Below are 141522 nucleotides of genomic sequence, written 5' to 3'. Positions count from 1 at the left end.
TTGAAAGTTTGGATAATAAAGATGACTGATGAAATGGAGGACCGTTTTTATTCATTATCAAATATGGAAATATGATGAATATCATGGAATAAATAAAAAGTTAAAGAAAAGACAAAGAAAATAAAGGTGACTGAGGTAGGCGGTTGAGACCACAAGTTATCATCAGTTATCTTTTTATATTTTGTTACTTTTTTCTGTTCAACCATCACAAAAGGAATTGTACGAATGGAACTTCTGGACAACCTGGTGGTCACCAATGAAGAACCTCGAGAGACTGGTGATATGGACCGATTTGACCCCAGACTCATCCCTCTGCAGAACAACAGCTATCTGGGTAAGTTTCAGTCTGTTGTCACAGAAATATAGAAATTGGTTTTCAGCTATGCTTAAAAAACACAAGCCAACCTTTGTGAGGTGCAGCCAATGTTTACAACTTAAAAAGCATGCCTGTTTTACACTGCTCATGCTGTGACAATGTGACATGTTGTGAGCTTGTAGATCAGCAATTCTTAGTACGCGACAACTAAATATAACTCAGGCTTCATTTGCATCCCTTTACCCAGGATTCTCCACTGACTCTGGGATGGCTCTCATTAGGCAGGGGGAGCTCACCGTAGTATCAGGAGCTCCGCGTGGAGGATACAGTGGCCAGGTGACCTTTCTGAAGACGGACCCTCTGGCTGAGAGAAGTCTGTTAGTGGAGCTGGTTCTGTCTGGTCCAGGTCTAGCCTCCTCCTTTGGTTACGACATTGCAGTGGTGGATCTCAATGGAGATGGGTAGGAGCTTCTCACTATGATGTGAAGACATTTTTAATACATAAAAATATATTAGTTGTTCCTGAAAAATGATGGGTTTGCACTTTAATGGTAAATATGATGTGAAGATTTACTTTTTAAAACACCTTTGCCTGGCGAGGTCCAGACAAGTGTCACCGCTTGTGGCATCTTATTTGGTTGCTGCAGTAGCAATAAATCAGGATGATCTCTCCAGGCGAGAGTTCTGAATCTTTAATACTACTGTGGAACACATGCCCTCAGATATTTGGGCAATGTTTAGTCACAGTGAGACTTATTGTGTGATAATAAATCATAAACCAGTAAGCTATATCTACCTTTGTCATGGTTTTGACCTGTGTCCACACAATACAGCTGTAATGCCAAGATTCATGGAGGTGAACTACAGTACATCCTGGTGAATGTTACCGTTGTTATGTCTCTGTGCTTCCCTCTGCAGGTGGGAGGACCTGGCTGTGGGAGCACCTGAGTTCTTTGTCAAAGATGGTGAGGTTGGAGGGGCCGTCTACGTCTATATCAACAACAAAGGGAAAGACTGGGACCAGCTCCATCCCATCCAGCTGACTGGACATAAAGACTCCATGTTTGGCCATGCAGTGGAAAACATAGGAGATGCCAACCAAGATGGTTACCAAGGTTGTTAGATTTCTATATTATGTGTTGAGCATTCACAACTGTCTTGTTAAATCAGTGGTTCTCGAAGTGGGTTCCAGTATACATACACAGATTTGAAAATAGCCAATAACGACGTGTTGAGAGCTTGTAGATTTTATTTTTAAATCTTGAAAAAAGTTGAAAATTCTGGAATATTTTTAACACCACAAATGTCATATGGGGGTCCCTGGCATAGAAGATTATCTGATGGTGGTCTGTGGCCAAATACATATTAATTTGGGGGTCCTTGACATGAAAAGGTTTGAGAACCACTGACTAAATAAGATATAATCTTATCTACATAGTCAGTCTTTCTATGTGTGTGAAAGACTTTAAGTATAAAGTGCGGTTTGTCATGGGAGCTTGGATATGAATCTCTCTTTAACAGATATTGCAGTGGGAGCCCCGTACGAGGGTTCTGGTCGAGTATACCTCTATTATGGCTCTTCAGGAGGCATCAATAAAAAGCCAGCACAGGTGAGGATGATATACGTATCAGGATGGACAGGAGAGGAAGGTTGACCAATTTGAATCCCCAACCTGGCTCAGAAAATGGGGGGTGAGATGGTGATGACCTCAGATCTATCAATAACACACACCAGGTCCCAGGTTGTGTGCAAGCATTTAAAAAAGTGTATGACTAATAATGGTGTCTAAATATAAATATTTAGCATTATTATGTATCCTTTTTTGATACTCTTCACTGTTCTAACATCAACTTTTCCTATCCCCCGAGAATTATATAAGCGCAAAATGGCCACTTCGTGAATATGGTCAATGTTTAGTAAACATTCAGCTACAGACCTCCATTGAAGTCTTCTTTGTTGTGATGTGTGTATTGTACTGTAGGTCCTCTCCCCGGGTTCTACTGAAGTAACTCTGTTTGGATATTCTCTGTCTGGGAACCTGGACGTGGATGACAATCACTACCCAGATCTGGCTGTTGGGTCACTCTCAGATTCTGTCTTTGTTTACAGGTAATTGTACCCTGGTTGAATTACCTCACTGTTGAATTGTTGATAATATTAGCAGGACCAGTTCCAGTTTTTGGGTTAAAGGAATTAAGGCATTTTATGAGGAACTTAACTCATCATTTATTTATTTATTTATCATTGTATTTATATCACTTTGTTTCAATGTTTTGTCATCATATTTATATATAGTAAACGGATCATGCACCGCACAATCATTCTCCAATTATAGAGATAATTCGAGATAATTTTAACCATTAAGATTGTCTGAAGACTCCATGTTGGTATTGTATTTATCAATTACATTACCTATGCTAATCTACATTCCCCCAAAGCATTGGACATCCTTAGATGTCAATCTCACTTCACTGTCAGCAATGATGTTGCAAAGGCCTTTCTTTTCATACCCTACCTCACATTTCTTACCAGTTTTAATACAAAAAAAAGTAGTCAATTGTGTCTGTAGCCAGCTCATTGAGCTCCTATCAAAAGGGGAACATGGATGACAAAATAATAGTCCAAAAAGTATACATTCCATTCAGCATGGCTGTCCCTTAAGCCAACAACACCTCACAATGTCCTAAAACTCGTCTTTCTCTCCTGCAGGGCACGGCCAGTGGTCAGTGTTACCACTGACCTGACGCTAACTCCCAGTCAAGTTGACACCAGTAAGGATCACTGTGATAAACACAGATGGTGAGATGCGCCTTAACATAACAAATCAGCAATGTGTATTGTTTCGTTTTTTGTATGCCACGAAAAATAATCTTCCAAAAGAGTAGGGTCACTTGTAGAAAAAGAATCCATCCACATTCATCTTGCTTTCCCGGTCCAGGTTTAGACACCTAGAATGAGACAGACGTCAAGTGAAAGTCATTAACTTCCTCACCTTGTATATTAATCCTGTGTGATGTTTTGGTGTGCATTCGTACAGTCATTTCACAGCGCGGGCATGCTTTGCCTACACCGCACATCCAGCATCCTTCAATCCCAAACTCAGTAAGTTCCTTCCATTCTTTTTTTTCTTGGTTCAGAACCCCTTTCATCTCATTTTAGTTTGGCTCTGCCTCTGAACCATTGATTTACGCTTTACATTACAACCTTGTCTCTTCAGTTTTCCAGTCTACAGGATCCTCATGAACCTTCTCAAACAAATAATAGGGAGGGAACTCATTTCAACTTGCTGTCCATATTTTGGGCATGTCATTATAGGTGAACATTTAAAAAATGTTTCACCTATACGCTCACCAAAGTATGTAGGGCTTATTCGATGCACGTCAAGGGCTTAAGTATGAATTGGTCAAAACTAATCTATTTAATCAAATATGATAATTCAGTGCAGAGCTTCATTATCTTAACACAGACATGTTAATAGCAGTAGTAGTAATGTGTTATGATTCCTCTTTATAGCTCTCAACTTTACCTTTGAGTCGGATGCCGAGAGGAGGAAACAGAGACTTCCTCCTAGGATGGATATCACCAGCCCATCCAGAGGACTTGTAGATCTCCCAGGGCAGGGCAAAGGAAACTGTACAGAGATAAATATCAGACTCCAGGTAGGCTACTCATAGAGGTATAGAAGAGGAAAAATGTATTTGAATTAACATTTTCATTATTGTCATTATTCAAAACATTTCAAAATAAGTAAAAATGGCAGACTATAGGCCTACAAGCTCACAACCTGTCACATCGGTTGTGAGCATTGTGAGGTGACTATTTTCACTATTTTCATTGTAGACACCTTTTTTTTGCAATTGGGGGGACACAGCCAGAGGCATGGAACATTTTGGGAACCAATGCTCTATAGCATGGAAACATCTCAAAATGAAATGAAATGACGGGGGGAGGGTTGTTTTTTATAACACCACAAATCATATCAGGAACAACATACACATATTTTATATACTGTACATACACTGGCTTCACAACATGTACACAAAATGAGCACATCTAATATAACAAAGTCTTGACAATGATAATGGGTTAATTCCATTCATTTTGAATACTTTCTGTGTTACTTGACTGACTGCTGTAGAGAGAGATCCAGGACAGACTACACAGTATTCCTGTCTCCGTCTCTGTGTCCTTGTGGAGTTCCAGTCACACCACCGGGCAGACTGGTGACCTACCCCACATCACCCCTGTCCTCAACTATTATCAGCAGAATAAGAATATATCTGAGGTGCGTGTGTATGTTTTCAGTTTGGGACACATGGATTGAGGGGTGTGTGCATGCATACAAGTACTATTACAATATGTTTCCTTTTCAGATAGTGTTCATAAACAAAGGCTGCGGCAGCGACAACATCTGCCAGAGCAACTTAGAGCTGCAGTACAAGTTCTGCTCTAGACAAACACAACACAAGCAAGATCATTTCAACGCCTTGCACAGGTCAGATGAAAAAAACAGTGTTCATACTGAATGGACGAAAATAAACACGTCTACATTTTGATTTAATAATGTGTTATTTGTATTATTTGCAGTGGTCATATTGTATGGCACTTTCCCCAACAACATTAAGAAATGCAGTTTTTTAAAATGTTCTTAAATACGGTATAGATATTGTAGCGTACAAACAATACACTGTCTACTGTCAAAGTGAAGATTCGATATTACCTCATCTCTACGCAGTAAAATCCTCAGTGTTTGTTTAACTACTTAAAAACATTAAAACATTTTACTTCAGTTGACCTGCAGTTGTTTGCCTATTATGACATGCCCTTGTGGGTCCACTTTTCAACTAACACTGAGGATGCCACTGTGTGTAGTGAGGATGGCATGGCAGTCATTTCCCCCTCTGATGAGGACATTGCCTTGGAGATCACTGTGACCAACAGAGAGGGAGATGACGCTCACCAGAGTCACGCTGTCATCTCACTGCCCGACTCACTGCTATATTCTTCCTTTATCTACAGTAAGGCATCTGTAAGTAATCAGGCCTCTATACATTATAATAATAATAATAATAATAATAATAATAAACAGCTGATGTGGTGGGACAACATATGTAGCTCCAAGTGCTTTACCAATTGCACAAAAAAACAGTATTAAAACATATAGAAACATACAAGTAAAACCAAATCATATGAGACCATCCCAGCCAAAGCAATTCAGTTATGCCACAGAACAAATAATAAAAGCACAACAACGTGCTGAATACAATAAACTGGCGGCTAACGGCTAAGTTGGAACTGGCACTGGCACTGTTTAAAAACATCTAGCCTATGTGTCTGCCTCTCTAATGTCTTTAGGCACGAGGCAGGTTGTTCCATATTTTATGAGCATAATTTATATAAAAGCAGCACTCACCATTTTCTCCTGGGTGCCCTTGGTCGTATTGAGAAAGCCCACTGTAGAGGATCTCATCTATAACAGAATACAGATTGGCCTTTTCAATGCCATGGTGGTTTCACCAGGCTCTGTAGCCCTACCCTGCTGGCCTGGGATCAAACCACCCTGAAGCCTGATTTTATACTTCGTTGTCCATTCTCATCTTCTCTAAGGTGTCATTCCTACATCCTTCACCCTGTGTGTGTGTGTGTGTGTGTGTGTGTGTGTGTGTGTGTGTGTGTGTGTGTGTGTGTGTGTGTGTGTGTGTGTGTGTTTGTTACTGTGCCAACAGGAAACAGAAATTAGATGTACAGCTAATGACAAGGGAACATTAGTAGACTGTGACCTGGGAAACCCATTCAAAAGGAATGCTGAAGTGAGTATTTTATTGTAACCTTTACTGCACCTAAAATATGTGTGTCCCTGTATGCTTTCCCTTTGTGTGGACATAAATACATTGTTAAAAGTGTGTGTGTGTGTGTGTGTGTGTGTGTGTGTGTGTGTGTGTGTGTGTGTGTGTGTGTGTGTGTGTGTGTGTGTGTGTGTGTGTGTGCGTGTGTGTGTGTGTGTGTGTGAGAGTTAGCATGTTTGGCACTATATGTATTATTGATATTTGCTTCCATTATAGGTCACTTTTTATGTGATTCTATCAACGACCCGCATCTCACTGAGTACAACACACGTCAATGTTACCCTAAAACTTGAAACGTAAGTAGGTGCTGTATAACGTTCCTGTTGGGCAGAAACCTCTTGTGGCCATATTTTAATGTGTTTTTCCCTCCCGTAAATGAATGCCCTACTTTAGTATTAATGCCATACTACAGTGTCACACAAAAGGGTTTTGAGCTTGTCGATCTGCTACTTTCATTTTCACATTTATCACATTTTTCACATTAATCCTGAAAAGTAACAGTTATGAGGTTTCCACCCAACAGAGACGATAACTGAAGAGCTGTAAACCTAACATGTTATTGACCCGGGGGTTTGCAATTCTAATAAAGTCACATTTCCATGTGATGCAGGACAAGTGTACAGCGTATACAACCAATTGAGGCATTTGCCAAAGTTGTATTTGAGCTACAACTTCAGGTATTTGGGTAAGTATGTATAAACACCTCCAACACTTAGCTTTAAAACAGTCCGGGACTTAATTCAATTAATGAAATGTTACTGTAACCAATCAGTATAGTATGTTAATCCAATATAACTGTTCAATGAGGAGATTGTGTGCACATCTAATACCTGTATTTAGGCCAGGTGCTGGATATCAAGGCAGGAATTAAGCAAAGAGTTCCAAAAAAACATCCCCACACTGGATTACAGCTCCCAAACAATTATATTAATGGAGCAACATTTCGACCATGTGGGTCTTCATCAGGCAAATGTTTTTTTCTGACAAACAAAGGGACATATTTATACAAAAGTCATTGGCTAATGACAATATATAGCACCTGTGAGTCAGAAGAAGAAGCCTAGCTGATAGTCCAATCACAGGGACAACTCCCTGTGATTGGACCAGCAATCAAACCAGCAATCTTCTGCACAGTAACTGGTGGACTAACCCCTAGACCAGGTATAGAGGGCTAATCCAGAATAAATCTATGTCCATGAGGGAATAAAAGTAAACTAAATAACCTTGAGGAAATTTAAACCATCATTAGAGAAGTAACCGATCTCCACCTATTGGTAGCTTTTCAACCTTCTCCACACAATGCAGAAGAACTAGCACATGTACGCTTCCTTTGAGAAATTGAGACCCTGGTGTCGGGTTGGACACAACTGGTTGACAAAGTCAATCAAGTTGTTATAAGTAGACACCAGATTGTAGACTAAACTAGATGCCATCTTTAGTTTGGACCTCAGGAAAATGAGACAACAAACATAAAACTTAGGGATTGTAGCTTTAACTATACAACTATAGGCCTACTACTCCTCTGTATTATCCAAAGGAAAAGTATTGTACACAATAACAATGTGAAAGTAATATCCCAGGAGCCTAAAACCTATGTTCTGTACTGTCATGGCTGTAACAACCATGTAGTGTAATCTGTACAAAGTTCACAAACACAACAGCTTGTAGGCCTACTGTTTGCAGCCATAAGTACAGTATGCATCAGTGTAATGTTCACCTCAAACTTACACAATATTTATGGAATAAAATACATTTCTATAGGACAATTCACAAAATTAGTTAGTTTGATGTGTATGTGTGTGTGTCAGCCTTGCTTCACCCTCTCAGGTGTCTTTTGGAGGGGACATCATGGGTGAGAGTGCCATAAAGACAGAGGATGAGATTGGAACCCTGGTGCAGTATGAATTCAGGGTGAGACGGCATCTGGAGGGAATCATGTCAGTAGATTACAAAAGTTTAGAAAGAGAATGTATGAAATGAGATCAACTCATAGCATGTTTGGTCACAACAAAGAGGAATATTAAACGTTATCACTTTGTTACACGGCTAAATCCATTTTTTTTCCTATGAGGACAAATTTAATCACTTTTTTTCACACAAACCACCACAGACCACACATGTTTATCCACATGTACTTTCTCAAAGTGGGGTCCACCAGGGACCTTAAGGGTTCCTTGAGGGGGTTCCAAATGGACACTTACAGGTGGTATGGAACTCTGAGAGTGTACAAATGTGTCACTCACATTTGTACACTCTCATTATAGTTAGGGGGTCCTTGAAATAAACGTTGAGAACCACTGGTTTTAGTACACGTAGAGATGTACAATATTAATATTCAATGCTGCCTCTTCACTTTCCTACCAGATAACAAATTTGGGCCGGCCGTTGAAATCTTTTGCCAATGCGTCACTTAACATCCTCTGGCCCAAAGAGACCTCCACAGGGAAGTGGCTGCTCTACCTGGTTCAGATCAGCAGCAAGGGAATACAGCCCGTCTCCTGCTCACCTGTGAAAGAAATCAACCCATTGAAAGACATAAAGGTGCTAATAAGCTCTCATTTTACTTCAAAATCTCATGGGAGCTTTGCTCTTATAACTTTGAGTGGAACATGAAAGCTGTGTAAATGTAACCATTCACTTTTTTTGTCTATCAAGGGATGGCATGATACCTTGAGGAGAAAGCGTGAAGCGGAACTTGAAGCTTTCTCTTCTGATGGTATCCCATTCCTTCCCAAAAAAAGGACATACAAAATCTTGGTGAGTGCTATTTGTTTCTATTATAACCTGCAAGTTTACAACTTAGCTTTTGTTACATACACACGCACGCACACACACACACACACGCACATGCACACGCACATGCACACACGCGCACACACCCACACGCACACGCACACACAATGGAAGAGCTTGCAGTGAATGCTTTATGATTCTCTCTCAGACATGCTCAGATGAGGTGAAATGTGTGGAGATACGTTGCCCTCTGCAGGGCCTGGACAGTACTGCAGTTGTATATCTCCGCTCTCGCCTCTGGAACAGCACACTGACAGAGGTGATTTCTTCTTCTTCTTTTTTTAACACTAGACTCCCAATATTCCCTTGAATCTCCCTAGCTTTTACTCTGTATCACCATTCACCAGTGACTCCATTTTCTACATGGCCCTGTAATTGAACTGAAATGCCATTAGCAAGAACTTAAGATCTTGCCAATGATAATTACTATCATGACTATTTTGACCTTGAGGCTCACATTGTTACTTTTGTCCATTTATATTCTTAAAAGAAAATTGACTGTCCATTATTACAAAAATATAAATAAAACAGCTTTGTATTGAATGGTTAAAGAGATATATTATTCAAGAGGAACAGTTTAGGCTCGTGTAACTGTCAGCTGTAAACATAATAACACAAGAGTTTCTTTTCTGGACAGGACTACAGTTCACTGAACTATCTAGACATTGTTGTGGATGCCAGCCTTAGCCTCACTGACTCCCCACTGAATATTGGACTGAAACCACAGAAACCAGTAACCCAGGTAAGGCACAGGATTATGATCACATTCACACAAGGTTCATAGGTACCACCCAATATCTTTCTATTTCTACAGATTTATATTTAATAATTGATAATTTAATTACACATAATGTATTCATATCCATATACTGACGATAAATCTAGAGTTATACGTAATAAACTAACTCAAGATTATGTAACATTATACACATGTAGTAGCAGTTGAGGTGACTGTTCTGACTTTACAGCTCTATCCCACATTATTACTGTTATATATTTCTAGGTGAGGCTGACTGTGTTCCCTAAAAAGAAGGAGGAATACTTCACCAAAGTGGCCTGGTGGATCATTTTCCTCACGGTCATCACATCACTCCTGCTGCTGGTCGCACTTGGCTTCCTGCTTTGGAAGGTATCCAATCATAGCACTAAACAAGACAATTCAAATCAAATTAAATTAAAAGTGTGGTATTTGATTTGGTTTGAAATGGTCTGGACTATATGACACTATGCAAACTATCTCAACACATGCATTTGAATCTCCAACTGTGAATGATACTGTGATGTCTGTTTTCTTCTCAGTGTGGCTGCATCAACTGCCCGGGACATGCCAAGAAGTGTGATGAAAATGTAAACACACGGGCACCGTAAGGCCTGACAAGAAATGTCATTGGACATATCTGGTGGCACAGTGGGCTGGGTCATTTCATACCATAGGTTTGAATGCAATTTTTGAACTGTGTTGAACATTTGCTTTTGCTTGTCCCTTGAATTTTGTTTTGTGTACTTTACTTTTTCATTGTTTGCAATGCACTGTGATGTTGGGGTGGGGTTGCAGGTTATCAATATATAAACATTAAGTCATGTTTTATGGTTAAATTGTGTATTTGTGGGGAAAAACGTTTTAAATTGGGGATAGTCTTTCATAATTTAAGTAATACTTTTGTGGTCTTGTACACTGTAGAAGACCACAAACATTTAGAGTTTAGTGACAAACATGTTTGACTTTGAGTGGTATACTCCTTAGTTGCTCCTGTGTTTACTCAGTTGAAATATGCCTTTGCAATTTTAATGATGTAAAGGCAAAGTGCATAACTGTGACAATCAGTCTCATTAAATCTGAGTAGAAAGAAAATGATTTGCTGAACAACCTTTGTTTTTAATGTAGAAGAAAGTCTGATGGTTTAATACCAAAACTGTTACAACTTCCCCAAAAAATTGTGCTATTCATTACCATAATGGAATGTGCTTATAGTGGGATTTGATGAGAGATCAAAGTGGTGATTCTCTGCCACTGGTTTCTCAGTAGGATACAAGTAGTCAGTTTTAAGTAACATTTGTCATTCAAAGTTTCTCTTTGTCCTGGATCAGATCTTTTGGCAACTTGCTGTGGGATTCTCACCCGGTGGTTGAGAGACACTTCTACTAATGGACAATAACAGCATAATTCTTGATTTATGCTCCGTCATTCGACGATGTCGGGCTTCAGCCAAAAATAAGCCAATCTACAAGCAAACAACACACTGCGGATGCAATGAGTTGTGAGCTTGTGGATCATCTATTTTCAGTGCATGACACCATTGTATGACTAAGTATAACACCAGTTTGTTTGCCATGTCATTGTCACAAGCAACTATAATGTTGTTGCGTTTACTTGTAATTATTTCCTTGACCAACTGTTGTTTTTTTGCTGTCTTTTGTGGAAGAGTGACATTAGAATTGACATCTCATACATTCATGATTATTTAAACAGACTTAAAAAGTTTCATTCCCAATCTTACCATCCATCATTTAAAATATTTGGCATCGACTACTTCTGATTAGTTCTAGCTCAGCTATCATAAGCAATTAAAATACGTACAAAATTCAATTTCAGACATTCTTTTTTGTAGCTTTTAAATATGAAACAACTAGGATCAGTGGATGCCATCTTTCCCCATCATGGAAATATGAATAGCGATTTAGAATGAAACTTTCCACCAGCTATTCTACTTTGGACAGACATGTATACAGTAGATGTGTTACAGACCTAAGAATGCTCATTCAACAACAAAATGTCCTTGCATCACATGTATACATTTTCATTGGATTCTCTATTGGTATGTTTCTTGCTCATGCGAAACCTCTTGACTGTAGAACTCTGTCAGTCCCTTTTCCAACAACTTCAGGTGTGTTCCTGCCTTCTGAGCTTTTTCTTTTCCATGACATTCCTTTAGTCCTTAGCATTTATCTTTCTCCAGACATGTTATCAAAACACAAATGGAAAATTAAGAGCCATGTAGCTCTCTCAGTCTCATTCTTCCTCCTTGACAGCCACCTCACATTGCTATATATTCACATCATTCAACCCATCATTCCATCACACACACCATGAGCTCAGCCAACAAAATAAAATAAATAAGTAGAAAAGTTGAAGTTACAGAATGAACAGTTACAAAAACACCCCACACAGTCTCAGAACATTGTTTACACATAGACGAATAATACAAAACCATCTAAACACTTGCACATGCTCACCCCTGCACGTATGCACGCAGACGCGCGCGCGCGCACGCACACACACACACACACACACACACACACACACACACACACGACAAACAATCCCTGGTATAGAATTATTCAAAATACCAGTGGAATAAAAAATATAGCTGGTTATGTGGCCAAATATTACAACTAGTTGTCATGTGATTGAGTCAATAACATTCAAATGGCATGAACAAATAAAATATCCTTCCAATTCTTTTTCTGAAACAGAAAAGGTTTTAAAGACTAACCAGCGGAAACACTTCAAGGCTGGGTTTGGTCACGTACTCCATTCAGACGATAAGAACACTTTCATCAAACCTTGCCTTTAAAAATAAATACAATCAATGATTACAGAAATATAAATAAATTAAAGGCTATGTCAATATATTACATGGATCAGTCAGATGTCATACATGGGCAGTCCAAGAGAGGGCATCCTTTATGTACATTCCAAATAAAGGGCCGTCCACACCAAGCATGATAACTATCATTATAATGATAATTATGTGAGCAGCCACACCGATGTTGTCTTTATATTTTGTCTCTATCGAGTGCCAGTCCAAAACTGTTACTTTTCAGGATTCAAATAGCAAAAGTAGCAGATCTACAAGCTCAAAACACGTTGCTTCGTGCCGTGTTTTGAGCTTGTGGATCTGCTACTTTTGATGCTTTTGTGTGACTCTGTAGTGTGAAGTATGGCATTAATTTAAGAAAAAACACAAAAAGTACAAATTTTATAAGCGACAATTTGTGGTGCTGACTCTCACTCTGCCATCCACTTGAGTTAGAATGATGTTTTTAAACAATACATGTATGGTTATGGCTTAGTTATGGTCCTTAGTGTGGACGGCCCATAAGGCTTCCACGTGGTTTCAGAGGTCTCACTGTTGTTGGTGACCCTATGAACCAAACAGGGCTGCATGACACCAAACTAAAATATAGAGACATTTTTCATGAATATTGTGATTGAACCATAAGATTGCAATGCATGTTTTTGTCTACATAAAATATAATTTGTGTATTTTTTACTTTGTTGTACAATGTTGTTATGAAAAAAATAAGTGAATAGGAGATCTACAAGCTCACAATGCATTGCTCACAACACGTTGTGTTGTGTGAACTCACAACACATGACCACTGAAATCACTCACTTGAAATCATTCGCTTGCCATTTTCTCGTTTGGAAAAGACTTAATGTAAAGATTTCCCCCCAAAGTTCAAATAATGTATAAAAATCAATAAAAACTATCTAATTGATTAAATCAATTGGTTTGATTAACTGTTGCACCCCTACTTCCCTTTTCACATTGTGTGAACTCTATACTGTATAAAAGAAAGAAACTATACTCACATGTATTGCATTTCACATTCCAATCACTATATGTAGAAAAGTAATGCAATGTGAATTTGATCAATGTGGTGCAGCCTGTTGCTTGGCTTGGGGATGCATTTTACTCTGTCACCAATGACAATGGACACATCCTTGACTCTGTCTTTGCGGTCTCCTTGGTTCTTCTACAGTACATGACCTCCTGTTCCCACACTTTCAAACGTGAAATGAATCTCCAATTATTCCTCCTCCTGAGCATTAGTATTACATTTCAATTAATTCAATGTTTTTTTTAAACAATCATTTGATTTAATGGATGGCAGTATCATCCCCTGTGGCTTGTAAAGGAGGCAAAAATATACTCATGCAGGAAACTATCCTATTTGAATATTTTGCGCAGTGAGTGAGCTGGTTGTCTTCAGTTATTGCTAACCCATAAAACCTTAAATGTGTTGCTTGTCAATATTTCGAATTTCATCTGCTGGTGTGACCAAATGGACTTCTTTTTAGAAATCATGTGCTTATACCAAACAAGACCCAAATCCCCCTCCACCTCTTCACCTTCAATCAACTCCTCTCAACTCCAGGTTGCATTGAGCAGCTATCTCCACATGGGGGCAGCAATGACCATGATGGACGAAGGCAACAGCATGGGAAGCAGAGACAATGCCAGGCGGCTGCCGGACGATTTAGCTCGTCCGTGGCCATTGTTCCTGTTCCACTTGGAGCCGTTTCTTTCTCTAACACGAGGAGGCTTGCCAGGGTTGGCGGCTGCTGTTCTTGGGGGTTTGTTGTAAGGCGGGGAGTAGGGCCCGTAGCCTGGCCAATCATCGTTGTACCTCTCGCCTTGGTCTAGGCCCCCTGAGCCGCTCCCTTCCTCACCTGGAATGAGAAGAAAGAAAAGAGGTCTAAGACTGCGTTGTGTACACAAGTCAGACACAAATGTTACTTGTACATCGTCGCTGCCAACAAGAATCCGCATTGAGTGTCAACAAAGAGAAACTAGAGAAAGAAGAACATATTAAAGTGGTAATTAAATAAATGTTGGTTCGGGTTAAGAATATATGAACACGAAGAGAGACAGACCAAGGGAAGGAAACTCCCTCGGTCATAAAAGTTCCTTTAAACATCAGAATGTCCAAATGAGTGACCTATTACCTCCCTGAACCTTTCAGTACACATAATACATTTGTGTTTGTTTCAGACTTGTGTTTGTGTCAGCCAGAAACAGTGGATGACTGTATAATGATGACATATCTCCTGCTGCAAAATGTATACATAGAAAACTATTTTCAAATGTTGTAGTTGCGTGTACGTGCACATTTGTGTTGTGTAAGAGTCAGGGGAAGAACAACTAACTGTCTATAAAGTCGGTGTCCTGGCCGGCCTGTGCATGTCTCAGTTTGTTGGTGACCACCCTCAGCTCCATGATGAGCTGCCTGGTCCTGACGTCCGGCCGGGCGATGTCCACCTCCACCTCCGGATTGTTGATCTGACTCACCAGCCCATCGCCCGTTACGTCAGGGAGGTACCTGGGGCCATAGACACACAGCCTTATTAAATGAATACATTAGTGATTCTCAACCGTTCATTTCAAGGACCCCCAGTTTGATAAGCATTATAGACCACATAACCCCATTTGATACCATTTCGTTTTAAATCTCTGGGACCCCAATCTACACTGAAAAATCATGAGTGTTCATTTAAGTTGAGTTACAGACCCATAAGGGTCCCTGGACCCAACGTTGCAAAACAGTGGCATGCATGACGTACAGACAAGGCAACATTATTTAATTATGCTGTCTCTCACTAAGATAAAGGCACACACAAACGAATGCAAAATGTACAAACTGAATTATTAATGCGGTCCTGGTGTTTTTTTCACACTAACACGCCCACACAAGCAAACGTCCTCAAACACTTCCATGAGCAATGCTGTTACCCAAGAGCTCTCTCGCTCCCTCTATCCTAAGCGCACGTGGGTGAATGTCAAATAAACCTTGTTGTTCTCCACCTGCTGATATCCTCGCACCTTTGTACCTTCACTTGTCCCCACCCCACCCCGACCCTTGCCTCCCCTCCTAATATCCTCTCTTACAAGCGCACAAACACACACACACACACACAAGCGCGCAACACAAACCTCCCACGCGTCTGGCCATTCCAGCAGCGCTCCTCGTTGGTGATATCGGCGGCCATCTTGTCGTCATTACAGATGGTGTGTGGGAGGGACACCCAGAAGCCTCGCATGGGCCGCAGTCTCTCCTTCAGCTCTGTGACCTGGAGAATGGAGGCGGGATGGAGGAAGGAAAAACTGCTGTTGATGACTCACAAAGTCTTATTAAATCACTTGCTTGCTGTGTTTGCGAGTATGCGTTGTACGTATGCGTTGGTGCCAAGAATGTATAAAGAAATGACTCTCTTCTCCACGCACCAGTCGATCCAGGTTAGTTCCGGCGGCCGTGGTGGGTTTTTCCTCCGGGCTGTAGGTGTGGAAGGGCCTCCTGTTGGCTCCAGGCTCTTTGGGGGACCGCTTTGACCGTCCCGGAGCTGGCCGGGGACTTCCACAGCCTTGGAACACCTGGAGGGAACAACAGTAACAACAATAGTGTAAAAAATGCTGTATATAAAGGGCATCCGGGTGGCTCAGGGGTCGGTAAAATTAGTGCCCACCATCGTGGAAACTGGGGCTCGAATCCTCCACAGTGAATCCGGCATGGCCGGGCATTCAAACAAACAGAACAGCGAGCACTTTCACTGCTTTAGCGACTCCTACAGGTTAGTTGGGTTGCCTGTTCAGCGTGGAGCAGAAACGTGAAGAACAGCATGTTCCTGTTTGGGATGTTTGGGGATTTTGGTTGATTGGAACATGGACAGTGATTATTTTTGGCATGGAATTTGATACTGTATGTATTCCATGTGAAATTCAATAGCTAATTCAGGACATTATTCCAACCAGTCTTATAGCTGAGGACAGTCAAATAAAAATACTAATATAATATCCATATTCATCATAGTAAAATTAATAATACATCTACAAGCATCCATTTTGTCTGTGCATTTCCCCATCCCTCCATTTCTCTGTTCCCCATCCTCCATCCTTTCGCATCCACCTCTATCTCTCTCTCTATGCATGACACCTCCATCATCCCCCTCCCTGTTTTTCTTCAGCATTACACCTCTCACTCCAACCATTGATCCCTCCATCCTTGCCTTTGTGGAGATGGTGACACTGTTCTCCTGCATGTGCATGATGGCTTCGGACACCTTGACAGAGATGGAGTCTGCAGCCAGCTCTATGTTGAAGGGCCCCTCCAGCTTCTCTGACACCTGGTATAATGCATCTGAGGGAGAGATAGAGGAAAGGGTGAGGAGAAGAGGGGGCAGGGAAGAGGTAGAAAGAGTGAGCTCTCTAGTTTGTTTGCAGTGCAGTAATAAAGCACAGAGAGACAAAGTATACAGTAAAATCCAGAGTGCTAAATTCAAACGGCGATACATACAGTATTATCTTACCCAGGATTCAAACCCGGCAAGCTCAAAAGTGTCTACTGCTGAGCTAAGCCGGAAAGCCCGTTTGGGCAGCGCAGGGTAGGTATTACTCTTTGAGCTTCATGCAATACCTTTTGTCAACCAGTAGTGCTCCATATGCGACCAAATAACCACAAATTCTCAATGTAAGAGCAGGGACTGGGAGACAACCTCTAAACCACCACAGTTGTGTTTTATTGTATTAACATACTCTACCAAACAGATTGGTTGAAATTACTTTTTATTCACACACAAAAAAGTTATGGATTGCAGCCTTATCCTAACTCTAACAGCACTACGGACGGAGAGTGTAAAAATTGACCTTATGGGTCCATTTTTAAGTTAAAGCTACAATCATTCTGCACGTTTTATGTGCCTCCCAGCCAAAAGAGGTAATTGCTAATTGCAATGATGTCCGAACTACAATAAAGATGGCAGTGCATCTAGTGTCCAATCCAGTGAGCCGTCTGCTTCAAATAAATGTATTGACATTGTCAATACATTTATTTACATTTATTTACATTGGCCTCAATGGAAGAGCTGCAGATGTGCTAGTTATATTATATTAACATACTGTACCATAAAAATGTGTTTAAAATAATGTTTTATATTACAATAAGTTCGTGATTGTATATTTAAAGGTATGGTAAGTGATTTTCTTTGGTTAAAATAAGTGTTAAATAGCTCTATATTCTGATAGTACTCATTGCTATAGAGTGTTTGTTCAGTAAAAGGAGTCTCCTTGTCTCTCCAGCTCTTTATAAAACAGAAAATGCATGGTTTCAGTTTCATTTCCAATTTTATCCAATCAGGATAGAGAACTCAATCGAAATATAGATTAAACAAGTGAAATTGGAAGTGATGACACTAAGGAAATGAGCAGGCAAAATTGGAACTGGAACACTATAAAAATGAAGCTTAAAAATTGGTACTTTTTCCTGATTGGCTGAGATTTTGACACCTACCGGAAAATGTATTTTCTGTTTAGTAAAGAGCTGGAGAGACGGGGAGACTCCTGTTACTGAACAAACACTCTATAGCAATGATTACTAATATAGTGCTTTAACCTTTTAACAAAATACTTTTTGTTTTAACCCAAAAATATCACTTACCCTACCTTTAAATAAACATTTTTTTTCTCTGTATCATCCTAAATGATAATAAAAATAAAAAAATAATCTATATGCTAAATAATGTTGTGAAAGAATAAATCCTGACAGCTTATGAGAATATCTCACCGGAAAGAACAGAGAGATAAGAGAGAGAGAGAGAAAGAAAGAGGTGGAAAACAGAGAGAAAGAAAGCAATGGAGAGGAGGGTGGGTGGCGGGAGGGAGGGAGGGAGGGAGGGTGGCTCATTGGAAATGGAGCCAGTGATGTATGAGGAGGAGGAGGGAGCATTGTGGAGGCAGAGAGGACATGGAGGAAGGCTGAGCTGTTTGATGAAAGCGCGGAGCAAACGCAGGAAGACGGATCAATTGTAAAGGAGGAGGGAGGCATGAATGTTTAATGAACGGCCAAATCATTAGGGGAAGGAGGACAGACACTTGGAGCACACAGAGAATGAAAGAGACAGCACCAAAGGGATGCTAGATTCATGTGTAGCAGGGCTCCCGTCTAACTTTTTTTCACCACCGTCCCAGAGCCGTCCCAAAGTAAATGTAATCCGTCCCCAAAATGTGTAATTTATTGATTTGTTATTATCATTATTATTATCATTATTATTGTTATTTCTGGTGGTATAGGCTTGGAAGTCCTTTAAAACGACGTGCCTGCATGTCGTTTTGGTTGGAAGAATTGGACCTGCGGCTGCCTGTTATTGAGAGACTTCACTGTAACACCATTATTGGAGTAAATACCGATCTGTCTGTCGGTTCTTTTACAGGGAGAGTCACGGCACGGAACTCCGTGAAATCAATGCCAGCCTGGCTTTAATGTCACATTAGCGTGTTCACTGTTCAGTCGAACATGTGTGAGACTCACTAAGACTGTGATGTGTGCAGCCAGTCGGCAAAAATAAAACCTCTTTGTCCTGTCTGCGTCCCAGGGGAGATACATTTTCTTCCCAAATATATATTTTGAATGATATCTCCTGGATGACAGACGCTGTTACTCTCGAGCAAATTACACCCACCACCTGTTCTCTGCCCCTAGGTAAGACTTCACCCACTGTAAAGGTCATTATACACCAAGAGTGATGCGAATAAACGATACGAAAATACATTGTAATTATTTTTACATCAAACTCTTATTTCGGTGATGCCTCTATTCATACAGGTTTATGATTTTATTTGCGCTGAAAGATTTATCTTGCTTCTAAAAATAATGATGTCGCCTCGTTATAATCGTGCTCAGTGTGCAAGTAACATAACATATATTTGCACAGATATTTGCCTGATGAAGACCTAACGGTCGAAACGTTGCAGTAATAATAAAAATCGAGTTTCTTCTCCTTCTTTTTCAAGTAACATAACATAACACAAACAGCAGTTTAAATTAATATAAATTAATCACACAAAATAAACGCTCCCGGTGTGTGCGGACCTCAAAGCTGCACTGTTTAAACCCAAATCCCTAAGCTTGCCCAAAAGGATAGTATGATTGATATTTCTCAAGGACAGTTTCGTTTTAGGAAAACTCAACACAACAGCACAACACTATAGCAAACAGTGTGCCATATGGTCTACGGCCTGATCACTTACCAATGAAGTTGTTCCATTCAGTGTCGAGGTCAGCCTGATTGGCTAGGCAGCCCTTCATAACGTTGAGGCAGAGGCCGTGACAGGGGCGCAGGGTGGGCATGCCCCGGCACAGCGGGCAGTACCACTGTCGCATCAGTGCGCGCACACACTCTGAGCCTGCAGTCAACTAGAAAGACAGGAGGGTGTGTGAAATAATGAACAGATGACTAAACTGCAATTAAAGTCTTAATGTGTAACATCCATTTTAGAAGTCTTCTTGGCGACAACTCTACTCTGGAAGCTACAGTACGTTGCCTGTTGGAACTGCGAATCCCAGAATTCAGTTTGACACTTGCTATTTTGGAAAGCAAGTGTCAGGGGCAGACATTCAAAATATACAAGTGGAATATTATAGCAGAAATAGCTTTTGTTTAATTGAGACATTTATGTAGTATGTTTTTACTATTGTCAATAACAATGGTTCTAGGGGGTCTCCAGCAAAATTACTTAATATAGCATCAAAATCAGTTTAACCCTATTCTATACTTCAGGTATGCAATAATAGCCTCGACCTACAGTGACAGGTTGTGAGCTTGTATGAAAAGCCTTGATTGAAAAATTATATGAGCTTGTAGGAAAAACTTCTGAAATATTTCTACACAAATGTTCTGTTATGGGGGTCTCTGGCACAAACTCTTTTCAGATGGGGGTCCGTGGCATATTACATATTAACTTAGGGGTCGTTGACATGAAAAGGTTTGAGAACCACTGCTCTACACTGTCTACAGAGACCCAACATTCCCCCATGAGCAAGCACTTGGCGGCAGTGGAAAATAATATCATATGGATGATAGATCTCGGCATTCACATGGGAACAGCTTTGCTACAATGTGCCAAGGCTGTGACGTCAGTCGTCTATGATGTGTCTATAAAGTATGACTCTAAATGTGGGCACGGTTTCAGCCCGATTCGAGCCCCTTTGACTTCCTTTATACAATTAACGTTAAATCATCATCAATCAAGTATAAAACCGTGAAAGCATAAAACATACATGAAACATTTGTGAAGGTACTTCTTTGGCCTACTGGAAGTGTGAATGTACGAAGGTTGGTGTTTGTGAGATTTGTACTGGACACACACAGGCCTGGCCTCTTATAGACCGTAAACTCCTGCAGTGCGACTGGTAAAAACGTCCATTTGTGGCACATTGCCATGATGAAGGAATGACAGCAAGAGATTAGGCTATTATCTCTTCTTCCCCTTTTTAATGCCTTGCCAGCCATAAAAGAAGATAGATTTATTTGTATTTTCAGGGAGGAAGAGCCAATAAGGCAATAATAAGATTAACAACCTCTCCTTTGGTTGTCACTGGGGAAAGCCACCATAGTGGCATGCCCCTATAACCATCTCAACCAAACATCCATTACGGACCACTCTTGGAGCAACTTACTTTTGTTGCTTTGTTCACAATGTCTCGACCAGTGGCTAAGGCTTGAGACAATGCTCTGGCTGCAATAAACGCCCTGGACACCTGGATACGAATAAACAAAGACAAGAACAAAGATGTTCAAACATGACAACAATCTTCTAAGCAAAAGAGCATAACGCGCAAATCAACCACAGGAGGAATTGTGAGCAATGAACTGCCAAACAGAACTACTGAAACAGTTACTGAAACAACTACTGAAACAGTTGTGTGAACAGATATAGTACACACAATATCAGACGTTCACACACCTGTACGCGTAGTTTCCGGGGCACATCTCCAAAAGGCAGCAGCTGTTCAGCATGTTTGTTAACACACTCCAGGTAGTCCTCGCTGAACTGATACTGAGGGTTGACTAGAGAGAAGACCCGCTCCACTAGTCTGGACCAGAACTCTGACAGAACCTCAGCCAGACTTACACTGCCTCCTGTGGAAAGACGGTGTGCAAATGAACAAGGTGAATTAAACGCTTTCTTCGTTCTGAATGGGGTCACATAACACACTGCAATTCTTAGCATATAAATAAATGATTACAAAGTGTCTTTACTGACAAAAAAGGCTGTGTTCAAACAAATGCTGAATCCTTGACATGTGGCATAGATCACCAAGACCAAATCAGGTCTCAGATGCAAGTGAAATTTGGATGATTGTAGTATCAAAGAATTAACTTGAGGATATGTTCTTTTCAATACAGCAGACATTAAAAAGTGTTTTCATTTTATATTCATTGTGACATTTAAGTATGCGCCAATTCAATTATGTTTCGAATAAAGGCTGTGGGGCTGTTCAGTTATGTTGGGGACGTTTATATGATATATGACAATTCAACTGGTAGCCAGATCCTCAATTGGTACCTCTCCATTATGAAGTTTACAGTGTGGGCTCCAATTAGCCTACACATGCTGTTTGGCAGACAGTAACAGGTTGACTAGCAGTAACAGCCTGTGACTAAGCTCGCCAGCAAGCGGCTGCCATGCCGAAATAATGCAACCCAGAACTGAAATAGAAACAACCTGGCATCCATGGCTTTCCAATTCTCTATCTTTCCATGGTGTTCCAATTCTCCATGGCATTCTACTTGAAAGACACACTGCTGCTTCTTTGACAACATTGGTCATTCCCACCCCTTCAATAGGGATTTGAAGCAACGCTAGGCAACCCTAGAGCTCTAGCTATGACCATACCTGGAACCAACAGTCTTTGCTAATTGTTTTGAATAGAATAGAGCACTAAAGATGGTTTTCTCCGTCAGGGTAATTCATTCGCTGTCAGCTAAATTAAAGGAAATTATAAGGAACTGTTGCTCAATCTTGTGTCCAATGTTGGAAAATTTAGCTTGGCTACATTCAAATTATTATGGAAGCATAATGCTACTGTTCCAGAGTGTTCGCTACAATATTTGTCCTAGATCGGCCTATGATTACCTATTTCAAATATCTGTGAGGGGCCCCAAATACAATTAAACACTCACCCTCATCAAACTCCTTCCCTTGTGATAGCCTTCCACTTTGCACCTTGTATGAGTGAATCTCATACAGTACTTCTGATTCAGATTGCGAAACACAATGTAACGTGGTGTATGGAGGTCTTGTAAACATGTGTGGACTACAGCATCAGGAATGCTGGACACAAACATTAACATGTCAATATGTCAACTGATTAACTAACCGGCATAGTAGCGGCGTAGTTCCACAAACAGCTCCTGGAAGACGTGAGCATTCTGTGTGAAGAGGCGTCCATAGGTCTTGGTAAACATCTGGTTCATAGACTTCTCTGACAAGTCAATGAGCTCCCTGAAGAACTCTAAAAGAGATAAAAGACAGGCAGGACTGAGTCTGTATATACAGTAGATCTCCCACCCACTCCCCTCGCTTTCTTCACTAACATCCATGCCAAGTTTCTGCATTCCTGTTGTGTTGACCCTAGCTCGACAGCACAGGGGATGGTTACGTGATAAGGGGTGGATTTGTAAATCAGCATCTCTCCGCTTTAAGACACCTTCAATCCCACACTCGCTCAGTGCTATATTTGGTACTTTGGTATATTTTAATGAATCATCATCAGTTCCGTTACATAAGCAGGTGAGGGAGGGAGGAGAATATGATGAGATCAATACACAAAAGAATTAGATGGAAGTAGAATTGGGGGTTGCATGATATTAATAAACATGATCACACTATTGTTTTTTTAACACTGCATTTATGGTAAGTACAAATAGTTCCACTGTAGTTTCTTGTTAGGACTTGAATAAAATGAGATTTTCCCCATGGTGTGGCTTTATTTGCAGTCACGGATTGGCATGTGTGAGTGAATGCTACAAACTTCTCAGCACACTCACAAAGATTACAATGTGAGAAACTGTAGCTGTGAACAGTAGATAGCTACAATAGCTCACTTTAAATTCATATTCAAGGAATTCTGCTGATTTTCTCAACCACAGGGCTGATTTATGCTTCAGCTAAAAAGCGTCAAGTGAAGTGTCGCTATACAAAAGCAACATATTTTAAACTGGTAAAAGTGTTTCCTCAACTGCCACTTTTACTTTTACAGTTTTAATATTTCTGACGTCAATGCTGCATGACACAGTCGGGGCCTCACCATCAAACTTGCGGTGTCTCTGGGTGAAAGTGGTCAGAAGGAACTGGCTGGTGTCCTCCATGGCTTTGAGGAAGTCTCTCTCACTCTGCAGGGCCAGTGTTTCCTCCATCTGACTGGAACAGCAGGTGTAGTCCTGAGGACACAGCCGCAGGTGCTCACCTGGACCAATGGGAAAACAGTCAGGGAATTATTAGACCACAGATCGGCGGTTTTGGACAACTGGATATTCATAATATGGCCATTTATGGACATATCGGTCGGATCAGCGGTTCTGTACAACCGCATATCCGAACCACTCGGCAGCGGGCACCGCACTCCCTTGAGTCCTTTCCGATGCACGTGCCGAGTTTTAAGTCGGTCGGTCCCATATATGCACATGACCATATAAGGGCATAGCGGTCGGATCTCTGGACAACTGGATCTCCATATATACCTATATATGGCCATATCGGGTTTGTTTATGGTTATGTCTGAGTCAGTTGTCAGAGTGACGTCAGATGTCCGCCGGCCGGCCCTTAAGCCAATTTGAATATAAAGGATTAAACATCTTGATATTGATTTAAACGTGAGATTGTAATGTTCCATGTAGCTGTACAGCGCTGCATTTACTCCCTTCCATATAACATAGTTCAACAAAGGAGATGTACAATTCCAAACTTCTGGATGATTCTGGATTTGACCATTTTGGAAAGACTGACCAAAATGGAATCACACACACACACAGACACAGACAGACAGACAGACAGACAGACAGACAGACAGACAGACAGACAGACAGACAGACAGACAGACAGACAGACAGACAGACAGACAGACAGACAGACAGACAGACAGACAGACAGACAGACAGACAGACAGACAGACAGACACACACACACACACACACACACACACACACACACACACACACACACACACACACACACACACACACACACACACACGCACACACACAAATTGCATTTGTATTGCAGTTTTACACAATTAGATACCAGAAGTTCCTTTTTCTATTACTGATAGACGTATTCATAAAGACTGTCATTAGGACTATCAGCTCAAAACAGACGTATTACAGTGAAAGTGGCCTCTATCGTTCTTTTATTCATCAACGTGTGCCGTTACTGCCAGAAAACCTTATCAAAGATAAGGCAGTAATAGAAATTTTAAATTTCCCTGCATGAATAATTCAGACGCAATCTGTCTTTCTTTGTCAACTCAGGTTGGGCCTTTGATATGTCTGAGGTAATGATATGTAAATGACAACCAATAAAGACAACAATCTGGCTTAAGATAAGATGTTGCTATAGGGTAAAATTCCTCTTTAGCTCAAACCTAAATAGATATGACTTTTGTTTTTAAAACACTGTCTGAATTGTAATTGTAACTACTCCACCCTCAGTTTTTTCCCCTTTCTCTGCCTCTTTTGTTCTCTGTGTGTGTGTCAAGCTATTAGCCCTCTCTCATCCCTCCATTTCCATTTCTAAAACTCCCTCTCCTCATCCCTCGTTCTCCTGGCCATCTGCTCCCCTTGCCCACGGGACAGTGAGCCAAGACTTAGAGATAACCACACACACACACACACACACACACACACACACACACACACACACACACACACACACACACACACACACACACACACACACACACACACACACACACACACACACACACACACACGATCAATCAATATTTCATTCTCTCAGTAACATACAGACCCAAATCCTTCAACCAATCATCACATACACAATAACACTGCATTGGTCAGACTTTCACTAAAGACCTAAAATTGCTCAAAGATTCCAACTGCAATAAAGGCTTATGTCCCTTTCCTTGTGTGTTTGTGCGAATGACATATGCAATCAATATTGCAATTATTTCACAGACTCATTATAGTGCCAAGCCCTTTATAGACCTTTATACTCCTGCCTTGCCCTTTAGGGCATCAGCTCCCAGTCTCTACACCCCTCACATGCACGCACACGCACACATGCACGCGCGCGCACACACACACACACACACACACACACACACACACACACACACACACACACACACACACACACACACACACACACACACACACACAAAAGTTCAACTTAGCATACAAATATTAAATGCTTAGTCCAAATATTGTTAATCCTCATGTTATTTTGTATAATTCCTAATTCTGATTGTTATCCACTAAAGCCTTCAGGCAGGGCTGAATAGAACGGTCTATAATACCAGCTACCAGCCAAAGACTAATTAGGGGCGAGGTTCTTTGTTGCGCCCGGTGTTGACAATTTGCTCATCCTCTTATAGGATCCAGTTCAAACAACTGGGGCGGGGGGCAGTGTTGCCAGGTTTTGCGAGAGAAACAAGCAACATGTCTATGAAAACAAGCCCAAAAGCAGAGGCGCCTCTTAGCTACACGAGCCATTTGAAAATAGCCGATCTACAAGCTCACAACACGTCGCGATGCGATGTGTTGTTAGCTTGTAGATCTGCTATTTAAAAAAAAGAATCTTTAAGTGAATATTTGAAAAATAAAAATAATGAAAAATGTGGAATATTTTCATATTAATTTGGGGGTCATTGACTGGAACCCCTAACCCTAACCCAAGAACCACTGGTTTAAACAACATTACACAGCAAGCCCAAAATAAGCAACTACACTTTAGAAACAAGCCCCCCCAAAAAACGCAACCTTACAGAAAAAGAAGCCCAAAGTCACTTATAATAAGCGGACATGGCAACCCTGACGGTGGGTGTGGGGGGGGGGGGGGTGGTGGTGTACAATCTGTTATATGCCTGGCTGGTTCTTTCGTTTAATTAAAGCCCAGTTAGCCCACAGAATAACAGCCTTTGGGACGGAGTTCCATGTGCCTAAACAGCATGATGATTTCACAATGTAAGCCGCTCTTACCGGAGATCTGAGTGAGCGGAGCGGTGTTGGTGCTGTAGCCCTTCTCTGAGTACACCTGGCGGGTGTCGCTGCAGCTCCGCCCCGCTGTGACCGTCGCCGGGCCCAGGGTGTGTGACAGGGCTGACAGGGCAGCCAGCATGCAGGGCAGCACCAGCGGGTACCGGCGGAACGAAAGCCGGGGTTCCATCTTTAGTGTCAGTCACTTTAAAATCCAGCAGTTTCTTTCTTTATCAGGCTATAATTGAGACGATCGTGAATTAATGTAGACAGTCTATGTCAAATCAAGGCATAAAAAGCCCCAAATAAATCTTGAAAATAAAAATGTAAAAAGGCAAAAGTACTAGCCAAGATTAGCGTCACTTGTAGCCTGCGATACTGTAGTATGCCAACTCGCTTTAGTTCTAATAGATCTGCACAATCTAAATATCCGCCTCTAAATAATCATAGTCTGCACATAATCTCCTCGGTAAATCATTTTCAGATAAATCCACCTCCAGGACTGACATATGTTTTCTTTTTTTCTTTTCTTCTTTTACTGCACCTGTTTTAGTCCTGATCCCTATGAAGCTGCTGTAGCCTACATACAGTGCATTTAGTGGGAGCATGAATGAATGGGTCCTGATCGCAGCATCTCTGTGTAGTTTGCAGCCTATCAGTCGCACCAGAACAATGGACCAACAGGGATGGAGGATGAGGGGAGGAGGGCAGTGTTGCCATGTCCGCTTATTTTAAGCGACTTTGGGCTTATTTTTCTGCAAAGTTGCTTGTAAATATTGTAGTTGCGGGTTGGGCTTGTTTCTAACGCGTGTAGTTGTTGCTTATTTGGGCTTGTTAATTAAATAATGTTGTTTAAACCAGTTGTTTGTATCAGTGGCCTCAAACATTTTCAGTCAAGATCAAGAACCCCCATTTAATGCCTATGTGTCTGCGGGCCCCCATCTGAAAACATTTTATACCAGGTACAAGATTTGTGTTAATTCGATTTTTTTGAAAATAGCAGATCTACAAGCTGTGAGCTTGTTTTCTATTTTCAAATAGCCTAATGTTAAAGGTTCGCTTCTTTTGGCCTTGTTTTCATAGACCTGGTTGCTTGTTTCTCTTTCAAAACTTGGCAACGTTGTAGGAGGGGGCAGCATCATAGGGCAGCACATATCTATATGGGGCAGCATGGGTTGGTGGCGACTGTTGCAGGCATGGGGCAGAGAATCTATCCCATATCCAAGAGGGATGGTTCACGTCACGACTTGCTAGAATTGGTTGCCAAGCAACCGCCATTTAAGGTAAAAAATCAGGATATTCTCACTCAGTGGAAACACTTATCCTTCTATTAATTGTTCATTGGCTGCAGGAGGTAGCCTGGTAAACCCTCCCTCCGGAAATCTCATTTCAATTGCATAGCTACCAAAATGAGTGGTTGACTGAAAGAAGCATCGTCAATGTTGGCATGCAAAATGCAATGTTTTTGTAAAACCTCTTTTTCCTTATGCCTGGATTATTTGGACAGATTTGTATTTTTATTTATATTCCTGGTTCCAATCCTTCCAAACTTTCTGGCCTCTCAGGCTAGTGCTTACAGTTTCTTCTCCTTGAAGGGACTGTTAATGAAATGGCCACACTGGTCTTAATGTCAGAACAAAATACTCTACAATTAACCTTTTTTTTTTTTTTCAAGTTGAAGGCTATGGTGTTGAAATCATGTTTTGTGGGTTCTCTGGTAATACGTCTGTACTTAAGTAATAGCAAAAAGGCCTGTATTGGAGTTATAATTAGTGAGATTTTGAGCTATACAGCCAAAAAACATGTTTGAATTAAGCCACCTTATCTTTTTCACATGCAGGTACATCAATACACATTTCAGACATTTCTCAAAATCCCCATTGAGTTGCCCTCAAGCCACCCACAAGACCAAGGAGCAATGCCTCATCAACAGAGAATGAATTGGTCTCCATGGCCGCTCTTCTAGACAGCCCATCCAAGTTGCAACAATTTACCCTGGGGGCGTCCTGGCAGGGATCCCCTGCCCTGGGGAGCAGCTAGAACCAGGAGAAACTGGGTATCACAGCAGAGAGGACATGTTGCAGCCATTGCTCTCTGCAAAGTGTGCCATGGTGGTGAGAAAAGCATCATTAGAAGGGGGTAGGGCATATCATGAGTTATGTTATAGGCATAATGTTTTAGGTCAGGAGAAATAGCTGTCTACTCCCCTCCCCTTGTTTTTGTTGAGGTACAGTAGACTGTAGGAGAGATGAGAGGGGCAATGTTATCGGGTATGAGCAGATGGGTTTGGCTGTTTTTTTGACTGAGCAGCATTTAAGGTCATGAAGCTGAATTTGAATAAAATAAGACGTTCTCACGCATCCTACAATCCTGATTTGTAAACTTATCTATCTATCTATCTATCTATCTATCTATCTATCTATCTATCTATCTATATATATATATATATATATATATATATATATATATATATATATATATATATATATACACACATACACACACACACACACACACACACACACACACACACACACACACACACACACACACACACACACACATACCTTTTACAGACGTTAGAGGAGTGAAGTGGAGGTGGGGGAAGGGAGTTAAGGAGAGAGGGAGGCATGGTTGAGTAATGAGAGGGTAAACAAGGCCCTTAGAGGTGACAATGAGTGCGATTATCATGCGTTGTCATGTAGCTGACTGATGTGACCCAAAGGACTTGCATGGAAAGGAAGGGGACACTTCCATTGGGTCAAACAGTTGATGATTGACAGTATGCGTCCGTCCCAAGTTCCCAACTATTGTTGGGCTCTCGGGCCGTTTCCCCCAGTTATGTGGTATTGTTTTTTCAAGATATAACTTAAGCTGTAAAGAGTGGAGGATAATGGGTGCCATTAGCAATAGAAAGGAGAATAGCTTTACTGTATACGCTATACAGCAGGGGTCTTCAGCGTTTTTCAGGCCAAGGACCCCTTAGCTGACAGACAGATGAAGCAGGGACCCCCCCACTACATACGTATATACTACGTATAAAATAGTGTTGCAGATTAAACCTTTTCATAGATTTCATAGATAGCTTCATTGACTATTAACAGTGTTGTGTAAATTAATATTTTTTGTTTATTTCAGACATTCAACCACTTAAACCCTATTCTCAGTAAACTTGACCTTTGGTTCTGTACTTGGTCTGCGCCTTTTTCGCTCTACACCAAAACCCTTTTCCGAAAATAGCCGAACTACAAGCTCACAACGCCTTGCACTGCGAGGCGTTTGTAGATCGGCTATTTTCGGCTAATGTTCCTCAGAATAGGGATAACAGGGTTAAAGTCACACAAAGATTTGGCGGCCCCCCTGTAGTAACTCTGAGGACCCCCTGTTGAAGACCCCTGATATACAGTAACAGCAAAAAGCAGGTAGGGATTCCTTTGAAATATAATTTGAGCGCTCCACATCCTCTGGCTCATTGAGGAAATCTGCCAACCACCCATTTTACTTAATTCTTAAAGAAAGTTAGTTAGTTTGTTTTATGCTTTCAAAAAGTTACGCTATGCTGACATACACAAAATCTTATTCAATACTGTGAAATGTATTCTTAAGGCGCTGACATAGTCAATAAATACAGGGTGCATACTGTGTGGACGGACCAGGGATATAGAATCTGCAGCCCTTTCATAGACCAGTCGTATTATGGCTTACTGCGGTTTCAACATGGTCTCAATCAATTTTATACACTGCCTGTTTGTAAAAGCACTCTTTTCCCATAGATTGCCGACATAAGCAATGGATTCCTTTTCAGGACAACAGTCGTGTTCTCAAATTGCATAATTTGACCGACCTAATTCCCTATCGGCGCAACACACCATCATTGGCGACACACGCCAAGTTTGAAGTCAATGGTGCCTGACTTACAGTATGTGTGAGATTCTGTGCATTAATACTAGAGTTTCAGGCCAGTTTTATATGAATTATTACTTCTATGATTAGGTTAACTTTATCATCACCAATAGTTCCGGTTAATTTTTACACCTTAGTGTTTAGCCCTCCTTTTTTTAATGATTGAAATTTGAAATATTTTGAATTTTCAAGCATATAAGCAAATATTCAACAGTTCAAGGATCCAAAGAGAAAGGTCATGTCATATATAGATACTCATCAAATACATCATAAATGGTTTGTACTTACATATGTACAGTAAAGTACATCAGAACAACTTGAACCTAAACAAATATATAGACCAAAACACAGAAGAAAACACACACACACACACACACACACACACACACACACACACACACACACACACACACACACACACATACAAACCCACGCATGCACACACGCACGCACGCAGGCACGCAAGCACACACAGACAGATGCACACTCCCAGAAAGCTTAGTTTACTTTACTTCTTTCTATCATGACTTAATCTATATACTTATCTTTCATGATTTCTTTCTCTCTCATCCCATGTAGAATGATAGCATTCCCCAGTCATCCAATTACCTTAACAAGCACACAAACATCGTAGCCTTCCCAAGACATGGCTGTGTGTATGCTGTTTGGCCCTCCAGCAAGTTTCAGTGCGTCTGCAGTGTGTGCGTGTCCTGCAGGTTTTGTACCAGGAGATCAGGATTTCATTGGACGCCTGGAGCTCTTCACCAGCAGATTCAAAGTCTGCAATCCTCACTGGACTGGATTTCTATACCTTTTCTATCTTTTTCTAACACACACACACACTCACGCAGCGCGCGCACGCACACATACGCACACACATACGCACACGCACACGCACACACACACACACACACACACAAACACACACAAACACACACACACGCACTCGCAAGCAGCGTGCACGCACACGCACGTATGCACACGCATGCACGCGCACACACACACACACACACACCATTCTCTTTGGCCTGTTGTCCTGGTTCTGCTCTCTCTCTCTCTCTCTCTCTCTCTCTCTCTCTCTCTCTCTCTCTCTCTCTTTCTTTCTCTCTCTCTCTCTCTCTCTCTCTCTCTCTCTCTCTCTTTCTCTCCCTCTCTCTGATTGCCGATAGTCACTCTGTCTTTCTTTTAGTCTGTGCCTATCTGTTATTTGTGTCTGTCAGTCACTGTATGTATGTGTGTGTGTGTGTGTGTGTGTGTGTGTGTGTGTGTGTGTGTGTGTGTGTGTGTGTGTGTGTGTGTGTGTGTGTGTGTGTGTGTGTGTGTGTGTGTGTGTGTGTGTGTGTGTGTGTGTGTGTGTGTGTGTGTGTGTGTGTGTGTGTGTGTGTGTGTGTGTGTGTGTGTGTGTCTGTTTATCGGCCAGTGGCTGATGGCTAATAATCTCTTGTCAAGCAAATGAAAACCTCTGCTAAGCCCCATGTGCTGCAGCAGATAAATGTGTTAATAGTCACAGCTTAGCTTCCTCTCATCCTTGGGTCTGTCTCTGTCTGCTTTTGTGTGTGGCTGTGTGCCCAATTGTGGATATGTCTGCTTAGGTATTTCTGCATGCATACTGTATGTACACTATATGACCAAAAGTCACTGGACTCTCTTTCTAATTAGTCTTTCTAATTAGTGCCCTTTGTTCCAGTGAATGGACATTTTAATGCTGCCGCATTCTAGACAATTGTGTGCTTTCCATGTTTTTGGCAAAAGTTTGCAGAAGGGTATTTAATGTGTCAGAATGACGATCCCCCTGTGCTGCGCTTCCCCTTACAAAAGTGGTTAGTTAAGATCAGTGAGGACGATCTTGCCCGGCCTGCACAGAGCCCTAACCTTAACCATATCAAACAAGTTTGGAATTAATTGCGACGTTAAATCCGAGCCAGGCCTAATTTTGCCCAACGTGAAACGTTTGACCTCACTTATGCGCAGAATGGAAGCAAATTGCAGCAGTAATGTTACAACTAGTGAAAAGGCATCCCAAAATAGTGTAGAATATTGTAGTAGTAAAGGGGGGACCAACTCCATATCACTCCCCATCATTTGCTTCCATTTAGCCACAAGACCATGGGTTAGACACAGACAGATGTTGGGGGATTAGGACTGCCTCACTTTTGATTTTCCAATTAATTTGAACGGTGTTGGATAGAGTTAAGGTCAGGGCTCTGTGCAGATGCAGCAAAGGCCGTCGGGCTGGGGAATAGTACCCGCAAACTCGCTGTTAGGCTGCATTAGAGCCTATTAATGTGGTATGCGCCTTAACCACTAGGCCATCGGCACCCCCTAAGGTCTCTTGTTTTCTTTTTTTTTTTTTGTGGGGACTGCGGATGAAAATTACATTATTGCTAAACCCAGTGTATTTACATTACATTGATATGTATTGTTCACTAATATGCAGTGTCCCGTCTAATTAGACAACTGAAGTAAAGTGTGTGTGGTGCAGTTGGAGTGTACACAGTGCAAGTGTTCTTCAAACACAGGGTTTTACTGTGTGTCCTCTGCAGAACTTCCATATACAGTATATTGTAGTGGTCAGCCTGTTAGCTTCCATTCTGAAGAGTGCAGGTTTACAGGTGCACAGTATGAAGAAGTGTGTAATTCTCTCTACGTCTTTCTTTCTTTCTTTCTTTCTTTCTCTCTCTCTATCTCAAGTCTATTTATTTTTCTCTTTCTCTCTCTTTTGTTTCATCCTTTACTCTTTGTGTTTTTCTCACTCACTTTCTTGCAGTCTTTTCCTTTTCATCTCTCTCTCTCTCTCTCTCACTCTCTGTTTCTTGGTCAGGGAGGAGAGTGAGAACGTTTTCACCTTGAAGGGTTTGACCCCTACAGGCATGCTGGCCAGCAGAGTGTTGTCTGAAGGGAAACAGACAGAGAGAGCGAGGTAGTGGCGAGCGTTTCCCACACACACACACGCACGCACGCACGCACGCACGCACGCACGCACGCACGCACGCACGCACGCAGCTTTACATAATATAATGCCAAAGTAAAGAAAATGCCTCAGTAGTTGGACATGTCGGACGTGTAGAGGAACATGCCATCACTCCCAGCTCCACTCCCCGCTGAACAGGTGCTCCGACCTACCTGTAGGAGTCTATAGAGGAGCTACAACAAAACAACACAATCCCCTGCTGGCTTCCAGCGCCCAGCCAAGCCGGAGGCACCATGGAGGAGTCAAGTCAAACCCATATATAATGTCAGGAGTGTACTGCACAGCCCTGGTGTGTGCTCAGAGAGGAGGCCCTGAGCTGACGTGAGCAGTGAGAGGCGAGCAGACAAGACAGAAATGACCAAGCATTAGACACCGATCTGCTCGTGTTTGTCTTGGAAGAGCTCTGCTTTTGGTAAACACACAAATGGCTGTATGAGTAATCATTACTGGTGTTTATGCATGTGCATGTGTGTGTGCACGTGTGTGCGTGCGGGCGTGAAGCAGTGACATGACTGAGAGACACAAAAATGGAGCGAGATGAGAAAGACAAGGCATAAGTTTGGAGAGAGAGATAGAGAGAGAATGTGAGAGAGAGTGAAGGAGAGAGCGTGTGTGTGTGTGTGTGTGTGTGTGTGTGTGTGTGTGTGTGTGTGTGTGTGTGTGTGTGTGTGTGTGTGTGTGTGTGTGTGTGTGTGTGTGTGTGTGTGTGTGTGTGTGACTGTGGGTTTGGGATCCACTCAAGCAGATTGCTATGTTAATTGCCTGCTGTCTGTGCAGCTGGTGAGTTGGTAAATAAGACACGTAGGTAGGGCAGCAGAAATACGCAAGAGGGAAGCCATCATGCTGGGAGATGGACACCTCCAGAGGATTAACCACACAGGTCTGGCAGCACCATGCTGACAAGAGGGCCACTGAGCTGTGTGTGTGTGTGTGTGTGTGTGTGTGTGTGTGTGTGTGTGTGTGTGTGTGTGTGTGTGTGTGTGTGTGTGTGTGTGTGTGTGTGTGTGTGTGTGTGCGTGCGTGCGTGTGTGTCCAGAGCAGGTGGTTTGGAAAGGATATTGTATGTGTGTGTTATTATGGTGTATCTCATCACCAACGATATTTTCAGTATGGATATATTTTTATTACTGTCAATAAGGCCATAAGAGGAGGTAGTACCAGTTTCCCGGTAGACAGACGACCCCCCTCCCCTTTTTTTTGTATATATGTTTTATTTTTCATGCTTTTTTTTTGTACATAGTGGTATTTTTTCTCTGTATTTTTATGTTGATTTTTGAACTGTTTGGTTGCTACTATATATGTCTATGAAATTAATTCAAGGACCCCAACGGAAACGAGTCCGCGACGACGAAGTATTATAAATGCAACTGTGTTGTTTTACATTCTTTTGCCTAATAAATATTTCAATCAATCAATCAATCAATCAACCAAGCAAGGTTATTATAGTTTAGAATGTTCTATTCGTTTTTATTTTTATTTCGTTTTAACTTTTTGTTGTCAATTTGAGTTTTGTTTTACTTAATTTGTAAAGTGGATTTGCTAGTTTAGTTTAATTAATTAGGTTTAGTCTTAGTCTTTTATTGTAATATAGAGTAGTGAGGGTGAGATTCAGAATGTTCCGAAACATGTGTGCGGTGCGTGCATATGTAGAAAAGGTTGTATGTAGAATATGTAGAAAAAGTTATGTAGAAAAGAATATGTAGAAAAAGTTGTGTGTATCCTGTATCGCAGTACGAACAGCCGTATTTACCTTAAAGCATATTGCACATTTCTCATTCAACGTTTGTCCTTGACCTGGTCTCAGTCAGACCACACGCCTGCTGCTTCCAGCAACACCACATGACCCAGGGTTTGCCACCTGTGAAGGATTCCGTGTGCTCAGTGAAAGTGTGTGGAGCGAGTATCTGTAGTGTTTCCCAAACAGAGGGTTGGGACCCATTATTATGAGTCGCGACTAAATATCCCTTTTTTCCATATCCTACAGGTTTATTATTATCATTATTATTTCAAAAGACATTTTCAGACATTAAAAAGAATTTCGCCTCATGATGCTGTCTGTTGTGAGCTTGTAGGTCTGTTATTTTGCTATTTGATTAAACAATTTAATGTTTGACATTTTTGGAAATCTTTTGAAATGTTTCACCTATGCCCAAGGTAGGGATGCCCGGCTGACAGTAGTTAAGCTGTGCCAATGTGTCAAACCAACGCTTCCCTCTCCTCTCTCCCAGATGGAGCCGATGCAAGTGAATTAAGGTGGTCAAGTCATTCTGCAGAGTGTGCTCCTCGGACCATGTGGAGATCAGAGATCAGCATACCTTCACTGTGGAGTCAAATCAGGATTACCTTTGGCCAGTTAAAAAGTTGGGTGTAGGACACATTAGACAGAGCCCAAATTGGCTTATCGTCCTCGGTACATCTTCTAACAGAGTACTTCTTCATTGCAGTTTTGATACTTTTACTTAAGTTAAACATTTTAGTACTTTTTCCACCACTGGTGTACAGTATGTGTGCTGTACATGCACAGTGCATGCCTGTGTCTGCACGCATGTGCACGTGCCCTGTCCTCTCCAGGCCTTTAAGCCGCTGTGTGACATGTTGATGCTGTACAGTGGGGATTCGGTTTGTTCCCAGGCAGACCTCAAGATGTTGAGCTTCCTTGACCTCAATCCCTCCAACAGCGGTGAAAAAAGTGCTCCCATTTTTTACTTTAGTAAAAGTATCAATACTGCAACGTTGACATACTCTGTTACAAGTAAAGTAAAGGTAGTTCATTAGTGCTCTATTTCATATTTTGCATAATGGGAGACCCAATGACGCTTATTACATATTCATATCGAACAATCGAATCGCAGAGGCCCCCATGGATTAATTACTTAATCTTCGTGTGCTTGACACAGAAGCACAGCGTAGCTATGGAAATGTCATTCTATAGGCCTATATTTATTTATATATTCAAAGCTTATCATTACCTCTCTTCGTCTGTTGCTTAAACCATCTCTCCCTCTCTCTCTCTCTCTCTCTTTCTCTCTCTCACTCTCCTCCATCTTTTCCTCCTTCAGGTGACTATGCTTACATCTGCAGTAGGGCTACACTGTTCATCACCCATATTGACCATGCAGTGTTGACTCATACAATATTTAAACAAAGTCTACAATTTCTCTCTGTCAGGAAAACTGCAGTCCAAGCTGCAGGTCTCCAATGAGTCACTCTAAGTCTTTCTATCCTCTCCCACCCAGATGAGGTGGGGGAAGTGAAACTAGACGCTAATATCCAATGCAAATGTTTCCAGCTGCCTGGCTACTGCAAACTCCTCTACGGAGTGCAGGGCCTCAGGACCGCCACAGACGTCTTCAAACATTATGACAAGATGGAGAGAAAATCATATGTTCTGTGCTATATGAGTGAGCGGTCCTCTACTACAGTGGTTCTCAGGCTTTTCAGGCTGCGACCCGCCAAAATAATCATATTTGATCGACTAGATGCCTAAATATAAGTATTATTCCCTTATTATCAACTTCTGTTTATTTCACCCACTGTTCTTCTGACTCATTTGTTAGTGTCTCACTGGTCCTCACTCTGCTCCTCTTCCTACTATTCACTCTCACTCTCACACCAACGTTTTTCCCAAAACAAACTAACTAATTCACAAACAGACACACTCACTCACTAACTACTCACTCACTCACAGCATGGGTCAAAAACCTAACATTGATCTAAATGCATTGAACTAATAGAGAGCATTTTATTCAACGGTCTTTATTGCCCTCGTGTGGACAAAATGAATAAAGCAAGTTGAAGTGGTGAATAAATCCAGTGTTCACTCAGTTATCAACCTATTAAAAAAGAGATGACACAATATGGCACTAGTTTATACAATGTAAGCTGTTAAAATCTACAAGCTCTGCATGGCTCATTGGATCTTGTTTAGTCTATACAAATATTTGTTTTAGCTCCTGCTCATTTGATTTAGCTATTTTGTCTCATCTGTTTAAGGAAATACTGTAGGTAGCTGATATATTGCACTTTTACCTTAGCGCTAGGTATACTCTTGGTTGCTTGTTTTTGCAGAAAATGCACTTAAGACTTCTGGTGATTAGTAGTTTTCGTTCCCTACATATGTTGAATGCACTTATTGTAAGTCGCTTTGGATAAAATGACTGTAATGTAATGTAATGTCAAGGTTTTAGCAAAAGGTATAAGTATAAGTTCTGACTTAGGGTTAGTACTTCTGAGAAGAGCCCAAATTAGGTTAGCCTTATCTGACTGAAACCGAGCCATAGTGTATGGAAACAAATCCAGAATCTGTGAAATACGTTACATGGCACAATACGGTACACTTAAGTTCTTGTAGTCGAAAAGAGCCATAGTTGTCCTCTGTACTAGTGTTTAATAACCTCATTCACATACCCTTTGTACTGGGCTCATGCCATACCATGCCTTTGTTTAACTCACTTGATTGTAAATAATGTACTGCTTATTGCTCTTATACTGTTCGTAAGTCATCTTATATTGCAAGCTGTCACAGCATAACAAATGTTTTAGGGTGTGTGTAAAGGTTGACCGATTGACAATAAACAGAAATGCTGTTAAAACCCATGTTTAGTACTTGTGTCGATGTGACGTACAAATGATACAATATGAACAACATCAACATGTAACACTATTGTGTTCATTCACACAGTCCTCCAAGACTGCCTGCAAAGTTAGTCAAATGGAAGCAGCTGGTAGTTAGGTGTGTGCAATCAATGTCCTCAATCAGTGTGTGTGTGTGTGTGTGTGTGTGTGTGTGTGTGTGTGTGTGTGTGTGTGTGTGTGTGTGTGTGTGTGTGTGTGTGGGGGGGGGGGGGGGGGGGGGGGGGGGGGCACGGGCTGCCCCGTGACAGTGGTATAGAATTTTCCTCTGTATTGAAAAATAATTAAGAGCACACAATTCACTGATATAGTATATACGGAGTAGTTCCAACACACTCTTGAAGCAACAGATTTAGAACCATTTTCTAACATTTCAGTAGTGCTGTCACCTCTATCAGATGGTAGCATATACAAACTACACTGTTCATGCATCTTTCAAAGTATTATCTTGTACTATGTTAAAACTTGTACATTACTTGTTGTAGCACAGTCTGCCGCACAAACATTTCAATCACTGCACATAGGAGTATGTGTATATGAAAAATAAAGTAATAAAGATAACAAAGTAACAATGTAACAAATAAAGATATACACACTCAACACTATGACACCCAATGGACTTAATGACGATTATAGCTTTAAATGCTTTTTTCTTTGATGCCCCTGCACTTGTTTATTTGATGTGTTACTTTGTTACTTTATGATATATGCCTCATATTGCCTGTAATTGCCTGTGTTCTTGCGTACAAGTGATTGGACCATGGTCATTGTCTTGAGATTTCAGCTGTAGCTGTAGGTGAACTCTGACCTTTTGTATAAAGTGAGTTGAATCTATGTGATATGAATGCTCTGAGGAAGGCTCATAGCCGAAACGCGTGAGCGTTCATTTATTGGTGTGTGTGTGCCAATAAAAAAACTGGAAATGTGAGTACTTTGTTGTTGTTTTTTTAATTCCTTCTTTTGATGTGTATACTGGACTTTGGGTCTAGCACTCCACTGAGAAAACCCATTGTTGATGCGCAACCTCTTTTTCTTATTTAGTGACAAATAAAGTCTTTGACATTTTGAAATCTTGGAAGGTGACATCGCCTGCAACAATAACTTTGAAACACCCGAGGGCAGTGTGTATTGCAGAGTACAGTATTTAGATTATTTTATCCCATTGTTCAAATGCTCACCCACAACAAGTTTGATGTAGTCTTTTTTTCCCCCATGTCACACTTATGAATTTAACTTACAGACATAAGAAAATCGACACGGGATGCATGATTCTCACTTTGTGTACTCACTTGAAGTGAGTATTATAATGAGTAGTATACGGATGACATTAAGGTTAATATTTTATTTAAACAGGAGTGTACGTTAATAATTCTGAGACAGTCATAGAAACTGCATGACATTTGTCATACCGTTTACCAGCTCATTTTCAATGCATATTACTAGCTACAGCTACTGTCAGTCTGTGCCACAGTGCACATTTGTATGCAAGAGTTGCTTGTTAAAAGTATGCAATAACATTTAGATTAACGCTCTTGTCAAGCAGTGGTTCTCAAAGTGGGGTCCTCTGACTCCTCTGACCCCACTTTGAGAACCACTGCTTGACAGCGAGGACCCACTCCCCTGGTGGGTCCCTCCTTGAAGGGGTTCCCAGGGGGTCCCCAGCAAAGTGTGTTAGCATCACAATCAGCTCAACCACTTTAACCCTATTATCGGCTATTTGAAAATCTTGAAGACAAATCTTGTATGGGTTCCCTTGCACAAAATATTTTCAGATGGGGGTCTGTGGCCAAATACATATTCATTTGGGGGTCTTGACATGAAAATATTTGAGAACCGCTGATATAAAGTAATGCTGAAATAAAGGGGATAGGCAAGCATCAATCACAGTGAGAAGAGTCACTACAGATGCAGCTGCTTCAGAAATGCCCTCGGGCCAAAACAGCACTGAGCACCTGGAAGGGTGTTTCACCACCACCGTCTAGACCAGTGTTTCCCAAACTCGATCATTTGGGAACCCCTGGTCTAGACAATGTCACACCGAAGAAGTGGATCCAGATATAGACCTCATGTGGAGTGGGACAGAACATGGTGAAGAACCTCTCCCTGTGTATTAAGCCTGAGTTGTACTTATTTTGCACATGGGTGTTGCACTGAAAATAGCAGATGTACAAACTCACACAACGCGTTGCAACGTTTGTACATCTGCTATTTTCGGTGTGCGACACAACAGAGTATAAATCAGGTTTTAGCTGGCAGGACCTGAAGGACCTCATGAGAACAGTAGGAGGAGTGACCTTGTGGGGCGCTCACAGAACCAACACAAATTAATGGGTGGTAGAGTAGAGTTTGCATAAAGAATTCCAAGGCCAAGCTCAATGGGACGGATCTATTTTACCTTCAGTAGTTGCGGGAAGGGTAAGAATGGCAACTAGCAGCTGGGGCGGCTGGGCGGTTGTTCTTGCTACCTTCTTCTTTGATCTTGACAAAGACCCTCCCAAAGGGGTCTCCATTTTCTATGGGGGGCTGTCTACCTGACCTGCAGTTTGCCTGACACGTCTCTTTCCCTTCTGTTTAATTGTATGTTTCTTTAACCATGTAAGCTCTATATACATGTTGTACGACAAATATCGAAAATAACCAATCTACAAGCTAGTAGATCTGCTATTTTTGCTGTCTTGAGATATTTTCAACAATTCTTATTTTTGCCAGACCCAAGGGGTCGGGCTTACATGAGGCTTTGTATCTGTTTTGTCCATACATGGTATGTCACTTTGTCCCCCGGCCCCAGCCAAAAAACGTCTGTCCCCCTTTCGTCATAGAAGGGACATAGAAGGGACACACGTCATGCGAGGCCCGGCCATTCAGATTTCAACCACTAGGGGTCTGGCAGTACCAGGTCTCCTGGTTCTAGTTTTTCAATATTCATGTCCAAAATAAGGACACTAGTTTGAAAGTGGAAAAGACATGTACAGCTGATGAGTTCATGGCCTGCAGCTGGAGGACTCGTCTCTCCCTCATCAGGGCAGGGCACTGTTTTTAAACATACCTATATCCAACTTTCCAACTATGGGGTGGCAGTGGCTCAGGGGTAGAGTGGCCGGGTAGAGTGAACTGGAAAACCGCAAAGTTCCCAGTTCGGTCCCGGGCTGGGGCACTCCCCTAGAGTTAGTGTCGAAGTGTCCTTGAGCAAGGCGCTGAACCCCTAATTGCTCCCGATGAGCAGGTTGGTGCCTTGCATGGTTTCCTCCGCCATCGGTGTATGAATGTGTGTGTGAATGGGTTAATGGCACAATCAATGTAACGCGCTTCGGATAGAAGCGCTATATAAATGCACCATTTACCATTTAACTATCACTCATACATGATAGTGCATTAATTTAATCAAATAATCAAATTAAATCCCCTCATTCAACCCATTGAGAATGTGGCTATCAAAGATGTGGATTCTGTCCCTATTGCCACCTCTCCATCCGTGTAGTTCACTCAAGTTGTGGATAGTATTAAAAATACCTAATCATTTATCATGATGAAAATATAAATAAACCACAAAACCCCCATCATGTCAGAGGATAAGTGACGTGGGTGTGTGTGTCAGAAGAAATAAATCAGTCCAACACTTTCTGTTTTTTGTCTCTTTTTCTTTTTTCTTTTCCTCATAACTTTTGTCAAGTAATCATTCACTACAGACTAAGCCATTTTCATCATGTGTGATGTGTGTGGTGGCCCTCTGACGTCCTCAGTGATGTGTTATGAACTTGTCTTGAACTCACTGACCTATCACTGCTGCAACACTATCGATGTAGATGGAGGCGTGCTCGCTTATCTCTTTTGTATGATTAGCCTACAGCCTATAGCCTGTAGTTGGGTATATGTACTAAGAAAAAGAAAACATTGTACTTATATGTCAGTTGAGGAATGTAGCCTAACTAAGTAACCTACTTTTGAGGTACTTTTTCTTTACTTGACTCTTTGAATTTTTTGAAATATTGAACTTTACTTAGCCTTGTAATTACTTTGCAGATTTAGATTCAACATATACTTTAACTGATACATGATGATGTATTATAAGGTACCCTGCAGCAATAATAAGTAATTAAAACCACCCCCTACCTTTACAAGCTGCAACATTAAAGTGATGAACATGTGAATATAGCCTATATACAATCCAATAATATGATTGTGAAATGAACCATTATACATAAGAGTAGGCTACTTTGGTAACTACTGTAACTTCAACTCAACTGTACAAGCTCCCATCATTCAGGAAAGGAAATAAGAACAGAATATTTTGAAGCCAATACTCAAGTAACATTGTGAATGCAGGACTTTTTTTTAACATAGTATTTCAACATTGTGCTGTATAGCTATAATAATAATAATAATAATACATAAGAGTACTTCTTTGTTACCTGACTTACATCTGTTATTTTCTGAAATATCCACATTTGGATCCAGAATGTTGTTGAGGCAGGTTTCCTACAAGTAAAGCGCCAGAACCAAGCCTGCCATCAGTGTCTTTGTGATGGGGCCATATCCCTCTGTGTGTAAATGATAGATAATGGGTTCATTATGCTTAGCCTACTGGGTTGTGTTTCATTTTGGTGGCATGTTGTGGCATGATGTCTTCAGAGTTTGAAACACCCACTGTTAGAAAAACATGACAAAAATGTGAGTACTTTTTCCACCACTGTTCTTCTGAGAGGTCACTCACTGCCAGGGTGATATAAACTCCAATCCCCCCCTTTTCGCGCCACTCCTCATAAACAAGGCAGAAGTTTGTTGAGTCACGTGACCACGCTTTCGACGCAACTTTCGCGCCATACCAAAGCCGCGCCCCCAGGAGCGGAAAGACTCGCTTTGATTGGCGGCGCAGGACGTCAGACTCGCGCCAGTTTTTGCACAACGTCCGGGAGACAGACCTTAAAGTTGTAAGTGAGTGAGGGAAGACGAATACTAGTTGCCGCCAGTGTGTTTGTGAAAGGAAAGACAATACGTGTATTTTCATTAAGTTGCAACAAGATTCAGTCGGGGATTTTTGAACCGTTGTGTTAACGTCAACATCTGCACGCAGCAGCATGGCTCCCAAGGATTATGTCGCTGAAAAAGGTACTTTAAAGTCTACTTTAAATTCCGTGACACGCCGCTGCATGGCAAGCAACAGGCTGGTGGAGCTGGACTAGGAGCGAAGAATGGATGTCACTAACAATAACTGAGCCTTTAGATCAATGTATGAATAAATGTCGTTTGTTGACGTTTAAAAGCGATAACGTTCAAAGCGGGTGTCGGTGCTTTTACACGACCGTAATGAAACAATAGCCGTGTGTGAATGATTCAATAGTCCCTTCTCTAACTTTACTTAATGTAGAAGTTTACTCAAACCACACCGTACACGCTACGCTAGTCAATGCACAGCAGCCGTGTAAACGTTGTTTTATAACTTGATCTTCGGCAGAGGCTTGCATTGGCTCACTTTATTAACTCTACTAGTCCCCATATAAAACATGCGGGCTCCCTGGCAGTGACTGAGTGACCCGGATGGAACCAGTGTTGCCAGATCGTGTGCGAAATGAGCAACCAGGTCTAGAGAAAAGAGCCCAAAAGAAGCAACGTAGGCCACATGAGCACTTTAAACCTATATGATCTACAAGTGTTGTGAGCTTGTAGATATGCCATTTTCAAAAACTTGCTAAAACATTTTGAATATTTTGAATATTCTTTAACAACACAAATGCTACCTGGCACAACAGTTTCATGAATATTTTAGAACCACTGGTTTAAATAATATATATTTTTTTAAATGGCAGCAAGCTTAAATAAGCACGTACACTTTAGAAACCAGACCAAAAAAACGCAACTACCAATTTTTGATAAACAACTTTACAGAAAAAGAAGCCCAAAGTCGCTTATAATAAGCGGACATGGCAACACTGGATGGAACTCGTCAAACAAAGGAGAAGGCGCCAGTGTGCACATGGCCCATAGATGGATACCCACACTGCTCTTATGTTAGCTGTTAGCTTCTTCTCACTAGCCTGGCTGGGAGTCGCATTGCATTACATGTTGGCCATTTAGCACTAGATGCTCGTATCCAGAAAGGAGAGAGCGACAGAATGGCGTGAACGACCCGAGTCCAGTGTTGCCATGTCCGCTTATTATAAGTGACTTTGGGCGTCTCTTTCTGTAAAGTTGCTTGTAAATATTGATGGTTGCGGGTTTTTGGGCTTTTTCTAAACCTTATTAATATGTATTTGTCTACAGACCCCCATCTGAACATATTTTATGCCAGGGACCCCCGTACAAGATTTGTGTTAAAATGTTTCAAACAATATCCCACATTTTTCACATTTTCTTCAAGATCATTTTTGAAAATAGCAGATCTAGAAGCTTGTAGATAGGCTATTTTCAAATAGCCAATGTAGAGTTTACAGGTTCTAAGTGCTTATGCTTCTTTTGGGCTTGTTTTCCTTGACCTGGTTGCTGGGTTCTCTACAAATCATGAACTCACTCAACAACACAGATTGTTGAGTGATATAAATTTACATATTTATACAAATTTACATATTTTCGGCCATTTGAAAATGGCAGATCTACAAGCTCACAATGCATCAACGCGTTGTGAGCTTAATGTAGGTCGGCTGTTTTTTATTTATTTTTTGAATAGATTTTGAACTTGTGAAATGGTACAATGAGTACATTTTGATGCCGATACTTACTTTACTTGTAACAGTATTTCTACATTGCAGTATTGATACTTTTACTCGAGTAAAGAGTGTGAGTACTTTTCCCACCACTGTCTGATTTCATGATGTGGAGAGATAACAATCGGGACTACTTTACGAGCGCAGGGATAGCGGAGGAGGGTTTCACGGAGTGACGAGGCACAAAAAGCCATGTGCTGCTTTGTTTACAAAAACATCCTAGATCATAGAAATAATCCACCGCAGATGGACGCTTTTACCGTCGTTTCCAAGTAAGTCGAGCGCGTTCGCCGTCGCACAAGCGGCTCGTTTTAGTTTATGGCTCGTTTGAATTAATTATTAGTGGTAGTTAGTAGTGGTTCTTCCGAGAAGTGGGGGGATATTTTTTTCCTTTAAAAATGGACACTGAACTGAGCGCCTGTTGTTTACATTCTTGCCCTTTGGCTACAAACCACATTATCTGTTGATTAGTGATTCTTTGTATATATTTTCGCTAGTAAAAACGTGCACAGACGAAATATCGGCGCATCCAGCGGGTCAGCTTGCATGTGGTTTTACTGTATGAGGAATAGTGACTCATCGAGATTACAGGATGCCATGTTACTCAACAAAGGGGGTCGTCGTAGGACAACAAATGAGCTCCCCGTGTGTGTGTGTGTGTGTGTAGGCCCACCAGCCACGGTTGTTTTTCTTGGATTTTGTTGAATTGAATTTCAATGAATCAGTTTGAAAGTACCAGTACTTTCAAACTGAAGAAAATAAATGTTATGAAGTTAACATAAAAAAATATGAAATAATAAAAGTGAAAAATAATAATGAATACAACCGTTGGTGAAAGAAAAATGTTGGCAAATAATAATGCTGACTATAGATTTGTACTTCAAAACATGGAAAGGTGCGATGTATAAACAAATATTAGTGTATTAATTATCAGTTTTTGTTTACTTTTTTGCTGCTTTGATGCTGACTGGTTTGATTTTGTTTTTCAGAAAAGTGCAAGCAGTTCCTGCAGGAGTTCTACTCCGAGGATGACAATGGGAAGAAAGTGTTCAAATACGGAGCTCAGCTGGTGGGTAAACTTGTAGGAGTTATCTCATCATGATCTAGGACAGGGGTCTTCAATGTTTTTCAACCCAAGGATCCCCTAGCTGAGAGAGATGAAGCAGGGACCCCCGTTACATTTGTATTCATGTTAAATGTGTGTTTTCAGACATTTAACCTCTTAAAGCCTCAATACTTTGACCGTTGGCTCTGTACTTGGTCTGCCCCCCCCCTCTAAACCAAACATCTTTGTCGAAAATAGCCGATCTACAAGCTCGCAGCGTGAGACGCTGTGTGCTTGTAGATCTGCTATTTTCGGATAATGTTCCCCTCAGAATAGGAATGCTAGGGTTGAAGTGGTTAGTGTAATTTTTTTTAAAGAAAGTCTCTTTGCGCAAATATAGTGGGGGCCCCCCCTGTAGTAACTCTGAGGACCCCCTAGGGGTCTCGGACCCCCTGTTGAAGACCCCTGATCTAGGACTACAACACTAAATTAAGATTATATGGCGAAATACAGCGACTGTATGGGTAGCAGAATTGAAACATTTTGGAGAACGTTGCTAGTTTTACTTGATACTGTAGCCTACTTGATGTACTTGGTGCAATATTGGCCCATACACTATAAATACACATGATAAATGTCTAGTATTCAAAGCCACCTATATTTAGAATGCTCTGTCTGGAATCTTTGCTTTCTGCTGCAAACTGTGAAATGAAATGGTTGAGTTTACTGGGACGAGCTGTATAGATATAGATTCACATGGCTGTTGGTAGCTAATGTTGGTGTCACTGATTGCTCGTTTACGTTGAGAGAATCTCTTCAGATGCCACCCCCCCACACCCCCATTATCTATAGTAACGTAAAGAGGCAATCGGTGGCACTGGCATGTATCAGAAGAGGGATTTGAATACTTGGAACATGAACCCGATGATGATGACCCAGCCACCACACACTGCTTAGTCACTGTGACCGTTGCCAGTTAACTCACGTCAGCAGCAGTACACGTTTGTGTTATTCCAATCCATCTGAAGTTATCATCTTTTACTTTGAGAACACCTGTGTGACTGTGCTAATGTGTACTGGGCCTAGATGACCAGAAGTCCTCATGAAGAAATGTCTAATTGCTGAGGGCTGTTGGCACTTTGTTTTGATGCCACAGAAGAATCCATGGTGTCTTTATTCTACCCTAAAACTAAGTGACCTCTAGCAGAGATGCTCCAGCCTCATACGATCCTGCACACTGACCATTTCAATTAAACACTGTAAACAGTCATTTGAACAAATACATTTCAGTTAATCCTATGCATAACCTATTTATCTGTGCGCAGGTGGCTTTGGCCCACAGGGAGCAAGTGTCCATACAGGTGGACCTTGATGACGTGGGCGAGGAGGACCCAGACCTGGTGATGAGCATCTGTGAGAATGCCACGCGTTACGTGGGCCTCTTCGCAGACGCCATCCACGAACTGCTGCCGGAGTACCGAGAAAGAGATGTAAGCCATGGTATACTAGTTGTTGGCATCTTGCATGTTGAGTATGTTTTAGCCCTGGCTTGAGCTCCTCTCCAGTACACAGAGTGAGCAGGTAGCGGGTTGGGTGTCTTGCTCAAGGACACTTTGGCACTATGCAACTTATTTCTATTTTTCTTTTTCTTTATCATATGAGCCAAAAGGGCAGGCAAAGTCTTATTCCTGAGATACAGTTTGCATTGTCTGAGATGAACACTTCTCTCCTCTGCGCCAGGTGGTGGCGAAGGATTCACTGGATGTTTACATTGAACATCGGCTGATGATGGAACAGAGGAGTGACCCTACAGAGACACGCGATGCTCGCAACCAGTACCCACCTGAGCTCATGAGGAGATTGTAAGTTGGATCAGAAAGATTTCAGTGTTGCTGTGAGACAGACATTGCTTGAAGACACAAATTAAATTGTAAAGTGAAGGTAATATAGTTATAATAGTCAAGATGAGGGCAGAATTCAAAGTCAAAGCGGGACGCCATTGTATTGGAACACTATTAGTGTGTCAATCTCCAGCAAGGACACACTACTGATCACAAGGCACACAATAAAAAACGGTGCCATTGTTCAGAATCCTTTTTGGCCACTGTGGTATTTACTGATGGAATGGCTGACTTATCCAAATACGGAATGGTTTTCTTATGGAGACTGTCTCCAACCTCCACAGCGAGCTGTACTTCAAACCCCCCAGCACGTCCAAGCCCAAGGTGGTGCGCGACGTTCGTGCTGAGAGCATCGGACATCTGGTGTCTGTGAGGGGCATTGTGACCCGAGCCACCGAGGTCAAACCCATGATGGCGGTCGCAACATACACCTGTGATCAGTGTGGTGCAGAGACCTACCAGCCGGTAAGTTTGGTTAATTTACTGAACCTTATTTTCTTTTCTGAAATCATACCGTGTTCGGCACCGAAGCGCTACCCTGTGAAAACACGGTTCAGACCGTGTTTGGCACCCGATGTGTTAATTTGGGGGTCCTTACCATGACAAATTTGAGAACCACCATCCTGCAGTCTGTAAAGTCTCTGCTTGAACACTCGTTAATAATCCCCTCCTGTCCATCAGATCCAGTCACCTACCTTCATGCCGCTGATCATGTGTCCCAGCCAGGAGTGTACCACCAACAAATCAGGAGGTCGCCTCTACATTCAGACCCGCGGGTCAAAGTTCATCAAGTTCCAGGAAGTTCGCATACAAGAGCATGTAAGGAAATTATGCTTTATGTAGGGCACATATCTGCTTAACCCATTAAGACCTGGAACTGTGTCATTTTTAGATTTGAGCTAAAAAGCATTATTTTACACTTTGGGCTATTCAAAAATAGCAGATATACAAGCTCATAGCGCAGCACCGAGTGCCGCGCTACGAGCTTGTAGATCTGCTATTTTTGAAAATTCGAGAAAATGTGTGCAAATCTTTGAATATATATATATATATATATATTTTTAAAGCAAACATTTTTAACTCAAATCTTTGCTTCTGGGGGTCCCTGGGACAATATTTTGATGGGGGTCCGCGGCCAAATACATATAATTTTGGGGGTCCTTGACCTGAAAAAGATTGAGCACCACTGATATAGAAACATACGTTTCTCAGAAAACTGTTGAGATTTAGGAGACATGTAGAATCGGCTTCAGGTCTCAATGGGTTAAACCCCAATGCTGTGATTGATGTGAAAATGTTTGTTGGAGTGATTACAAGAGGAGAGCTTGTAATGCTATTACCACTTAATCATTAACCCCCCCCCCCCCCCCCCAAAAAAAAAACATTGTTCTTTTGAGTTGTGTAAGGGTTGGAACACAGTTTCCTTACTTCTCCCCCTCATGTGTCGTGCGCAGAGTGACCAGGTGCCCGTTGGGAACATTCCAAGGAGCATGACGATATATGTGCGTGGTGAGAACACGAGGCTGACCCAGCCAGGTGACCATGTGGGCATCGCAGGAGTTTTCCTCCCTCTGCTACGTACAGGCTTCAAGCAGGCCACCCAGGTACGCAGTGTTTCAATATAGTCACATTTCCCAAGGCAGCTCTTGGCTAAACAGTACTTTTTTTTTTAACCAATCTGTATGTAGAGTATTTTAATAAAACGTAACACATCTGCAGTGGTTGGAGGTGGTCTGAAAAGTTTTTTTTTTTTTGTGAAGCTCAGTATCTCCCCTGAACTTAGCTCAATGGTAGACATTGCGTAGTGGAAGGCTTGTGTTTGAATCCCAGGAAGCACATGCATCTTATGGAGTGAAGAAAACTATTGTATTGCCTTTTATTTTATTCTTAGTATAATTTAGATATACCAATAGGCTCTATGCACAGCAGCCATATTGGGAATGAATTGGGCCCCTTCCTTACTTCCTTCACAGGTGTCACCAATGATACTAATTAAGGCTCTGTTCCATTTAGTGTGGCATAGTGGTTGTCTTATTTTCAAGGACCCACATAACTCTGAGAGTGTACAAATGGACCCTTACGGGTCCATTTGTTTCCATTTGTACACTCTCAGAGTTACACACCCACCATAAGGGGCCATTTGGGAACCAAAATGGAGTGTTTCTAGTGAGCCAAAATACACGATATCAGCACCCTGACCAGAATGGAACAGAGCCTTCATTAGTATCATTGGTAACACCTGTGAAGGAAGTAAGAAGAGGCCCAATATCTTTCCAATATGGCTGCTATGCATAGAGCCTATTGTGATAGCTAGCAAAATATGAGGTATGGTCATTTTAATGATTGAGCCATAGTTTGAGATACCGATTCAGTCCTTTTTTAGGAGTGGAGAAGAATTTTCAATGCTTAACAATCATGACACACCAAAGTTCACTGCATGAGGTTGTTCTAATGGTGTCTGTTTGTCCCCTCTCCAGGGTCTTCTTTCAGAGACCTACCTGGAGGCCCACAGCATAACCCTCATGAACAAGACTGAGGATGATGAGTTGGGATCTGAAGACCTCACCGAGGAAGAGCTGGGTCAGATCAGAGGCAAGTGTCTGCTGAGGCACGCGTCATATTTAAAATGCCACTCGCCTACTTTTTCATAAGGGAAAAAAGATTTTCAGGAACAGTCACAATTCATTGGTAGTAAGCATAGTTTCTGTGAGAGAAATCGAGTACCTTACACTCTGTTTATACCCTTAAATACTCAACTGCATTCTAAAACCAGGGACTCAATCCAAGTTAATTTCTTTCCGTTATTAAAACGAGGTAATTTACAAACCAATCAAAGGGAGGCTGTTTCATATTGTGAACCGTTAGATGACATAACTAGACATAAATGTTGAGCAAGCATTTCACCAATGGAGAAGTGGAGGTGTCTAATGTAAAAAAGAACAAAGGGTTGGATTAAGTAGAAATCGGGAGTGTGGGGTTGAAGATAAAAGGTAAGTTCTCATTGTGTACTGGACACATAATGTTTTCAAAACATTACAGCCTTTAAAAGTTGGCAACTGACAATAGAAACTGTAATGGATACCAGCATTGGCTTCTTCCACAACTTATTTGTGGTGAATACAGCTTCAATCTGCTTCTTCTAACCACGTTTGTCTTTATCTTTTCGTCTCTCTTAACGCAGAGGAGAACTTCTATGATAAGCTTGCGGGGTCCATTGCTCCAGAGATCTTTGGCCATGAGGACGTAAAGAAGGCACTACTACTGCTGTTGGTGGGGGGAGTAAAGCGGACCCCTAAAGGCATGAAGATTAGAGGTGAGTGCTAAATACCTCTTGACTATCCAGGGTATAGCGGTTATGCACCCCTGCCACCATTGGATCATAATGTCACTATTTTTAAAAGTGAAGTGTTCTCTCTTTAGGAACCATCAACATCTGTCTGATGGGTGATCCAGGAGTAGCCAAGTCTCAGCTGCTGTCCTACATTGACCGCCTGGCTCCCCGAAGTAAGTAAAGTGGCATGCTGTGAAAAAAAAGCTATTTTCTTTCAAATTGTAGATTGCCATATGATGGTGTCGCACAGCCAAGTAAATAAAACCTAAGTGTCTAATGTATGGGGTAAATGTTTCAGCCATCTCCTTAAAATGCTCTGGTGTTATGCAACAACCAAAGACTTAACAGTCCAGTTACAGTCTAATAACTAGTTGAATTAATTCAACTCTAAAGAAAATTTGAAAGAGCCTTTAGCTGCTCCCTTTATTCTTTCCTGGGAAAGAAATGTCATCGAAAAAGTTGGGTCTACGCACTGACTAGTTTTGCACTGGTCTAAGAAGAGCCCGTTTTTGCTTTTGAGGCCCACATCGTACCTGCAAATTGCAAACAATTGTGTAATTTGACTCATTGCTGCCACTGAGGCAATTTCAGAACTGAATCTCTTCCTCAGTGTGATGCATAAGTTTCAATAAAGGGTGAATATATCAGAATCACAATTTGGCAAAAAAGCTGTCAGAACCTCCCCTTAAACTGCCGGGACAATGCTCCACACGTCCCAGACTCTTCTCCCTTCTGGCTCCCAGACTGTGGAACGAACTCCCCATTGCAGTTAGAACTGCAGACTCACTCCCAATCTTCCGCCGTAATCTGTAGACTGACCTCTTCAGACTCCACCTTAGCCCGTAGCACTTGCCCTAGCCTTGACGACCTTGCAGGTTTATATGTAATTTAGATGGCATATTATGTAGACAGATGCCATGTTCATTTGTTGACCTGGCATCCTATAGCTTCAATGTACAATGTTTACCTATAGTTTCAATGTTTTTGATATTTTACTGTTTAGACCGATAGGTTCTTGGTTTACCTATGATCCTAGATTACTATTTCTATGCATTTGATGTATTACCTTGTGTTTACCTTGCTTTTAATGTAAATTGCTCTGGATTAAGAGCGTCTGCTAAATGTCTAAATTGTGTTTTTATTTCGACATTGCAGCCCACCATTCTAATGGTTCCTCATGTCCTGTCTTGTTTCCCTCAGGCCAGTACACAACGGGTCGTGGTTCTTCCGGTGTCGGTCTGACGGCAGCGGTGATGCGTGACCCTGTGACTGGAGAGATGACCTTGGAGGGTGGGGCCCTGGTGCTGGCCGACCTGGGGGTGTGCTGCATTGACGAGTTTGACAAGATGGCGGACGCCGACCGCACGGCCATCCACGAAGTCATGGAGCAGCAGACGATCTCCATTGCTAAGGTTAGGGGTGCAAAGATGACTTTCTGATTAACACGAAATTCAGAATATGTTGAAACTTCTGTCTAACCCAGTGGTTTGCAATACCTGTGGACCCCCCTCCCCCCTCAAGGACCCCTGAGGGTCCCTGGACCCCACTTTGAGAACCACTGGTCTAACCCAATATGTAGACTATGTTGGTCCCACATGTGCCAATGCCTACCGTTATAGCTTCTCGACGTGTCCTGACCCCTAACCTGCCTGGTATGATGTTGCACCTCTTTAACATCCACCGTCCCCATTTTTCCCCTCCCAGGCTGGCATCATGACTTCCCTCAACGCCCGCTGCTCCATCCTGGCGGCAGCCAACCCTGCCTACGGCCGCTACAACCCCAAGAAGAGCCTAGAGCAAAACATCCAGCTGCCGGCGGCCCTGCTGTCCCGTTTTGACCTGCTGTGGCTGATCCAGGACAAGCCAGACGCCGAGGCAGACCTTCGGTTGGCGCAACACATCACCTACGTCCATCAGCACTGCCGTCAGCCGCCCACACACTTCACCCCCATAGACATGAAAATGATGAGGTCAGTAGGCTGCATCTGTTTTTTTCTTTTTAGTTGTATTTTTGTAATTTGCAGTCCTACAAAGTTATCTAATGTAATTGTTACCCCGTTGCTCTGCAGGCGTTACATCGCCCTGTGTAAGAAGAAGCACCCAGGGGTACCTGAGGCGCTGGCTGACTATATCACCGCTGCCTACGTAGAGATGAGGAAGGAGGCACGTGTCAGCAAGGACACCACCTTCACCTCGGCCCGAACCCTGCTCTCCATTCTGCGCCTCGCCACAGCCCTGGTGAGAGTTGCATCAAGACTATACTCCACCTGGGGATGAGAATACTTGTTTTATATTGGTATTCAACAATCAAAATCGAGTTCTTGGACAACATCTTGGTTATGCATGCGCACCTTTTTTCTACAGTTGTCGAGTGTGTGTTAAAGTGCTTACAGTGCAGGTAGTGACAATACCCAGCCTACCCGCAGTGTGAGCACTTCTCTCACACGCCTGACGCAAGCCCTCGGTACAACTTATTTTAGATCGTGGATACATGAGCATTTCATGGAAACTGGTAATCACACTTGTAAAATGATTCTGAGCACACAATTTAACTTGAACCCTAGCGTCCAAATTCTGGGGCAAACATTCGGCGGAAATGGCATCTACAAGTTCACGTAGATGGCCGTTACCAGTGAAAAGGAAACGAGTAAGGGGCCTACTATATCCAATCAATGAAGTACGGTTTAAGTGGTTAATCTTTGGTGATCGGTATGAAAGTAGCTGTTTTGCACTCTGGATCTCTTACTTAAGTAGGTCGGATTGACTTATTGATTATTAGCTGAACGCGGGAGATTTGTTTCTAAAGTACATATGAACCATTTTTGCACATTAAAATAATGATGGTAATTTCTCCTGTGAAGTGGTCAGGACCCCTCTAACTAGCCCCTGGGTGCTAAAAGTGCTGTTTGTGCAGGTAGCAGTCATAAGACCTACTGCAAAGCCAGCACTTGAGCCACACAGGCGGGCAGTGTGCTACAAGTAACGACCACTAGGGGACGGGACAGAAGCCTGTACTGTACACTGATGTCTGTACTGTTTTGAGTGCCACATGAAGCCACAAGGTTGTTTGAATCTTTAAACTACTATGTTGCCTGAGAGCTATTAGTCTTAATTGCTCCTGATCAGGGGTTCACAAAACATTTCAGTTCGAGACCCAAAAGAGACCCTAAAGTTTACCAATTACATTATGTATTAATCACATGAATTTATCACTTAAGCCACAAATTCAAAAATCACTCACAACTTGGATATGCTGTTGTTTTTGCTCTCTCTTTTTGAAAACATTCTTTACATTTTGAGAATTTACTCTTTTAATTTCTGAATGTTATGCCTAGTTTTGAAAACTATATGACCCACTACTCTTGATTGTATTTCTTGACCAGTGGGTTGGGAGTGGACCCAAATGTGGATAGCAAGATGTTCTGACATTGTAACAAATCTGTGCTTTCAATTATATTAGTTAGAAACTAATAGATCTGTGCTTTCAATTATATTAGTTAGAAACTAATAGAACTGACTAATTTAAATACTAATATAATTCAAACTTAATGGTTAAAGCCCAATTGAGGCTTTAATTTGAAACTGGTAGCGAGTCACTGGTACTTTCCCACAATCACTTGGAGACTATGTACAAGATATTTATCCTAATGTATCTGTGGAGGCTTTTTCTGGTCCTGGCCAGCTTTGCAGGGTTAGCAGTCAGCCTGTGTGCGTAGGAGCAGCTGTGCAAACCCATGCAAAACTGACCATGTCTGGATCAAACATCAGCATGTTGTGTCCAAACGTAAAATGTACTGTCCACCCTCTGACAGCCAGAGTGCCTATTCCTGCTGAACTTGGGTTAGTATTACACCTCTGCCCAAGTAGTCCATGTTTACGTGTCCAGGTGCGATATGTAAGTGACTTCTGAACTTCTCTTATGTAAACTGATGATGAATTAATCGTCAATGTATGTATCTATTATTTTGAGTAATGGAGAGACTAGCTGGTGTTGGGAGGCGGAGACTTGGGCAATTGCCGACCTTCCCAGAAGGCATTGCACTTGTCTCGGTCTGACAGTGCCGGCACAACGCAGCCTACAGTGATGGCCTACACAACGGTAGATGTGTTTCGAGTAAACGACTGCTTTTGTTGATCTTCATCTGAGGTGGACCTTTTACTTTCATTTCCTCCACCTCTACATCCAACCTCTTTGTCTCCTCTGCAGGCTCGTCTTCGCATGATGGAGACCGTGGAGAAGGAAGACGTGAACGAGGCCATGAGACTGATGGAGATGTCCAAGGACTCGCTACAAGCGGACAAGTCGAGCAACACCAGGTCAGTGCAGACGGTGGCACTCTCAAAATGGACACTTATTTGCAGCTATAATATAAAACTATGTGAAGTTGACTAAACATCCCAGTAGGGACATGGGGAGGAGATTCTGTTACAGCCGACAAGAGTACCGCCATATCATTTCTTTATAATGGTGTTGGGTCAGACTCCAAATAACATTGCTGACCGGATCCATGTGTATATTTAATGCTATGACGAGGCGTGAGGGTCTGACCCTTTTCTTTTTATGAGCGTCTCAGGGCTCCGTAATAGAAGAGTGTGCATTCCTTGGAGGAAGCTGTAAAGGTGTTTTAATGGCGCTGTTTTCACACGGCAGTAGCGTGCGCATTGAAGCAGGCGCCAGGGACCGTGTGATGGCATGTCAAGCACATTAACACTACAAAAATTGTCACTTAAGAAATGGCAAAAGCGTCGCATAGCCTGTAGATCTGCAATTTGTCTGACCTTGTTGAATCTCGTACCTGACTAATCCATCAAACGAATAAACTAAACTGAGCTTTTTCACAAAATAAAAATTTGTCACTGTCACAAATTGACACAGAAATGGCTAAAATAGACAAGCGTCGCACATCTTGTAGATTGCAATTTTTCTGATCTTAACTAAAACTAAGCCTTTCCACAAAATCTAAACTAAAGTAGCACGCCCACATTAAAAGCGAATAAAAACCAAATTGAAAAACTGAAATTGAAAACCGTAAAAATGTAAACTAATGAAATGCAAAACCATAACCTTGCTCTCTACATCCCACCCCAGAGCTCAACGCCCAGCTGATGTGATCTTCTCCCTACTGCGAGAGCTGGCCTCGGAGGGCCGCGGTGGTGCCAAAGCCGGGGGAACTGTGCGCATGGCTGATGCAGAACAGAGATGTGTGACCCGCGGCTTCACCCCCGCCCAGTTCCAGGAGGCGCTCGAGGAATATGAAGAGCTCAACGTGTGGCAGATCAACCAGGCCCGATCTCGCATCACCTTTGTCTGAAGACTGGCGACACCGTGCACATCCAGCGAACTCTCCCTAACGATGTAGCGGTTACCAGCCATGTTGTATTCACAGAAATGAATGGAACTGTGTTTTTCATCATCCAGTTCGGTTGGGACACAAATACAAGTAGAACTTGTCAGCAGTATATGGGCTCTGTTTATTTTTCGGGTTTTTTTGTGTGCCCATTTTGCAATGCTGCCCATTTTGGGGATTCCTCATTATGCGTTTTAGGCCAAGTTCACACAAATGACTATTGTAAATATGTATTTTTATAAAGCAGTATTTGGCGATTCGGCATATGGTATGAGATCCATCTGCATTACTTAGTTGAAATAGAGTCTGATAGTGTTTCTGTAACTACTTATGCGTTGACTACATTGTCTACGTTCCCAAAATGTTGATTTGATAATGCCTCGCATTGTCTTTTAGTGTAAAATGTATGGCTTATCACTATGTTTGGTATGGTGTACTACATGGAGATATGTTCCCTTAATTGTTATTGGGTTGACTTAATTTGTTATGCCTAGATTAGATGGGAATTAAAATGTTAATGCAATTGCTCAAAGTCAGACATTCCACTGCCATGGAAACATTCTAGGACAAAATTCCAATAAAGAATTTAAGAAAACTTGACTGTGTTCCCAAAATGAATTTCCTGTGTAGCGATGTGGGGCCTAACAATATTTGCCTAAAGGTAAACCTGTCAATGACACGCAACTAGCTGAATTTGCTCTCATTTACTGGTTGAGAAATGTAGATGTACACAACTTCTGCTACACCACTACATGTAAAGCGTTCCATTTAGTAATGTAATCCCATAGCTGTATAAATCTAGTTCAGGCTGGTGTTGGTGGTTTGTATAGGAAGTTGGTTGGTATCATGTTAACACCTGGTTTGTTAACCGCCTTGCTGTGCAGACAGTAATTGCTGCTTTAAGTAGCATCTTTATGTCTCTCCTCGTAAACCATGCTGACGTTTTTGGCAACTAGTGGATAAATGGTTGTTTTAAAGGCATCAAACATGGAAGATTTATTATTCTTTTTTTGTAGATCTGTATGTATTGTCAGTACTTTGTGACTATTGAACACCACAAGTGAAGCCTTGTAGTTATCCTTCGTGGCACTTCAACAAAATGACACGCACCTTAAAAAGATGGGTAATGAAACTCCATTTAATATGGATATAAAATGAAATGATAACCTTGTCCAGGTGAATGAATGGTGTTGTATACTCATTTTTAGCGTTCCAGAATGTTATAGTGAACATGCCAGGGCACATATGATATTCCTGTGGGTTGCTGTATAATATTTATAAGACTGCCCTGCCTAGACGGGACATAAAGTAGTAAAGCAGGTGTTCAGTGAATAAAAACATTATCACTCAATGAACACCTGAATTCGTATACAGTGTATATATAATAATACATGTAATACACAATACATGGAAGTTTAGGCCGTTGAGGTTGTTATTTGAGAGTCCTCTCCCCTCCTTCCTTTTTTGCTGGCATAGATCCTGCCTGAGTCTGCAGCATTTTCCCCTGGGATGCAATTCTTTTCCTCCCCCCAGCAGGTGATGCTTTCCTTCTCAGACTTAATAGGGAATTTCCATTTGAAGTCTGTGCTCTTTACGGCTTTGCTGCTCAAGTCCAGGAGGTTTTATTCTTAATTGGCGCCAGAAGCCTCATATTAAATGGTATTAAAAAGGGAGGCGGGGCAAATGTTACAGTTTTAGGAGATTGAGCAGTGCTATTGGATATGGGGGTGTGAGTCACGTTGACCTCGACTGGGGCCTGTATTTAAAGCACCTCCCTGCTGCTGCTGCTGCTGAGGACAGCATCCTATGACCAGGTGAGAGATGTATTACTCAGGCAAATCATGTTACTAGATTAAATAAACCAGGCTATTTTCCATAGCATTAGTTGGAATGGGCCTATAGACTTTGAGACCTGCTGTGCATGTTTTCAATGTCTTCTTTACTTTTAAAGACTATTACTTCTTAGTAGATTTGATTTTACTTTATTTAATGTAGATTATACTTATTGGTTATTGGATAACTTGCAATACAAATTGTACTATCTGGATTTCAGGTGATCAACATGTCTCCATTGTGGCTGGCAGGGGCACTATGCTGCCTGGTGTGGCTCCCAGGTCAGTCAGTTCTAATTTATTGATTTAATTTGTTATAGCACTTTTCAGAAAAGTTCCAAAGTGCTTCATATGCATAAAAGTTGACAATTAAGCCAATTACAAGTCTATTCTTTGTGATGTAATATATAATAGAGAAAAAGTTGATGGTAAGAAGAATGATCGATCAAATGATTTGAATCCTTCTGCAGGTCTGCCTGAAGCAAAATCTTTGCTGAATTCTATCAAGATGGAAGGTAAAGTCAGAGACGTTGTACTCATACGTATACTAGATACATACATGTATTAAAGATGTTAGATGTTAAGTGACACTCTGACTACACATCTTACTGTAGTTATTGCCTCTTTTTCTCTGTTGCAATTTGTAAGATGTTGGCGTGTTAATTCTATTTTATAAATATAGATGAATTATATTTGAAAGTTTTTTCTTACCATCTTAAGCCTTATTTTAACAGAGATGGTTCCTGCCGGTGGTGTGAACATTAACTCCATGAAAGCAAATGACTTTCTGAGCCACTCCAGACCAAAGCGCAATGTGGAACCCCAGTGGTACAGAGGAAACCCAGACTTCCAATCCTACTACCGCTACTACAGCAGCATAGGACACACCGAAGGGGTGAGTGAAGACAAATTGAAATATTGTTCATGTTATAACAAGACACCACATCCACATGCGGATGTGAGTAAATTACCTGAGTGTAATCTTTTCTACTCTTTGTATGTGCAGACCTACTTGGCAAAAAAAATGAGATTTTGTTCATTCTAACTCACAGCTGTATGAGATCGACAAGCTGAGAATGCTGTACCAACAGATGAGAGCCCTGGAGCACACCTATGGCCCCAATGCCCCCTACTACCAGAACAAACTGGGAGTGCCACTCGTCATGTGTGACCCCGCAACGGACAAGAAATGCAAACTCCCTCCGCCGCCGGCACCGATGAAAGGGGCCCCGAAGCCAACAGAGCCTCCGGCTATTTCCCCTCCAGGCCTCGCTCAGGCCGACGTTCTCTACTTGTGTAATGCCAAGGACCCACTCTGTAAGCCCCACATTGTCTATCTCCCCAGCGGTGCTGTGCCCGTGTTGTGTGACCCTCGCTACCATCCACACTGCACGCCCCAGAAGGTCCCCATGCCCATCGCCGTGCCCCAGCACCCACCTCCTCCACCCAAGAAGTATTTTCCACCTCCACCACCGCCGATTGTCATGAAAAAATCCCCCCCACCCCCAGTCGCCATCCGTACCTTCAAGGGCATGGAGTATGACTGTGACCCTTACTGGGACCCCGACTGCCTGATCGACAACCCACCCAGGCCAGTCAAGGGCAAGATGATTGTGCCACCGCCCCCACCTCCCCCTCCGCCCATGGAGGTGGTAGAAGAGGAGAAAGAAGCCTCCGTGGATGAGCCGGCGCCACCCGCGCCCTTTGTGAAGAAAGTGGGTCTCTACCCCTATGGTTATTACTACCACCCTTACCCCTATGACCCCAGGGATGAGCTTTATGACCAAGCCCGCTTCAAGTATCCCCAGCCGGCGGACGCTGCTGATGAACCTGATGAAAGCGAGTAAACACGCCTTTCCCGCATCACCTGGGCAACCAGAACTCACGGTTATTTGCATCCCTAAAGAAACAGACTCCAACAATGAACCATGGAGGGCTGAGAGTGCATGCAGGCTTTCATTCTCACTACTTCACTAGTTGATTTCACTCCGTAGTCTGCCTGTCTCAGTTAAAGGTTTGTTAACCACTTTAAACTTGATGTCCCTACTTTGGCCATGTCATAGGTGAAAATGTGGTGGAAAAGAGTCTATCTACAAGCTTGCACTGCGAGCACTGTGATCAGCTATTTTCTCTATTCATCGTACAACAAAGTATATAGGGCATAAGTAGTTAATAGTGATATCACCTAATGCAGTAGACTGGTAGGAGTGAAAGTCTGACATTTCTGAACTACAGCTATTGATCGAAAACTGCTATTTTCGCTATTCTTCGTACAACTAAGTATATAGGGCATAAGTAGTTAATAGTGAAATCACCTAATGCAGTAGACTGGTAGGAATGAAATCCTGACATTTCTGAAATAGTTATTGATCGAAAACTGTCTTAAGCTGCGCCTTAAGGATTTTAATATGAATCTTCATAAAATGTGCTGTTAATATTGTTGTGAGCAGGTATGACATGTTATGTGCTGCACTAAAGATTTGATCTGCTGCAATTGTTTTTCCATTACATTGACTTAAAGGTTTTACATAGCTTTTCATGCAATAATCTGTCTTCCACTGTGCATAATGTTCATTCTGCATATGAGAAAAGCAGTACTCTGCAACACACGTGTAAGTTGGGACTGATGGGACAATAAAAGGAAAAACAAAGTTTGTTTCTCTTCACTTCTTGTAAGGGGAACCTTGCAACCTTTCACAAAAACAGAGCTATAAGCCAATCCCAGGGAAATGGCATCTCTGCCCAGAGCCACATGGCAAATAAAAGCTAACTAGCAGATTGGAAAGAAAAAAGTGCCAATGTACAGACTAGGGGGGTTCATTATGTCTACTTCCGCTGTATACTTTAAAGCTGTATATATGCTGAGTCCTGTAAGACTTGAGACTCCAAAGCCGTAACTTTCTCTTAACACACGGCTACCTACAGTATGCCTACCTATACCTCCAAAGGCAATGAACAGCAGGACCACAACTTCAAAAGGTAAGCTAACTGTAAACACAGCCTTGGCCAATAAACCTGCAGCTCTGTTCCGTCCACACTGCAGGTATTCCTATTATGCTCACTGAGAGGCGTGGGACTCAACTTTTATTATCTTTGTGCTTTGTAGAGGAAGAATTCTTTCCCTTCAAAAATATAATAAGCACCTTTTAAATCAAGACTGTTTTTGCAAAATTACACTCAACCATATTATGCTTAAAAGGATAGTCTTCATCTTGTGGTGTCCAGTTGAATGTTGTATTCAGTCTACTTTTATCAACTCGACATTCATTTATGAAAGTGAAGGAAAACAAATCGGAGATCTCAAGTCCCACAAGAACAAAGGAAAAAAAATCAGCAGATCATTTATTACATACGTAAACATGAATAACAAAGCAAGGGGATAAAATAACATTCTGGTTCATGTACATTGTATCCTTCCTGACTGAGGGGTATAAATCAAGTGCTCTCCGAGAGTCAATAAAAAATACCCCCCCACCCTCCCCACCCCCAAAAACAGAGAAAAGAATATCGTAAGCAAATAAAACATTTGCAGTGTTTGTGACCTCTTTTTGTCTTCTTCCATCTCATCCCCTCTTTAATTCCCCTTTAACTCAAAAGAAAAGTCCTCTCATCCTTCGACCAATGCCCTGTCTGTCGTACAGGACGTTGAACTTGTTGATGAACTGGTTCATACTGTTGCAGGTCTTGGTGATGGTGCCCAGGTAGGCCATGAGGCCCACGTCATTGCATTGCTATGGGGGGAGAGGAGGCAAATGTTACACAGCAACCTATGTGTAACTGGCCTGAAATATGGTCAGACTTGTAAAATGCATTGTTGATTTAATGCTACGATCTATCAGTGTGCTTTTTATTTTCTATCTAGGGTCCTTTATTTTACCAAGTGTAAGAGGGAGAGCTTACATCATAGAAGTCAGTCTTGAATTTGAGAGTGCTGAGAACAGGCAGTCTATGGCACAGGGCATTGGCTTCTCGCAGGATCTCATGATTATATGGCACCTCTCCTGTTTTGCACAGAGCAAGATGAGAAAGAAAAATGACTAAATAAGTCATGAACAGTATGATCACACATGGCAATTTAATTTCCAGTTAACAATCCTAGAATCCAATCCAAAGGTGCAATAACATAATTTTGCTGACCGAGTCAACACTTGTAATTAGCACTCATGGTCACGATATCTAGCAAAAGTGTTAGTCAGTATGAACATTTATGCCAGGGAAAGGTTTCATTTGTTAGGCCATCGACAGTTTAGCACCATGCCAAAGAGGTGTATGTTATTTGAGGTGAGACTGACAGGCTGCCCTTAATCGCTCATAGTGGCAGCGGTGGCCTAGTGGTTAGAGGGGCGGCCTTGATACCGGAAGGTCCCTAGTTCGATTCCCCAATTCATCACATCAATCATGAATCACCGCTGAATAGCCCTTGAGCAAGGCTTCCATGCAGGGTCCGGCTGGAAACAAGTTTCGTACTTAGTCCGACACCCTGGGTAAACAACAAACTTTGCTTTGCTTTGAGGACCACTCCTTTTGCCAGCACACCCGTTTCCCAGGCATATTTCAACATACTTCCCTCATTCATCCATGTCATCACACCACTCAGCCAGATATCTCACCTGCTTCCACTGCTTTGACGTATTCCAGAATAATCTTCACCCTGCTGTGAAGCATCTTGATTGCACTATGTTGGGCTATGAGGTGTTCTGCCACTAACAGATATAGAAAGGGGGGAAAAAGAAAGGAGAAAGGGAGATATCACATACAAAGTACATGTAGGAAGATATGAAGTAACTATTAAGGCAAGTTAGTAATTGTTCTGGTGAAACGCTTTTGTTCTTATTGGTTAAATATTTATAGAAATAGCCATTTCCATTTGGCCAAAGGAGGCGCAGACCTTCACCACACTCGGACAAGCACACACGCAGCCCAGTCTGTACAGTGGAGATTCGCCACTAAATACCACCATGTGATTTGTGTAGCTTCATTCACTAACTGCACAAATCTTACCTTATTATTTATAGCTAAATATTGGACAGGGAAATGTCATGAAATCTAAGAAATCTAAGGAATGTTTCTGATGGAGTGAATCACATGATCTCCTAATGTAGTTTTCCAACGCTACTTACGGGTACCGTTGCAGAATTAATCAAATTTTCTCCGAACACAGGCTGTATCAAATTTAACTAAATATCTTAAACGATATAGAGCCATCTCCCTGACAGAATTCCTAGACTAAGTTCAGTTTGTTTTGGAACACAGTTCTTATATTATGTGATTTAAAAAGGCTATGGGATTTTGAAAGGGAAAAAATCTTCATGATCCAGGGGGCGTGGGTTTGGCGTCAGGACTTCGGTCAGGATGTACGAAAGATGTGTGGCTTGTGAATAATGGGTCCAACATTTAGTTCAGTCACAATGGGGCTAAAGAAGCTTCTCCCATTGGAATAATAGACTCACAACCTACTTCTGGTCTCCTAAAGACCTACGTCACACAGATACGGGAAGTAAAATGGAGATGGCGTGTCTTGCTTTTCTATTGTTTGTCTTGGCTTCGGTACTCTATGGCAATGAATGTACCTGATTCTGGGTCACTGGGAGGCATGTAGATGTGTTTCAACCTTCCTAGAGGATAGTAGGCACAGCAGACCTTACCTGTTGAGTTTTCCCCTGTGCCAGTGGCAGTCATGCGAGCTACGTGGTCGACGCCGATTCTTTCTGCCTCCTCTGTGGCGAGAGTGTAGGTGAGCTCAGCAAACAACATGGTGGCCTGCCATCAAAAGACAAAGTGACAATGTCAGAGGACTGAGCATGAAGAATGAACATTTAAGTTCACTGTTATGTGTGCCTGTTCAATAAAAACAGTACCTCGCCATTGATTATGTCGATCACAGACTCAAATACACTAACAGGAAGCTGAAAGCAGAGAAGGGGCATTTTAGTTTGAATCAAGTGTGTGCAAATATACAGCATTGCTACAAGTGCATCTTTGCAATGGAAAAAGCTGAGGGACTCACATCTGTGTGTTTGGTCATTGGGTTGAGCTTGAGAAATAGAGGGCTCTCAATGATCTCACACACCTGGAGCAGAAGAAACATATGCACATGGATTAAAAATTTACCAGCTCACTGAAAAGTAATTAAGATTATATGCAGGGGGGGGTGAACGGGGTGAATAAAACAGACTAGACAATACAATACAATACACAGAAAACCATAATGTAACTTCACTTGAATGAAATTCCATACCTGCTTGTGAATGTGGATGTCTGACTGTTCTGGGGGCCCTCCAGTGGTATACCAGCCCAGGAACTCCATTTCTTTAAAGACCTGTTTGACTGAGACGGAAGCAGAAATATTATAGGCAACTCGCAACAAAAATCTAACCACTTTTACGGGGCACTATAAGTGGTTAGCACTCGCCTATGGACCACAAGGTCAGGGGTTTGATCCCGGGCACTGTCGACACAGCGTAGGAGTAGTGTTGATATTATCCCATTTTGGGCGGGAACCCCTATTTGTAACTATACCTTTCAGGACGGGAACCCCTTTTGGGGTTGTTGTTGCGATGTACAGTATATAACAACATACATTTGTTGTAATATTTTAATAAATACTTGAAGTTTTTCAGAAAACTTAGGTCAGCATTTAGAAGGCGTTTTTAGAACCAGCCTCAGGTCTAAATGGGTTATTTCTATATTATCATTACGACATTAATGTATATTAAGTGCCATTAACAAAGCAAGAGTGTTTATATAGAAACATTGCTTGGTTGTTAGAGTCTTTGGAGTTACCAACTGGGCTACTCCTGCCACAGATATTTTTCTGAATAAGGAACATAACACTTTTTAAAGCTCAACATGACATTTTCACATCCCAAAAGACCCGTCTGTACCTGTACTCGGGAGGACCAGTTAGGCCTGTGTTACAGTGTAGTTACAATTATGCTTACACTAACATCCCTCCTAACAGCACTACTCAAACATGAGCGCTGATCCAACTGACTTGAAACTGCCCGCTTAAATTACATTACAATACATTTGATCCTAAAATACATTTTTTTTCCGTATACAAGAGGATTTGACAAGCAATACAAATCAAGATATGAAATACAAAAAGGCTACAACAACACACATGTCCACCCCACACCCTAAAAACACTTACATTGTTCTTCCTTGGTGTAGTAATACTCCTTGTCAATATGTGCTCGGTCATCCACAGTGTGGGACAGCAACTCGAAGGAATTCATCACCTCAATGTTTCTCCCCTCCTGCTTACCAATAAGGGCTCCAATCACTGGGCGCACAAAGGGAAACACCATTACTAATTCCCGCATAGGTGCACAAAGTGTGGCAAGTGGTTTTGTCTTGTTTCCTAAGGCTGCACAGTACACACGCCGTAGTACAGCAATACTCCAGTGACATCAGTATTGGAGGTCTTGAAGGAAAGCATAACGACCAGTGGTGGAAAAAGTACTCACATTTTTTACGTAAGTTAAAGTATCGATACTGCAATGTAGAAATACTTGTAAACAAGTAAAAGTTTAAATTTACTTGAGTAAAAGTACATAAGTATTGGCATCAAAGTACTCATTATGCAAAATGTCCCATTTCAAGTTTTCAAATGTATACAATTCTTTTGAAAATAGCAGATCTACAAGCTGCGACGCATTGTGAGCTTGTAGATCGGCTATTTTCAAATGGTCGAAATGTATATAGGGCTGAAGTGGTTACTGTATGTTTTGTAATAATAATCAAAATCTACAAAGTAACTAGTAACTCACGTGATTCAAATAATTGTAGTGGAGTAAAAGTACAATATTTGCCTCTGAGATGTAGTGGAGTAGAAGTAACAGTATTGGAAATTGGAAATACTCAAGTACAAATACCTCAAAATTGTAATTGTACTTAGTTACCTTCCACCACTGATACTAACAACGCAATGCAGAACATGCAAACATAATAAAGTCAGCCGTTCTTCAGATGGCATACGTATATACAGTGCATCATATAATAATGTTGTTTTTCTCCATGCATTGGTATTTTCAAAGGTGCAACAGTGTAAACATCGTACCCTGCATTGGCCGTCCCTCCTGAGAGCGGATGCGTATCCAGTGGTCTGATATGTTGAGGATGACGAGAGGGTGCAGGGCCACAGAAACACTCCCAGTGACCCCCGAGGCCATAACACTGGGGCTGGCTGTAAAGACACACATTATTAGTACAGTCAGTGGTTCTCAAACTCCTCAGATTTCCATGTCAAGGACCCCCAAATCAATATGTATTTGACCACGGACCCTCATCTGAAAAGATGTTGTGCCAACGGACCCCCTTGCAAGATTTGTGTTGTTAACCATTTTCCAAAAATAATCAAGATTTTGAATAGAAATAGCCAATGTATATTAATATAAGGTTACAGTGGTTAAACTGATTTTTATGCTATATTAACTAATTTAGCTGGGAACCCCCCCACGGACCCTTGAGAACTGAGAACCACTGCATTAGTAGTAGAAGTAGTGTGCTGGCAGGTCACGCCAACAGTACTAACGTTAGACTTTACAGTGAATCTAGAAACCCATGTCATGATCTGCCATCATGACAAGCACAGCTGTGTCCATGGGGCGTTTCCCTCATTGGTTCATCAGACCAGTGGTTCTCAAAGTGGGGTCCTTGAGGGACCTCCAGGGGGTCCCCAGCTAAATGACAGATAGTGTCCCCAGCTAAATGATAGATAGCTACGAACCAAATGGACCTTTATGGGTCTGTAACTCAGAGTGTAGATATTAGAAATGCCATTAAATGGGGGTCCGTAACCTAATTCATGTAAAATTGGGGGTCCTTGAAATTAAAATGGTTGAGAATCACTGCTAGAGGCGTAAAAATCTTCTCTTATGGGGGTGTCCCTGACATATCTTTTCAAAAGGGGGTTCGCGGGCTAAAAAGTGTCAATTGGGGGTCCTTGACATGAAAAAGTTTGAGAACCACTGAATTAGACCAGTGGTTCTCAACCTTTTCAGGGCGTGACCCCCCAAAATAATCATATTTGAACTGGGGATCCCCCCACCCTGACAAGCACTTGGAATGTAGGCGTTGAGGCAATCAATTTTGTTTGACGTTCCACAGATAAATATTGTGAAAATAGCAGATCTACAAGCTCACATTGTGAGATTGTAGATGGACTATTTTCACAATTTTTGACTCTTTCTTATATTATTTGACAATTTGGCCTATGTTTGACCAGTTTTTATAGTATACTTTGTTGATTACTTTTGATGCAGTAATGGGGTATTTTGCTTTGCTTTTTTTGGAGGTATTAGAAAGGTGTTAAAAGTCCTTAAACTGTCACTTCACTGTCAGGGGGTCCGTACCCACATGTTGAGAACCACTGCATTAGACACAGTTGTGATGCACACACTCCAAGGTAAAAGGGCAGAGAGACACACATTTGTTGACAGTCTCCAGTTAGCTTGCTGTTAGCCAGCATTGCTCTTTAGCAGAGGCATTAGCACACCTGCTACTCCCTGTCAAAGAGCACGAAACATGCACCGACACGAACGGACGCACCAAGACCACGCGCACGGGACCATTTTCATTCAGGTTCAAGCCACCATCGGTGGAAAGACGTTGCCGTTGGGGAGAAACTCACCTGCCCCGTCCACCTCCATCCCTCCACCGTTGCTAGTCGCCATCTTGACACACAGTCACCACGCAAGCGCACTGTGTGTGCGTTGAAAATGGTAGAGTTCAGATACCAGGGCTCGGAGGGACGACCGGCCGCCCGCTGATTGGTTATTTATTAATAATAAGCGGTGGAAAAAGTACTCACATTTTTCACTTAGGTACAAGTATCGATACTACTGCAATGTAGAAATACTCTGCTACAACTCAAATGTACTTAAAAAGTAGAACATTGGTATAAAAATGTACTTAAAAAGTAGAAAGTACTCATTATGCAGGATGTCCCATTTCACAGGTTTTCAAATGTATAAAATGCATAAATATCTCTTGAAAATAGCAGCTCATCGATCGGCTATTTTCAAATGGCCGAAATGAGTATAGGGCTGCTGAAGTGGGTAATGTATGTTTTGTAATAATAATCAAAAACCACAAAGTAAAAAGTAACTAAAAGCTTTCAAATAGGCTAATTGTAGTGGAGTAAAAAGTACAATATATGCCTCTGAGGTGTAGTGGAGTAGAATTAAAAGTACTGACAATTGGAAATGCTCCAGTAAAGTAAAACATACCTCAAAATGGTACAGTACTTGAGTAAATGCACTTTGTTACTTTACACCACTGACTGTTAGTAACATAGCATAGCATGATTTAATATAAATATATGACCAGAACTCATACTTTTAGGTTGTTCCGTTCCATCTGCTGTTTGCTTTATTATTTCATCTTTCTTTCTTTTTTGTTTAAATCTACCAGTGACGTCACTCGTCAGTTTACAACTAACTAACAAATCACAGCGCATCCCTCCGGGCTATGGGGAACAGCGGGTCATTCTTTCACAGCACGAACGCTAGGTGGCAGTGTCGGTGCGTTTCTGTGTGTATTTACAAGTACCACCACCTATAACCTAGTAATGCATTTTGTGGACGTTAAATTTAGCAACAGTCGTAGCCACAACAGTATTGGATACCGACAAACACGTCATTTTAACCGAGCATACGCGACAGGGCTAAGGTTTTGTCTGGATCTGTGTCATCTAGGCACTGTTTTCCCATTCGCGACCGTTTCTTAGGGATTCCTGATTCGAATGCAACGTGCTGTGCGTCCTGTAATCTAGTCCGTGTTCAAGAAATTTGTTTACAAAATGGATGATTTCAAGATCTGCAACCTGGACTACTTCCCCGAGAACATTCTGATTGATATCTTATCATATCTTAGTGTGCGAGAGCTCGTCCGAGCTGGAAGGTAATGTGAGAGTTTGAGCGTTGCCATTTCTTGTTTCCTGTATGTACACACATTAAAGCCTGAATCCTTTGTCGCGTGTCGAGAGACTCGAGTCCATTCCTCCATGGTCGAGACACATGTCATTAATGCTTGTGCCTTTTCATTATGTTATTTTAGGGTCTGTAAGAGATGGAGACGTCTTGTAAAAGACCAAAGACTTTGGAGACTTGTTGATCTCACAGCATGGAAAGGGGTAACGTATTTTTCAATGTTTTGATTCTTTAAAGCTGTTCATACCAAGTAAAGACCCAGACTGACCATTTTAGTCTTGGCTAGTTAACAAAAAAAATCCCTTAGACCTGAATCTGTAATTTAATAACTACAGTGTGCCATGTGCAATCACAACACAACTATATGTTTAAATCTGTGCTGATGTCAATTTGTTTTAAATTCAGATGAAATACTGATTGTATTGTATTTGTCCTCTGCTTCCTCCACTGGCGTGTTCATTCTTCAACTGGATTTCCCTCCCCTGGTGATCATTGTGGGTCAGGTGACATCCCGCATTCTTTGGGTCCTCCTGCGCCAGTATTTGGGCTGTGGACTAAGATGTCTGCGGTTGCGAGGGTTGCTGCTCTCTGCTCGAAAGGGCATCTTATTATCAGAGTCATGGCTCAAAGCCTTGTCCACCAAGTGCCCACGTCTGAGCAAAGTGTATCTGCTGTATGCAGACTTGAGAGGCCTGCCCAATTGTCAGCTCTTGCCTCCAACTTTGAAGGTGCTGGAGTTGCGTGGCTGTGAGCTTCCACCTGGCTTTTTTGCCCAGAGCCTCCCAAGTGCAACTAGTACTGAGGGAACTACACCAAGAGCTGGTACTCAGCAACAAGGACGGAGCCAGGCAGGAAAAAAGCCTGTCTCCCCATCAGGGATTGGCATTGAGAGACTAATCCTTAACGGTGTTCCCTCATTCACGGACCAACATCTGCAGAGTCTGACCTCGTGGGAGAGACTCTGCCGGTTGGAGCTGCGTGACACCTTTCGTGTGACTGCTAATGGCCTTAGGAACTGTGCCGCCAAGGAGAATAACTGCGGTGTAGAAGGGCTGACCAGCCTCAAGTTCCTGGAATTAGGCATCACTGGGCAAGTGGGTTACCAGTTACAGATGGCCTCCCTGGGCCTAGGAACAGGATGGCTTGGGCTGGAGGAGCTGAGCCTGGGTGGGAAGGAGGTAGGGCCAGGCCTGCTATGTGCGAGCCGTCTGAAAGACCTCCGGCGCCTGTGCCTCTGGGACTGCACGCTAAGTGAAATGCAAGTAGTACGGAGTTGCAGGATGCTCCGCGAGCTGTGTGCGCTGGAGTTTTGCGGCGTCTTCTTCCAGCCTCGTCAGTGTCCGTCGGTGGGAGAGAGCGAGGGTGAAGGTGAGGAGGAGCGGAACAGTGGAGAAGCTGCAGGTGGATCTGGTGAAGGTGATGACAACAAGAAGCTGGATGAGAGCGATCCTATTCCAAGTCTCCGTCGCTCACTGGCTGCCGTGCTGCCTCGCTGCACACTAGCGTTCACCAATTGCTCTGTTCTTCAGTTTATTTCAGAATAGATTAAGGCACAGCTTCAAATCACACTGTTTGTTAAAGTTCCAATGTTTCTTTAGCCTTAATTTCTGTGTATTAAACATCTTTTCGATATGCAAAGTATTTCTCACATCCTGACACCTGCACACAATAATGCTCTTTTCCAGCATACTCTCTTGAACTCAGTTGTTGCATAAAACAAAAAGAGGAACTTTCACCATGACTATCAAGCAGGTGTGACTGAGTCAGAATTGAATGTTACTATAGACAATGATTCTGCTGTTTCCTGTTTCCCCCTCCCCGCTCACAAATTCATCTGTTATAAGCAGGTGCTTGATTTTGCTTATTGGTTTTAAAGAAGCACAGCATATGATGATGTCATGTAGGTTAACCTGCATTGTAGGACAACCCTTTTAAGTAGCCTCACCTTATTAACTCTTTGTGCCTAAATTCATTTTAGATAGAGACCGATGTAAGCTGTCCAAAACTGTTGAGGTGACAGAAGTTTCTCTTGGTTGTCTATTTTAACTGAAATGATATGGCCATCTGTGGTTATTTTACTCAAATGAAATTATGTATGTAAGATCTGTATGTGTCTATTTTAACTGAAACGATATGGCCATCTGTGGTAATTTTGCTCGAAGGAAATGATATGTATGTGATATTATGTATTCATGAATTGAATTACATTTAAACACTTCGTAAGAGGATAGAATGGGATATTCTAACTTTTTATTTTGAATAAATAAAGCTAAAGTATCCTGTCGTTTTTATCTTGTTGAGTACCTTTCTGCAAAAAACTTTTAGAGATCTCTTGAATACTTAAGCCTAATTCTGGATGAAGATCATTTTGAATAAAATCTTGGAATCAGAACCAATTCCCAGCCAACATGTCAGTCTTCAGATTCTCAATCCAGTTCTTATAACACAGGTTAAGATTGTAAAACATGACAAAGAAAAACACACAAGTCATAGTTTTCATAAGGTAATAGTTCCATCAATTCACTTTGCATTTTGCAGATTAGAGGTGTGAGATCCGGTTCGCAATAGGGAGCCGTTCCTTATATAAATATTTGTAATATTTGTATAATTATATGATATGATAATATATATATTATATATTATTAAATATAATATATTATAATATGTATCAAATTATATAATAATAATAATATACATTATATAATATAAATATCAATAATATAAAATATATATGTATTTATATATATTTGTTTAAAATATAAATATACAAATGAGCCAGTCTTTTGAATCTGGCTGATCCGGCTCCCTTCAAAGAGCCATAAATCCCGGACCGGATGTGAGCGCAGAATAGTAAATAGAAACTGGTGACGCGAGGTTAAATGGACCAATGGAGCTCTTCTGTGTGGAACACAGGACCAATCCAGGCCAGTCACGCGGTGGCGCTAATGGACAACTCAAAACACAAGACCAGGAAGTCGATGGCCGCTCTTATCCTCCAAAGCTCTACAAAACCACAGGGACAGACTTTAATGTAAGATTAGATTGATGTAAATGACACGTATGCTGTGGAAGGCCAATAGGTACACACAAGTGGGCTACGAGTTTACGAGCTCTCAGTCTAACAGAAAGGTCTTCATACTCAGGTCAGTGTTTCTGTTCTGTTTACCAGTCGTCTGACATTGTAACTTTTAGTATCCATGTAATACGCTACAATGTTTTAAGTTTTTGTAGACAGAAACATCCGTCACAGAAGTATGGATAGTGATCTCTAAAGGAAACGATACACATCTAGTTTCTCTGACCAAGTACTTTTGCCATAGACTACTGTGAAAATGCCGCGACAATTAACGATGCTGAACTAATTCACTAACGAATGACTACAAGCATTAGGTTTAAGCACGCTGAGTTTGTGATGAGATGAGAAAGAACCTAATGATAATCCACACAGTGTCCGATGGACCCCGAGGTGTCTGTACTACTGCACTGTGCAGCCTGGCGTGGCCTGAGGGAATCCCAAGTACAGGTGGAGCTCTCAGACAGGTAAGACCCCAAGTAGTAGTACTCACATTTTTTACTTTAAGTAAAAGTATCAAGACAATAACGCAATACAGAAACACAAACTCTGTTACAAGTGCAAGTCCTTTATTCAAAATGTACTTGAGTAAAAGTAGAAAAGTATTGGCATCAAAATGTACCTAAATAAGTACCAAAAGTAAAGTACTCATTATGTAGACTGGCCCATTTCACAAATGTTCAAAATGTATAAAACTCTTTAGAAAATAGCAGATCTACAAGCTCAACAACGCGTTGCTTTGCGATGCTTGTAGATCTGCTATTTCCAAATAGCAGATCTACAAGCAAATGTAGGGATCAATTGATTTATGCATGTTTTGTAATAATAATAAAGATCTACAAAATAACTAGTAACTAAAGTTTTTAAATAATTGTAGTGGAGTAAAAAGTACAATATTTGTCTCTGAGATGTAGTGGAGTAGAAGTACTGACATTTTTAAATACTCCAGTGAAGTAAAGAAATCCTCAAATCTGTACTTAAGTACAGTACTTGAGTACATATACTTAGTTACTTTCAAATTTGTCATAAGTTGGGCCAGTCCTGTCACTTTCTTTGTGGGCATCTTCTCGTGTAGTCCTGCACACCAGGTTTGTGTGGGTTTACTGTGGTTTTCTCCCACACCACATGCAACAGACAGACAGAATCACAAGGAATTTGGCTTTAAAATCGGTAAAAGAAAAAATCCTAGAGAACTGAGTGCAAATTTGTTCATATGCACGGGTGCACACTATTGTACATAGGACAGGTGCATTGATGGCACATTGCAAATGGACAGTAACAGTTGATGTATTATACATTCAACATTATATGTAAAAGCTAATAAATGCAAGTATTAAAAGGCTTGACTTTTACGTTTCTGTCAAATAATCTGTTCATTGGCTCAAAGAGTTATAGTATACCACTTTATCTAATTATTCTAACTATTTTCCTTAATCCTGAAATGTTTTAAGTTTAATGCCTGGAAGTTGAACTGCGGTCTCCTTCGTGGGAGAGCAAATTTCGACTGCTCCACCAAGACAGAATTCCCATATTCCAACATGAGAAGTTCAAGCCATACTAGCCTACTTGTCTGACAAATCGCGGGTAGGTCCGTGTATCGCCTACTCGTCACCTACTCGCCCATTCAATGGTCTGATAAAACGTGATAATCTCCCATTCAATGCATTGATAGCATTCGAAGCCGGTGCACCGTCACTCAGTAGGTGTTCTGCCTGACACCAGCTTTACAGTGAAGAGTAGGGATGTGCTAGTTATATTGTGTTCACATACATACTCTACCACACAGAGTGGTTAAAGTAACATTTTATTCATTAAAATAATAACTTTACTTTACTTTATTATGGATCCCCATTAGCACTTGCACAAAGCATGGCTATTCTTCCTGGGGTCCGACACACCCAAATACACATCATACACCGAACATACTACAGATACAAACACAGACAGGTCTCTAAAGCTGCAAAGAATGCAGCTTTAGAGACCTACTACTATCTACCACTCTCATGAATTACTTTTTTGTCTTTATTCCAAACCTCTGCAAGGTTTAACAGACAGACAGATGAGGCTCTAGAACGTCATATAGAGGAAGTTTGGACACAGCGGGTGTCCAGGGAGCCGTGGCTTTTCAATGGAGCCAAATTCAGACTTCACTCCTTCAGCTTGGCCCTGCCAGAAGAACCTCTTCCCTCACTGTCTGTCTTCTCTTCTCCCAATGAACCCCCCTCCACTCTCCCAGCCCAGTCACCATCTTTAGACTGTGCAGGTGACAACTCTGTGAGTCCACACAGTGATCAAAGACGGGATGCGTTTTTGTCCAACTCGACCACACAGAATTTAGAAAAAGGACATGGACCTGTAGGTGTATTTCAAGGGTACAATGCAGACAGTACCGTCCAGCCTAGTCGTATTTCCAATGAGAAGAAAGAGAATGCACCTGTCAAACCTTACCCCACCTCTGACTGCAACGCGCCTGAAGGCGTCACGACCAACTCTTCTTCATTTCCTCACAGAAACATGGACCTTAGAAAAGCGGGTTCTGTCCTCCTCACTCTGAGACTAGGCCTTACATGCTACAAAGACTTCCTGGGGACCAATTGGTCACGCCAAGCAGGGGGACTACGTAGCCGCGGGGAGGCAGAGTTTGGGGATCCGCTGGCGCTGTTGGCCCAGCCTCTCGGTGTAGGAGGGGTCCTTTGTACGCGTGACGGACAGGTGGTGCTGATCAGGAGGAGCCAGAAGGTGGCTGAGGCAGGGGGGCTGCTGGACATCCCTGGGGGACACCCAGAACCTAAGGTGAAGAGAAAGGCCATGGCTCCATTTGGACATTTTAAGGACTTATAAAGATGCTTCTATAAATATTCCTATCATTGATTCATATTTGTAGCATCTCTCCCTTCAGTTTTCTTTGTAAACTGAAAACGCATCTCTAAATGTTCTCTCTCAATTGCATTTTAAAATCATCTTACTAAGTCATGCCATCATTCCAACTGACTGGTCCATTTTCACCACATCTGAGCTTTTATTCATACCATCACTGTGCTCTCTGGTGTCCCCAGGCAGTGTGTGAGGGTCTGGACCAAGGTACGTCTGAAGACCAGATCAACATTGCCATGCTACAGCAGAGGCAGGGGGCAGTGATCTCCGAGCTTTTCTCCTCTGTGTGTGCTGAGATCAGAGACGAGGTGTGTTTTTTTCTATGCATGACATAAGGAGCTGCAGAGTAAAATGTATTTGAAATATTTGGAGAAAACAAAATCCTTTCTTGGAGTGTGTTGGACAGGATAGTATGCAATTTGGGGGGAGCTTAAAAGGATTGAGCCAAGACTCCGGCCTGAGATTAAGACTCACTTTGTTGAGTCTGATCAAAAAATGAGAGCGATGTTGATGAAAATACGTGATTGTGTGAGCTACAAACCAATAAAAATTTAGTGTATTAAAGCACTGGCGTTCATGAATTGATCATCACTGTGAACTGTGAATCCAAGGCTTGTCAGATCTGTCATTTCCTTCCTCCTCTATCTCTCTCTCTCTCTCTCTCTTTCCATCTCAAGGTGAATGTTCCACTGAGTTCCCTGGGCGAGCCTGTCTTGATGGGTATTGCTCTGAACCACACCAGTGCAGGCAGACCAAGCGCAGAGTTCTATCTCAGGTACTTGTACTTGGACTAGTTCCCCAAAACCAGTGGTTCTCAACTCCAGTCCTGGGGTTTATATTCTAGCTGGTGGTTTCCATTCTGTCTAATCAAGGGAAATGTTAGACTTTGGACTCCAGAGCATAGTAATTAGTAATTACCTATCTGGTTGAATAGGAAGGTAATACCGTAGTAGCACTCTGGCAGCCTATGTCAAATTATATGTAGTCTTCAAACAATGATACAAAATGTACCTTGTCTCACCGAGCTGATGTTTGGAATGGAAGCTCTGACAGTGTTAAACAAGTCATAGTCTAACAACATCCAATCTTATAAGTTACTATGTGTGCAGTTAATGAACAAAACTGCATAAATCACAATGCGGTGTTCAATGGGGAAGCCATTGGAATGGCATCGTCCCCACAAAACCCAAAATTGAAGATAGCGCTGCTCAGTTACCTTGTAGGCTAGACATAATGGTACAGGAATAAAGAATGGAAAGTAAAATGAGTGATCTTTATCTCTTCATTCCATAGCCAAACTGGATTTAGATTAAATGGTCAATGTTTTATCCCTAGGGCCTTTTTCAAGATGGAGTAAAGAATCACATGACATATAGTACATAGACTTTGATATATATAAATGATAGCATTAGGAGTTGGAGTAGAGGTAATTAAAGCTGGTTCCACCCATACTTTCATGTACATGGTATTACAATATTAACTGATAAGTATTAGGTGATAGATAAGTGTTAAGTGATGAGGCTTAATTATAATTAAATCGGAACAAAAAAAACAACTGAAAAACAAGACTTAAAATTATAGTCTATACATTATTCTTGTCTCGAGGTCTTGGGTTCAGAAATTCGTAAACGTAGCAAGCGTGATGTCTTACCCACGTAGTAGATTGAGAAAGGAGGTGTGCATTGCTAGTGCCACAGTTCATAAATATCTTCATGGAATAGCATTAATAGGAAATAATGTTATCAGTATTCAGGTTATGGACAATGTCTCCAATATTAAAACATCGCCTGAAGAGTACTGTAGGTTTTGAGGAGAAAGTAGTGGAAAAGGACAAAAAATAATCTTGACTTTGTTGTTGGCTGAGGCTTTGGGTTTCAGGAGAGCATGATGATTGTTTGTTGCTGCCCTGGGCCACGCCTTTAGCATGCAGACTTTAGAATACTTTAGTACGCCCTGGAGTTATCAGTTTGTTTTTAAAGTACAGAGAAACCGGCCAATGGGAATGTTCTCCTTCAAGCATAAGCACGAACGTGCACAGTAAATACCTTGCCAATCCAGCCAGTAGTTTTCAGGGTAAAATGTGAACAAATGGAATGTTTGGCCTAATGCAGGAGGAAGCTAGAGGAAGGGCCAAGGGATCAGCAAAGTCAGTAGTCATCCTCTGGAGCATGAAGATGCACAAGTTAGTCACAAGTTAATGAATCCACACTACCCCAGTTTTTAATTACTTTTCCATCTTGCCCATAGGACATCAGTTGAAAACTAGGCAATTGCCTACTACTTAATCACCATTCATAGTTCTGGTGATTAATGTGAAATGTATTTGTAAACATTCTATTTGGAAATAAATGTATACAATCTTGCATAACAGATCTTCCTCCACTTAAAACATGTATTGTGTAATAGTAGTAATACTAGCCAGAATCCTGAGATTTCACTACTCTTCATTCACAGGTCAGCTGCAATTATTGATAGACATGTACACATTTAGGATACAAGCTTTCCTCATCTGCAATCTTACTGATAAACTGCATTTCCCCAATACTTTGGGGGTGACTTTTGGTGCTTCAAGATATATACGAACAGGATTATTTTGAGAAATTAATGTGAATCTTATGATTAAATGACATAGTCAATAATTTGTTCACTCAGCTAGTCATTTCATAATCTCATTTTACTGTAATATTAACTGACATAGACATACTGCAGCTTACATAACAAAAGCTGTGTGTGTGTCCGTGTCCTCAGCTGTTCCTTAACATCTGATGAGGTCAAGGAGTTGTACTGGAGAGGAGGACTGGAGGCCCATGAGTCCACAGACATTGTATTCCTCAGCAGAATGGTGAGGAATGTCATCATTACTAGTATTCACAACAAGTACACCCAGATAATGGTAATGTGCATGCAAAGAAAACAATTGAGTGCTTCCAAGAAACTTAGTAATGCCTTGAAATGTATAGTTTTAATACCTGTCACATTGTTGCTAACAGATAACAGGCAAAACCAATGTATGTACACTGTATCCAGTAGACCAGACCTATGGTTTCATTTCATGTGAAGCTCAGTTCTAGAGTGAAGCTCTGTAGTTGCGCAAAGTAACATTAAAACACCAAATCACTCTATGGACTCCCATATGTGTGCATGTATAGGTATAGCAAGAGTCATACAGAATAACCAAATGGTCTGTAATACAAAAAAAAATGTAACTCCTAAAATAGATAGATTCAATACATTGTTCAGTGAATTATCAAATGTTTTACAAAATCAACTTTTTTGTTTTGAAGGACATTTTACAGTTGGATAGAGACCGCCCTCTATGGTCAGAGTTGTGTCCTTCATCCAAGGGAGCAGTATTGCTCTATCAGCTAGTGCTGCCTGATGAAGAACAAGACAGCTGCAGTCCATCCCAGACTCATATCACATTGTAAATTTAAAATATAATAAAATTTATATTAAACATATTCTTTGTGTCTAATATTTAAAAACTACAAGGCTGGTTAAAGTTGATTGGTCAAAGCAGGGAGTGCAAATAGAGCACCTTTTGCTCAATACTTTAAGCATCAAACGCAGTACCATAACAAAACATACATGATTTGTCCTGTTAGTAGTCCTATAGCATAGAATGTTGCTTGTTGCTGCAGTTTTCTTAACCTGATGTTAATGCTAAAAAATCTCTAATTTGTTAAATCCATTTAAAAAATGAGAGCTCATCTCTTCAGTTTCGTCTTTTACATGTTCACCAGTAACCCTGGTAAGTGTTGTAGCCAAAGTTTCCACCACTGCTGTTGTAGTTGGTAGCAATGTTGTAGTAGCAGCCCCGGTCTTGATAACCCAAGTTACTCTGAAATGTAAATGTTGTGAAACATGAGGATGAGATGCTGTTTAATCCTTAACATGAATCATGTTCATCTGTGGCCATGGCCATGCTGCTATATATTTAGCACATCCACACATAAAATGCACTACACTCACATATCTTGGCTGCAGTCCCCACGATTGCTGGTTCAACCTTGTGGCATCCCACCCTACAAAAGTCAGAGCATAAAACAAATCACTTCAAATAAGGGCTTGCAAGGCAAAAACAAAAGGTGCTCAACCTTCCTTGAATTAGCCTGGAAACTAGACAAATATGCCATGCCAGGCTGTCCCTGAACGGCAAAGATTATGGGAGAAACCATGACTCTCAAACTTTGAATGGTTTCCTGTATCTCATGTGGGTCTAGGTCAGGAGACCAGAAGTAGGATGTGAGTCTCTTAATTCCAATGGAGAAGTGACAATGAGCACAGATGACAGATTCCTTTGCCCCAAAGTCATTGAAGTAAATGTAAGCCACATCATGTGTTCCAAACATTCTGACAGACATTATCAAGGGTCTTTTTCAGACCTATCAGGAGGAAATGATCTCTGTTCGAGACCTGTCTGTCAGCACTACACTCTTTGTGAGATCTAGCAACACTGATTCACGGACATTCTCAAGATCGGATGTTTACTTGGAGTGAACGCACCCAATTAGGAAACCGGAAATGTGTGCCATTTCTATACTAGTGGCGAAGTGTGGGATTGGCAATATCTTGTATTTACATACTCATCATCCTGTATACTGACCGTGCATCCCATTCCATTGACCCTTATGAGTCGGCGGAGGGCAATATGGGATTGGCCTGTTCTGCCGGTGGCGTGGTTTCTTCTTCTCTCGCCTGGCAATGGGGGGCAGCATGCTGCGTGCCTCCTCTTTATATTTCTGAAGGAGGGCCTGTGCCTGTTCATAGGGCAGCTCAACATACTGCAACTCCTCCAACAGCTCCCCCTGCTGCTCTGGCAGACTGCAACTTGCTGGAGAGACAATGACACATCATTATATTAGGGAATAGTAGCAGGATCTTTCAACATATTACTATACTCTGTCTGATGTTGCTCATAGATTTGTGCATGGACACTAGATAATACTTTGTTATACTGTCGTCTAAAGAGCATGGAGTTTGTTCATGAACCATGGACATGATTTAGCAACGGTTACATTGCACTGTTTCAAGGGGCAACCTGATCCGTAATAGTTCTCAGGCCACTGAGGCCAGGATTGTATCAATATCAAATACTATCACAATGTGTCAGACCTTGGAGTTTGAGAAGGGCAGTCTCTGGGATCTCCTCCTGCCCTTCCTGTCTCTGGTGCTGTTCCAACCGTCGCTTCCACTCGTCTGCTGTGGGGAAGACCACCACCACCCTCCGCCTGAAGCCACTGAACAGCTGCAACTTGTGGCGCCGTGCAGAGAATAGCACGTTGGGCTGAGGACAGAGTGTATAGTTGTTGTTGTTTTTTAAGTTCACAATGCAAGTGTTTTACAGCTCTTCAGTAAAAAAAAATCATAAAAAGAAAACAAATCAAATATTTTTATTTTCAGCAACTCAACTGGCATATAGGATGTTTTGAAGTGGACAAAACTCATGAAATGTATTTATCTGTTGGCAGGCACATTACATAATACTGGCAATGCCTGATGATTATTTGATTTTCATTTTAAAAACTTTTTTTTAAATGTAGTCTGTGTGTTAGATACTTTAATTACCTGGTCAAGGATATAGTTTCCTGGAGTGTGAGCAGCCATCTTGATCAACTCAGTCACACACTGAGAGGCCTGCTGTAGCTGGCTCTCCCTGTTGCCTCCACTCTGTACACAAACATACAGATGATCAATCACAATTGATTTATATAACAAAATGGTCAACAATGCAACAAGTATGTATTAGCTTAAACTGCAGCATGCCTAGGTCACAAGTAAGACTCACAATCATACAGGCGACTACCGCCTCCGTGCCCAATAGTTTGAAGTGTTTTCCTGGCTGCTGCTTAATGTAATCTTTGGCCCAGTGAGTCTTCCCAGAACCAGGGAGACCCACCAACATTACCACCTGGAGAGGGACAGAGAATAGACGGAGAACAAGGAGATGTTAAACGATGAGAGATCTGAAAATAACAGGAGACTTGATCTATGTTCTCTGGGAGGATATGTTTGCCGTTACAACAGCCACTAACAGGATATATAGAGCCTCAATGGAAGGCAACACATTTGCCATTAAAATACCACAGCCAAATCTCACCTCACACTGTCCTATGGAGGAAGGAGGCCGTGGGGAACAGAGCCTGTCTTCTGTAGGCAGGGATGCAAGTGAGGTGTAGCCTGGAGGGCCGGGGTACCAGGGAGGCATCGCGGAATCCAGGTGAAAGCTGACGGAGCAGCCCTTACAGAGGACATGTGGGAACAGGGCCCGACCCAGGAGCACAGTGGATTCCAGTTGAAATGCAACCCCCATGGCATGTCCGTTCTTATGGTAGGACAGTTTAATGCCGCTCTTTTTGGAGAAAGACTACAGGCATGCATAAAACAAAACAACATGCGCACATGCACACATCAGATGTCATGTACACACACACACTAATAACAGACACAACTATATTTAATCTACATAATACATAGATTTACCATATAGTTTTGTCATATTATGACAAGTCCACAGAACAAATAGACGTAGGTGAAACAGGACAGACAGGGTTTACTCACAGCGTAACATCCAATGACATCCCCTTCCAAGAAGGGTTCCCCAAACACCACCTCCTTTCCATCAGAGACTTTCTTGCCCTGGCTATCATAAGCATAAGATAAGTCCTCTTCACCTGAGAGTTGAAAGGCCAGAGGGAGAAACATTGGGTTAAAGAAAAAATAGGATTGACCCATAACTATTTTGGTATACTGAAAGGTTTAATGGAAATAAATAAAAGAAGAATATTTCTGAAATGAATGCTCGTCTTCCTACTAGTTCCTGGTACTAACCCAGCAGTAGAGGGCTTTCAGCCACTGACCAGCCCACTCTCAGGCCGAAGGGCTGTGGGTCTCGGCAGGACTCCTGCTCCTCTGGACCTTCAACCAAGAGCTTCCTGTCCAGCCTCACCTCAAATCCCACCTGGCCTCGCCAAGCTCCATGGCTCAGCCTGCAGCCTGACCACAGAAGGGGGAACCGATCCCAGAACCGCGGCTGACCAGAGGCACCATCAGGACCCACTTCAAAGTGAAGGTCACAAGTATCTGTGGGTAGAGCAACAAATACGATAGATACCATGCCAACAATGGCCATGCAGACCGATAATGTGGAATCAATAACATTTTCATTAAATTCTAAACACCTTCAACCAGAGACTGAGGATGTAATTACTGAAATCGCCTGGCATAATGTTTGGCTGGAACACAGTTGTATGGTTATATTTTTGTTTGTGCAGAATATGCAATTTGTGAATATGCAGATACTGAGGTGAAGAACAATTTTCCGTATATGCAGCACAGCTCTGAAATTAATTCAACGTTGAGTAACAGGCCTTTGTTCCATTCGTATTATTTTGAGACCTATAGTATATTTACTCTAGAATTGCATTTATGGGACTAAATTAAATGGAACAAATTGAAATAACACCTTTGAGATTATACTTGTTTGGCGTCCCTTCTACATTAAGATATTCAGTCATTTTGAAAGACTCACATCGATCCAGTTTGACTTTCTCTTCCTCGTCCACATCCTCTCTCTCTGGTGGAGGCTGTGGTGATTTGGCCCTGGGTGCAGTGGAGAAGGAGACAAGTGGTGCATGTGAAGTTAGCTCATCCTAGTAGAAAAGATCTCTCCAGTGAGGTTCAGCCAAGTCCTATTCCTGTGGTTCTCAAAGACCCCCATCTGAACATGTATTGTGCCAGGGACCCCCAGAAGAGAAGATTTGTGTTTAAAAAAACATATTAAACATTAAAAAATAGCAGATGTACAAGCTCGCAGCACGGCACCAAGTGGCGCGCTGTGAACTTGTATATCTGCTATTTTTGAACAGACAAATTTTGCTAGGGAGTGGGGAGCAGCCAAATGTTCCAGGGAGTGGGGACTCCCTGGAACCCCTAGGGATCCCCAGACACCACTTTGAGAACCACTGTCCTACACAAACCACACCAGTCTTCAGAAATAGTTGCTATGCTATAAAAATGTCAAAGTTTGGTGAGAACTTGTCAGAGTGACTACATTACCTACTTAATAAGTGACATGCATTTTAAACACTTTAGTATTCCAGCCAGCACAGTGAGCACACTCTTTCAGATTCAAAATCGAAATTCATACATATTCAAGGTTTTCCAGCACACATGCAAACCCTGTCAATACTAATAGCCCCTTTGTCGTCGTACCTTTTATACCGTATCTCCTCTTTGAACTCATAGAAAGCCCTGCCTTTGCCGATCTCCTCCACAAAGAGAGGTCTGCCTCTGCCTCCCTCTTCTGTGTCATGATGATTTATGCTTCCTTCCTCCGGCTGGGACAGTGGGTTTGAATCAGCTCTTACGGAGCTAGACACAACAACAAGGGATTCTGGAGTTGTCTGGCGGTGATCCGTGTGTTCTTGAATCATCGTGAGCTTATGGATCCTGGCACTGTCTTCTTGTTGGATCGAGACCGTCTGACACTTGGCGGGCAGCTCCGTTTCTTTGCCAACTAGTGTCTGGGACTCTGGTTTTGACACAACAAACATTGTAGATTCACCAAGCAGTTGCCTTGACCCGTCCGTATCGGGTTCGGTCTGAGTGGCAGTGTCTGTGAATGCTCTTGTAAACAGAGTTAACAGACGTTTGCATGGTGGTACAACAACGTCTTGTTCTGGGTCAGAAGTAGCGTTCGATGTGACAATAACACGGACATCATGGGGTTTCTCCTGGTGATCGGGCGACGTGGCGACGTCCATCGGCATCGCCGTCGTTGCTGCTGTTGGTGGGCAGTTGTTTTGTGTGTTTCCATCTTCCACACTGCTGTCAACAACAGTTTGTTTGCTGTCAGTCTCGCTGTCGAGGTCACTTTCTCTTGATTGTATGTGCAATCCGGCCTCTAAAGCGGACCACAGGCGGCCCACGAGTTCAGCTTTGAGTCCCTTGGTGTCCAGTCCGAATTCTTTAAGTTTGACGCGCAGTTCGGGTACTTTAAGCTTCTTTATTTCCGGTAACTTCATTTTTTCCGTCTCTATCTTTGTTCCTAATGTCAATGCGCGTACCGGTCTAGAGTAGACGACGGTAAAGAGACGCGAGACGGTCCAAAACACGGTAAGAACTAAGAAGACACGGGTCAAATAAACACCACAACACCACCAAAACAAACACAATTCAATATGGTGCCTTGTCCTGTGATTGGTTCGCTCTCTTTCTTCTTCTTCATCTTGCGATTGTTTTTGAGCAGATTTGACGCCTACATGCACGTATCTGCCATCTACTGGTACATATCGGAATTTTGGACTGGCGGGCGAGCATTTTGAAAAAAAAATTTACTACTTATTTAGTAGTATCAAAAGATACTTTAGATACCAAAAGTAGATAGTACTCATTGTGCAGATTGTCCCATTTCAAATTAAAAGTTTTCAAATGCATAAACTGTATAAAAAAATCCTTTGAAAATAGCAGATCTATAAGCTCACAATGTGTAGCATTGTGACACATTGTGAGCTTGTAGATCAGCTATTTTCAAATGGCCGAAATGTATATAGGGCAATCAAGTGGGTAATGTATGTTTTGTAATAATAATCTAAATCTACAAAGTAACTAGCAACTAAATAATAACTAAATAATTGTAGTGGAGTAAAAGTATAATATTTGCCTCTGAGAAGTAGTGGAGTAGAAGTTAAAGTGGTACAGAAAATTGGAAATATTCCAGTAGAGTAAAACTACCTCAATACAGTACTTGAGTAAATGTACTTTACACCACTGATTTTCATTTCAACCTTTTACATGAAAGGGAAAACTAAATTGTTATCAACCAATTTAATATATTTCTTTCCACTAGTGCAGTAACCGTCAACACCAGTTTGTACTCGATCGCACAATAATCCCACACTTAATGGAATTTAATGACTCGTGTTGGGTTGTTATAATTTCAGCTTAATATTTTAACGCTGATCTGCTATTCTGCAATTTGAATGAAGAGTTCTTTACGAAACATATTCTGTTGAGCAATACTAGCCTAAATATGAAGAAGTTTGATTCAATAAAATTCCGTACTTTAAACAGGACAATTGATCCAATAATAATAATATAAAGTAAACTGATCCAAACACAACATAAGCATATGTTGTTAATAGTCATATAAAACATTTTCATTCATTCATTTTGAATTCACAAATGTTTTTATTGGACAAACGAGCAAATGCAAAAACAAAACAAAAAACTGGGATATAAATATTCACAAAACAGGCATAAGTGGTAACAAAAAAGCAACAACAATGTCATACATATTACAAAACAGTTAACGTGTTCAATTCAAACAAATATAATACTGTCTCATCTTGGTTCACTTCTTTTTGAACTTTTTGCTCCGCCATCTGTGTGTCATTACAGCTGCTCAGGGTAGAAAATCTAAATTAGGCTCTCCCCGCTTTCGATTTCATCAAAACCTATTTTTCGGCTCAGCAGGAATCCTTCTCACAATGAAAGCTTTTTTCATTCATTCTGTCACCAAAATTACCCACAAATAGTGTGGGATAACTCCTAGAGAACTGGATCAAGCAGTCATTGTGGTTGAAGTGCAGGACTGACTGCTTCATATAGCGCCTTCAGGTTGCATCCACACATATGGCATCATTCATAAATGTTCATAAGAAGAGTGAAGAGGGGACAGTGATTTCCATTACACAGTAGAGAATAGATCATTCACATCATGCTCACACAGTGAGCCTGTTTCAACAATACAATGGCTCTCAGCCACATATAGTCTCTCCACATCGCCTCAGTGCAGTATCTCAACATAGTGGAAGAGTAAACAATACTGTACGTGTATTCTCCCTGACAGGCTTGCAGTGTACAAACTTGCAAAACACCACAACTACCTAGCATAACAACTCATGCATATTAAATAACGCTGACACTGACAATGATGTCACCGTCTGTGCAGAAACTGGAGGTTACTGTTGTCATGTGGTGCAATCAATTTCGTGAGTATGATGCACAGACATCATGTCACTGTAACGATCAAATGAATAGGATACGCTTTGGCTTATGGAAATAACACTGTAGTGACTAGATCACTTAATGCAATTGTGTAATCTTTTCTAGATTTTGTTTTGTTATTTTTGATGTTCTGTTACATTACTTTTTACCTGTAGAAGACTCCAGGTATGGAGTTTTTTGGCCCCATTGATAATTTGTGTCATAATAATATGGTAATCATTTTAGATGACTGTAACTATTATATAAGACATCACGGCCTGGTCCATAGCTTATGTGTCCATATTCTAATTTACAAGCTCTATGCTTATTACATAGGGTCATCTATATGGTGATTATTACATAATAAGATAATTGGGCTTTCAAGCTCAGAATGCAAGCCGACTTGATTCCCTATCAGTTAAATGCTTTCATTTATATTCATCTTTAACTTTAATGTACCTGTAGTAAACAATGGGTAGAGTTTGAATTTTTAGGGGCAATCCAATTGGTTCCATCATTCCAGATAAGATGAAGCAATCGTACACAAACCACATTTTGGAGTAAATGTACTTGACCTAGGACTGTTGGGTCTAGCTTATTATTTTGTGGAAAAGCCAACATTTAGACAAAAATGGTGGCTGTTGAGGAGGGGAGAGGAGGGGATGGGGAGCCATCGGAGGGAGTGTGTCCTAAGAGCAGTTCCTTCTCTCTGGGCATGCACGGCCCACTCATGTGTTGGCTGTGGGAGTGGTAGAGACGCAGGAAGGCTATGATTGATTGGGTCAGCCACAGAGCTGTGACGAACCACAGAGATGCCTGAGGACAGAGGGACAGACAGGCGGACCAGATCAAATGCATGCACATAGAACACAGTCAGAGTCAGACATGAACACTAATCAATTACCCTTAGAAAACATACTGTGTTGTAGGCTATGACATAGCCGCTATGTGCATATACAGTGCAAAAAATGAGAGCAGCCATATTGATATTTCATGATTCCAGCAACCTGGATGAGCTAAGTTATATATCATAATCAGAAAATTGACTGGAGAGATACAGTAATATGCATAGACAGACTTTCAAATGATCACCCTACCTGTGCCAGATTTAGCTCTGTGTAGAAGAAGGACGTGTCCACGTCCAGGTAAAGGGGGACAGACTGGGACTCTGCACAACTGCACACAAACAAAAAACATAACTGGATGAAATAGACTACAAATAGAGCACAAAGATGAACTAAACTGATTAATGCTTAGTTCTGCGTTAGTGTCACACACTCAAAATAGCAGATCTACAATCTCCTACTGTGTCGCAATGCGACACATTCTGAGCATGTAGATTTGCTATTTTCGGTGAGCGACCTGGCGTGCAACTAAGTATAAATCAGGGTTAACAGTCCCTGCATCCTGGTCAGCATCTATCATTCCGATAGATGCTTGTGAAATGAGTAGCCTCTATACCCAGGCTTTAAAGAAAATATATGAGAACCTATAATATGCTATATTATTATACGCTACTATAAACACGGCGAGGTGCACTGTACACACAGCACACACACTAGTTATTGTGACAAATGACAAGGAGAATAGCACGGTCATTACTGCATGATTAAATGTTCTCAATTTGTTATATTCAATTAAAAGTTTGACTTTCTGCCCAAGAGACAGGCAAGCCATGGTAATGCTAACCTCAGCAGATGCGTATTTGCATCAGCCCATAAAACACTGGTGTAGCCAATGGTACAAGCTTGATTCGCTGAGCAGCATACTGTGCCAAAGACTACATCGAATCAAGACAAGAACCCCCTACACAGCACCAGACGTACCTGTAAGGACGTGTGTTGTCATCAGTGACTGTGTCACACCAGGAGGCCAAGCCCAGGGACAATGTCATGCTGGCTCCTCCAGACAAGAAGAGCACGCACAGACTCAGTAACACCGTCAGGAAGGAGGAGAACAGGGTGCTAATAAACAAACACACAAGATAGACACATACATGGAAATTAGATATTGGATAAGAGCACATAATTATACACTTACTGTAGAGACATTGGCTCTGGGGCCCATATCAGCTTCACACAGACCTCCCAATATAGTATATCTGACAATAAGATGTGTACATTACTACAGAAAGCCCCTATCGCTTTGAATATTTTCACTCCTATGTATCCAGTGCTAACAAGCACTTCACCTACTGTGATTATTGCCCATACTCGATCTGATAAGATGCTAAATGTCCCATGTTTACCTGATGAGATGATTTAATTATGTTTAGATGATAACCTCTTCATTATGACCATAGCACTCACGGAGACTAACTATGATGATTTCAACATGGTCATTGTCCTAGTAGTCCCAACAATGAGCAATGTGACCTCATTAAATGAGACCAAATTTTGGTCTGTCTGTCTTTTCTGTAAATGTGGCTAAATTCTGGAACTCTCACCCCACTGGAGGAAACTAGAGACCGATGTCAATGTTTTTAATAGAGGACTCTCAGATTATGGCCGGCTTAAATCAAAACAACAGTGCTCACGTGGATAGATTATGACTGGTTTAGTAGCCAACAGTTTCGATCATGTTGTCTCAGGCTACATCTTTATGCATGTTTTTTAATTGGACATTATAGGCAACTTTCATTTATTGATGTATTTATGTATTACTAAAACCTCCTGTGTGTTGAACATTTGCGAAATATGTAGGCCTACACACTAAAACACTGAATCAGAAAGAATAATAATACCTGGGTCGGCACTTCAAGAGAGACTACCCAAATAAAATACTGAAGCACTTGACTGGTCTGCACATATTTATTATTTTTGCAGGAGCGTTTTCCTCAGAGTCAAAACGCAGTCACAGCAATTTTATTTTGGTATAGTCTCCAAAAATAAAAGTCTATGTGGATCCCCACATAGTTTTGGGGGGGTCCCCACCCAGATGACAGTGAAGTGACAATTAAATGACTTTTAAGACCACAAAAATAAAAGACCATTACTGCATCAAAAGTAATCAACGAACTATAGCCTGCTTATTTATATAAAAAAAGGTCACACACTGGCCACATTGTCAAATAATATAAGAAACAGGCAAAAGCTTGTAGATCTGCTATAATCACAATATTTATCTGTGGAACAGAGTCAAACTAAATTGAATGCCTCAACTCCCACATTCCAAGTGCTTGTCATGGTGAGGGTCGCCATTATTTTGGGGGGTCACTCACAGCCTAAGGAAGATTGATTGTGGTTTAGAACCACTGCACTAAAACACATGGTGTGTCTGATGTGATGTCAAATGTAAGTTGTAACTGTGTTTACTCGTCATGTCGTCCATGGAGATAGAAGAGACTCCTCCAGCCTTGCGCGGCTCCGTACAGCACAGTGAAGATCCCGACGAACGTAGCGAACTGGCAGGCTGCCGGCGGACCCCACTGCTGGACCACCAGATGAGAGGAGATGTCCCCCGGCTGGCCCGGCAGCTCGGTGCGGTTCTCGGTCCTCCAGTAGCCCGTGGAGAAGAGCGCACAGCGCCCTTTGAACGCGGATCCGTTGAGAGCCAGCGGGACGACCACCAGAAGCCCCGCCAGGACGGACAGGGTGTGGGCCGCGCAGTGGGCCAGCAACAGTCGGCGATCGAGCTCCATGGCCATGTTATGTCTGACTGAAGTTCAATAGCATTAAACACGAAACTATAAACTCTGAATACAGCTAGGTTGTTGAAAAAATAATGATTCGCATTATCAAATTGATCCCTTGTTGTTATTTCCAGGCCAACGTACGGCACCCGGGCGGGGTTGGGACTATTTACAGCACAAGGCAGCCAGGCATGGAACAGTGTTGCCAGGTTGTGTGAGAGAAATAAGCAACCAGTTCTAGGAAAACAAGCCAAAAAGAAGCAACGTAGGCCTGAATGAACGCTTTATGAAACCTACATGCATCGGCTATTTGAAAATTGCCGATCTACAAGCTCACAACGCTTAGCGATGCGACGCGGTGTGAGCTTGTAGATCTGCTATTTTGAAAAACTCTTAAAATAAAATGTGGAATATTTGGAATATTTTTTGGAACATTCTAACACAAATGCTCCCTGGCACAAAAAAAAATTATGGAAATATTTGAGGACCACTGGTTAAAACAATTAATTACAAAAATGTGGACGCAAGCCTAAAATAAGCAAGTACACGTTAGAAACAAGCTAAAAAAATCGTAAGCCACAACTAATATTTACAAGCAACTTTACAGAAAAAGAAGCCCAAACTCGCTTATAATAAGCCGATATGGCAACACTGACCGTTATACAACGCCCCTCTACTCGTACTACAAAACTTGCCAGCAATGACGCACTGGCCACATGCCCGCATGTTTGTTTTGGCCCAACTGGCCCATATATTATATATAATATTATCAGCACATCAGACTAATAGTTTACGCAATGGCCTGCTGAAAAGATCTGAAAAGAGCCTTAAATGGCCTGATCAATGAAACAAATCAAAAGATATATAGGCCTACATTTCAAGCTGCCCTGGGAATGCTTCTTGTCCATGTGGGTTATACGTTTAAGTTGAGTAGCAGCTAACCTTAAAGTTAATATTTCATCTTAAATGAAGTGTAATATTTTGGTCTATCTGGACCTCTTGGAAAACAACAACAACAGCCAATTGATTGATGTACTTTATTTAGTAAGACATGAGAACAGTACATGACAGTACATAGTACATGGAAGTACAAATTCACAATACAAGGTCTAAACTGGATAGCTCATTAAGCACTTAGCTTGTTTAAGATGAGATCCCCATGCACACAAATCATGATGACATATAAGAGACAGACAGACATACACACTACTATACAGAATGTCATACAATCAGTTTACAGGTTACTGGTATGAAGAGTGAAAAATATGTACAAAAGAAGAAAGAGAGAGGGGGGGTAGGGGGTAGGTTAGGTTAGGACATGGGGTAAGTTTAGCCTGGTAAACCCTCCCTCCGGAAATCTCATTTCCATTTGATTTCACTCCTGAAATCAAATGGAAATGAGATTTCCGGAGGGAGGGTTTACCAGGCTAGCTAGGGTAAGTTAGGACTTGGACAGGGGGCATTTTTGAATTGCAGCCTCCTGAAGGTGTATCTTTAGGGCAGTTTTGAAAGTGAGTAGGGTTTTACACTCCTTTAATCCTTTTGGTAGGGCATTCCACATTTTTGATGAATAGCATGTATATGTAACATGCTGCCATATACAGACTGGACACATTTATATTTTATTAATGGGAAAAGTGACATTGTGCCGCTTTAAGGGAATGGTGCCCTTTGCCACTTTCCCAAATGATCTGCAAGCACATCACTGCTGCTGGACGGAGGAATGCAGGGCGGAGTTGGACTTGGGTGTGTAGTTTCAAGGGCCAGTTACCGCCCCACCCCCACGGGCGAGTTACCATATAGTAGCCTACATCAGCATTTAAAGAATGTTTGAATGATAAATAGATAGTAGATAGCTGGATGGATGGATGGATGGATGGATGGGTGGTGGGTGGGTGGATGGATGGATGGGTGGATAGATAGATACATAGATAGAGATATACGTAGCCTTGTCAACATAGGCCAAGAGCAAATCAAATATTTTTACTGGTTTTGTAAGGCAGTTTTTCCAAGTTACAAAGTGACATAGTCTCTATTTACACACAACACTTTCCCCAATTTTTGTTTACACTTGCTTTGGCAATGTAAACATGTTTTCCCATGCCAAAAAAGCTCATTTGAATTGAATATATCGGATGTTTCGTTTCCCCCTTTTTATTTATATGTCATGTGTGTCCATTTGTCTGCATACTTAGGCCTTCAGAACCATTGATATACAGTGGGCTGCATATTATTATGTTATATTTTGTATTCTCATTTTGGTATTTCCTTATAAATGAAATGTGACACCTCGACATCGGCAAAGGTGGTCACCAATGGCATATGTCAGTAAATATAGCCTTGCCAGTTTTTGAGAACCACTTTTGGGTGTCAGTCAGTAACTACACTGTAGTTACTACAAGTCTCAGTGCTGAGTATATTTCCTGTGTTTTACTGCCAATGGTCACTATGGATACTTGACCAGTTTGTTTTTGCCCAATATAATAGAATGGAGGATGCGGGCATCGATCCCGCTACCTCTCGCATGCTAAGCGAGCGCTCTACCATTTGAGCTAATCCCCCGTCCTGTACTACAGTACACATACCCTTAACCTCCAAAGGGTAGGAACTAGGAACCTATCTGTGTGGTCTGGCTCTGGTTCTACAGACGTGTGTACCAGTGTTGCCATGTCGGCTTATCATAAGCGACTTTGGCCTTGTTTTTCTGTAAAAGTTGCTTGTAAAAATGTGGAGTTGTGGGTTGCGTTTTTTGGGCTTGTTTATTAAGTGTAGTTGCTTATTTGGGCTAATTAGTATTTAGACCAGTGGTTCTCAAATATTTTCATGTCAGGATTGACATTGGACCCCCAAATTTTGTATTTGTCCCCTAACCCCCATCTGAAAATGTTTTGTGCCAGATTTGTGTTGTTATACCACATTTTATTTCAAGATTTTTTTAAAATAGCGATTCTAGATCTAGATAAGGTATTTTCAAACAGCCGATGTACGGTTTAAAGTGCTCTAGTTGTTTCTTTTGGGCTTGTTTTCATAGACCTGGTTGCTTGGTTCTCTCTAAAAACCTGGCAACACTGGTGTGTACGGCTAAAACAATTCCGGCGGAAGTTTGGATCACGGCCTGTCGGCCTTATCACAATAGAAATGGCGAGCGGCATCGGCAGTGAGTAACATTTCACTTATTGTATTTTCCTCATAGTACAAAAACACACACCAACGATAAAATTGCAAATAATACATGCACATTAGTTTGACCCAATAGCTTCTTAATGGGTTGTTGTTATGCGTGTAACGCTGCTGTGTGTCTCATGAATGTGTCCCCCTAACAATGCTAACATGCTAATGCTAAGACCTAAGATAAATACACATGTAAATACCTGATTGCGATCTACAGAGCCATGGTTTAACTAGGACTAATATGCACTTCAACGAGACAGTTATGTAGGTTAACTAGGGACCACACACTAATCTGTAATTTAAGATCGTTTAAACTGTTAATAATTGTGTATTATTTAGCGAACTACCTTCATTCAGCGTTTACTCCCTTTGTTTACAGCTAGAGGATGTGAAGGATTCACCTGTTTCTTAATATTAACACGGGGAACTTTCTCCCAAAGCCACAGTATTACCAATTTAACTAAAACTCCAGCCTAATGGCTCTAAACTGGTATTGTCCGGGGGGATGGCTGGCAAATTAGGAATTTGATTGAATACTTTATTAACAGTTTGCCAAAAAAAAGCACAGAAATTACAGTTCTATACAAGGTCTGCTAAAATAATTAAACCCAATAAGGGCTTGTTTCCATTGAGGTCCATGTGTATTCAATTCATCTAAACATTTAATGACAGACAAATATACAATACTATGCAAAAAATATCAAATAAACGAGTAGTAATCAAAAAGAAAGGGGCATGCCCTGGCCCCTGTACCAACAGCCATCAAAAAGTGTAACTCTTTGCCCTCCTTCAAAACCGCCATAAAAGAGCACCTGTCTGCAATTTGGAACTGGTCCTAGAAAAGTTGCCCACCCCCCCTCAATTGTTTTCTTTACATATCTGTCATGCTACTAGTGTTGATGATTTCTTGTATGTCTTTAAATGTCATGAATTGAATACACAGGACCACAATGGAATCAAGCCCTTAGGGCTTTTTGTGTCATTGTATAATCATACCAAGTATTCAAGTCAAAATCAAATCAACCATTCAGTCATAACTCAGTCAGTACAAACAACGGTCTGTGACTTCTCACATCCTTTTGTATCAAAAACATGCTGAAGTGGTGTCATAATTGTGAAATGTAAAACTGTGTAGATTTAAAACAGTGGGATTTTTTTTTTAAGTCGGCAAATACTATACGACAAATACTAATCATAAATTGTATTGTATCTTTTGGATGAATTGTTCCTACTCCTCTTTTTCCAGAACACAAGATCCTGAATGTGGGTCCCACGGAGCCCTGGTCAGTCAGAGAGAAGCTGTGCCTGGCCTCCTCTGTTATGAGGAGTGGTGACCAAAACTGGTAAAGCAACAGCTTACACTTCCACTAGTTATCATCATGGGGTATTATTCTGTTGTTGGAGATAACTGACTGGAAAACATCCTCGCTTGACCCTGATTCGTGCCATTGAAGCTGCTATGCTAGCACACTGCTGGTCATATGTTCTAAGCACAGAACCACTGGTGTCATTTCGTGTCATTGGCTATTTACAGCCTTAGTCACATATTTTATCAGGCAAAACTGTCACGTATTTCATCATACTACTCACTGGTCTGGTCTAACCTGGCTTATACTCCTTATATTCTTTCCTTATATTTTACCTTTATACTTATTTACTTTATACTGTTACCATACTTATATATTATATATAGTATATTTTACTTGATATGCTTTTTTCTCTTGTCTGCTGTAATGTTTTTTCTTCTACTGTATGTCTGGTAATGCATCAAGTAAATCCTTGTACATATGAACATACTTACTTTACCTAATTTGAATGGCTTGTAGCAGTAATATGTTATTATTATTACAAAATGGAGCTCACATGGTTAAAGTTGTCCCTTTCTGGTGACAAATTGCTTTTCCAAATTCAGAATTTATGAATGGACAAGAATGGATTTACTTGCATACATTTCAGAATATATGAGAAAGGCCTAAAGGTGTTTTTTCTCAGCGCATAGAGTATAAGAATGAGTGTGCTTGTATCTACCAGGGTGTCAGTAAGCAGAGCCATCAAGCCTTTCTCTGAGCCCGGACGTCCGCCTGACTGGTTCTCACAAAAGGTAATCAATTAATAATTTTAACCATTGGGGGTCAAGTAGAAAGAGGTGGGAGTCGGGGGGGGGGGGGGGGGGGGCATCATAAAGAAAATGTATTAACATTTAATTTCAATTCATAACATTATTGTGTCAGTTTAACCACTTTCAACATGTTTACAATTTCTGTAAGTCAGCTGTGTGTTAACATGCATTTGTTTTATTGAGTGGATGCCTGGCCTGTGTTAACTCTGCCTGCCTTCAACAGCATTGTGCCTCGCAATACTCTGAGCTTCTGGAAGCCACTGAAGCCCCGAAGTCAGTATTACAATGTTTACATGTCATGCAAACAACTAGTTGTCTTGCACCATGAGTGAAATGTTTTAATCGTAGATATGCTATGCTGTATACTAAACTCTTGATCTCTCTCTCTAATGTGTGTGCTCGCGCTCCAGACGTAAGCGCGGTGAGAAGGGTGAAGTGGTGGAGACCATTGAGGATGTGATTGTACGCAGACTGACCGCTGAGAGGATAGAGGAGTTGAAGAAGCTCCTGCGAGACACACAAGAGAAATACAGGTACACACACACACACACACACACACACACACACACACACACACACACACACACACACACACACACACACACACACACACACACACACACAGGTCTTTGAATACTGGGCAATGACATGATCTTTCACCTCTGCACCTCTTTTTGTTTGTAGGAAGCTGAAGAAGGAAGTGGATCTAATTCAGACAGGTCATCTGGACTCCCAGTTGAAGGATTTGTGGACGGACATCACACTGTAAGACCCTTATTTGTTTGGATTGTCTGACATGTCTGCTTGCCTACTTAACTTTAGTATTGTGCCTGTCAGTGTTTTTAGCAATGTGCTTGTCTGTGGACAGAAAATAATACCATTGTAAGACCTGTCTGATGACCGGCCTGTGCATATCTATCGGCTGATTTTTCATTTTAAAGGGAAGTCGACATAGTAACTTGACATTTGATGCTCTTAACATTTCTGTGCAGTGGTGTGTTTTGGTATCCCCTCTATTTGCTTTGCATTTCTAAAGTTACACACATTTATAGCCGGCTGGAGGATTTGAACCAGAAGCCTTCAAGACAAAATCCTTGGACGTCCACATTCACTCCGGTTTTTCCTTCTTTTTTTTTTGTCCATTTAGAAAAAAGAAGCAGGATGAAGAAGAGGCAGAACAGAAGAGGAAAGCCACAGAGACGGCCTATCAGGGTATGGTTATATTGCCTTGTTTAAATATTGTAAACTTATGCACAGGGTAGGGCTGCACTATTAATCAAAAAATAATGGAAAATCGTGAATCTTTTTCTGAAATTACAGATATAATCATGAATCTTGGCTGTTACTGTAATTCCAGCACCTTATCAGTTCAGTAGTTGCACCTTGTGTAATGGCTACTGTTAGCTCTGCACAGGGCCGCTTCTCCCGGCCACACATGCACGCGCGCGCAGCGCATCATGCGTAGAGCCCCTGTGGAGTGTAAAGCGGCACTGGCTCTGCATTGGGATAACACTGCATATAGATTTCGTGCTGCAGCTAATTCATTACCCTGTATGCACTGTGAATAAACATTATCATTATTAACATAAAGACAAGTACAGCAAAGACAAAAGAAGAGGTCGTAGGGATATATATACTGTAGCACTACCTGACTGAGCCACCAGAGTGTGCCAGTGGTTCTGGTTTAGCCATTGGTGGTCTTGACTCCCTCTTCCCTTCACTCCCTGCAGCTCGCCAGGCAGTGAAGAACACTCCTAAGCGGCTGCCCAGCGTGACAGTACGTTCTCCACTGGGAGCCAGCCCCCCCAGTGTGGACTCCCAGGCTGACACAGCCATCCCCACACCCCCCATGGACACCGCTGGCACCCCTTCTGATGATGCCGGCGCCCACCCAGCCGTAAGTACACACTCAGTCACACAGGCTAGTGGTTCACTGTTCACTCCGCAGTGGTGGGCCAACAAATGCCGGTACAGGAAGGATAATGAAGCAATTTACACAAAACACCAAAAATATACCAATGCAATGAATAAGCAAATAATGTTTTATTAAAAAAGAATTACATATATAAATCATAATAAATTGCCTAATATAAAGGTGTAGCTATACAAGACATGCATTTAAGTGTTGAGGAGTAGCGTCTCATACATGCCATGCCATACTTTCATCATGTCCAGACCCAGGGCGTGGGACCATTCCTGCCCTCAACAGATGCTCCGGGCCCAGGGCCTAAAGAGGGAAGCCTGGGGGCTCTAGTAGACGACTCCCCACAGAAGAGGCTGCTCGCTCAGAAGGCCACGCCGCCCCCCTCCCCTCTACTGTCAGAGCTGTTGAAAAAAGGCAGCCTCATCTCAGCCAGCCCCCGCCTGGTGAGAAGGCACTTTTTCTTGAAATTTAGGCAATAATTGGTCACGTGGAAGTCCTTCAGTGACATCATCCCAATCCATGGCTGTCGTGGAGTTTGGCACCTATCCCAATGAATACAATAATACTCACTGGATGGATTCTCTACAATGTAGTTTGTAATGGATATAGGCCTATAGTTTATTGATTATATAGAATGGATTTTTTTAAAAGGAGAGCTTCAACCACTGAATTGCTGAACTTGGCTGGTAAAGCCTAACTAGTATGTTTTAAATGTATGTTTTAAATGTTTTCATTCTTTTCTGTTAGGTAGCAGAGGGTGATGCCACAGCCAGCCTCACCAACGGAGTTCAGACCACTACTGCCGCCACTGTCATGCCAGCAGGTCATGACATCACAACAGGTAAATACCACTACTAAGTCGCCGTCTCTGTCTCTCACACACCGTTTGTACACTGTACATACACAGGCAGTGCGGACTCTGTCTTTCTCCTCTTTTATTTGGAACCTAGACTGCTGAGGACATAATACAGACTGTTCAGGACATTTCCAATATGGCCACCAAGTGGCTTCAACCTTATAGCTATGCTATGCTGTAAACTAAACTCTTGATCTCTCCCTCTAATGTGTGTGTGTGTGTGTGTGGTGAGAGGGTGGAGCGGAGGCAGCAGTGAAGGTAGAGCTCACTGAGGAGACAGGGTTGGGGGTGGAAGACGACCTGGTGGCTGTGTCCTATATAGGAGATGAGCTGGACCTGGAGACAGTAGGGGACATCATCGCCATCATAGAGGAGAAGGTGAGCACTGTGCCAACACGGTACAGCAGGATCCACCACCATGTATCCAGAAAACACCACATCACACAAACTAAAGGACACAACTGAAGAGATTTGCTGGTTGGTGCTCAAGGTTTTCTGATTTTTGTTGTCAAATTGACTCCCCCTCCCAGGTGGATGACTCTGTAGAAGCCCTGGATGCTGCAGCGGTTGAAGCAGCCCTCTCTCTATGTGAGGAAGCCGTGTCGGGGACACACCCACTTCCGGGCCCCTGGGAGACGCAGGAGCTGAAGGCCTCGGAGCCCGTGCCTGCGGTACCAGCCGACCCCTTGCTGGAGCCCCAGGAGGCAGCTGCGACACCGGCCCCGGCGACCCACAACCAACCAGAGGCCATAAGAGAGGAACCTCTCAAGGGGAACTGTGAGGCGCCCGAGGCGGAAAGAAGTGATGTGACATCCTCTGACGAAGGGGTGACGGGGGGCGAGGTCACAGAGGAGTGTGCAGCAGAAAAGGAAGGAACAGAAGCGACGGTGAAGAGCGAAGGGGAGGAGTGGAGCCAGCCTGAACCCAACCTGCCTTGCCTAGGTAGGTACACGGTCAAATCCTGAGTGTCAATTTAACTCTGAGTGTCAAAATTGACCCGTAAGATCCCATCTTTACACAATCGACAGTGGATTTTTACTGTGTAGCATAGATGTGCACACACACATTCACGTGCATATAGAACTTTCATTGGCGTTCTATATTGGTCTTCTAATTGAACTAATTTTCGTCTTACAGACTCTGAAGACAGTTCTGTGTCAGGGAAAGAATCCAAGGTGAGGAAAATGAATAAACCCCTAAGATAGAGAGGAGACCCCACCATGTTGCTCATTCTGTCCACGTTCTGCATTGTAACACTCATGGATTCAAGTTCTCAGTCGCCACGACTGATTTCAGTAATTTGGATTCCATAGAAGTCAGCATGTCATGCACCGAAGATAGGCTATCTACAAGCTTACACCCTGTTGCGCTGTGACATGTTTGCTTGTAGATGGTCTATTTCCGGTTATTCGTGTTCAGACATGTTCAGTCTTCCAGAAAATCCTAATGATCTCACAGATGTATCATAACTAAATTGTCATGTGTGGGGGCTCCTTTCACTGCGTTTCACAAATGTCAGATTTTATTTTTAGGACTTGGCCCAACAACATTTTTCAGTTGTGACTTGTGAGATTTTATTTTTCTTTAATCCATGGACACTGTTTCTGTATGTGCGGTCGTCCATACAGGAGGTGAAGGAGGAGGAGGGAGGGAGCGAAGCCGACCCAGAGGAAGGGATGGAGCTGAAGGAGGAGTGTGGCGACGGGGAGGGTCCCTATCTCTCTGAGGTAGAGCCGGCGGCCAGCGAGAGCGAGGACGGATACGGCCCCAACTCCCAGCGCTACACCACGGCCGATTCTCTGGCCAGCAGCCCCGCTTCCTCCTCTCAGTTGTGAGTATCAAGTTTCCTCTCTGGTTACAACTGTCACGATTATAAACATTTGATTTCGATCACATCGCCAGTGTGAGTGCAGTTTAGTGATGACCAGTCACGTGCAACGGAGGGCAGAGTATGGCATATTTATGTTCGAAGTTAGATCAGTGAATATTTCCAACTCGAACGCTAATAAAAAGCAGAAGGATTAAAGTACACCGCGGGAGGAGGGGAGGCTCCACCCATCGACAATAGGAGTGTCATCAACACATCCAGAAGCTGAATGTATATTCACCGGACAATCACCACGTCCATTCACACATAGAGCGATTTGAGCCAAATCGGACATTACCCAGACTTAAGTCAAGGGTCCTGCCTGCATGTTCGATCCTACTGAGCCGTAATGTTGCGTTCATACAGGCCCACCGTTTAAAGTGTGGAAAACTTCCATAATACAGTGCATGTCTGAAAGTGGCTATAGGCTCTATTGCCGGACAGAGAGTTGCAGGTTCAATTCCCGATGGCCTTTGCTGCTTGTCACTCCCCGTCTCTCTCTACCTGTTTCCTGTCTCTCTACTATCCACAAAAAAGGCAGAAAAGACCCCAAAAATATATTTTAAAAAATAAATGTTTTTGTTTATGTTTTGCCTAAAGAATTTACCCATTATTATTTCTCACTATTTCTTCACCATGTTTGTGAGCTGTTCTATTTTGCAAGGAGGTACTAGATACAACCAGGACAGAACTCACAAATCAGCACCCCAAAATTACCTCTGCCCTCAATGCAAAACGCTGATTTTTAAGTCTATATAAAGCTTAGCCTGCATTCGTCAGCCATTTTTGCTTCATGACCCCTGGCTCAGATGTATTTCACTGTGCTCACCAGTTTTTTGGCTGCTGGTGTGTAAAGATTTGGACTGATTCACAATCCTCTCTGTCTGTTTCTCTCTTTCTCTCCCTCCCACCCTCACTGTCCATCTGTCACTCTCTCTCCCACCCTGCCCCTATCTGCCCCCCATGGCGTCTCTCCCACTTCCCCTCTCATTGAATTTGGACCATGGACTCGCCGATTCATTGTTCTGTCCCAATTTCTTTCTTTCCGCCTGGCACCTTCCTCCATCTCTCTCTGTGCATTAGCTCCATATGTGGTGAGGATCAGGAGGCTGTGCAGGCCCAAAAGATCTGGAAGAAAGCCATCATGCTGGTGTGGAGAGCCGCAGCCAACCACAGGTGAGCCTTGGCGCACCCCACCCTTATCAGCCAATCAAGATTGTCATTGACCAGCACCTGTCCGTTCACTGCCCCCACCGTTGACCTACATTTAAATGCTGATGTTGTCTTATTCAGTTATGTTGCAAGAGCCACTTTGATAGGCAAACTGCGGGTTGTATTCACATAAATATAGACCTTCAAAGCTGCCAAAACCAACTGAAAGAGGGATGGAAAATGATGGGTGTGTACCACCTTGACCTTCTCAATTAAGTTGTTCGATTGACAACCATAACTAGAGCCTCCTCTACTAATACATGCAAATAGTGGCTAAATTATGCCCGTTCTGTAACAAAGCCATATTGACTTCATTACATTATATATTTGATTATTATTAAACTACTTATTGTAGTGATCTTTGTGGAAATTTGTAGTAATATTACTGCAGAAAAATGTTGTATGTGTGTTTTATTTAGGGATGCACCGATATGGACATTTTTGACCGATACCGATGTTTAGAATAACAATTTAGCCGATATTTGTTTATTTCGTTTTTGGTGTTATTATTTCCCCCTTTTGTGCCAGGGAAACAAATGCAATCTTCATTATAAGAAATAACTGTTCAGAATCTGCAGAAACACGACATAATTGCCTCTAATCAAAAAATGTTTTGCCGATGTTGACCGATAGTGGCAAATATCGGCCGATACCGACATGCGGCCGATATATCGGTGCATCCCTATTGTTTTATTTTTATAAATTGTGAGGACTAGTGAAGATTTGCACAACATTTCATGCTTTTGACGATTTTGCATGACATTTTATTTAAATTTGTGAAATTTGTAACATAACCTCATGCCAAGTTTGGAAGAAAAAATATTTTGATATCCAACATGTGTAACATACTATGTAAAGGGCTTATGGAATAGCTGTAGCCTAAATCCAGGGCTGCAATTAACGATTATTTTCAGAATTTATGTATCTGTGTATTATCTCTTTGATTGTAAATGAAGGTAATAACGTACCAAATTATGACTAATGCGCATCAGCATTTATCTGAACCGAAACAGACTTGTTGAAATTGCTAAATTTAACCTTTTCATATGCAAAACAGATGAGTATTCACATTTTGGAAAGTAGCAGATTTTGATGATACTACACTAAATCTGAAATTGCATTAATTTCCTTTCAATCAATAAATTGATTATCCATGTAATAATTTCAGCCCTAGATCCAGGTAGTTTAGAATAAAGAGATTGTCATATTTGTGAATAGGAAATGAGTGTGTGATTGTTGTTGTATCAGGTATGCCAGTGTCTTCCTGCAGCCTGTGTCAGATGACATTGCCCCTGGTTACCACAGCATAGTACACAGGTCAGCACACACACACACACACACACACACACACACACACACACACACGATTTGAAATGCTTACAATGCCTGCACTTCCTAACCTTTCCTTCCTTTCTTGTTCGTCAAAGCAGAATACTTTCTCCCAACTGTAGAATTTGCTGTGTTCTACTCATTATTCACAAATCATGATGCAAAAACCAGTGCTTTTGTCATGACTAAGCAAAATGGTTTAAAACCCACACCCTCTAATATATGTACGTATCAACTGCTGCCGCTGTCCCTAACCCCCAGGCCCATGGACCTGTCGGCCATCAAGAAAAACATTGAATCGGGTGTTATCCGCACGACGGCCGAGTTCCAGCGTGACATCATGCTGATGTTCCAGAACGCTGTCATGTACAACTCGTCAGACCACGACGTGTACCACATGGCCCTGGAGATGCAGCGAGACGTCCTGGAGCACGTGCAGCAGTTCCTGGCCACACAGCTCATTATGCAGACCTCTGAGAGCGCCATCTCCGCCAAGAGCCTCCGCGGCCGCGAAGGCGGACGCAAGCCTGGCGAGCCGGCCGACAAGGTGAGGCTGGGGGTAGGGTTGGGTACGGTGTAGTGTGGTGGGAGGGCTTTGGTAAGGTTTAGTGTGGTTGGTGTGCTGGGGTTGGGTATGGTCTAGTGGTGTTGGCTGTTGTAGGGTTGGGTAAGGTGTATGTGGGCTGGGGTAGGGTTGTACTGTATATGATATGGTGTAGTGGGGTTGGGTAAACTCGGGTGGTGTTGCCTGAGGTGGGGTGGGGTATGATTTAGAGAGGTCACGGTTGCATTGTCAATCTCAAATGTACTGTTTTTTTGTTCAATCGTTCCAAGGACTTGTTGTTGCTGTCGGATGTGAATGTATTTATTGCACTTTGTTGTTGTTTGAAATAATTGGGCTAAATGGCTTTGTTGAAGGTCATACTGCCCCGTCGCTGTCGACATACATCAATACAGAACACCTACCCGACATTTTCAAATCTGTTTTAAGTAATGAAGGTCTGGAAGCAGAAGCCTTTTGGCACGGAATATTTGAAAAGGGATCACACATCTGTGTTATACTACTGTGCACTACAGTGTACCTAAGTGATTGTATAACCAGAACATCCACCTGAAACCGAGTTGACATGACATTTTGATGATAATTATTGCACAATGTTTTTGAGAAAGCTAAATGGGGAGCGGAGACACCTTTAATTTTCCTTATGATTTAAAACAACTCCCAACAAACATTGATTCTACAACTCTTTTGTGATTAATAAAATGATCATGTGCTTCATACTAAGATCTTGTTGGCCATAGCTTTTTCCCTATGAAATGCACAACATTGGTGCTAAATATTTATAATTGAAGTCTTCATTTTTAATTCACCATATGCATCAAAAGGAAAAACATCTTGATAAAGGTCATGATAAAACAGAACCTAAAAGGGTGATAGCGGCCTCAGCTTTTGAGACAATGATGCACAACAGAACGTGTAGCAGCGACTATAATGGGCAACACTCGCCATGATGCATGTTCCTTGGTTGCTTAAAGCACATGGGAACATTCGGCTTCCAGGAACCACTGAAAAACATGTTTGGAGTGGACCCTAGCTCACCCATCAGGAATGCTGGCCACCAGCCATAATTCCCAGTATCATCTGCCATGTCTTAGTGACCCAGAGTTCTACCTCCTTGGTTTGTGACGTACTTCATAAGATCTGCAATGCTTCCCTGAACTGTCCAGTGATTTTCCCTATCAGTATATAGACTCAAAAGTGGGTTTATTCTCGCACACATACCTGCACATGCAGTCTCCACACAATCCCACAAACGCCTAATACACCACATTTCCAGCTGTCTCCTGATCTGCTCTTCTCTCTGCTTGTGATGGACTGTCAGTCAGTCGAATATCTCCTCAACCTCCTGCATGATAGCCCTGTCTCTCCCATCCCCTCTATTTCCTACTTTGTCTGTCTTTGTGTGCATACAACTTTAGCTGACTTGCTTTTCTACGTTACTCTCTGTCTCTGCGTATATCCGCTTCGATGTGTGACGGCTCTGTATATATTTGCACTGGTCTTCCTGTGTCTGCATACAAAATTAAGCTCAGATTTCGTTTCGTGTCTATGTACAATTTGCTTGCAGTCCGTCTACATCTGTTAGGCCTGTCAATTATTGTCTCTGTTGCCTGTTCGTCCATCTGTCTGTGTCCATATACAGTACATACGTATGTCAGTTCACTGTCTCACTTGACTCTTTGGATGCTAGAATCTTACCGTGTTTCATGTTGTATGATCTGTCTTTCTAACCTGTGCTTGCTTGCTTCATGTGCGTACGTGTTTGGTGTATGTGCCGCGTGGTGGTCAGTTAACATACTCATTGATGCGCGCGAGTGCACGCACACAATACAGACATGTACGACGCTTGCTCGCTCTTCGCATATGTGTGTTTCTCTCTCTATTTTCTCACTCTGATGTTTGTCCTCCTACAGGACAGTGTCCCAATGGCCTCTCCTGCTTTTCTTCTCTCTCTCTTTGTAAGTATTCAGGTCCCTCCTCTCCTGATCTCACCAGAACCTGGGTCCACGCTCCGCACACCTTTTGTCTGTGTACATACGCACACACAACACACCTTAAAGGCATATACACCTCTATATCTCTCTCTGTCTGTGCGCCTTCACACACACTTTTACAAGTGCATTGAGACCCACAGGCCTGCATCACCCTAATAAACACTCCAATGTTCTGTTATACTGACTCAGGCACCACATCCTCATCGTACACACCAGTAAACACTGAACTCCAGTAACCCCTGTTCCATCATCTCAAGCTTCCGTCGACCTTCGTCAGTGACCACCCCACCATGCTGGTTTCATGTGTTTCTGTTTTTATTTTTTTGTTAATTTTGTTTCGTTTGTTTTTTGTTCTTGACCGTTCTCGTGTTTCCGTGCAATCTGTACATCGAAACTTTATGTCTCTTGCATGTTTTGTTTTCCTTTTGTTCTTGTTTATTTTTCAGTCTAAATTCGTTCTCTTTTCTCCATTTATTTTAGATTGTCGTCGTCGTTCTTTTATGTTCTCTTCGTTCCTCTTCTTCATTTGGGGAGGAAACCTTCCAAGGTGGACTGTGCTGTGTTTTGTGCGGGGTTGGGCCTTTGGGTGGCTGGGAGGGGGAGGGGGAGGGGGAGGGGGGCCGCAAATGGATCCTCCTGCACACTGTCCAACTGACCTTGATGTTTTCATCGTGACCTATCATCTTTCTCTCTCTTTCTGTCTCTGTATCTCTCTCTCAGGATGGTGGTACCAGGGGTCGACGCAGCGCCATGGAAGCTGACCTCAAAATGAAGAAATAGACTGGTAGACATTTAAGGCCATGAATGAGACAGAAAGCAACAGAGCAAGAGAGTCACTGGTGTCAGAGGATGCAGAGCAGCTACAGTACTTATTGAGTTATTTTTCTCAAGGCAACTGTACACTCAGGCTGCGTGTGTGTGTGTGTGTGTGTGTGCGTGCGTGCGTGCGTGTATGTGTGGATCCATCAATCTGTCTGAGAGAGCAGCATCAAGCTTCCCTCTTTGTTTGTTCATCTCTGATTGGTCAGTGCGCGCCACCAATCAATGGACTCCACCCCAGGCAATACAAGCCACTGGCACACAGCTTTTATTTCCCCTAGTATCATTTCACCAGCGAAGGGTAGTCTGCGGTCTGTCATTTCTCTCAGGATAGGACATACATCCATGTATGAGCGAGAGAGACATTTTTCACCAGCAAAAGTTTAGTTTGGGGTGAAATGCAGGGTGGGGGAAGGGAGACTATTGTTCAGAGCTCACCATGTTCTGGTGTGCTCCATTTTGGAAAGAGACAGAGTTCTAGGGACCCACGTTGTCATGTATTATAATTAGGGCTGCATTGATACCAGTACTGATATGTTACATATTGCAGACTCATACTAGGATAAAATAAGGTTTGATATCAGAGAAATTACCTCAATACTAAATGCAACACCCAGAGCCTCTGTGTATTGGGTTAAAACTAAGACAATGCTGCTAATTGTCTTTTTACATTTTCACACATTTTAGTAATCCTCCTAAAAGATAAATGTACGCTACCTGACAAGTTGAGATAAACTTTAACATTCAAAGTATGCAATTCATTTTAACGCGTTGTGCTCTCCAAGGTTTCATTTTAAGGGTGCTTGTATTCTTCAGTAACTGTTTCTATGGCACCCCTTTTTGTTAATCAAGTAAATCTAAGTCAAACTTTTCTCATAGCACATCTCATACACAGAAACTTGAAGTGCACGTGAAAATAATACTAATACTTTTTCTTTAAAAGAAAAGAAAAATAATACACTTGATGTTGGAGCATGACTTTCAAAAGCTGCTTCTCAACATCAGAATCAACATTAAGGCCAGGTTTCTTTTTGAGTGCGTGTGAGGTCAAGACCGTAGTGTGATCCTGTAGATGTAGTAAACAATAATTGGCTCATACATAAAATAAACAAAACTGTTTTGAACGTGTGCACCATATTCCAAAGAGGCCCGAAAACAGCCTTGGGTAATACTAATATTATATAGAAATTGATGGTTTATGAATAAAATATTTTTTGTCCATTGATCCCAAACCAACACTCTTCGATTGTGTTATACAGTTTAAGTGATGGATCATATTAGGTTATTAATTAATATTAAATCTAATTTGCGGGATCGAGCAGTACTCTCAAACTGGTATTAGTGCATCCCTGGTTATCTTATTAAACGTAGGCAGACTTTGATATGGAGTCATGTTGGTGTGTATTACAGTAAGTGTTAGATCTGAGTACAAAAAGTTTTGTACCCAAGTGATGGAATCATATGTAATGTTTTGTTTGGGTTAGCCAATACATCACGTGTTGTACATTTTGTTTAATAAAAGCTAATATTTGAACCTAAGCTTATATTTCTTATTGAAATTTGTCTTATTTGCCCAGAATGTTTGGAGAGCTGTACGGTCACATCAACATTTAGCAAGCAGTATTGTACAGACCCCATACTCAAGTAGCTTACAACGTGATTTAATGTTTTAATACAAATAGGGAAATCAGGGGTATTATTTCTTATTTGAAGATTCAAAAAATATTGGAGTGTCTAGAATGCCATGTAGCTCCCAGATATAATCATATACTGAAGTGACAATATGTTTTAATGACTTAGAAACAGCATCTTGTGTGCAAAATTGTTTATTCCACATTCCATAAATAGTTAACAAAACCACATTAGAAAAGAACTACAGGCAGTGAGACCAGCTCACTATAAAAAAAAAATGACATTGTTAACGTGAAACAATATCTGTGCAAAAATGCTGCAGTCTATTTTAACCCAGTGTATCACAAAACATTGTGCCTTCCAGTTATAACAATCATGATTAGCCTACTCTGAACTGGCCTCTCGAACCCTTACAAAAGTTGTAGTAAGCTACAAAAGAGTGCATGTGAGGCACAACACTGACAACAGTACATTGCAACGGAAACCATGTGGAATGTTGAATATCTAGACCCCAAAATTTTTTTTTAACTATTGAATTATTCAGTGGTGTTAAGTACATTTACTCTGTACTTGAGTACAATTGAGGTATGTTTTACTTTACTGGAGTATTTTACTTTTTCAGTACTCAGTATCTCAGAGGCAAATATTGTACTTTTACTCCACTACAATTATTTGAAAACTTAAGTTACTCCTTACTTTGTAGATTTTGATTATTACAAAACATACATCCACTTCAGCCCTATATAGATTTAGGCCATTTGGAAAAAATATATACATTTGAAAACTTGTGAAACAGGACATGCTGCATAATGAGTACTTTCAACTTGTTGGTCTTTAAAGGTAGGGTAAGTGGTATTTTTTGGTATTTTTTTGTTAAAAGGTTGAAGTACTATATTCTGATAGTAATCATTGCCACAGAGCGTTTGTTAGGTCACAGGGGTCTCTCCAGCTCTTTAGTAAACAGAATATAGTACATTTTCAGGTCGGTGATGCACATTTAAGCCAATCAGGAGAGAGCACTGAAAATGCATTTTCTGTTCGATAAAGAGCGGGAAAGACCTGGCTGGGAGACTCCTTTTACTGAACAAACACACTATAGCAACAATGAGTGCTATCAAAATATCGAGCTATTTAACACTTATTTTAACAAAAGTAAATCACTTACCCTACCTTATGTACATTTTGATACCAATAATTTTACTTAACTTGTAACAGAGCATTTCAACATTGCAGTATTGATACTTTTCTCGAGTAAAAAAAAAACACCATTGGAATTATTCTATATCTTTCAACTCTCTACTAGCAAAAGTCACGAACGACGGGACTGGCCGAGGAGTAGAGCTTCCTCTTCACCAGCCTGTACTCCGGTCGGAGTTTCAACACCTTGTTGTCGCTATGGAAGATGTGTTTGAGCGGCGGCCAGCCGTCATCGTCCACCTTGAAGACCACGGACAGCTCGAAGGTCGGGGTAACACTTGGATCGGGCGAGAAGCTCCCCAGAGGTTTCAACGCGTCCTGTTTGGACTCCTCCAGGTACACGTTGACGGCGGCGCCCCGGAGCCCGCACGGCTCGCCGGCCGAGGATCGCACCAGGTCGCGGCCCACCCTGGCGGACATGTGTCGCGGCAGGAGGAGCACCTCGCACGGCAGAGTGGAGCCCTTGGCCTCCGACAGACAGCGCTCTAACTGCCGGGTCATGTCTCGCTGGAAGGTCCTCACTTCTTCATCCTCCTCCTCCAAGCCAGAGTGAAGGTCAGTGTCTGTTGGAAATAGAAGCAATACAAATGAATACATTATTAAGGCTTTGTCTGTGACGATACCGAAGCTCCTAGAAGTTATTTTGTTGGAGTTTTTATTTATTTGTCATTCGCAACCGAATTGAGACCATTTTTCAGGTAACAGGATAGGTGGGCACGGGCACCAAAGAAGAGTGGGCACCTCGGTGTTAAATTTGCAATTTTTTCTAGAGTGTAAAAAAAAAAAAAGGAAAAAAATGTTTTTCAGTTAAGTATACATGATTAGAACATGCTTTAAACATTAGACAATTAAGGTCTAATATTTCTACAATTGCTACAAAACCTGTATATCCTTATCCAGTCATTTTGGGGCATAAACAAGAAGTTGAAGGATATAATTAAGTCTGATAAAGTGATAATGATGTACCGTGCATGTTCACATCTTTACATTACTGAAGGCCATTTTTCAAATATTTTATTTTATAACATTTTGGACAAAATAGCCAATTTCACATCGAGATGCCCGGATGTCCCTATAAGTGCCTTTGTGCCCACCTCTCCTCTATCCTTTATTCATGTTCAATGATTAGACGCTGTGACTAAATTGCCATCAGCTGATCCAAGCCGGTGAGTCACTTAAATCAGCAATGCTTTCTTTTAATACTGTATGACACTCTGAGTGCTCTAAAGTTAACCTTTCTATTAGACCGACTCAATAGTACAATTACTAAAACAAGCCTGTATTTAAAAAAAAAAACTTACATGGCACATTCTTCTCCGCCTCATGATCGCAGCTCTCCACGCTGCCCCGGCGAGCGGCGGCGGCGGGGCAGCGGCTCTTCTCGCTGGAAACGAGCTGAGATAGAAAGTTTCCTATCATTTCAACTAGGCTTTCCTCCTCCGTTAAAGGCATTGTAGGGAGTTCAGACATAATCAAAGAAAAAAACTGTTGTCAAACACCGCCCCTCCAGCAGTTCTTTTCCCCGACCACCAGGGGGTGACGCAGGGGGGACTTTTTAAATGAGTCATGCCCAAAATAGGTTGCCTTATGCGGATACAATTTGCGGAAATGCCCGACCCTACGGTTCTCTGAATTTATATTTTTAAATAGGCTCTTTCATGATAAATTGACCACATATATGAAGCTAAACAACTAAATTCTATCCAAACGATTTTTTAAAAGTAAATTATGTGCCTCAAAAACGAAGTTTGAGAGCGTTTTAAAACCGAAAGTAAAAAGTTGATACGGGCACGGACGCGCACGGACACGCACATGCGTGCGTTAATTTACGACCCGGACATAAACAACATGAACATAAACAGAAGGGAAAATACGGATTTCAGACAGAGGACTGTGTTTCAATGAAGGAAAACACCCCAGCATCATTATATAGTGGCTGATAGAGGGGAGAAAATGCAAAAAATATATATATACATATTTTTTAAATTTAGGCTTAATGTTCCCTACAATGCCTTTAAGCTGGGCATGCCGTGTCCGAACACTAGGGCCGTAGTGTATACCATTCTCCTGTTTCCTTTTCTTGTCTCTCCGGTGATCCCCCTGTCTCTCGTTCACACGTTCTGTTTGTATCTTCTCCATGTAGTCTAAAAAGACTGCGCTGATCAACGACGAGTGTGAGCGGCTCTCGTATTTATACCCGCGGCAGGTTGCATCAGCTGGGCTTGGTTTGCTCACGTGTGGGACGGGCCTCTCTCTGATGGTGTGAGCAACTCACTACGTGCGTTGTATGGTTGAACCAGAAGTAACGCAACATGTCCGGGCATTGCGCTCAGTGGAAAAAGTACTCACATATTTTACTTAAGTAAAAGTATTAATACTGCAATGTAGAAATATTCTGTTGCAAGTAAGCAAGTCCGGAATTCAGAATTACTTGAGTAAAAGTGCAAAAGTACTGGTATGAAAATGTACTTAAGGTACCAAAAGTAGAAAGTACTCATTATGCCAAATGTCCCATTTCACAAGTTTTCAAATGTATAAAATGTATACAAATATTTTGTAAATAGCAGATCTACAAGCTCACAATATGTCTCATTGAGCTTGTAGATCGGCTATTTTCAAATGGCCGAAATATGTATAGAGCTGTGGGGGTTAATATGTTTAATAACAATAATCACAATCTACAAAGTAAGTTTTCAGATAATTGTAGTGAAGTAAAAGTGTAAGAGTAAAAGTACTGAAAATTGGAAATACTCCAGTAAAGTAAAACATACCTCAAAATTGTACTCAAGTACAGTACTTGAGTAAATGTATTTAGTTACTTTACACTACTGCTCACGTGTGGGACGGGCCTCTCTGGTTGTTGTGAGCAACTACGTTGCATGGTTGAATCAGAAGTAACGCAACATGTCCGGGCATTGCACTCTCAGCAATTATGAGCAATAGCCTACGTTGTTTGTTGGTTGGCTAGACCCGACACAAGTCACGTATAGTAGGCTATACCGACCAATTAAACAGTTATTAACTGTTATTATAAAGCGAATAAGAAAAACAAACAAACAAGTAGGCTACAAACAAATATTTAATGAAATTGTCTGGAAATGTAATTAACTTTTGACCAGGCAGGCCAAAGTATGACGTTGTGTTAGCCTTGGATCAAGACTATCACACTTTTACTTTCCTATGTAGGCCTATGCAAATGTCAAAATCGATAAAATACATCTATGATAGTCTTGATCCAAGGCTAAAGTTGTGTGTGTGTGTGTGTGTGTGTGTGTGTGTGTGTGTGGTATTAATATTAGTATAGTATTAGTAGCTATGTGTTAATAGTATTAATAAATAGCCAGGTTCAGTTTACTCAGTTTTTTGACAAACTTGAAAATATGATATAGGCCATTATTTTAAGAAGGTAATGACTAACGAGATTACTTGGACATGGACATCGAGGGTTAATCTCATCAATATAAAAGTTTTACAATATGGTTGACTAGAAAATACATTTCACTGGAAACATGCTGACGTTTAAGCCATTTTCTAAATAGTTTTGAGGGATTTTGTAACCCCTCCAATTTCGCTTATTAGTCTACTTTTGGAATATCTGGTAACATTTTCTCAACCAACAGTTTATAATAGTTCATCATGATCCCCATAATCTCGGATGTATTGCGTTTTAGTTAGTTGTGTATTAGTTATCTCTGGAGGTTTATTGGTGAGGAAATTAACTAGATGACTTCCTCATGATTCACTCTTAACCAGTTACTTGTTTTCTGTTACTAGTAATGGCATTCTGTTGCCACTGTTTGTATGACATCATCACTTGTTCTAGTTCTAGTGTATTCTAGAATGCGCTCCTTCAAGTGTGTGTGTGTGTGTGTGTGTGTGTGTGTGTGTGTGTGTGTGTGTGTGTGTGTGTGTGTGTGTGTGTGTGTGTGTGTGTGTGTGTGTGTGTGTGTGTGTGTGTGTGTGTGTGTGTGTGTGTGTGTGTGTCTGTGTGTGTGTGTGTGTGTGTGCACGTGCGTGCGTGCGTGCGAGAGAGAGCAAATACAGACAGGTGTCATGAGTTCTACCTGACTCACAGGTGAGTCACATGGTCTGACAGAGGGCACACACTCCTCCTCCCTGACGTAGAAAAGTGCATTTCCAGTGGACTTTGGACTCTTCATTTCCTTCTCTTTCTCCATTTATTCGTTGTTTCCTGGGGCACCATTTGGGGTCTCAGGGGATCCCCTAGCATTTTAATTTAACCTAAAAATGCTGCCATTTCTTTTTCATATTTCCTCCACCTTACTTATAGACACTTGTTTTCTTTCTGCAACCATACATTCATTAATCACTTGTACAAGCCCATGTACAAGCCCACAACGCGTTGTGAGCTTGTAGATCAGCATTTTTACTTAAGTGGTCACTTTTCGCATCGCACTCTTTCCACCCCTACTGTTCTCCTACCTGCTGCTGTCTGTTTCCTTTCCCCTTATTATTTGTTCAATTAGGCTTTCAGTTTCTTGTTGTTTTAAAAAATATATTAAATCTCTTATCAGTATTGCTTTGCTGATAATTCTTATTTCATCATTAGCTTTTTATACACATTCGCTGGTCTTCTGGGAAATCTATACATAAGTCTGGAAGTATTAATATTTCCCACCTCACTAGGAAGACACACACACACACACACACACACACACACACACACACACACACACACACACACACACACACACACACACACACACACACACACACACACACACACACACACACACACACACACACACGCTTGCACGTCCCACACACAGATGGATAGATAGATCAAATAAATAGGGAAAGATTAGACAGTGTAACTTTGACATTCATTGCACCATGTTGGCTACATTCCAGTCAATACATAATTTTTCAGTACCATGGGAAATCTCCCATGACATCATCACTGGCAACCAATCATGTTTGAACTAAGAACAGTCGTCACTTAAGGCCAGCAAAGAGGAAGTGAGTGGCTTTCTGTAGAAGTTCAGGGAAATTCCTGTGTAATGCTGACAGCGCTCACACTGTCTCAGAAACATTTCCTGTGGTTATGCTCATATATATGTATTATATCTATAAATATATTTCTGTCCCTCTATCTGTCTGTATGCAATGTTATGTCTTTCAAGGAATTAATTTTAAGCCACTTTTTGAAGAAAAAAATATTAATTCCAAAAGAATACTGCTCGAACAATTCTAAAACAAGTAATTCCTAACTAGACTAAATTTCATACCCACGCAGAACAAAAATACATTATTTTACTGTTATGTATATTTGCCAGTGATGTAAAACTGCTAACAATTGTATGATTTTCGATCCAAACATTTCAATTGGCTGTTTGGAACATCTGGAGTGTTAACTGTAATTTATTATGCCTCTCCAAACCCACCAAACAATGAATAAGGTCCAAAGGATGAAGTTTTCCATCGTTTTTGCAACTAATTTAGTATTTATAAGAGTTAGACACAATATTATAGTTCTAGAGGGTTCATGTTCAGTCTTTGACCATGTATAATAATAATCATTGATTCTCTGTCAAAGCTTACATTTTGATTGAAAAAAATCAAAGTTGAGTTTTGTTGAATTAACAATTCATTTTACCCCATTTCCCCATTGGCATGAAAGCAGTTCACAGAATCGTGGATGTTCTCATTTATAGACAATATCAGCTTTAATTTCTTCATCACCAGAATTACATGCACACCCATAGTAGGAAGTGCATGGTCAGAAGTTGAACCACATTGATTGGACACTGTCCCTGTCATCCTACAGAAGATCATTATAGTGTAACGGGGCAGTGCCAGAAGACAGTCAAATCCTGAGTGTTCATTTAAAAGTGGACCTTAAACTAACATTCTCTGTATGCGAAAAGGTACAACAGCTATTCACTTTGGAAGAGCATCAGCTAGTTGACTACAGGGCAAGTGTAAAATGTAGGATTCATACACTGTACAGTGTGCGTCTGTCAACTAGTCATTCCACAAATCAGATCAGATCATTAGTTTGTTAATTGTTGACATCCATCCGATAACTGCTACAAATACCCGGAGTTCCATTTCTGTCTGTGTTTAACTAACTGAATATTGCTGGATAGGTTGTTGTTATTGTTGCTGTGGACTGTATCCATCTGTGGACATCACATGTCAGCAGTGTATACAGTGGAGAACAGGCCAGACCAGTCTCCCACAGTCATCTGTCTCTTACTAAAACAAAACATCATGTATCTTTAACATGCTGTGCTGGTAAATAGATTTAATCAGGTGAGCTGTGTAAGAAGAGAACACACGTGTACTGCAATGCCTATAGCTTGTGATGTGTGGGTGTGTCTGACTGTGTGTGTGTGTGTGTGTGTGTGTGTGTGTGTGTGTGTGTGTGTGTGTGTGTTTGTGTGTGTGTGTGTGTGTGTGTGTGTGTGTGTGTGTGTGTGTGTGTGTGTGTGTGTGTGTGTGTGTGTGTGTGTGTGTGTGTGTGTGTGTGTGTGTGTGTGTGTGTGTGCGTGCGTGCGTGCGTGCGTGCGTGCGTGCGTGCGTGCGTGCGTGCGTGCGTGCGTGCGTGCTTGGAGGTGATGTTTCATACACATTCGTATCTGGAAGCTAGCTGCCCAGTGCCCATTACAAGAAAATCTACTTCAACAACAGCAGCAAACAGTTGGGGTTTCAGAGCCTTGTGGTAGTTGAGGAAGTTACTTGTCTACCTTCAATTTCCAGATAATTCCCAGTCTGAAGCATTAAACAATTTTCAAACTATTATTGGGAAAGGGTGATTTACATTAGTACCCTGATTACCAGTAATACTATTTTATTATATTGATTACAGGCATATCGATTATGACACGTTTACAAGTAAGGTTTGATTGAAAATACTTCCACTATCCGGTGAAGATGTTACTTCAGTTCTTACGGCTATGTATTTAGAGATGTGCACGATGTGCCTTAATCAGGATATGTGTGATTTGGGTTAGGTATGTTGTGTATGAAGCTAGATATTATATGATCTCCATTTAAAACTCAATAGCTACAGGTATCTCTGTGCATCTACCTGTATGTAATTCAAGGTGAAATCAGGTGTGTCACTGTGTGACTGTAAGGCTTACTCCAGGAGTGTCCACAATGTGGAACTCTTGTGCTGCACCTAATTGGACTGATTGTCTGTCTGACTTTAAAAGACAGTCAATCCATCAGAGTTTGTATCTTGTATCATGTTGACATGAGGATAATATGGCAAGATCGGGATTGAATCCCAGTCTTTTTTTTTTCTTACTCCTTCACCTTGTCAATGAGATTGATCAACTGCGCACATATTTGATGCCACCTCTAGTGCACTTTTAAAGGCCGCAGACAGACTGGGTCATGAGGTAGGCTACTGTATGTACATGTGACAGGAAAAAAAAGGTTTGGGAGCTCTTGTCTCGGGTAACTTGTGACTCTTTCTCTGTTTTAACAATACTGTGTTCCAGTCGCTCCCTATTTCCCTCTTTTTTTCATGTATTGAATTTTCACCCTTATGCCTGATGGTTGCACATCGTGTTGCACACCAGAAATAGACGATAGCCTGCTATTTTCAATGCACAACACCGCCGTCCAATTCAAGTGAAAATCAGGATTTTAGCCCCCCCCCCCCCCCCCACACACACACATACACATGCACAGTTGTCTAGTCATGTGAGGTTGGATGTGATATAAAAGTAGGTATCAGTGGGAAATGTCTGGCTGGCTCTGATCAGAGGACAGTCATTTCAGTGACTCTAGTCTGTATCTAAGCTTCCTTGTCTTTCCTTCCATGCCTTTCCTCAAGCAGGTCCCTGGGATCCAGTTTTGGGCGTCCAACTTTAGAAATGAAATGAAACACAAGCTCTTCATCTAAAGATGTGTTTCCATTTATTACATAGTAGAACAAAGTCCTTTTGCACATCTACTGAAACAGGTGCGTTCACTTACAGAAAAAACAGTTTAATGCAGATACAACGGTTTCCATTTATTATATAACATGCACAGTAAAAAGCACACTAAAGGCCTTTGAATTGCTATTTACTGACATAGGCAACCTGTAAAACAGTTAAGCTGTATAGAAATATCTTAACGGAACACTATCGCGACTTACAACATTATCTTTACACATTTGTTTGGTCTACCCTAAAGTTCCTTTAGCAGTCTTGAAACTGAGTAAAACTGAGAGAACTTTTGTTGATCGGCTATTTTGGAAATACTTCAGAATTATTTGTGGTTAAGTGATTAAATAGTTAAGTAGTTAAGCAGACAATTATAAAAGTAAACTTTCCAGGACTGAACAATAAGAGAAACTGATCCTTGTGCCAGTAAGGAGGTCTGAAGTAGAGTCACTATCACTGACATAGCCACCAGGAAGGGCATTCACATGTGGGTTGTGGAAAAGTGTTTTGTTGCCATCTGCCCTCAGAAAACACTTTGTTCAGATGCGAAAGTGGGTATAAGCCAAGGTGTAAACTGCTCATGGCTATGATTCTGCTCTTTCCTGTACACTGCAAAATATGGGTCCATTTGGTTGCATTTGTACACTCTCTGAGTTAAATAAACACAGAGGACTTTACCGTGCACATGTTCAACGTGTAAACTGCAGCTGCAGCACCGGGTAGAACAAACACAAAGGTCAGCACCTTCCATGTCTTTGCTAACAGCTCGCCATGGGCAGCAGTAGCAGAGGGTTTAGACCGTGTCTGGGTCAGTGAAGACTACGACCTCAACAACAGGGCTCGAGAAATCCTTCCAAAAGTCCAAACCATATTTCCTGTTTTTTAGCTGCGACCCTTGGTGGCATGACATAGTGCTTGTTCGCTGTATTTACGGCAAAATAGCGATTTACAGTAAACTGACTTCAGAAGGCATGAATGAGGCTGATATACTGTAATGGTGGCTACTGGCTATAGACTGTATGGTCATGCCAGGCCGATGCCTGCCCACAGAATGCATAATGGGAATTAAATTATTAGTAGAGTAAATATTGTTCAATACAATGGTAATCAACAATGAACAGAATAGCACATACAAATTGTGATAGGGTCCCTTTGAAATCTGGTACAAAGTATTTTCCTTAATAAACTGCCCACAAAAAGTTCGGAAACGTAACTTTGTTTGATTATTTCTCCCCTTCAATAAGACCATTTGGTATTGTGTTTTATATAATCTTTATCGTTGATTAGTCACCTTTACAACGATGTGCAGCTTGTAAGGATCGGGCATTCGTGGAATGAGCAACACAGCTAAACGTGTAGGTAGTGCCCACAAAAAAATTGCCTAAATCCCCCAATATGCTTCTGTTGGTAATCGCTCTTGTTTTGAGCGACCTGCCAGCACACGCCTGCTGAGAAGTGTGTGCCAGTCACAGGTGGTGTGTGACTGGCACCTGAGCATGGGTTATGCAACTTTGTTGAGTTTGTGTATGCTCCAAGCAGCAACAATGCCCCCATGGAAAGATGCCACGTGTGTCCTTTCAGGATAAGGGCAAGTGGAAGCTGGTGTACCGTTATGCAGAGTGGCAGCGCTATTTGGTGTCAGCCCTGGTACCATTTCCAAACTTAGGACCAAGTTCTGTGAGACTGGTGAAGTCAAAGGAAGACAACAACCCAAGAAGACCGGTTCCTCTTCTTCCAGAGATTTACAGGCAAGATTTGCAACGGTACCAAAGACAGATGTCAAAGTTGCAGGACCCATGCTCAGACACACACTTGTGACTGGCACACACCTGCCTGCAAATGGTACCAGGGCTGACACCAAATAATGAGTAATCTGTGTAACGGAACACCATCTTTACTTGGCCTATTGCATAGGCCTTATCCTGAAGGGACAAACGTGGCATCTTTCCATGGGGGCATTGTTGCTGCTTGGAGCATACACAAACTCAACAAAGTTGCATAACCCATGCTCAGGTTCCAGTCACACACCTCTCAGCAGTTGTGTGACTGGCAGGTCGCTCAAAACGGGAGCGATTACCAACAGAAGCATATTGGGGGATTTTGCCAAATGTTTTGGGAGCGCTACTCACAGAGTTAGCTGTGTGTGCGTGCGCATATTTATGGTTATCTTCCTAAACTGTAGTTAATTTCCTCAACTGTGGTATGTGTGCTCAATGGCTTCCCTCAGGGGCTGTGGTCTATCAAGGCTGAACATGAGCGTCGGCTCCCTGCTCATCGACCCTGCGTGCAACATGTCACCCTGTATGGGCGGGGTCGTTGCAGGCGCGGCCAAAAGCGGTTCTCTCTCCTGGTGCGGGGGCGGTGTGACACAGTACTCCTCCCTCTCCTGCTGCTGCAGGTGTTTGAGGATGGTCTTGGACAGGAAGTGAGGGTCTTCCTCATGCTCATCTACAGGAAGAGGAAGTTATAGATAGACACGTTAATGTCAGGTGGAAAAGGGCCACAGAGACTTTTATCTGGGTCATGTAAGGCACATCGGCATGGCCACTTTACAGTCACTTACAATTACATTACATACAATGTCATTGTATATTACTTAAATGCTATATATTTCATTGACCAGGGTCACCCAGGGGTCTATACTTACCCTTAATTTTTCCCTCTACTCCAAATCTCTACTCCGAAAATAGCCAATCTACAATCTCACAACACGTGATCTCCTACAGTAGATCTGCTTTTTTGATTTTTTTTTACATTAGGGAAAATCTACCATCTGTCTAATAGTCTATCGACCCGGTATTGTTAAAATAACATGGAAAAAAATGAAAATAGTACAACCTGCGTAGATGCAGACACACACACACACACACACGCGCACACACACACACACACACACACACACACACACACACACACACACACACACACACACACACACACACACACACACACACACACACACACACACACACACACACACACACACACACACACTTGTCTATGGGCTCACCATTGAGCAGGATGAGGTGGTAGTGGTTTCGGCATTCCAATGAGCGCTCTAGAATGTCCTGCAGAGTCCTGTAGAAGAGCAGGACCTGTTGCCTGCGTTCGGACTCCCCAAAACCAGCACTGCTCTCCTGGGACATGCTGTAGAGAGTCAGCAGGGGTGTGGCATATTCCACCACACACTCATGGGCCTGCCAAAGCGCACAAGCACATGCACACATATTTGTAATAATCCACTTTGGCAAATGCATAACTGCACGCACACATGCACACAAACACTCACGCACACAAACCCGTATGTCTTGAATGTTTTCATATATAAAACAATTCTAAATTGACTGTTCAAAGTACTCTCTTAGAAAGTATTGATCATTTTAACCCCAGTTAACAATTTGAGCTTATAGCCAGGAGGTGGTGCCAGTGATGTGCTACATTACAATATGAAACATCATGGTGAGAGGTTACATAGTAGACTGTTTGATAATACCATGAATTACAGCTGGATTGTCCAATATGCTGCCCCTACTGACAAACAAACGCAATTACAATAACAAGCTGTTGTGTTTCAAAATCACCCCCTGCTGTCTTTCAATTAACTCAACACTCAACCAAACAGACTACAGTTTTCTTAGCATTATGCAAGAGACTCAATTTGGGTTTTTACAAATGTCTACTTTACATAATGACTTTATCACTTAAGCTCTATTTTATACTTTGTTGTACAACGGTGTTGTGCAGCGAAAATGGCCCTCTATAAGATCTGCTATTTTAGCTATTTGTTAATGTTTGCCTGTTATGACATTGCCCAAAATAGGGACGCCAAGGTTAAAGTGGTTGTGCCTTTCCTCCCATTTTGTTTTTCAATTTCATCACCTGCCAGTCACCCCATATCCCTCCTACCTACCTTATTTTTATCATCCACTATGCTGTACACACTGTGCTTGTACACTCTTCCCCGCACCCCTGCCCTATTCATCTCAATGTTGGGGAGGTTGTCGTAGAAATGTATGTTGTCATCCTCGTCCTCCAGCTTGTGAGCGATGTTGGCGTTGAGGGGAATGAGGATGAGGAGCCTCCTGGAGCCACGCCCCCGGAAGGGCCCCGATTGATGGGAGGCACGGAATGTGGCTATGGCCTCCTCTAATCCTGGATGGAGAGAAGTTCATATTATTGAGTCATAGCGTATAGGTTCAGGCAGGAACATGAAGCCACAGAGTCCGACTTCACACTCGTTTGACAGATTTAAACGCCCGGGTCCTTACTGGAGGGCAGTAGCACTCGAGAATGGTCTTAAGACCAAATTCTTCTCTCGGTCTCAGCGTGCAATATTACTTGGCCTTGACTCCTCATTCTTAGACCAGATTACTAGTGATAAAACTTTGTGTGTGTGTGTGCCTGTGCTTGTTTAAGTGTGCGTCTGTGAGAAACGATGATAAATAAAGTGTCAGACAATCTGTGTGTGTTTGCACGCGGATGCACGCTTGTTGTACGTGCATCTCCAAGAGTGCACATATGTTCATGTGTTACTGACGTGGTAGCACCAGGCGGAGGTATCCCAGGTAGAAGGACCAGGCCAGGCCGTGGGCGACGTTCTTCTTCCTCCCCTCACAGATCTCTGACACCTCCACCTCTGATGGGCCCTGCACACCAAACACACAACACTAAACAACACCTTACCTCTACGCAGGCATTTTGCTGTTACTTCATTCTCAGCGAGTATGAAGTAACGGCAAAATTGCCACTGTATGAATTAGGTCTATATTAGAGGCTCAACAAGTTGCTCTAGGTATCGTACTGTTTTTGACAGCATACTCAGATTAGGTCGCCATCCATTTGAAAACTGTAACAAATATTATTTGTTATATTGTCATGTTTGTTTATAATTGTGTGTTGTCATTAACACATTAACTAGCTTGATACATTTACTTACATATTTTTTTGTGGTTGTAGGAATCTGTTAATTAAACCAATAAGAAAAAGAAAGGGCAGTTTGCTCCCCTCAGTACTTTTTTCGTTATTGAAGCAATTTAGAGAGGAAACATGAAAAGGAACATGCAGTCCCTGCCTGGACAAAGGACACCCTGTTCACAGGATGTTGCTGTACATGAGAATCATGGTAAGGTTAGCCAAATGCAAAGTATTGCTATGGGCCTCACCAGGACTCCCAGGCTTTTGAACAGGGGGTAGAAGAAAGAGGCCAGGAGCAGCAGGCTGTAGCAGTGGCTGCTGTCTGACAGAGGCCCTCCAGCCTGGCAGAGGAGTAGCAATGCCAGCACTGCAGCCAGCAGGGTCTTACCACCAACACCACAGGCTGCTAGCATGTGGCCCAGTCCACCCAGTCCACCCCGTCCTCTGTATCTGTGGGAGAAAGAGAGAGAAATGGGTATGGGGGTTGGGGCGAGAGGAGAGGGAGGAGATGGGACCGGGAGTGATGGTCTTGGACAATAATGGAATACACTACAGTAATACTGTATGTGTGTGTCTGTTTGGTTGTGAAACTTGTGCATGATTAGAGGTGCCGGTATGTGTGAAGGGGGAGGGGTGACTCCAATAAGGACTGGAAGATTCCATTTTAGCATTTCGTGCTTCTGAACAGATGAGCCACAATGGGGGTGTGACCACTCGTCCTCTTGCCTTTTCCACACCCAGGGTTCTTGGGTAGCAAAGGGTTTGGTCACCACTGTGTGGAAGTAAGCAACCACTGGTGGTTGCTGGACTTCCACATTGTCAAGTTCATAATTTACTTTTACTTTTTTGTGTTGTTCCCCATTTTATTTGTTGCAAATTCTCCATGTGTACTGCAGTCCCTGTCATTGTCAAACCCCCAGCCCCCCCCCCCCCCCCCCCCCCCCCCTGGCCTATGGTTGTCCTCCGACACCCATGGAGTCACCAGCCGCTTCTTTTCACCTGACAACAAGGAGTTTGGCAGGAGAGTGTATGATGAGCGGAGGTTCATGCTATCTCCCCCAGTTCCCCTCCATACTGAACAGGCGCCTCGACCAACCACTAGGAGTCACTAGCATGGCAAGAAGGACACGGTCCTCTGCCAGCCTCCTGCCGCTTGGCGAAGCACCAACCCAAGGCACCACCGCCTGGAATCGAACCCAACCCCTTGACCACATTTTCTAAAGATGATGTCCTCCTCACCTCGTATTGGTGTGGTGTAACATTTCCTCTGCCAGAAGACAGAATCCATGCATCAGCGGTCCCAGGGTCAGGATGAGCGTCACCATGGCAAAGCCACACAACCTTTCAGGGGAAAGGAGTACAAAGGCTGCTGCCGCTATGACAGCCAGCGTTATTGAGAACACCTTGGGAAAACTTCCACGAGGCTGAGGGACAAGAGCCTCCTGCTCAGCAAGGCACTGCATCTGTCAGGGTTGTGGACACAGGCTGTCAGTGTGTACACAGTATGAAAACAAAACATGTTTTAACATATACTCATTGTATTTGTTATTGCTAGTTTTATTCCCATTATTTTTACAATTAATATTTGACTATATTTTATTTTATTCTTTATTATTAGCCACACTATAGAGGTAGCTCCAACAACAGGAATTTCAAGTCGGCTTACAATGTTGCTTGTGTTGTATGAGTATTGCCGGATATATACTATATACTCGCATGCCGGAAATAGCACATCTACAAGCTCTACAAAATCTACAATCAGAGCGTGTAGATCTGCTATTTTCAGTGCAAGACTGTCATACTTCAAAGTATAAAACTGGCTTATATCAATCAAACTTTATTTATAGAGCACATTTTCACACAACCTTAGTTGACCATATACACGTCCAGATACACCCTTGAACGTTGATATTATTGATTGTACCTATGACTCCAAGTGCAATTTCTACCAAACAGCTTCCTGATTAGATAATTGCCCCTGTAAAGCTTTGAACTGCAGTAGTATTCACTTAGCAATTAGTTCTATAGCAGCCATTATGTTCTCAGTCAAAGTATTTAGTGAAAAGGGCATGTTGTAAAATAAACTCCAGAACTTTCCGCATCTAAGAGTTTATGATGTAATCATAGCACCCTCATACCTTCAAAACATGAGTCAACCCTACAACCCTTCCTGCTCACTTAGATCGGCTATGGCCTGACACAGGAATGCCGTCCGAGCCTATCCCTAAAACACTCTGGACATCCTTGTAGAATCACTCATCTCTCCAGACTCCACCTCGCCCCTTTGACTTCTCTCTCCTTGTATCCTTCTTAGGTCTCCCCCTTTCATTGGTGTGTCGCCCAGGTTATGCCTAAACCCTAACATTTAACTTCACAAAACTATGCCTAAACCTAACCTTAACCCCTAACCCTAACCTCACAATGGTACCTAAACCTAAACCTCAAAACCCTGTCCACCTGGGCGAAATGATTTTTACTATGCAGATGTATCTTTGTCACTTGTTTTTTGTTACTTAGTTTTGTTTGACCTCAAATGTTAAAGGTAGGGTAAGTGACCTTTTTTGGTCAAAACAAAAGTTTTTTTGTTAAAAGGTTAAAGCACTATATTCTGACAGTATTGGATACAATTGGTATCCCAACCTGAAAATGCATATTCTGCTTATTAAAGAGCTGGAGAGACAGGGAGACCCATGTTACTGAACAAACACTAGTCTATAGCAATGATTACAATCAGAATATATAGTTTTTTAACACTTATTTTAACAAAGGAATATCACTTACCCTACCTTTAAGAAGGTTATTTAGTTAGAAAGTTGTTTAGACAGATGCTAGGTTCATTGTTTACATGGTATCCTAGTTTCTTTGATGCACTACATTGTTCTCTCTGTCTGCACTCTACTTATGTGACTACCTAGTTTATTGACTTACTCTCCAATCTCGTACTTGTAAGTCGCTCTGGATGCGCATCTGCTAAATGCTTGCATTGTAAATTGTGAATCACAGGGGAGGTAGCCTACCTGAGATAACAGGTTTTTATAACAGAGCTTTTCATGCAGGCGCTATAGGTGTGAACAGTATGTAGACTAGACAGACACCAGTATGAGTAATTGTGTATTTGTGGTTGACTGTGGTTGTTGTGGCTTTGAATGTGTTTTTGTGTGTGTAAAAGAGTATATTGTCTTAACTGATGTCTTCAACATTGAAGTAATATGTGCAGGCAAGCCATTAAATTAATGTTCCTCGTTTTTCCCGGTAGTTGGCAAGTCATTCAAAAGAATTGAGGGCGGTGATACAGCTAATAGAGGAACTGTTATTTTAATATCTGTTGATTGTTTTACTCTTTGTTTAATTTTCTAAGGAATTTGCAGCAATTCCACTGTCTGATGCCAACATTGTGTACACATTGTGTGTGTGTGTGTGTGTGTGTGTGTGTGTGTGTGTGTGTGTGTGTGTGTGTGTGTGTGTGTGTGTGTGTGTGTGTGTGTGTGTGTGTGTGTGTGTGTGTGTGTGTGTGTGTGTGTGTGTGTGTGTGTGTGTGTGTGTGTGTGTGTGCGTGCGTGCGTGCATACAGAACTTTGTAATTCTCGGAAACAACTTTTTGTTGTTTCTGAGGAATCTGAATCTGCAGAAATTCCACATAACTACTTGTACACCCCCTCCACACACACACACACACACACACACACACACACACACACACACACACACACACACACACACACACACACACACACACACATACACATGTCGTATACTGGCCCTTATTTCCTTACATTTTATGAACAGTATGCAAGTCAAAATCAGATATAAACTAGAAAATGTGCTCCTCGGAGCACAGGTCTCCTCCAGTACTGTTCCTGATTAATCCTGTCTTACCTCACTTCAAAAGATATAAATTATCTTTTGAAGTGACACAACTATTTATAGGTCTCTACTTCATCATGCGTCTCGCTAGCCAATCAAAGCACACCCTTTCAACATATTGTCACGTGAAGCTTGACCAATGATAGAAGTTATGTTACTACAGTCAGGAGTAGCCATGTGTTGTAGACAGACACAGTTTAACTGTCTGCACTTCTGGGCTATTCAAGCACATGATGTTAATAAGCTCTATTCACAGCAGCCATATTGTGAAGACATTCACAGGTGTTACCAATGATACTAATGAAGGCTCTGTTCCATTCTGGTCAAACGGGGTCAGGGCGCTGATATTGTGCATGTTGGCTCACTGGAAACACTCTGTTATACCAGTGGGACTAAAATGTGGGTCAAGGGACCCTCATGGTTCCTTAAGGGGTTTCCAAATGGCCCCTTACGGGTGTGTAACTCTTAGAGTGTACAAATGGAACCAAATGGACCCTTACGGGACCATTTGGTTCCATTTGTACACTCTCAGAGTTATGGGGGTCGTGGAAATTGAAAAATCTGAGAACCTTAGCTACACTAAATGGAACAGAGCCTTCATTAGTATCATTGGTAACACCTGTGAAGGAAGTGATACTATGGCTGCTGTGCATAGAGCCTATGTTGACCTGTTGTTCAAGAGGAAGCCTGCTGCCAGGTGTGAATGGTTATTTGCATCTCTATTGTTAACCTGAAGACATCACCCAGGCTTCCTGACAGGCAGGATACAGACAGATAGCGACACTGGTCAAAGGAATTGATCAACTGGTGGGGGGATTCTCATTGACCCCCACCCACACGAACCTCCTGTTATTGTAATGTGAATCTACAGTATAAAGAGTGACTGTAAATTACTTGTGGGAGAGTACTGTCTCACCAGCCGAAAGGCTGCGTGGAGGACAGGGGCTCCCTGCCCCTGGAAGCTTTGTTATGATGCTGTTGATGCTGAATAAATGAATGAATGGTGAACATGGATCCGGACGTCTTCTCTTCTACACTTCTTTTAAGCAGCTAGGCCTGGTAACCTGCAGTATAGTTAAGCCTCAATTGACCACACACACACACACACACACACACACACACACACACACACACACACACACACACACACACACACACACACACACACACACACACACACACACACACAATGTGTACACAATGTTGGCATCAGACAGTGGAATTGCTGCAGATTCCTTAGAAAATGAAACAAAAAGTAAAACAATCAACCGATATTAAAATAACAGTTCCTCTATTAGCTGTATCACCGCCCCCCAATTCTGTTGAATTTCTTGCCAACTACCGGTAAAAACCACACCCAGTGTGAAGTGAGCGGTGTTATTTAGAAACAACAGTGGTCATCACAGTGATGGAAGCTCACTTTTAAAAAAAATGATTTTTTGAAGTGTGTGGTGATATTTTCTAGGTTATTATTTCATCATGCGTCTCGCTAGCCAATCAAAGCAAAGGGTCTGAATAGAGTCAGCCAATCACGGTACGGCGAAAAGGGTGTGAATAGAGTCAGCCAATCACAGTACAGGGAAAGACGAATTCCCAACCCCACTTATAGGAGCGGCTACACCGCTCAAAAACGAGGAACATGAATTTAATGTCTTGCGTGCAATATACTCTTGTATGCGGACATTAAATGAAAGTGATAGTGTGCCCCAGATTAGAAACTATTTGCCAACAGCTTCCAATCTTTTATAAAAATTGGCTTAAGGGAGCGGGCCGGCCGGCGGACCATGCCGTCACGGTCATGCCACTATGACTCAGTCATAACCATATAGGCAGTTCTCAATGCAGCTACGGCCAAATAGGGAGTGTGTTGTCTAACCCAGTGGTTCTCAACCTGGGGGTCGCGACCCCCAGGGGGTCGCCAAATAATTTGGGGGGGTCGCCAGATATTTTGGTGAATTTGAAAAAAAAAAAAGTTTTTTTTTTTTTAACAAAATATTTTTTTATGTTATCATTAATTCATGTTTTATCAGTTAATTTACTCAATTTACCCACTTTTTACGAAAATGTTTTGATAATAAACAATTATCAAATAACCTATTATAATTAAATAACCTTCGCGCGCTCCCGTTCGCGCGCGCGTGCACGCGGGGGGTCGCGGGAAATAATATCATTATTTTGGGGGTCGCGGCCTGAAAAGGTTGAGAACCCCTGGTCTAACCTCAATGTGTCATGGCATTAGCCTGGTAAACTCCCCCCCCCTACCAGGCTATCATGGCATGGCATCAGGCGCAAACAAATCAGTCAGCTCCATATATGGGTATAAAAGGGGGCATAACCAGATATGGGCATATACTGTTGACATCAGCGATCTCCATTATGGGCATAAGAATTAACAATTCTGTACTGTTCTACATGTTTCTTCACTATGCTTTCTGTCACAAACCAGGCCAAACTCACACGCATCACAAAAACAGTTGCTAAAATCATCGGTCTCCCTACACCCAACCTCACAGAACTGAACAATAGATCCATCACACGCATAGCTAACTCCATAGTCCAAGACACCACCCACCCACTCAACAAATTCATCAATCTCCTTCCCTCAGGGCGCAGGTACAGAACACTCACATTTAACAGGGCCCGCTTTAGGAAAAGCCTGGTTCCTGCAGCTATCGAGGTCCTGAACAAAAGGCCCCGCTGAAAAAAAAAAAAATCTGTCCTATTGACACCGGTTGTCTTGTTGCTTGTTGTCTGTCTTGTGTGATGTGAAATGGTCCTTTATGTAATGTACAGTCAGTGAAGACGAATTTCCCCACGGGGACCAATAAATCTAATCTAATCTATCCCCATCCCTACCTATCTTATGACTCTTGAACCGTAGGTTGTATAGGTAAACTCCTCCAACAGATTTCTCCTACAGATTTTGTCGAAAAGTTTTCATATTCCATTCCGATTGGCTATGATTGACTTCCAATGTTTGCAGGCCCTGGGTAGCAAACCCAGCCGGACGGAGATCTGCGCTCCAAGCAACACACTTCTCAAATCTTTTTATTTTGTTGCGTAAGTCCACTCAGTTTTTAAAATTGAAAAGATGTGCACTTCAACAGGCAATGCAAACAATTTGTTGGATAAGATTTGGACTGAAGTAAATGTACTTTAGTATCCATATAGTGTGTGTGTGTGTGTGTGTGTGTGTGTGTGTGTGTGTGTGTGTGTGTGTGTGTGTGTGTGTGTGTGTGTGTGTGTGTGTGTGTGTGTGTGTGTGTGTGTGTGTGTGTGTGTGTGTGTGTGTGTGTGCGCACGCCTATACCTACAGTATGTGTATGTGCCAGTGGTGGATGCGGTTATTGTTGTTATAGTTCCTATTGCAACAACAGATGATGACACATAAGCAAGAGAAGTTTTTGTTGATGACGTTTCCGAAAACGATGTTGCATCAATGAAAACTTCTCTTGAACGTGGCAGTGTGCGGGTATATTTCTCCAGATTGATTTCACCTACTGTCAGAGGACCTTAAAATCTGAGCAGCATAGACTAGTAATGTAATATGGCAGTTTTTTTTAATGCATACAGTATAAGAAATATTATAACGAAAAAGCATTGTTTCTGCAGCTGCACATGGTAAATAATCATAGGACACTCCTTCCAGATAAAATGTATGACTGTATTTTTCCCTAACAGTTGGTCCAACTTTTGGACCAACTGTAGTGACAATTAGCAGCTAATTTATATCTGTCATTTTCCACTGTATCTACCTGAAAAAGTGTATTTGTAATTGTCCACTTTATAATGATTTTGTATAGACCAATTATTTGTTTACTAACATTGAGCCTGGACGCACAGGTGATTGTTTCACGCAATCAATTCCCAACCTGTTTCGGGGTGCACTGGTTTCAGCACACCCCAACCCCCTCTTGTGTGTGTGTTGGCTAGTGAGACGCGTCCTAACGAGACCTGATATAATGGGTTTCGTTGCGCGCATACTGGCTGCACGCAGCCAGTATGACGTCGTCTGTTAAGGGGTCTATTATCATTAGGCTATTGTTCCAAACACACTCCAAGTTCTAGTGCTTCTTCATTATAATATTTTTATTCAAGCCTATCAAAAAGTCAAACATATTTCCGTACACTTTGACAAGCATCCTAAACATAGATCTAAAGACGCGGTCATGTCTGGCTTGTTGGTCCCATTGCGAGCCAGATGCTGGCTAGAGCCTACAATAAATCTGAGCAGTTGTGTTTCTTTCTTCCCTGAGCTTAGGCTATACATCACTATAAGCTTAATAAAGGTAAAGGATTTAATAACCTATTTAAACTGACTTTCTGTCAATGGCATCTTCTCATTTAAAAGTGCATGTGTGCTGGAAGGACAGAATACATTTAGTACGTTGTAAACCTTATGGTGGGTTGCATCATAAATGAGTGGGCTGTGAGTGAGTCAGTTGTAAACCTAGACTATAAAGAGAAATATGCAGACTCACCTTGATCCGTTCCAGATCGGCTGAAGGGAATGAATGAGATGAACGATGAATGTTTCTTTTTCTTCCTTCCTCCGACCTGCCCCCTCTCTTACTCCCTCTTCCTATTTTTATTGCGGCCATTAGTTAGGTTTCACTTTCAATTTGAGTAATTCAATCTAGCACTGTCATTCATAAGAACAGGTTGACACAATGGGATGAAGACGAAGGGATTAAGAGGAAGTATTTCTAAAGGTTAGCCTATAAAAAGGATGCTTGAACAGTTGACATTTAAGGCCAAATAAATTATTCCTACAATTGCTACAAATTGCTACAAAACCTGTGGCTAGCTAGTCACTAGGACATAAGCAAGAAGTAGAAGAATACATTTAGGTCTGATATATGCATGCATACACGCACACACACACACACACACACACACACACACACACACACACACACACACACACACACACACACACACACACACACACACACACACACACACACACACACACACACACACACACACACACACGCTCTTATGTACCTGGTGAGCTGCACCACACTCTGCTACACCCAAAACACTCTAAAGGACCAGCGTGAATACATGTCATTGTCTATTCACAGCTTGGGCCGACATAGACCATTTCCCCACTAATGGATTTATTTTTAGATTTAGATTTGTAAAGTACAAAGTTGACAGAGCAACTTTCACTTGTAGTTGAGTAATATTCGTCCAGGAGTGTCTACACTTTGACTCTTGTACTGGTGTTGAGTACTTTGTCCACCGCTGGCTGTTTGTGACCCTGAACAGAGCTGTTTCTGTGCTGTGGGCGGATTGGAACCCAGCCTGGAATTTCTGTGAGAGATAGGAGATGGGGCTTGTACTTGGTAAAGACTTCCAGCACTGGGGTGTTTTTCTTTAAAGAAGGGGTGTAATGATAATGATGGCAGTTTTTAAAGCTAATGGATTATGGCCAGCCTGTAGGGAGTGGTGCTTTGGTGATCAGAGGGCTTATGGCACAGATGTTTGATTTTACCAGGGCTGTGGGAAAGGCGTCTAGGGCACAGGTGGAAGGTTTCATCTTGCTGATGACGTCCTCATCCGCTCGCTGTGTGATGTGAGAGAAGCAGCAGAGAGGCTGGGAAATCCCAGGCTGTGGGACTCCAGTTGGGACAGGTGGAGTGGAAGAGTCGGAGAGAAGAGAGCGGATGGTGTCTACCATAGTTCTGCAAAAAAAGAAAAAAGTAACGATTTATAGTGGAAAAAAGCTTTTTGGATTTGCCAGGATATTGTTGATGATGTTGGAATAGAACTGTGAACGTGTATTTCCCCCCCTTTTCTCCCGAATGTAGTCGTTATTCCAATTAATTCCTCCCCACACACATTTCTGTTGTCACTGCTGTTGCATCCTACTGACTCACCTGCCATTGAGGAGCCCCCAGTCTCCCTCCCTCAAACATGGGCCAATTGTGTTTGCATAGACGCTTGACAAGACCGGATGTACCACCATGGATTCGAACCCACAACCTCCATCGTAGTGGGCAGGGACTTTTACCGAGCACCGACCGTGTATTTCTGAGGGACTTTGTGTTCTCTGTAGGCTATTCTGTGTACAGTGAATCATGAAAGCTTGAGATGCTGCTCAAGGACACACCCAGCTGGTAATTTTTCTCAGCTCGCAGGTGAACCAGGTATGGCAGAGCATGAGAAAGTCTTTGTTATAATTTTAGTTTCAAATCTTTTTTATTGTGAAGCACAGGGTAGGATTATACATTTCTGTTCATATACATGGATTGCTTCCTTTTTTTTAACAACAACAAGCAGACATATACACAAAATAGACGGGTAACATGAAAAGAATACACTCAAACTTAAGCAAAAAACAAAGGGACCCCCCCGCCTCCCTTCCCCCTCCCCAGAAGTGCTGCCCCAGATTATATGCGACACGGGTCATCCACAAACATTAGCCTTTCAACCTTTAAGAAAGGAGACTAAAGGCTTCCAAATATTTTCAAAATCTTTCAGTTTGTCTTAAACTAGTCTGATTCTTTCTAAATGTAAGGATTCTGTCATCTCGTTGAGCCAGAGTTTGATTGTGGGGGCCTCTTTCTTCTTCCAAAATAAGAGTATAAATTTTTTTGCAGCGATAAGGCCGTATGAGAGAAGGCGCTGTTGAGATAGTTGTAATTTCTTCATGCCTTCTGATACTCGAGGCGTGGAGATCCAAGACAGTGACTGCTCAGGGCTTTAGGTTGACGGCAGGTGCATCGTCAGAAAAAGACTTAAGCCCCGTGAGGCACCCCCGACTGAGGCACATTAGTTGAGTGAGTCGGCGTGCCAACTCAACGCCGTTTGTGTTGCATACATACCTATAGGCTTGGAATCGTAAATCATCAATCCATGTCAACATGCATCACGTCACTGTCTGATGTTCAAATCTTGACGCAACTCATCATCCATTTGACATAATCGGTGTGAAAATGCGTTGGTAGCGAGGTCATAGGTTATGTAAACATGCACATGTGTAGCAGAGTTGTCCTGCCTGAAGCCTAATATCTCTTTTGGCCCAGGATGGATTTCCCTTTGGATGAGCAGATGTTGGGTTTTCCCATGCAGGATCCCCCCGTTAGGGTTCCAGGTGGGTTGGGGAGTCCTGTCTGAGAATGCGTTTCCTGGTGAGAGACACACAGAGAGACAGTGCACCTATGACGCGCGCACATATGCATGTGCACGGCAAAGACACACGGTTAAGTTGAACCCCACGTCTGATTAATATCAACATGAACATACTAAACGTGTCTGTCTAGTCTACATACTGTTCACACATACTGTAACGCCTGCATGCATGCTCGGCTGCTTGCACATTGGAAAACAGACAGAGAGACAAGAGGCCACGCTCCTATGACATGCACACATGTGTATGCACATGCACATGGGAGAAACACCATACCCCGTGCATCTATGATGCGTGTGCTTATGTACACACGCATCGGACACAGATACAGAGGAAAGAGACGCAGTTTGACGTTACTACCTCAGACAGTGAAAGTACTATTATTGGGCATGCCTCGTGGCATACATTTGCATGTATATTTATTTTATACTGTAATTAGTTGTGTGTATGTGTGAGTGTGTGCAGTGGCTTAACTTAGTTACTATTTATGAAGCGCACACACAGATTGCGCGAGGCAATCTGGCGCTCGCAAAACACACTATATTACTTTTTTTTAAAACCAGTACACTTTTAAAACCAATATTTTGATGTTACCTTCCATACATCTGCTTGTAGATCTGCTATTTTCACTACTTTTTAAACTTTTTTAATCTTTGTATTTATGAAAATTGTATTTTCTGGTTTTATTTATGAAATACTTTAGAAAAATATTGGAATTGTTTTTAATTTTTTTAAATATGTGATTTAAAAAAAATATATATATATATTTTTTATAAATGTAGGAAACGAAAAAAGGGGATATTTACTCGCGTTTGTTTATAGTTTTTTATAGTTCATGTAGAATAATAATAATAATATAAAAGTGAATAGACTTTTACGAAAACAAATTAAAACGATGGAGTTGCGTATTCAAGTGTATAAGCAAATAGCAGCAAACTACAGATTGAGTTCACTTCTTTGACAGCAGGCGTACATTCACGGTGAGGGCCCAATGTCTGCCCAGCACACTACAGGAAGGAGCCAGCACATCAGTGGGCCCCAGTGCAACCGCACTGCCTGCACTGTCTATATGTATGCCAGTCTGTGCATGTGCATGCACGCCACGCGCTCGCTCGCACAGCCAATCGCGCATACTTAAGTTTCTGCACCTCTCCTGAACCTGGGAAATAAATGAGCAATATCCATATCAAAGGTTCATGCATATTTTATTCAAGAGTAAAAAAGTGGATCGTCCCATGGGGCATGCTTACAGTGTTAGTGATTGGGGAGTCAAAACAGAGAGAGAGGGTGAGAGAGAGAAAGAACCGTGGCACAAATCCTATGGCACAGGGTCTCCCAGGGGTGTTCACCTCTCCCAAAGAAGCACAACAAGATCAACCGAGGAGCAACGAAATATGAAGAGCAACCAGCAGAGAGAGAGAGATAGAGCTTAAATATTAAGAATAATGTCCATAATAAATATAATCATAATAATCATAGAATCATAAATAGCATCAAATAACAAGAGGAATCATCAAGAATTATGATCAGAGAGAGAGAGAGAATACACTTTTTTTATCCTTTAAATTGTGACGGCGACAATATCGGCTCTTCTGTTTTGAAATGTGTGTCCTGCTGTTTTGTGTTTTTTTTTCTTCTTTTTTGCTTTGAACAGCGCAATGTTTAACCATGCAATCATGCTTTGGCTTCCTGAATGCCTGTGCCTCTGTATATAGTATGGTCATTCATCAATGCTAGTTTAATATTTGTTATCGTTATTAATATCATCAATAAAAACAACTCCTGTACATCGACAAAGAAGAGAGAGAGAGAATGGTGGACTGACGACTTTGAATAGAAGCGCTCTGTTCTGTACAGCATCAAAAAAGAAACAAGACTGTCTTCAACACGAGTCATGAAAAAACATGGAAAACAACAATGAAATTATAACGCAAAAATTAATAAAAAATAAATAAATAGAATAAACATTATGTACAAAATAAATTATTCATTTATCCTCAGTTCATTTATATAAGCCAGAAAAAACAAGAAGAAAAAATTCTTACCATAGTGAAACACAGAGCACAAATATAATCTTCACATTGTTATCAAAGAACTTAACTTTGCATGCACTGATGCGTTAAATATAAATCCTTTACAAAGACTCTTTTTTACTGCTGAATAATTCTCGTTGTCTTGGCTGCTGCCTGTCAGTAATAGTCCATTTCATCAGTAAAATATTGTTTTTTTCTGCTTTGAGGCTGGGCTCACCAGCCACAGTTTCTGCTGTTCAGTAGCAGATTAGATTAGACAGCACATGGGAATGAAAGAGTATGCATCATAAAAACATAATGAATAGAATATGACTTCACATCTCAATCCCCTCCACTCAAACACGCACACACAATCCCCACCCATTACACAAAGCAAGCTAGCTCTGCCTGTAACTGTATCCCATATCTGCGTGCATCGCATGTGCAAACACCCTCTCTACAGTTTTCGCTGTTATTTATATTTAACAAATATGGAATAATGCACACTTGTACCTCAAAATGAAATCTGAGCCCAGTATTTGTTGTCCCCCCCGATCAAGCTACTGTCCCAGGTGACTGACGTGGGACCAGAGCGGGTGGGGCGTGGTTGGGGTCTTGACCCACAAGTGATCAAGTGGAAGATGGGTTCAGTGTAGTGCTACAAGGCTAAGAGGAAAACATCTCCCGAAAATAAAAAGAGAGATAAGAGTGAGCAACGGCTCAGGTTTAACTGCATTTTAGTTCATCTCCAAACGTCTCCTGTGTGGCTTGACCTCAAATAAGCCAAATACACAATGTCTCTTTTTAATTTCACCTGCCATTGCATGACTGACACCAAGATCTGACATATTTGCAGGTCAAATCACAATTCACATTTCAACCGTACAGACAGTCAGACACTTTTTGAAATATGCCCATACACACACACACACACACACACACACACACACACACCAACCCACCCACACACACATACACATACACTGTACACACAGTCATCCCTATGGAGCAATGACCTTATAAAATCAAGTTGATAACGTGGTCATCAATCACACTTAACCAGCAAGTGCTGGTATCATGTGCTGTACTTGGATCACCAGATCACGGTTTGTAATTCCTGACCACTTCACACCACCAACACAGCACATTCCACCAACACAGCCACTTCATGCTGACACAATCATCCCCATTGTGATCCCCCACTATATATAGTGAATACTAGTAGCTCTTGGTTTGCATTGGAGTACATTTTGTAGTTTAACGTTCCTGTCGCGCAACATGGTTTTGTGGTTCTCTATATGGGACCGTTGAGTTCAGTGAGAGGCTCGGCCGTTGGTGGTGTGGTCCGGGCTCGCTCACACCTATGGGTAATTCCACTTGCGCAATTTCCCATACTTTCCCTTTGCCCAAGCTCTCTCTCTCTGTGTGTGTGTGTGTGTGTGTGTGTGTGTGTGTGTGTGTGTGTGTGTGTGTGTGTGTGTGTGTGTGTGTGTGTGTGTGTGTGTGTGTGTGTGTGTGTGTGTGTGTGTGTGTGTGTGTGTGTGTGTGTGTGTGTGTGTGTGTGTGTGTGTGTGTGTGTTTGGTTGCTTGTGTATACACAGTTACACACACGTGTTTGTGTGTTTAGCTCAAGATGTAATTGGTGCAGTAATAGATTACTAATCACCTGCATATAATTGTAGGCAGTAACCTAATAAGTACTGCTCATGACTTTCAGTACGTTGGATTCCTCCAAAATCATTAGATTAAACTAAGTAATACATTGGTTACTGAAAGTAATGAGATGACATTACTTATTAGGTTACATGCATGCAGTTAATAACTAATCAGACTACTTCCCAACCCTGTGTATGTGCATATTCATTGTGTGTGTGTGTGTGTGTGTGTGTGTGTGTGTGTGTGTGTGTGTGTGTGTGTGTGTGTGTGTGTGTGTGTGTGTGTGTGTGTGTGTGTGTGTGTGTGTGTGTGTGTGTGTGTGTGTGTGTGTGTGTGTGTGTGTGTGTCCCTACAGTATGTACATGTGTCTATAAATGTGGTACCATACGTATCTTGTAGTGGTTAAGTAATAAGAGTCTTTCTACACGGCAAAATCCTGAGTGTCAATTTAACTCTGAGAGTGTGAAAACAGGTCCATTTCGACACTAAATGAACACTCAGGATTTCTTTTAGTGTATTTGAGACTGTGTGTGTCTACAGTATCACTGTATATTGCTGTTGCTGTCGGTGCCGTTGGGCTCTCCCATGTTCATGCGGCCCATGGACAGGCCCACACTGTTGATGGTTTCACGGCGGGGGGGCATGCGCTCGTTGATTCGGTCCAGCCCCTTGGCCTCCTCGAAGCTGCTGATCCGATGCTGCGGCGAGAAGCCTCGAATGGCTGTAGAAGATAGGCACGCACACACACACACACACATTGAGGTTAGACAACACCGAAACCGTCGTCGAAAACGGCCACAATGCGTTGCATTGTGACGAGTTCTGAGCTTGTAGATTTATTTTCGCCGAATGTTCACCAAGAATAGGGACATTAGGGTTCAAGTGGTTAAACAAATTATGGCCTATTAAGGTATCGTCAGGTAGTTGTAGACATCACTAAATAAACACAAAAAAATAAAAAATAAATTAGAATGTACATTAATTAAACTAATGTGGCATTGGCAATTACTGTACACCCCTTGAATCTCTTGGAGTTTGGATAAACAAAGTGTGTACAGTGCACACGTCACAAAACTAGCCATTGTTTATATCATTGTAAATGCTGAAGTAAGATCAATAACAGGTCAACCAGTGGTCCTAGATCAGCACTCCAAGATACGTAGGAGAAAAGCATTAGGAGAAAAACACTGCACAGAACAAAGCACAGTTGCACAGAAGCAGTCGTTCAGAAGTCTTCCTTAGAATGTGTAGAAAGGCAGCAGGAACTATCTGAGGCAAGACAACACAGGGAAGGCATAAGAGGGAAGGCTTGAGATTCAATTCAATATTGCACTATATTTTTTTAAATTTGAGACCAGCTGTTTGTTGGACAGATGTTCCTGTCCACTGGGAAGAAACCTGTGTGACTTTTGAACAATAGCAACCGTAACTTTAACTTTGCACACACATGATACAGCAGACATACAATATAAGGTACACCCACAAATAGAGATTAAAACAAACAAAATTAGATCCATAATGAATTTGCTTAACCATTTAAACCCTATTTACCCATTTAAACCCTATTTACTTAGATGACTTAGCTGACCAGGCTCCCCAAGGGCTCTATACAAGGTCTGCTCCCTTTTTCCCTCGTCACCACACGTTGCATTGTGACGAGTTGTGAGCTTGTAGATTTATTTTCGCCAAATGTTCGCTCAGGAATAGGGTTGAAGTGGTTAAACAAATTATGGCCTATTAAGATATCGTCAGGTAGCTGTAGACGTCACTAAATATACACCCACAAAACAACATACAGTATAAGCTGGTCCAACAATCGTAAACTATAGCTCCGTTCGGCAGATTCTTTTTGAGAAACAAAGACAAACGCTGAACGAGTGCCTCCGTCTGGATTCCATGCTAGGGAATGGCAGTCATTTAGGCATGTTTGAATTGTTTAATTATGCATTGCATGCATGCACTCATGTGCTCACATGTTAGAAAATTGCTATCATTTTAAATGTTTTATCATTTTATTTGTATGTGTGCACACATTTGAGTCAAACTCAAATGTAGGTAATTTGGTTTGTGCAGGTGGAAGACAGGTGGCACTGGCAAGGCTCTGCCATGGCTCTTATGGAAAGTTGGAAACAGATTGATCGCAGGTTCACACTGCACAAAGTTCACACTGTACAAAGATAAACACAACTGACACTGCACATTCTACAGCACAAAGTACAGGGAGGATTGTGTACCTCTACATACACTACTTTATAGACCCCCTCCACACACACACACACACACACACACACACACACACACACACACACACACACACACACACACACACACACACACACACACACACACACACACACACACACACACACAGGCACACGCACATGCACATGCACACGCACGCACTTCCCCACCCTACAGCATCCCATACCACAGTCTCCCATATCCCACAAACCGTGTGAGCGAATAAGAAGTTAGTGACATAAGAACATTTTGTGTGTGTGTGTATGTGTGAGTGAGTGTGTGTTGATGTTCCAAGAAAAGGGAAGCAGAGGAATGTGTGTATATGAGTATGAGTGTGTGTTTTGATGCGGTGACTTGAGCGTGCAGCAAGGCTTTTGGTCATGAATGCTGGTGTGGTTAGAAGAGCTCAATGCATCGTGGGTCAGTAAGATCTGAATTCATGGTTATGGGTGGCTGAGAGTGCAGCCATGCCACACACGCACGCACACGCACACGCAAGTACACACTCTAGGGATGTAACGGTGTGCATTTTCACAGTACAGTACGGTAACAAAATACCAGTTTCATGCACCTTCCACCCTGGGCTTGGTGATGATTGTATTCAACTGAAACTCACAGAATGCATTATCATCGTAACGTTTACAGATTAGATATTAATTTGTTAATTCATACCATGGCATTGGCAAAATGGCTTACTGTTCAGAACTGTGGTGCTTGATACCGCGATATACCTTAAAACAGCATACCATTGCATCCCTAACACACACATACAGTATGTGTAATGAGCGGTATCTTTTACCTTCAGCATCATCCTGAACGGTCTCGATGGCTTCTATGGCCTCAATGGTAGCTGAAGAATGGGTAAACAGAAAGTAAGGAAGAAAGAACCGAAAGAAAGAAACAAAAGAAAGAAAGAAAGAAAGAAAGGAGAAGCATAAAGGAAGCAGACGAAGAACAAAGGATGAAGGAAGAAAAATGTGTGTGTGTTTATGTGTGTGTTACTCATGCAAGGACCTCAGAGCAGCACCTGAGGCCATGGCACATTCTGTGAGCATCTGCTGTATTCTGCTGAATGCTACACACACAAATACTGCCCGCAAGCACGCAAGCACGCACACACGCAAGCACGCGCACACACACACACACACACACACACACACACACACACACACACACACACACACACACACACACACACACACACACACACACACACACACACACACACACACACACACACACACACACACAAAGTGTATCTACTCCTCTCAGTCTGTATGTCTCTCTCCCTCTCTCTCTCTCTCTCTCTCTCTCTCTCTCTCTCTCTCTCTCACACACACACACAGGCACATCTCAGGCTGTTAGTATTCTGAGCGCGACTGAGGTGAGGTGGAGTGAATCAGGAGGATGAGGAGAAAGCTACAGTGGAGTAAGAGTAGAGGAGAAGGTGCAGTCTGAGCGAAGGTCCGAGGCGGATTGTAGGGAACGTGTGTGTGAGTGTGTGTGTGCGTGTGTGAAATGCTCACCACTCTGCAGGGTCTGTTTCCCTCCAGACAACACTCCGCTGGGCAGCATGCCCGTAGGGGTCAAACCCTTCAGGGTCAACACGTTCTCACTCTCCTCCCTGACCAAGAAACAGAGAGAAAGAGAGAGAGAGAGAGAGAGAGAGAGAGAGAGAGAGAGAGAGAGAGGGAGAGAGATGAGATCCCGAGAGATGCACAGCGAGTGAGAAAAACACAAATAGTAAAGGAGAAAACAAAAGAGAGAGAGAGAGAGAGAGAGAGAGAGAGAGAGAGAGAGAGAGAGAGAGAGATATAAAGACGTAGAGAGAATTACACACTCCTTCATACTGTGCACCTGTAAACCTGCACTCATGTCTTCAGAATGGAAGCCAACAGGCTGACCACTACAATATACTGTATATGGATGTTCTGCAGAGGACACACAGTAAAACCCTCTCAGGGTTTAAAGAACACGTGATTGTGTACACTCCAACTGCAACCCACACCCACTAACACACACATACACACACACCCGCACGCACACGCACGCACACACCCGCACACACACACACACACACACACACACACACACACACACACACACACACACACACACACACACACACACACACACACACACACACACACACTCTATGCTTACCGTAGAACAGAGAACATTTTGGCCATCTTTCCAATGGCACGAATCTTGTTTTTGATCACCTCTTTCCTCGCTGCTGCCGCATTGGCTGGAAGAGAGCCAATCATAAAGATGAAATAGCCCACCAATCAGGAGAGAGCAGAAAGCAATGTACAAGCGACGCCAAATAGGTCGCACGAAAATGTATAAATCTGCCTTTATTCCCCGACTCGGCTTACCATCAAAGATCTCTTCAGCTTCATCAGCAATCATCAGCTCATCATCTGAGCAGATGCTGAGAACGTTGACTAACATCTCAGTCACTAGTACAGCCGTACAGGGCAAGAACACACACACACACACACACACACACACACACACACACACACACACACACACACACACACACACACACACACACACACACACACACACACACACAAAAGCACATTGTTCCTAGTTACTTCGTAGCACGTACAGTAAATATTGTATTTGCACTATTTACTAGATTATTTACCCTGTTTGTTGAAATGTATCTAGCATTGGGCATCTGCTAATTGTTATTGCTTATTTTTGAAACAAATTCCTACACATTAAAATGGCCCAACCAGCGGGCTATCTTAGCATGTATTATGAAAGTCCTATTTCACAACTGCGATTCGTTGTGAACATATGTAGTAGATTGGCTAATTTTGCATGAAACCATTGTAAGACAAAATATAACATAGGGCTTAAGTGGTTAATCAGTCTAATCAATTTAGTCAATTATAAAAGTCAATTAGATGCGTTTTGGCCCTGTAAACAGTTAAGAGCATTTATGAAATCTCTTCAGATACTACAAACTGATACATGAAAACGTTGTTAAATCCCACATTGTTTACGTAGATGCACTTATGTAGTGGTTTACGGTCAACCTCGTTCAGCTCACGCTTAAAAAATGAGGTCGAGCGTGTCTTTCTGTCTGTCCTACCTTTCTCTCCCACGAAGGGCAGGGACCAGGTAAACACATCCATGAAGTTGGGCAGCCAGTAGGGATGAGGAGAGCAGTTAAACTGACGGATGTTCATTACGTTGTTCTCAT

General features: G+C 42.0%; 13 protein-coding genes across 17 annotated transcripts in view; 6 read left to right on the top strand and 7 right to left on the bottom strand.

Moving 5' to 3' along the window:
- Positions 1–10324, top strand: part of LOC311034004 (integrin alpha-6-like) — a gene marked incomplete at both ends in the record, with an annotated part of 12671 nt that extends 2347 nt beyond the window's left edge. The window contains 21 exons of the mRNA XM_084041743.1: positions 215–334; positions 564–777; positions 1235–1431; positions 1838–1926; positions 2299–2426; positions 3027–3116; positions 3355–3419; positions 3831–3976; positions 4456–4602; positions 4691–4812; positions 5190–5346; positions 6044–6127; positions 6380–6459; positions 6774–6848; positions 7972–8074; positions 8528–8704; positions 8819–8920; positions 9105–9215; positions 9594–9698; positions 9960–10085; positions 10256–10324. Of these exons, the coding sequence (XP_083897869.1) occupies positions 215–334; positions 564–777; positions 1235–1431; positions 1838–1926; positions 2299–2426; positions 3027–3116; positions 3355–3419; positions 3831–3976; positions 4456–4602; positions 4691–4812; positions 5190–5346; positions 6044–6127; positions 6380–6459; positions 6774–6848; positions 7972–8074; positions 8528–8704; positions 8819–8920; positions 9105–9215; positions 9594–9698; positions 9960–10085; positions 10256–10324 (2507 nt within the window). The remainder of the gene's footprint in view (positions 1–214; positions 335–563; positions 778–1234; positions 1432–1837; positions 1927–2298; positions 2427–3026; positions 3117–3354; positions 3420–3830; positions 3977–4455; positions 4603–4690; positions 4813–5189; positions 5347–6043; positions 6128–6379; positions 6460–6773; positions 6849–7971; positions 8075–8527; positions 8705–8818; positions 8921–9104; positions 9216–9593; positions 9699–9959; positions 10086–10255) is intronic.
- Positions 10325–14133: 3809 nt separating this feature from the next.
- On the bottom strand, positions 14134–26919 carry gpc2 (glypican 2; the record flags this gene model as incomplete). The annotated part of the gene is made up of 11 exons (XM_084041742.1): positions 14134–14414; positions 14892–15064; positions 15676–15812; positions 15967–16113; positions 16746–16876; positions 19762–19927; positions 21191–21271; positions 21478–21653; positions 22895–23029; positions 23825–23983; positions 26733–26919. 11 exons carry the CDS (start codon positions 26917–26919, stop codon positions 14134–14136), a joined length of 1773 nt encoding a protein of 590 aa, XP_083897868.1.
- A 16222-nt stretch (positions 26920–43141) lies between these two features.
- On the top strand, positions 43142–57145 carry mcm7 (minichromosome maintenance complex component 7). The gene is made up of 15 exons (XM_084041237.1): positions 43142–43341; positions 45923–46002; positions 47304–47468; positions 47719–47840; positions 48164–48344; positions 48561–48698; positions 49334–49483; positions 50357–50471; positions 51061–51192; positions 51300–51383; positions 52411–52622; positions 52915–53180; positions 53280–53448; positions 55418–55527; positions 56300–57145. Exons 1-15 carry the CDS (start codon positions 43311–43313, stop codon positions 56520–56522), a joined length of 2178 nt encoding a protein of 725 aa, XP_083897363.1. The 5' UTR covers positions 43142–43310; the 3' UTR covers positions 56523–57145.
- A 1981-nt stretch (positions 57146–59126) lies between these two features.
- On the top strand, positions 59127–60460 carry and4 (actinodin4; the record flags this gene model as incomplete). Its single annotated transcript, XM_084041741.1, has 2 exons — positions 59127–59285; positions 59443–60460. The coding sequence occupies 2 exons, from the start codon at positions 59127–59129 to the stop codon at positions 60235–60237; spliced, it is 954 nt and encodes a 317-aa protein (XP_083897867.1). The 3' UTR covers positions 60238–60460.
- Positions 60461–61457: 997 nt separating this feature from the next.
- Positions 61458–68147, bottom strand: cops6 (COP9 signalosome subunit 6). Its single transcript, XM_084085919.1, has 10 exons — positions 68025–68147; positions 66453–66578; positions 65544–65675; positions 64629–64717; positions 64398–64460; positions 64249–64296; positions 64036–64150; positions 63001–63093; positions 62291–62391; positions 61458–62121 (listed from the first exon to the last, which is right to left on the bottom strand). Exons 1-10 carry the CDS (start codon positions 68065–68067, stop codon positions 61981–61983), a joined length of 951 nt encoding a protein of 316 aa, XP_083942045.1. The 5' UTR covers positions 68068–68147; the 3' UTR covers positions 61458–61980.
- A 782-nt stretch (positions 68148–68929) lies between these two features.
- Positions 68930–71607, top strand: LOC311033705 (F-box/LRR-repeat protein 12). Its single transcript, XM_084041317.1, has 3 exons — positions 68930–69295; positions 69452–69527; positions 69828–71607. The coding sequence occupies exons 1-3, from the start codon at positions 69195–69197 to the stop codon at positions 70866–70868; spliced, it is 1218 nt and encodes a 405-aa protein (XP_083897443.1). The 5' UTR covers positions 68930–69194; the 3' UTR covers positions 70869–71607.
- A 679-nt stretch (positions 71608–72286) lies between these two features.
- nudt22 (nudix (nucleoside diphosphate linked moiety X)-type motif 22) lies at positions 72287–78725 on the top strand. The gene is made up of 7 exons (XM_084041551.1): positions 72287–72467; positions 72773–72864; positions 74440–75190; positions 75454–75579; positions 75949–76046; positions 78020–78113; positions 78556–78725. Exons 2-7 carry the CDS (start codon positions 72779–72781, stop codon positions 78697–78699), a joined length of 1299 nt encoding a protein of 432 aa, XP_083897677.1. The 5' UTR covers positions 72287–72467; positions 72773–72778; the 3' UTR covers positions 78700–78725.
- A 250-nt stretch (positions 78726–78975) lies between these two features.
- Positions 78976–84414, bottom strand: LOC311033857 (heterogeneous nuclear ribonucleoprotein U-like protein 2). Its single transcript, XM_084041550.1, has 11 exons — positions 83486–84414; positions 82803–82873; positions 82103–82354; positions 81833–81945; positions 81372–81638; positions 81060–81182; positions 80840–80941; positions 80387–80558; positions 79878–80105; positions 79244–79296; positions 78976–79112 (listed from the first exon to the last, which is right to left on the bottom strand). The coding sequence occupies exons 1-11, from the start codon at positions 84295–84297 to the stop codon at positions 79008–79010; spliced, it is 2298 nt and encodes a 765-aa protein (XP_083897676.1). The 5' UTR covers positions 84298–84414; the 3' UTR covers positions 78976–79007.
- A 1034-nt stretch (positions 84415–85448) lies between these two features.
- On the bottom strand, positions 85449–90078 carry LOC311034299 (transmembrane protein 179). Its single transcript, XM_084042163.1, has 4 exons — positions 89575–90078; positions 88087–88224; positions 87358–87436; positions 85449–87076 (listed from the first exon to the last, which is right to left on the bottom strand). The coding sequence occupies exons 1-4, from the start codon at positions 89904–89906 to the stop codon at positions 86882–86884; spliced, it is 744 nt and encodes a 247-aa protein (XP_083898289.1). The 5' UTR covers positions 89907–90078; the 3' UTR covers positions 85449–86881.
- Positions 90079–92980: 2902 nt separating this feature from the next.
- brd8b (bromodomain containing 8b) lies at positions 92981–107283 on the top strand. 2 transcript variants are annotated; one of them, XM_084085622.1, is made up of 19 exons: positions 92981–93048; positions 94309–94405; positions 95094–95163; positions 95405–95454; positions 95592–95714; positions 95866–95946; positions 96329–96393; positions 96912–97078; positions 97357–97548; positions 97853–97946; positions 98194–98339; positions 98492–98903; positions 99099–99136; positions 99590–99792; positions 100912–101004; positions 102289–102357; positions 102631–102916; positions 104845–104889; positions 105646–107283. In XM_084085622.1, exons 1-19 carry the CDS (start codon positions 93030–93032, stop codon positions 105703–105705), a joined length of 2310 nt encoding a protein of 769 aa, XP_083941748.1. In that variant the 5' UTR covers positions 92981–93029; the 3' UTR covers positions 105706–107283. The 2 variants fall into 2 exon arrangements, with proteins under 2 accessions (XP_083941748.1, XP_083941749.1); XM_084085623.1 differs by lacking the exon at positions 104845–104889.
- Positions 107284–107554: 271 nt separating this feature from the next.
- On the bottom strand, positions 107555–110724 carry LOC311033683 (DNA damage-inducible transcript 4-like protein). Its single transcript, XM_084041289.1, has 3 exons — positions 110592–110724; positions 109875–110019; positions 107555–109136 (listed from the first exon to the last, which is right to left on the bottom strand). The coding sequence occupies exons 1-3, from the start codon at positions 110634–110636 to the stop codon at positions 108676–108678; spliced, it is 651 nt and encodes a 216-aa protein (XP_083897415.1). The 5' UTR covers positions 110637–110724; the 3' UTR covers positions 107555–108675.
- Positions 110725–116845: 6121 nt separating this feature from the next.
- Positions 116846–129837, bottom strand: sting1 (stimulator of interferon response cGAMP interactor 1). Of its 4 annotated transcripts, none has more exons than XM_084085818.1 (7): positions 129737–129837; positions 122631–122854; positions 121640–121841; positions 121015–121123; positions 120388–120629; positions 119488–119674; positions 116846–118925 (listed from the first exon to the last, which is right to left on the bottom strand). In XM_084085818.1, exons 2-7 carry the CDS (start codon positions 122852–122854, stop codon positions 118669–118671), a joined length of 1221 nt encoding a protein of 406 aa, XP_083941944.1. In that variant the 5' UTR covers positions 129737–129837; the 3' UTR covers positions 116846–118668. The 4 variants fall into 4 exon arrangements, with proteins under 4 accessions (XP_083941944.1, XP_083941947.1, XP_083941945.1 ...); XM_084085821.1 differs by lacking the exon at positions 129737–129837 and adding an exon at positions 124320–124325; XM_084085819.1 differs by lacking the exon at positions 129737–129837 and adding an exon at positions 124178–124308.
- A 6766-nt stretch (positions 129838–136603) lies between these two features.
- Positions 136604–141522, bottom strand: part of ppp3cb (protein phosphatase 3, catalytic subunit, beta isozyme) — a gene marked incomplete at both ends in the record, with an annotated part of 41882 nt that continues 36963 nt past the window's right edge. The window contains 6 exons of the mRNA XM_084041231.1: positions 136604–136782; positions 139102–139152; positions 139829–139926; positions 140466–140550; positions 140681–140764; positions 141412–141522. The exon at positions 141412–141522 is cut by the window's right edge and continues 15 nt beyond it. Of these exons, the coding sequence (XP_083897357.1) occupies positions 136604–136782; positions 139102–139152; positions 139829–139926; positions 140466–140550; positions 140681–140764; positions 141412–141522 (608 nt within the window). The remainder of the gene's footprint in view (positions 136783–139101; positions 139153–139828; positions 139927–140465; positions 140551–140680; positions 140765–141411) is intronic.

Source organism: Gymnoscopelus microlampas (assembly GCF_963454915.1).
Source record: "Gymnoscopelus microlampas genome assembly, chromosome: 18".
In the NCBI taxonomy this organism is placed as follows: domain Eukaryota; kingdom Metazoa; phylum Chordata; class Actinopteri; order Myctophiformes; family Myctophidae; genus Gymnoscopelus; species Gymnoscopelus microlampas.
This window is presented reverse-complemented; position numbering and strand designations above follow the sequence as displayed.

Coding starts and splice junctions, on each gene's coding strand:
- mcm7 (XM_084041237.1), top strand. CDS start 43,311: ATGGCTCCCAAGGATTATGTCGCTGAAAAAG. Junction 48,345..48,560: donor GTGCAGAGACCTACCAGCCG/GTAAGTTTGGTT, acceptor CCTGTCCATCAG/ATCCAGTCACCTACCTTCAT. Junction 48,699..49,333: donor AAGTTCGCATACAAGAGCAT/GTAAGGAAATTA, acceptor TGTCGTGCGCAG/AGTGACCAGGTGCCCGTTGG.
- cops6 (XM_084085919.1), bottom strand. CDS start 68,067: ATGGCGACTAGCAACGGTGGAGGGATGGAGGTGGACGGGGCAG. Junction 64,718..65,543: donor CTACACCAAGGAAGAACAAT/GTAAGTGTTTTT, acceptor CTTCCGTCTCAG/TCAAACAGGTCTTTAAAGAA. Junction 64,297..64,397: donor CAATGACCAAACACACAGAT/GTGAGTCCCTCA, acceptor CTCTGCTTTCAG/CTTCCTGTTAGTGTATTTGA.
- LOC311033705 (XM_084041317.1), top strand. CDS start 69,195: ATGGATGATTTCAAGATCTGCAACCTGGACTACTTCCCCGAGAACATT. Junction 69,296..69,451: donor GAGCTCGTCCGAGCTGGAAG/GTAATGTGAGAG, acceptor ATGTTATTTTAG/GGTCTGTAAGAGATGGAGAC. Junction 69,528..69,827: donor ATCTCACAGCATGGAAAGGG/GTAACGTATTTT, acceptor ATTGTGGGTCAG/GTGACATCCCGCATTCTTTG.
- nudt22 (XM_084041551.1), top strand. CDS start 72,779: ATGGACCCCGAGGTGTCTGTACTACTGCACTGTGCAGCCTGGCGTGGC. Junction 75,580..75,948: donor GTGCTGAGATCAGAGACGAG/GTGTGTTTTTTT, acceptor TTCCATCTCAAG/GTGAATGTTCCACTGAGTTC. Junction 78,114..78,555: donor TTGTATTCCTCAGCAGAATG/GTGAGGAATGTC, acceptor TTTGTTTTGAAG/GACATTTTACAGTTGGATAG.
- LOC311033857 (XM_084041550.1), bottom strand. CDS start 84,297: ATGAAGTTACCGGAAATAAAGAAGCTTAAAGTACCCGAACTGCGCGTC. Junction 81,183..81,371: donor CCTCCATAGGACAGTGTGAG/GTGAGATTTGGC, acceptor GTCCCTCTCCAG/GTGGTAATGTTGGTGGGTCT. Junction 80,106..80,386: donor TGCCCTTCTCAAACTCCAAG/GTCTGACACATT, acceptor TTGTCTCTCCAG/CAAGTTGCAGTCTGCCAGAG.
- LOC311034299 (XM_084042163.1), bottom strand. CDS start 89,906: ATGGCCATGGAGCTCGATCGCCGACTGTTGCTGGCCCACTGCGCGGCC. Junction 87,437..88,086: donor GACAACACACGTCCTTACAG/GTACGTCTGGTG, acceptor GTTTGTGTGCAG/TTGTGCAGAGTCCCAGTCTG. Junction 87,077..87,357: donor CAGAGCTAAATCTGGCACAG/GTAGGGTGATCA, acceptor CTCTGTCCTCAG/GCATCTCTGTGGTTCGTCAC.
- brd8b (XM_084085622.1), top strand. Junction 95,455..95,591: donor GAAGCCACTGAAGCCCCGAA/GTCAGTATTACA, acceptor CTCGCGCTCCAG/ACGTAAGCGCGGTGAGAAGG. Junction 95,947..96,328: donor TTGTGGACGGACATCACACT/GTAAGACCCTTA, acceptor TTGTCCATTTAG/AAAAAAGAAGCAGGATGAAG.
- LOC311033683 (XM_084041289.1), bottom strand. CDS start 110,636: ATGGTATACACTACGGCCCTAGTGTTCGGACACGGCATGCCCAGC. Junction 110,020..110,591: donor TCGGACACGGCATGCCCAGC/TTAAAGGCATTG, acceptor CCTACAATGCCT/TTAACGGAGGAGGAAAGCCT. Junction 109,137..109,874: donor GGCGGAGAAGAATGTGCCAT/GTAAGTTTTTTT, acceptor TATTTCCAACAG/ACACTGACCTTCACTCTGGC.
- sting1 (XM_084085818.1), bottom strand. CDS start 122,854: ATGCAGTGCCTTGCTGAGCAGGAGGCTCTTGTCCCTCAGCCTCGTGGA. Junction 121,124..121,639: donor TCAAAAGCCTGGGAGTCCTG/GTGAGGCCCATA, acceptor TTTGGTGTGCAG/GGCCCATCAGAGGTGGAGGT. Junction 118,926..119,487: donor CCACCTCATCCTGCTCAATG/GTGAGCCCATAG, acceptor CTCTTCCTGTAG/ATGAGCATGAGGAAGACCCT.